This window comes from Ylistrum balloti, unplaced genomic scaffold, assembly GCF_031769215.1.
Source record: "Ylistrum balloti isolate Yb309-2 unplaced genomic scaffold, AGI_CSIRO_Ybal_v1 Utg371224, whole genome shotgun sequence".
Classification (NCBI taxonomy): Eukaryota; Metazoa; Mollusca; class Bivalvia; order Pectinida; family Pectinidae; genus Ylistrum; species Ylistrum balloti.
Genome location: NW_026782663.1, coordinates 746,453 through 890,631, shown reverse-complemented (window position 1 = coordinate 890,631; position 144,179 = coordinate 746,453). Strand labels below are relative to the sequence as shown.

At 34.2% G+C, this 144,179-nt stretch overlaps 5 protein-coding genes and 13 non-coding genes across 19 annotated transcripts in view; 10 read left to right on the top strand and 8 right to left on the bottom strand.

Annotated features, from left to right (window-relative positions):
* Positions 1-3,427, top strand: part of LOC132561551 (uncharacterized) — a 19,950-nt gene extending 16,523 nt beyond the window's left edge. Inside the window, exons 7-10 of the mRNA XM_060226251.1 lie at positions 247-300; positions 989-1,058; positions 2,366-2,500; positions 2,745-3,427. Of these exons, the coding sequence (XP_060082234.1) occupies positions 247-300; positions 989-1,058; positions 2,366-2,500; positions 2,745-3,427 (942 nt within the window). The remainder of the gene's footprint in view (positions 1-246; positions 301-988; positions 1,059-2,365; positions 2,501-2,744) is intronic.
* A 33,831-nt stretch (positions 3,428-37,258) lies between these two features.
* On the top strand, positions 37,259-62,871 carry LOC132561550 (uncharacterized). Its single transcript, XM_060226250.1, has 22 exons — positions 37,259-37,313; positions 46,701-47,205; positions 47,428-49,625; positions 49,779-51,968; positions 52,469-52,672; positions 53,063-53,197; positions 53,406-53,666; positions 53,912-54,085; positions 54,288-54,492; positions 54,812-55,005; positions 55,131-55,232; positions 55,555-55,757; positions 56,207-56,353; positions 57,813-57,907; positions 58,093-58,379; positions 58,575-58,780; positions 58,993-59,148; positions 59,456-59,583; positions 59,960-60,222; positions 60,735-60,804; positions 61,534-61,730; positions 62,492-62,871. The coding sequence occupies exons 1-22, from the start codon at positions 37,259-37,261 to the stop codon at positions 62,869-62,871; spliced, it is 8,355 nt and encodes a 2,784-aa protein (XP_060082233.1).
* A 4,513-nt stretch (positions 62,872-67,384) lies between these two features.
* Trnan-guu (transfer RNA asparagine (anticodon GUU)) lies at positions 67,385-67,458 on the bottom strand. Its single transcript has one exon. It is a non-coding gene; the product is annotated as a tRNA-Asn (tRNA).
* Positions 67,459-67,607: 149 nt separating this feature from the next.
* Trnan-guu (transfer RNA asparagine (anticodon GUU)) lies at positions 67,608-67,681 on the top strand. The gene has a single exon. It is a non-coding gene; the product is annotated as a tRNA-Asn (tRNA).
* Positions 67,682-69,077: 1,396 nt separating this feature from the next.
* Positions 69,078-69,151, top strand: Trnan-guu (transfer RNA asparagine (anticodon GUU)). Its single transcript has one exon. It is a non-coding gene; the product is annotated as a tRNA-Asn (tRNA).
* A 791-nt stretch (positions 69,152-69,942) lies between these two features.
* Trnan-guu (transfer RNA asparagine (anticodon GUU)) lies at positions 69,943-70,016 on the top strand. The gene has a single exon. It is a non-coding gene; the product is annotated as a tRNA-Asn (tRNA).
* Positions 70,017-72,106: 2,090 nt separating this feature from the next.
* Positions 72,107-72,180, top strand: Trnan-guu (transfer RNA asparagine (anticodon GUU)). The gene has a single exon. It is a non-coding gene; the product is annotated as a tRNA-Asn (tRNA).
* A 1,635-nt stretch (positions 72,181-73,815) lies between these two features.
* On the top strand, positions 73,816-73,889 carry Trnan-guu (transfer RNA asparagine (anticodon GUU)). The gene has a single exon. It is a non-coding gene; the product is annotated as a tRNA-Asn (tRNA).
* A 424-nt stretch (positions 73,890-74,313) lies between these two features.
* Positions 74,314-74,387, bottom strand: Trnan-guu (transfer RNA asparagine (anticodon GUU)). The gene has a single exon. It is a non-coding gene; the product is annotated as a tRNA-Asn (tRNA).
* Positions 74,388-76,049: 1,662 nt separating this feature from the next.
* On the bottom strand, positions 76,050-76,123 carry Trnan-guu (transfer RNA asparagine (anticodon GUU)). Its single transcript has one exon. It is a non-coding gene; the product is annotated as a tRNA-Asn (tRNA).
* Positions 76,124-76,399: 276 nt separating this feature from the next.
* On the top strand, positions 76,400-76,473 carry Trnan-guu (transfer RNA asparagine (anticodon GUU)). Its single transcript has one exon. It is a non-coding gene; the product is annotated as a tRNA-Asn (tRNA).
* A 2,217-nt stretch (positions 76,474-78,690) lies between these two features.
* Positions 78,691-78,764, bottom strand: Trnan-guu (transfer RNA asparagine (anticodon GUU)). Its single transcript has one exon. It is a non-coding gene; the product is annotated as a tRNA-Asn (tRNA).
* A 2,862-nt stretch (positions 78,765-81,626) lies between these two features.
* Trnan-guu (transfer RNA asparagine (anticodon GUU)) lies at positions 81,627-81,700 on the top strand. The gene has a single exon. It is a non-coding gene; the product is annotated as a tRNA-Asn (tRNA).
* A 1,855-nt stretch (positions 81,701-83,555) lies between these two features.
* Positions 83,556-89,851, bottom strand: LOC132561516 (solute carrier family 25 member 3-like). 2 transcript variants are annotated; one of them, XM_060226216.1, is made up of 7 exons: positions 89,803-89,851; positions 89,581-89,664; positions 87,802-88,103; positions 87,360-87,541; positions 86,243-86,415; positions 85,197-85,307; positions 83,556-84,409 (listed from the first exon to the last, which is right to left on the bottom strand). In XM_060226216.1, exons 2-7 carry the CDS (start codon positions 89,657-89,659, stop codon positions 84,249-84,251), a joined length of 1,008 nt encoding a protein of 335 aa, XP_060082199.1. In that variant the 5' UTR covers positions 89,660-89,664; positions 89,803-89,851; the 3' UTR covers positions 83,556-84,248. The 2 variants fall into 2 exon arrangements, with proteins under 2 accessions (XP_060082199.1, XP_060082200.1); XM_060226217.1 differs by having other exon boundaries at positions 89,792-89,810.
* On the bottom strand, positions 84,550-84,783 carry LOC132561555 (small nucleolar RNA SNORA53). The gene has a single exon (XR_009554718.1). It is a non-coding gene; the product is annotated as a small nucleolar RNA SNORA53 (small nucleolar RNA).
* On the bottom strand, positions 86,686-86,919 carry LOC132561553 (small nucleolar RNA SNORA53). Its single transcript, XR_009554717.1, has one exon. It is a non-coding gene; the product is annotated as a small nucleolar RNA SNORA53 (small nucleolar RNA).
* Positions 89,852-91,406: 1,555 nt separating the features above from the next.
* Positions 91,407-100,181, top strand: LOC132561523 (pyruvate dehydrogenase E1 component subunit beta, mitochondrial-like). The gene is made up of 12 exons (XM_060226224.1): positions 91,407-91,443; positions 92,232-92,297; positions 92,595-92,702; positions 93,118-93,180; positions 93,737-93,772; positions 95,187-95,249; positions 95,477-95,521; positions 96,015-96,192; positions 96,628-96,738; positions 96,912-97,003; positions 97,341-97,482; positions 97,897-100,181. Exons 1-12 carry the CDS (start codon positions 91,408-91,410, stop codon positions 98,043-98,045), a joined length of 1,089 nt encoding a protein of 362 aa, XP_060082207.1. The 5' UTR covers position 91,407; the 3' UTR covers positions 98,046-100,181.
* Positions 100,182-106,083: 5,902 nt separating this feature from the next.
* LOC132561528 (inner nuclear membrane protein Man1-like) lies at positions 106,084-120,128 on the bottom strand. The gene is made up of 14 exons (XM_060226228.1): positions 119,102-120,128; positions 118,556-118,599; positions 118,329-118,413; positions 116,262-116,329; positions 115,095-115,165; positions 114,156-114,295; positions 113,439-113,540; positions 112,505-112,607; positions 112,026-112,146; positions 111,433-111,469; positions 110,285-110,375; positions 108,985-109,090; positions 108,624-108,702; positions 106,084-107,789 (listed from the first exon to the last, which is right to left on the bottom strand). The coding sequence occupies exons 1-14, from the start codon at positions 120,126-120,128 to the stop codon at positions 107,638-107,640; spliced, it is 2,226 nt and encodes a 741-aa protein (XP_060082211.1). The 3' UTR covers positions 106,084-107,637.
* Between the last annotated feature and the right edge of the window lie 24,051 nt (positions 120,129-144,179).

Sequence of the window (144,179 nt, the reverse complement as noted above, 5' to 3'; positions counted from 1 at the left end):
TAAAGCGACCCTTTGCTAATAACAAAAGTCAATACGCTTCCATTGAAGGAGTAATTTAATTAAAGGACATGCCTTTCATAAGACTGCTTTTAGTTAAATGCTTTCAAACACGCTTCTGTCGGGTCTGTATTACATAACATGTCCTGTTGGAGTTAAAAGATATCGCATGAGTATATCAGTTACAAGGAATCACTATCGTGACGTCTGTATTATTATGCTTCTACAGATTATTTTTTGCAATTACAGAGTGACTGCGAAGAGAATTATTTAAACTTGCCCGGCGGTGTCTATACAGTTTTGGTACGTTATTGAAGATACGCCAATTTTCACTATACTTTGTCTTTTAAATAAAAATAGCTGTCATTCATGGAATCAGAATACAATACCACATATATCTATCTTAGGTAGTATGATTATTTATTTATTTTCAAATCAAAACTTCATCGGATAAATATTTTCTTCTAAAGTCTAAAATACTCTATACCATTCCATAATAGAACAATTGTCTTTTGAAATATTATTTAGTTATTATCGAGGTATCTAACTAATTCAAACATATTGATAAATGATCAATTAAAAAAATTTGACTCCTGTGTCTAATAAGGTCCTTTTAAATTTTGTTTGCCAAACTTTAATATAAAAATTTGAATTTTTAAATCTTAAAACTTGACTTGGCCCTGCCATAATTGCTTGGTACTATACTCTAAATAGGAACTTTTAAAAACTCTCATCATAGAATGGAACACATTTCATATTTTACTGAAAGTTCTTGTGTCCAAATATTCGTTAAATTCTTTTTGATCAGTTACCCCTGTAAGCAGAAAGTATTTTTCATTGTAATATCGTTTTTGACTGTCTGTTTTGTTTTCGTTCTGTGATATAATATAATGACGTCATCGAATAATTCTATCTTAATATATTCTCATGGTTAAGCTAAACATTTGATGGAACGTACTCTAAACTGTCTTTTTGATATGGAATATTACAGACCCATTTCGAATGTAAAAACAACAAAAGTGTGGTATGTCCAAAGAAAATCACCATTCAGACAGAAACAGGTAAATATATATATATGTGTGTGTGTGTGTGTGTGTGTGTGTGTGTGTGTGTGTGTGTGTGTGTGTGTGTGTGTGTGTTTGTGTGTGTGTGTCATTTATTTGTTGTAGTATATCTGCTCACACATAACCGTGTTTCAACAATTTTTTACTCTTTGCTTGCAATCACTGAAAAAGAAATGAACTAAAAGACGTGCAATTATTATGCATTATTATAAAAAGGTTATACCACTTTTATGCTTCAATTTTCATATTTCTCTTATTTTGCATTTTAAATTGCTTCTTTAATGTCTTTACAAGGAAATATTTCATCTTTCTTGTCGGCATATGTATAGTCCCATAACGTAACAAGTTTGTTCCATTTATTAATTTAGTTTTACTCGTTTAATCATTAAAAATAATATCTCAGCAAGTATAATTGGTAAATCTAATGGTAATCTCTCCTCGCCAGTATAGAGTTTCCAAAAAACATCAAGAAAATGCCAACATGGCAACATCATCATAATCAAACTAAAACTCCATAAAACTAGGGCATGATATGAATAAATGAGTTGAACGATAACTCCTGAAGGACAATAAGACCAGGTGTTCCGGAACAGTAAGCGTCGTCTGCTTTATTGACGGCACCCGCCATGTAAATCTTAGTCAATGCAAGTAATCAATGCCACGCTCTCACCTGAGAAAAAGAAAACTTCTCCGAAATTTTCATCAACCTGCATTATTGGAACCCTTGTGTTACGAGTCTGCCAGTCAGTTGAATATCGAAGCAACTGCGACATATAAATACTATAGGTTGGAGATGCATGTATATTGCTCTACAGAAATGGAAAATTCACATTGATGGAAAGCTGTCCATGTTGGCTTCGTTGTCAGAAAATATTGGAAAAGGAAGTTCTCATAACAAGAGAACGAAGGCGTTCCTTCAGTTGAGAGTGGGTTATGGCGGTGTGCAGGGTTGAAGAATCACATCCTCTAGGTTAGCGGAAAATCTATAACACGTATTGACAATATATATTAATCCAGAAATTACACCACATACTGGTGGTAACGCACGTGTCTTTCATCTATGCAACAGGCTTTCGATTCCCCGATCGGGCGTGAAAAGGTATGGGGGTCACCCGCATGACCACGTGGGTTTTCTTTGGGTGCTCCGTTTTCCTCTCACGGTAAAACATTCGCTCTCCCGTGCGGATAACAAGAGTGAATAGCTTGTTTTGCAAATGATGTTATACGTATATAGTTAAATTTGACTTTTCAATGATTATATGTGAGTGTTTCTGAGAAACATAAACTTATTTATAATTCACCAGATAGCGTCAAAACAAAACCGACCGAAGATGCTGTTGATGTGAACAAAGTTTTATGGATTGTTGGAACATCTACCGGAATTGTGATGGCTCTCATTGTTTTGACGTATGGGATGTTAATGTGTCGTCATCATAACGGTAAAGAATTTTTTTTTTGACATTGACAATCAAAGAATAAATGAATCTATCAGATTTTCTGCTTTTTCGATGAAATCGGGAAAAAACCATGAAATTTCTTTAAAAGTATTGATAAAGATCTTAAATTCACTTACAGGATATATCTGTATGACTCATTTTGTCTGGCTAGACAAATATAAACGTAATCGAAAACTCCAATTTTGTAAGATATAGATTTAATGAAGTCATATTGTAATTTTTGCAGCTGTAAAAAGGCTGAAAGAAAGGAAGAGGAGAATCAAAGAACGAAATGACATTATGCTTGTTTACATCGGTGATTCTTTACCAAAAGAGAAGATAGGAGAATTTGCTAGCCTACTTTTTAAGGATTCTCAACTTCCGGTCCATTTTGTCGATGATAAAGCGTCCCAAGGACAGATATTTAGCAATAAGTTTGATTGGCTTGACAAATGTGTGCAGGATAGCTCAAACTTCGTTTTCATAGCATCCAAAGACCTCTACACATTACTTAAAAGTCAAGGAAATGCGGATTTCATTTTGCATTCTGAGGGAAATCTTGCATTAGGTACCGAAAGCGAAAACGATTGGTTGGCACAGACTTTTTGTTATGTGATGAACTTACTGCGAGGAACACAATTTTCTGGACTGAAAAGGCGGCGCTTCTTTATCGTATCGTTTGACTGTGAAAAAAGACAAAGAAATGATTACGCACATAAGATATCAAAACTTAGTATATTTCAAAGTAAAGGTACCAAGATATGTTATGTTTCACAGGAACAACCCATGACTGTCCCTGTGAAGTTACTGCTGGCACTGCGTGCAAGCAAACATTCCAAACAATCAGCCGGGAATGATGATGATACCATGGAACAAGGAAGACTTTTACCAATGGAAGACTCAAATGAAAATATCCCAAATGATGTATAATGTGAATGATGCCTTAACTGGATCTGATACTATATCATATAGAACAAAAGTATCCTACCCTTTTATAGATTTTTCATTTAATGATATAGAAAACGATACAGTCATTATATTATGGTCGTCGTTCTTGATACTCCATATCACCCATGGGAAAATTTCATTGATTTAAGTTTATAAAATATATATTACTAACGCATATGCGGTAATTGCCAATCAAGTTGTGAGACTTTGAATATCCGGATAATATCATTCACACGAAAATATAATTGATTAAAGTCAACAGTATTTTACATCGTACAATGAAATCAATTGACAACTATGTATGATTTTAAGGTATGAAACTTTCAATATATTCCCTAAAATAATTATATAACAGAATTCTAGTCCGAAGTAAGAACGCTTGTTAAATCAATATCTTATCATTGATGGAGTATTAAAAGTATTGCTTTTGTGAAAAAGAATTATACAAAACTATTATAGACCATTCCAGATATTCGATTGATAAATATTTACATACAGTTTATTATTTTTAGAGTTATATTATGAATTTTCTAAACACATGTCTCCTTACTATATGTATATATAAATGAAATGTTTATACATCGTTTTATACACTGTCTCATTTTAATGGTATTTTTCAATATATTTTTTAATTAATTTTATTGTTATTACATTTTGTCAGATTTTTCTGAGGTCAAAATCAAAAGAGAATTTATGTAAGTTATACTGATGTAGACCTAATTGTGTTCACACTATATTCAACATGTAGATGATATTTTGAAAAATAGTTTGTATCAATATAGCACGAATATCGATGAATATTCCAAGAACCGGGAAGGTCGAATGGTTAAGGCATCTGACCTTTGGGTCGCGGGTTGGAGACCTAGCAGGTACTCGCCGGCGGTCGATGGATTTTCTCTGGGAACTCCGGCTTTCCTCAACCACCCAAAACTAGTACATCCTTAAACGACACTGACTGTTAATAGGACGTAAAATACTTCACTAAAACTGAACAATATTGTATACCTTACTATGATTCTTTATTTACGTGTATAAAGATATATTGATAATCCTAACTTTGCTGACATATAACGTAATGATCGTCATGTAAATGAACAATTGAGAAGACTTTGGTATTTCAGCGCTACACTGGCATTTCATAAATCCGGCCAAAGAGTGAATCCCCAGTTGATTCAGTGAAGTTTCACTGTAAGTTAACGTACATCATAATAGTACTGGGTGTGGTGAGTTTTGTTCGTTTTTTACATGTTTATTTTTTATCATTATTCAGTTGATATAAAATCGATGTGTCGGAGAGGTTTATTGAAGTGATGTTTCTATGTCAAAAATGACGACACAATATGCAATTTCATTTTTAACATTTAACCACGTATAGTGTCATTCACGTGACGTGGACACTGAATTATATAATAATGCTTTTAGAATCAACTGTTCTGCTGAAATGTTTTTGAAATTTTTTTTTTTTTTTTTTGCCAACATCAGATGTTGGGCTGTTCAAATCACTCTACGTCTATGGTCAGGCCTTAAATACGTCTTCTTATCGCTAAGAAGTAAATGATGCATCTCCCTTGGTCCATAGCGGAATATCAGGAAAGCTTTAATGACTGATATTAGGCTATCTTGAATTTGAAAATGAAATTTTGTCTGGAAATTTGACAACGAAATCTGTTACCGATATACACGGGATGAGTCTTTCTTAAAACTCCTCCTTGTTCCTTATTCGTGCCTTTTAAATTTTAGATTAGAACAGTTAAAAGAATGGATGACAGATGGACATTTTTGTTTTAGCCTTTTAATTATATTAAAAGTGCTGGTTGGAATATTCTTATTTGAAAAATCTCTTTTTTCATTAGTTTGATAAACTGTTTGATATATATATATATATTTTTCTCTTAATTTTATGTCCATTCATAATCAAATTTACCATAGGAGATGAAAGATCAAACATATACATTAGATAAAAATCCATACTATGGTTAAAGCTAAGATCCTACTATGGACTTTTTTTGTATTTTTATGAATATATGTGCTTATTGCTTGGAATAAAATGTACTAAAACTGAAAATACTTGTTATCTATTAAAAATGTATAAAATATCGAAGCACAGTTTCACAGTAAAATAAATGTAGGGGACTGTCTGATATCTACAAAACAAATCCCTAGATGTCGTTGATATTTACTAGCAATAATTTCGTCGTGTTTCTTAGTTGTGTTAACTATAAATTCATAATCACCAATTATATATTTTTGTCTGCATAGTTGTAGAAATCTATTAGCATTGATACATAATAAATTCTGTATTTTGATTTGTCAACAGAATCTTGATCCAAGCTCTGATTCGATTAACTTAGGACAAAATGAACAAAAGATAAAGTTTTTTAAAAGTGAGAACAGGCATTTCAGAGGAACAAATGTTCTATGCTTAATCAACGAAACCAGTCATATAATCCTCGACAATTCAAATTAACTACAGCTAACATTAAAAACAACATACCAGGTATGGTAATGACATTAAACAAGACTAACTTCATATCACACAAAGAAATAGAATATCTCCTAATTATTAAATTATGATGATCGTTGAACTTCTACATTATTTTCCACCTCTCGTATCTGTGATATGAGTTTCACTTTCTGTTGTCAACATCTTGCACGAAAATCGTGATATTGGGAATGAGTCCTCGAATATCGAGCCAACTGCGACATGTTAACACCATAGGTTATGGAAGCAGGGCTGTTGCTATATAGAAATGGAAAATTTATTACAGTGAATTTGAGAAATACTGCTAGGTGGAAAGCTGTCCCTGTTGGTTTCGTTGTAGTTAAAGATCAAGATAAGAAGAGATGAAAGAGCTTGTTGTGTCATTGAGCTTGAATTCTGGAGGGCGTATTCAGTAGACGTGGTCAGTAAGTGGTTATGTAAAATCATTATCAATTTATCTTTAAGTGTAATATTGAAGGGACTTGAAACTTGGAAAGGCCTTTGTGGCCTGTTTTGAAAAGAACTGAGAGGTACACTTTTTTTCAGAGGCTGCTATATTTCCACATGGTGATAAAAATATGTATCTATCTCTGCCTATGAAGGTGTTATCGATAATTCATTACATCTTAAAAGATATCATCAGTTGGAAAATAAAATGAAGAAAATGACGGTAATAATACAGAATTATTTCCTTTTCACTTTCTCAGTATAGTTTCATCAATCAAAGTGTTGAGTTAGAGTCTTGCTGGTTAACAAATCGAAGGCGTATCGTATGATCACTGATTCTTTGATAGATGTTGACAGTCAAAGGACAAAACCATGTAGAATGTCAAATAATTAATGTTGATGAAGACTGCAGAGAAGTTTAATAGTTTTAGTGTAGATTTTATAGGAATATGCATAGTATTTCTTATTTGAACGGCCTTAATTATCACTTTGAGAACGCTATATTGTTTGACTTCTATGACAGTTGTCATCAATGAAGACAGAAATAATCACTCAACTGTGCTGAAAACTGATCTTATATTTTTTGCTTCTTTCTGTATCTTTTTTTTTGTTCATATCATGTACCTGTTTTGTCGATTCTGATCTAAAACTACGGGTGGTGTTCAAGTCAACATTTTGTACTGTCTAGAAATTTGAAACAAATTGAAAATCTCGTTTGTATACCGTGTCTCACAAACAACTGCTAATACCACAATTTCAAATCAACAAATGAATACCACTCCTTGCTTATCTAATAGGTCAGGCAATAATTCTATTTACTAGCTTCTTTCAAGTCTACTTAACCAATAGTTCCTGCTTCTCGATTTTCAAGTATATTTTTGAGAAGTACAGCACTCTAAATGTTTATACTGAATGTAAACAGAAATGAGCAGTGCACTTACGTTATCACACATTACTCTTCAAACATAGAGAGAATAATTAGCTATTGAAAAAGAATGTAATCATATACACAGCACTGCAGCAAAATTGATTTTATCCAAACACACAAACATTTTTGGAACAAAAAGGAATTTAGCAAACAAATATTTAACCCTTACAGGTTATGTAATTTTTCAGGAATATTGTTTATGAATTCCATGACATTTTGTTTAAACAGGGTCGAAACCTTCCTTTTGTCTGGTATGCGGGGTAAAATTCTATATTTTTCTATATTTGTAACGTAACTTGCGTGTTAAACAGACATCAATAAAACAAACACTGATAAATACACAAAGGTTATTACAAAGCTACATAATTAATCATATTCTCTAGCGTGAAACAATCACCTCTTAAGAATGGGTACAATAACACAAAATTAGGAACCATAAAGACGGAAGAACTGAAATAATAAGGCTATCGGTAGGAGTCAAATTACAGCTCGGTTTCGGTAAATATTTTGTCACCTTTTCGGAGAATATGTGTGACATCATTTTCAGGAGATTTCGTAGAACTTGTGTATTTTAAAATCATATAACGGGACATTATAATCTAAAGGATTGGCTCACTCAGAATGATTCAGTCCATAAGTTTTCTTCCATAACTGTTTAATCTATCTAGTAGAAATTACAGGTGACCACGATTGTTTAATCTATCTCGTAGAAATTACAGGTGATCACAACTGTTTACCCTTTTCTAGTAGAAATTTTAGGTGGTTACAACTGTTTGTTCTCTGTAGCAGAAATGACATGATCACAACTGTTTAATCTATCTAGTAGAAATTACAGGTGGTCTCAACTGTTTTACTCTATCTAGTAGAAATTACAGGTGATCACAACTGTTTTACTCTATCTAGTATAAATTACAGGTGATCACAGCTGTTTTACTCTGTGTAGTAGAAATTACAGGTGATCACAACTGTTTTACTCTGTGTAGTAGAAATTACAGGTGATCACAAATGTTTTACTCTATCTGAAATTTCATTCATTCAAAAAATAGGTAATTTCGTCTTTCTCTCATGCTAGTTTATATCATCAATAACCACTGATACCTAGACATGACAGGCTTTTTTCTGTGCGATATATTATGGTTAGGCAATAGAGGTAAAGAAGGGTAGCCTCCCTTTATGTTAACAGAAATTTCTTTACACAAGTAAACGAAGATATAAAGCATGTGAACATTTTACAAATATAGCACAGGCAATCCATTTAATCTTGAAAAAAACAACAAATATTGATATCTATGGATAATTGGTCAGAAGTCAAAGTCATTAATACTGATGACTTTCAAGTAATAATCCAAGTTTCCAGTTATCAGCACGACATTTCTGTCTAAAATTCAGTGATGAATGATTAAGAGAACATTTATTATCCATAGCAACAATTACCATCACTGACGAATCGGAGATTGGAAAAACATAAGTTTCGTTCATTTACTGACACTACTGCATCTTATTCGGAATTTTTATTACAAAGTACTATTATTAAATGGCTTTTATACAATCTTATATACAGTTAAAGACACATATTCCTCGACATGTTATATCAGGTTAACAGGTATTCTTAAATATATAAATTTATCTGGAAAATGAAATTGAAACAAGATACTCAGTTTCGTGTTAATTGAAACAGAAAGATGTCAATATGATAACTGATAGTAGGATTTTTTTAATGTTTGAATGTTAATATTTTCCTTAATTCAGTACTGATATACTATTCACTGTAGATTGAATAATGCTTGTTACGATATTTTTATTTCAATAATATACGAGTACCGATTGGGTTATTATATTAACGATTGCTTAGTGATGAGAGAATCATGCACGCACGACTATGGAAGCTGTTATCACCATGTCGAATCGTGTATAATTAATAATAAAATATACATGATTTTGACGTAAACACTCACACGTCGACTATCACAACTAGAAACCAAGGGTTAAAAGACACATCAACTGAGCTATTTCAGCTTGCTGTACGTCGCATGATTGAAAACGTATAAATAATAAATCGATGTTGAGATACGAATTGTCGATGTCGAGATATGGTAATTTATTGTTTTTCCGTGTTTTTGTATCATAAACAAAAAAAACATGTTTGTTACTTTTTTTGAGGTTCTACTGATCATTGTCAATTTAAGTAATTCAGTGCCAATATAAGACATGACGCATTATCATGCAAAGATATAAGACAAACAAGCGGGTTAAGCTGCTCGTGGTACGTAGCTTGCAGAATATCAATATATCGTTTCGTGATAAAAACGTCGTACTTCCGACTACTGACATAATCATGAAAACAAATTGTAATACTTCTTAGGCTGACAAATTTTTGTTTTCATGCGAGGCTGAATGTATCGAATAGCTTATCAAACCAGGTCAGAAAGAGCTTGCTAAATATTTCAATTTCATCTTTAGATATACTGATCATGACTTAAATGACAAAAGACCTTGGCCACATAACCTATCATAACTGGAAATATAAAAAAATTGTCAGTCTAGATAATCACCCTAAACTGTAACTATCATAGGTTTATCATCCTACACTGTAACTGTTATAGGTTAATCACCCTACACTGTAACTGTTATAGGTTAATCACCCTACACTGTAACTGTTATAGGTTAATCATCCTACACTGTAACTGTTATAGGTTAATCATCCTACACTGTAACTGTTATAGGTTAATCATCCTACACTGTAACTGTTATAGGTTAATCACCCTACACTGTAACTGTTATAGGTTTATCATCCTACACTGTAACTATCATAGGTTTATCATCCTACACTGTAACTATCATAGGTTAATCACCCTACACTGTAACTATCATAGGTTTATCATCCTACACTGTAACTATCATAGGTTTATCATCCTACACTGTAACTATCATAGGTTAATCCTACACTGTAACTATCATAGGTTTATCATCCTACACTGTAACTATCATAGGTTTATCATCCTACACTGTAACTATCATAGGTTTATCATCCTACACTGTAACTATCATAGGTTAATCATCCTACACTGTAACTATCATAGGTTTATCATCCTACACTGTAACTATCATAGGTTTATCATCCTACACTGTAACTATCATAGGTTTATCATCCTACACTGTAACTATCATAGGTTAATCACCCTACACTGTAACTGTTATAGGTTAATCATCCTACACTGTAACTATCATAGGTTTATCATCCTACACTGTAACTATCATAGGTTTATCATCCTACACTGTAACTGTTATAGGTTAATACCTACACTGTAACTGTTATAGGTTAATCATCCTACACTGTAACTGTTATAGGTTAATCATCCTACACTGTAACTGTTATAGGTTAATCATCCTACACTGTAACTGTTATAGGTTAATCATCCTACACTGTAACTGTTATAGGTTAATCACTACACTGTAACTGTTATAGGTTAATCATCCTACACTGTAACTGTTATAGGTTAATCATCCTACACTGTAACTGTTATAGGTTAATCATCCTACACTGTAACTGTTATAGGTTAATCATCCTACACTGTAACTGTTATAGGTTAATCATCCTACACTGTAACTGTTATAGGTTAATCATCCTACACTGTAACTGTTATAGGTTAATCAACCTACACTGTAACTGTTATAGGTTAATACCTACACTGTAACTGTTATAGGTTAATCATCCTACACTGTAACTGTTATAGGTTAATCATCCTACACTGTAACTGTTATAGGTTAATCACCTACACTGTAACTGTTATAGGTTAATCATCCTACACTGTAACACTGTAACTGTTATAGGTTAATCATCCTACACTGTAACTGTTATAGGTTAATCATCCTACACTGTAACTGTTATAGGTTAATCATCATAGGTTAATCACCTACACTGTAACTGTTATAGGTTAATCATCCTACACTGTAACTGTTATAGGTTAATCACACTGTAACTGTTATAGGTTAATCATCACTGTAACTGTTATAGGTTAATCATCCTACACTGTAACTGTTATAGGTTAATCATCCTACACTGTAACTGTTATAGGTTAATACCTACACTGTAACTGTTATAGGTTAATACCTACACTGTAACTGTTATAGGTTAATACCTACACTGTAACTGTTATAGGTTAATCATCCTACACTGTAACTGTTATAGGTTAATCACCCTACACTGTAACTGTTATAGGTTAATACCTACACTGTAACTGTTATAGGTTAATCATCCTACACTGTAACTGTTATAGGTTAATCATCCTACACTGTAACTGTTATAGGTTAATCATCCTACACTGTAACTGTTATAGGTTAATCATCCTACACTGTAACTGTTATAGGTTAATCATCCTACACTGTAACTGTTATAGGTTAATCATCCTACACTGTAACTGTTATAGGTTAATCACACTCCTACACTGTAACTGTTATAGGTTAATCATCCTACACTGTAACTGTTATAGGTTAATCATCCTACACTGTAACTGTTATAGGTTAATCATCCTACACTGTAACTGTTATAGGTTAATCATCCTACACTGTAACTGTTATAGGTTAATACCTATATAGGTTAATCATCCTACACTGTAACTGTTATAGGTTAATCATCCTACACTGTAACTGTTATAGGTTAATCATCCTACACTGTAACTGTTATAGGTTAATCATCCTACACTGTAACTGTTATAGGTTAATCATCCTACACTGTAACTGTTATAGGTTAATCATCCTACACTGTAACTGTTATAGGTTAATCATCCTACACTGTAACTGTTATAGGTTAATCATCCTACACTGTAACTGTTATAGGTTAATCACCCTACACTGTAACTGTTATAGGTTAATCATCCTACACTGTAACTGTTATAGGTTAATCATCCTACACTGTAACTGTTATAGGTTAATCATCCTACACTGTAACTGTTATAGGTTAATCATCCTACACTGTAACTGTTATAGGTTAATCATCCTACACTGTAACTGTTATAGGTTAATCATCCTACACTGTAACTGTTATAGGTTAATCATCCTACACTGTAACTGTTATAGGTTAATCATCCTACACTGTAACTGTTATAGGTTAATCATCCTACACTGTAACTGTTATAGGTTAATCATCCTACACTGTAACTGTTATAGGTTAATCATCCTACACTGTAACTGTTATAGGTTAATCATCCTACACTGTAACTGTTATAGGTTAATCATCCTACACTGTAACTGTTATAGGTTAATCACCTACACTGTAACTGTTATAGGTTAATCATCCTACACTGTAACTGTTATAGGTTAATCATCCTACACTGTAACTGTTATAGGTTAATACCTACACTGTAACTGTTATAGGTTAATCATCCTACACTGTAACTGTTATAGGTTAATACCTATACTGTAACTGTTATAGGTTAATCATCATACACTGTAACTGTTATAGGTTAATCATCCTACACTGTAACTGTTATACGTTAATACCTACACTGTAACTGTTATAGGTTAATCATCCTACACTGTAACTGTTATAGGTTAATCATCCTACACTGTAACTGTTATAGGTTAATCATCCTACACTGTAACTGTTATAGGTTAATCATCCTACACTGTAACTGTTATAGGTTAATACACACTGTAACCTACACTGTAACTGTTATAGGTTAATCACTCTACACTGTAACTGTTATAGGTTAATCACTCTCCACTGTAACTGTTATAGGTTAATCACTCTACACTGTAACTGTTATAGGTTAATCACTCTACACTGTAACTGTTATAGGTTAATCACTCTACACTGTAACTGTTATAGGTTAATCATCCTACACTGTAACTGTTATAGGTTAATACCTACACTGTAACTGTTATAGGTTAATCACTCTACACTGTAACTGTTATAGGTTAATCATCCTACACTGTAACTGTTATAGGTTAATCATCCTACACTGTAACTGTTATAGGTTAATCATCCTACACTGTAACTGTTATAGGTTAATACCTACAATGTAACTGTTATAGGTTAATCATCCTACACTGTAACTGTTATAGGTTAATCATCCTACACTGTAACTGTTATAGGTTAATCATCCTACACTGTAACTGTTATAGGTTAATCATCCTACACTGTAACTGTTATAGGTTAATCATCCTACACTGTAACTGTTATAGGTTAATCATCCTACACTGTAACTGTTATAGGTTAATCATCCTACACTGTAACTGTTATAGGTTAATCATCCTACACTGTAACTGTTATAGGTTAATCATCCTACACTGTAACTGTTATAGGTTAATCATCCTACACTGTAACTGTTATAGGTTAATCATCCTACACTGTAACTGTTATAGGTTAATCATCCTACACTGTAACTGTTATAGGTTAATACCTACACTGTAACTGTTATAGGTTAATCATCCTACACTGTAACTGTTATAGGTTAATCACCCTACACTGTAACTGTTATAGGTTAATCCTTGGACGAATGAATTCGTTGATTAAGAGTACCCGCGAAAATAATGAAAATAAACCCCCACGAAAATGTGTGATTTTACGGTAAGATGTCGATGGAATAATGCTGGTAATCCTTCTATGACAGATTAAATACAGAACGAAGTATTTAAAGTGACAGAAATATGACGATACAAATAGTTTGTCAGAAATAAATTATAACGGTTTATAACGGACATAAGGAAATGTTGACTTTAACTATTATTACCGTGTTAAAATAATTACATATAATTACCTCTATGTTAATGTATTAAAGGTGCTATCATTGTTAGTGATGATTTTATGCTTGGTTGATTAAGACGGAATATTTGTACTCCACTCATGTGTACAAATTATCTAATTACCACCGATAATTGTCATATATTACACTCGGTTTTTATCTTAAGGATACAACTTTTTTTTCTTTATGGTATTTCATATAAAAATGTCAGAATTTTATGGACGCCACATTGGTCAAACAACATGACATATACAAGTTAATTTGACATGAATTTCTAATGAGCTGTAAAAAACCTCATTGTTTATCACTACCTTTCAGTAACCGCCTTTTCACGTATTGTTAACTTGTTGAGCAAAAAAAAGTCTTAAAAATCCTATTTGAATGTTGATTTTATCTAAACTGAAGTTGCACATCATCAGATGAGTACTGGCACGGTTCAGTAAATACACATGTAGTGGACGTTCTTTTGGAATGATTCAGCATTGAAAAAAATGTACAAAAAACACACAATGAATAACATCTTTTAAATACTAATTAAAGTTACAGAGGAACCAAACAATAATTTAAACTATATCATACAACTGTTTCGTCATTCTCGGACTCGTCAGTGATGGTAGGGGCCTAAATTTTGAAGCCTGGGAGGCGAATGAGAAATATCCAATGTAATCAAAAGAATAGTCAAAACCTTAATGGGGAGACGCACTGGGCCGTTGTGACATTTATTTAATTCGTAGAGCAGTGCACCTGACTTGCTTTATTATCTAATTTCTTGGTTCTGTGGTTTCTATAATTCTAACAAACAAAGTGTTGAAATTAATTAGCTGGACAGCTAAAATGAGAATTGCTTGTGATGAGCTCAAGGTAAAAACTAAAACATTTTCTATTTCTGTTAACATTAATTTTTCTTGCACTTGAGTTTCGCGATGTCTTTCATCATTGTTATTCATTATGAGTCAAGATATGTACTTAAGGGAGAAAACAAACAAAAATTGATAAATAAATAGAGAAACAAATATGCTTTCAAAAATAAAAATAGACTACACATGGAAACGACAGTTACTAGCTTTTCAAAAAACAAACCAATTAAATTGAAACAAGCTGTTTAAAACATTAATGCAAATAAAAAATTCCAAAAGTGGGCGTCTACACCAAAGTGTGGTCACGATAGAGACAAAATGCTAACCAGCGTGGTGAAGAAGACTTCCTTTATGTATCATAACTGTCATAACTCCAAAATCCTCACGAGATATAAGAATTTCTGTTTTTATCTCTTTATTTTGTAATGTGTTTGTTCTTAGTAAGATTTTATTCCAGACGAATCATTATACTGGTATGTGCAACTTATTGGTAGATTCAGGTCCTGTTCTTTACCATGACTTATGATATTTATTTAAAATGCGGGAACAAACCGAAAATAAGGAATATTTATATACCTGGGATATAATTCCATGAACATGATTAAGCAAGATAATCAGGACCAGATTGGATGTGTCATAGACATATCTGTTAATATGTAGCCTTAATTAGATTGAATCGGTCTTTTCAGAGGAGGGGTTAAGAAAGCACTCTTCATAATGAACCGCACAGTGAAAGCCTACTATTTTTAATTTATCCGTAATTCTGATCCTTTCCGTTTAATGTTTCAACAATATTGATCATCTGAAAATAACGTCAGGTTTCAATGCGCCAATTACAAGACATCAAAGATGAATGACATCAATTCTTTTATGTGAAAATTTCTATCCGCTTTAATTAATGCAGGTCGTTTTATTATAACAAAGACCAGTGTTTTCAGTTAAATTCATAAAAATATTGAAGAAAATAATTAATGGTAATATTAAAATTCATTTTCAAAATGAATGACATCGCATCTTAGTCATTTCTTTTGTAACTTATTTAAATATGTCGTGATAATTTTAATGACGTTGAATTTGTTATATAAAGTTGTCAGCACTCTGTATTCACTGTACAATCATTTCTTCTCCAGGTGTTTAAATTTTCAAACAAATTTCTCTTTCGTGGGTACTTTATAACGTAGCTAATGATATTCATGAAATTAACTGCCATCTCAAATCCAAATTTAATTTAAACATACCACTACTTATGAACTTATCAGTTCGAGAGTTGTCAGTACCCATGAAATCGAGGGAAAAAAACATCATGCAAATTAATTATTTAACAGTATGTCATGTACTGACATAAATAATGAATAACAATAAGTGTTATATTTCTCTTGTATTTTAAATGATACGAAAACCTGAAATCTGAACCGCTCTTTGTATATACCTTGTTCTCAATTGAGAACGTGACATTACTTACTTGGATTGATCAATAATAAATGGCGGGAATCGTCGATGAAACAGAAGACACTTACCTGGTCTTATTCTCCTTGTACTTTTTCTATATGTTTTCGCGTAAATCTTTTTTTTGTTCATATTTTGTCTTAGTTTTATTGAAATTTTGGATTATGATTTTGTCGACATGTTGACATTTTCGTAAATCAGTCATCAGTAACCTTAACCGTAAACATCAGGTGAGGTTATCAAATTCATTTAGCCAATGGGTATACATTCAAACTTGTGGTTTAAGGTCACGACAGTTCGTGTGATGATTTCTTAACACACGGCGTAGGTGGGCGATCATTTATCGTTAACGCCAGTGTCAGGGGGATGGAACGCCATTATAAAAGTCAATTCATCTTTTTTTTATTTATCATTTTTTAAAAATTTGAATATTTGAATAATTGTTCTAAAATACACCTATTCATCACACTAGTTTGTTCATTCCCTGTTTTTGCCGATGCTACAGATGTTCGCTATTATAATGAAGTTTTCAACCAAAAAGGATGGGATTTTCGTTTTGCAATAATTTTTTCTGTTGTACATTGTGTTCTGTCCTTGTCAAAGATTTTTTGCGACGTAACCAGGTGAATAAATCGGCTAGTGAACATTGTATAAACATTCAAAAAACAGAATTTGTAAATGTCAATGTCTACAACACAATAGCAATTATTTCTTGGTATATTGTTTAATTGAAATTTGCTTCTGAGGTAAAAATGTGATGTTAAAATTAATCTTGGTGTTGTATTAAATCACCTTAAATTCTTGACTATTCAAATACACGTTTTTATCACATAACTAGTCTGTATTGTGGTGAATTCCTCTATTTAATATTTTTTGCGTATACGTCGCTAGAGTTTCATAGGCTGCCACAGTCATAGACCACAAACACAAATTCCATAAAACAAGAGCAAAATATAAACAAATGATAGATTTACACGGATACATGAAAAAGTAGGAGAGTGAGACCAGGCGTTCCGGAAGAATAAGCGTCTACTGCTTCATCGACGACGTCCACCATTTAAAGCTTGGTCAATCCAAGTAAGAAATGCCATGTTCTCAAATGAGGTTTACAACAATGAAACAACAGGCAAACTAACGAGCATCAACCACGTACAGCGTTATGTTGCACAAATAAATAGAATAAGAAAGTGCTGACATAAATAGCACGGTACCTTATACTGTAAACAATTCTGGAAATCGTCTATATCTTAATGGAAAAATTCAATTTCAAAATAAATCGCTAGCTTTCGGTTAAGGGGAAAATGATATAAATATAAAACTGTATGAATAGATACCCATTATGTGTTGGTATATTATGTGTATTTAATTATTCATTTTTCTATGATTTTTTTTGCTGGTAAACAATAGAATTAGCTTTGGTGACATAAATGGAGAATTAATGTTCAGAGTAAATAAACGTCAGATTTTATAATGAGATCAGATCTTAATTATTACAGTACTTTAAAGCGACCTGAGACATCACTTTAAATTGTTTTATATCACCGAACTCTGTATGGTTCCAATTAACATAATATCTTAATGTCACTCGAAATTTGACCTGGTTAGGTCAGTTTCATCTCCAGTAAGGTTAAACAGGTACTTTAACGAATATGTTTGTACATATTGACGTCAACAACTCACCACTGCTTGTTTCAATTTATTCATATAAGTATATTTTGTTGTCCATAATCGCAGCATAATTTACATTTACAATATACCTGTCATCTATTTCTTGGATGAATGAATAATATCTTGATAATGATGCCTGATTGATTATTATAGTAAGTTCATAAAGTCGATTTTCAATTGTTTAATTCACCTTGTTGGTTTTGACAATGCACGAGCAAGCGCCAGCCAAAACCTATTACTTACATAGAGCATTTTTAAATCTTGGGCATAGCATCTATTTTTTCTTTTTTCTTTTTTTTTCATTTTTTTTCACGTTGTCTGTAACATTCAGCTATAATACAACGTAATATATCGCGGTTTACTCAATATAACTATCTTACTGGGATTTTAATCATATTTTTTACGTTTATGAGCCAAAAGAAAATGACTGGAAATCAAGGACACAAGTCTGGTGACAAATTAGTGCCATTCAAAACGCGTTACAAAAAAAAAAGGGGGGGGGATTAAACAGCTATTTTTTGCTTTCTGTTTGTTTATCAGCCCTACAATTTTGCATTTAGCCCACCAGAGGCTTGCTATAATGAAAAAGTCTTGGGATTCGTTTCATAAATCGCACATGAAAGGAAAACTTATTATGTATTTACAGGGCAGCTATGACATGTATAGATATGGGGCTTAAAGGATATGATACGTTGGGGATATGAGCATCTAGGGATACGGCATACTGGAGGATATTGGCGCGGGGGCGGATATGGCGCGTGAGAGGCAATAGTTGGTCCATGATGTGACCTTCGTCGGTCAGAAATGTCGCATATGAACAACAATTGGTTAGTTTAAGCTCATTTTTTCTGAATTTTCTGACCACTTAAATCAGCTTATCATGTAACGTGACATTAATTGTATTCTTATAAGTAAAACCATATCATGTGACCACAAATTTATATGCACATAAATGAATTCAAAATGTTTATTTTAAATGTAAAATATACTATTAACTTCAATTATGATAATAATTTTGTAAATTGTTATTCTCTGCAGATCGCGGTAACGAGTTACGTATTATGATTCAGGTTGATGAATACAGGTGTGACAAGACCCCTGGACACCGTACATTAACTACCTTCACCATGGCAAACCCACCCCATTTATCAAAACACACCATACACTTCATATTCTATAAGAACTATCCACAATTGTATTCCTAAGTTAGTACAACCTGTCTAAATTTGTATTAACCATATTTCCTGATTGTATCATTATTCTAAAATTCACGGAAAATGAGAAAAGGGCCTCAACAGTATATTTAACGTTGATGGGGATATGAATATTCATAAGCACCATTAGCATTAGCTGGGGGAAAAAGTAAATGAAAGAAATTTTAAGCTAATTTATGAAACAATCAGGAATATAACAAATTAAGCCGTAAAAATTGCTTATGAAAAACTCAGAGATCTTTTGATACCCCGAGATATGATGTTGATGGTTGAATATGTCGTTACATGCAGTTAGCATAGCTATTAAACAAAAACTAACATTGATAAAACATTCGTCGTCAACTTAGTGACAGAGACCGTATTTAGCACTGTGTATAAGGAATTTTCGGCCGGCTCCCTTTCCACTGCTCTATACTGCTCTTCACGACCAGTGTAATGTCGTCGGGCATCAATTTAACTGAACAGTGAAAACGCATTATCAATGAGCGCCCCTACGGGAATCGAACCCGGGTCTCCAACATGATAATACACGTCTCTACCAACTGAGCTAGACAAACATTCTAAATGGAAGAGACCACTTTGAACACTATGTGTACGCCACGCCGATCCGTTCCTCTTAGTAACAAACAAAAAAATTACCGTGTTTTTATTAATTTTTACGATTGTCTTAATGGAAAATTTATACTTAATACCAAAAGCCGTTAATTCAGGCTCAGTTATTTTAGAAAGTGTTTTTTTGTATATATCGGCCGAGCTGGAAGTCACACCTAAAGTTAATACGGATTGGTGTCTTGTTTACCTGTGAGTATACTAGGATCGAACAGGTATTGATAACAAAACAAAAAAATCTCAAAGCAATAACGCAGTATCTTACTGCACATTTAAACGCCACATGTGTGTAATTGTGGATACAACTACATCATCATATTCTGTTGTTTTCACATTACACAGTATACATTTGTAGCGGTGCAGTGCATAATTGACTACAGTGAGAATAGTGTATCAAGCCAATGTTGATGTCTTTTCACGTGTTCGTCCTCGTGCTTTAAAGATAATTAAAGTTTCATACAAGATAAAAACTATTATCTATAAGTCCCTTAGGTCATATTATTCACGAATAAAAAGATGTAAGAAAACGATATAAAATCGAATACGCGAAAACAAAACATATTTTCAACTTTTGGCACTAACATATATTTACTTAATATTTCTCCAGGCGATTTAGAATTTTCCTACATTATCCTTCTATGAGTGTGCTAACCTATAAAAAAACTCTTTAAATATCTTAACACATAAAAAAGAGTGCCGACCCTTTTATTACATTCTCTAAACTCTCTATGACAATTAATAATCATTCCATCTTTTTTATTGTATTCATAAACACGTCTTATTTAAATACCCAATGAGTTATGCTTATGTCTCAATTTTAATGTAACGACCATTTTTTTTTTTTTTTTATCTAATTACAAATAAACAATATTGTAAGGACATGTCCTTAACCAATTACATGAAATGGTGGCCAATCGCTGTAAGGACATCATCAACTTTGGTATATAGAAATATGTGTATGATGAATATTTATATATTCCTGAGCTACAAACAATTTTTTTTCAGTTCTTCATCAGAAACCTTCGTCAAAATCTGGTTCACAAGAATGCCGACGAAATTACCACAGAAGGGTCACGTAGACTTTAAAATAGGATATTTAATATCTCGATCGATTCTAGAAGATATGGTTGGTCAAAATTTCAGAATTTACGAATAATATTTTTACAAAATCTGTAAATGGTACTTCAGTCTCAGATTATTTTCTTCGATCCAAGGCCAATTAGTTGGTGATAATTGTTAATCAACTATACAATGTTGATTTGAGATGCGAACAAGTTGCCAGTTGGTAAAGAACATGTACATTGGACAAATAAAAATAGGTGTTGGCACTATTTTTGCACATGCATGAAATAGTTAAAAATAGATCTGAATCGCACGCTTGTTATTTGTATACTATCATCACTATGTTATTGTATTTATTTTGTAAACATTGGGTTTTCTAAATGAATATTGGTTGTAGGTTTGATAAATAAATTTTCAATCATCGCATAACTTTGGAATTCTATTAGTAGGGTAGGCTAGTTAATTATGGTTATTCACCATCCTATCGCTATTTATAAGTGATACTTTCTCCAAGGCAGACGAACCGATAGACAAGCAGTCAGACAGGACGGCAGGGTGGCAGGTACAACAGGGACCAAGGGTTATCTGCCTTAACTATGGGATTAACTGAGACATTCCTTTTTCTTTCCTTTTTTTTGCCCCCATTCCAAATTAATGTTTAAACTCTATATAATAATTGTATGCTGCAGAAAGGACTGGGAAGTAGACTAATTAGTCGTGCTGCAATGTATGTCGGTTATGATGTGTGATGTCAAGTGTGATGTTTTCCTTAAGTATATCTTTTATGGTCTAATCATATTACGTCATCATCATACTATTGTGGTATTAATTAGGAAATGAGGCCCCAAAGAGACCAAACTGGTCCAAATAGACATACAATTTACGAAATCAATGTGTTTTCTATTAACCAAAGACTTGACAAGTGGGCATATTGGAAACATCACATAATTTTTTTTATTTACCTACATTTAGTCCGTCTCTGGACCAAGATAAATTTTAAACCATGAAAATCAATCATTAAATTTGTAAATAAAGAAGCTGTAGGTTATTGTTGTGGTTCATTTAATTTAGATTTGTTTTTGATAATTCAATATTAAATGGTTCATTCAATTCAAATATTTGATGAACGCATTCTTTTATAAAGTAAACATTGTTTATATTGAAATGGCGTAATTTCATTATTTTTTTGGTGTAAGAAGGAATTGAGACGTGAGAGAGAGAGAGAGAGAGAGAGAGAGAGAGAGAGAGAGAGAGAGAGGGGGGGGGAGGCGGTGTTTATTTGTGGTTCCCATCAAGCGCAGCGTGCCCGAAGCACGGCAGTAAAGAGTTCGCTCCTACGTAGTCATGTGACGTAGAATAACACTGACATATTCTGAACACCTGAACTCTATGAGGAGTAATCGACTTCCATAAAATACCAGGTTATCACGGTCCGTGCGAACAGACACTGGGAGTCGAATTTATGCCAAATCATCAATAATTTCAAAAAAATCTCCGATTCCATCCCAAAAACAAAAAATACAGATAAAGAATAGAGAAAATATGTGCCAGCCATTATTGTTAGTAGCAGATAGAATTGGTATTGCGTTCTTAGCAAAGAAAAATGATATGCAATTCCGTCGTCGTCTGTCTTAATAATCACCTGGAGATGTCCAGGTACCTAGTACAGGCACACCTGTCCACAATGTCATTCTTCTCATTGTCCGCCATCGAATTGCCCGTGTCAATCAACACCAGTCGATCACATTCATTCCGCCATTATTGGCGGTAGTTAACATGCCACAGCACTAGGGATGTTTACGTGTTTCTACATAAAATTCATTTATCAAAAATAAGTTAGTGTTCCTTTTTGGCATATATGTAAGGAATAATTTCTGTTTTAGTTCTGTTACGAGGTGAAAGATCGACCAGAGGAAATAGAGTAAAAACGAATGGAACACAAAGACAATTCATCTACACTTTGACTCAAATTATGACTGTTATATGTATGCAGGTAATACACATGATGACATTAACTTTCTCCAATTAATGTTCATGTTTGAGCTACATTTACAGTGAATTAAGCAACTCTTACCCTTGCGAAACACCTGGTCTGTTTTCCATGCATCGTGTTGCCGATTTTGAATTTTAAAATCAGTTTGTTTAACGTTTCGATATTTTATTGTTGTTTTTGTACTTTAAATACATTTACGATATAATTGGTAGAGGGGAAATCTGAACAAGTTCTGGGAAAGTTGGATTACGAGTGCAAATATATATTTAAACGGGGAAATATTTGATCTCTTTTCGATTTAACTAGACACTTAAAATATCTCTAGTAGGGAAATACATTATTTAGAATGACCAAATGTTATAAAATCAGTTTCTTAAATGACTTGTATCAAGTGCTAAAATGCCCTCGATTCATGTATTTATGTCATTTATCACAAAATAAGTGGTCAACTTAGCATTAACACTTATAAGATATTAGCTTTCGACTCTATATAGTATAAAAGAAGAAAAATTCGCATTCCTGTCGTCTTTCATTCTCAAAACACAAGCAAGAATCTGACTAAGAAGTACACGAAAAAGAAAAATTGTGTCTGAATTCTTCATCTTTTACAAAGAACTCTTCCTAATAGTACATTGGCACACGGTGTAAGAAATATATGTATATTCTAAAGCCTACTTATTTCTACACATACTTACATGTATATTTATGGTCATTGTATGTTTTAGATTACACGTGACCGTCTCACATGTGCATGTTGTCGTACAAGAAATGACCGATGGAACGAGATCGTTAATACACGCGTACACTCTATTTGATGGATGGTCCTGGAGAAGCCTCAGGCCCTACTTATATCTGTGATTTGGTAACTTAGTATTTGTTATAGACTACACGCATGGTTAGCTTTCACGTGTAGGTTTTCATTTTTGCGCAGTATTTAATTATATCTTGATATTACTCGCCGAAATTCTTATTTTAAAAAATCGAAAGATAAATATAGGTTGGTTTTATTTTTAACAAAATAATTCTGGTCGTAAATTTATTGCAAACAGTAATCAATAAAAAGATCTTTCGTTTTGTTAATAAACCATGTTATTACTTTTAATAAATTGTATATTCAAATTAAAATGTGGCAACCGTATTGCCGTCCAAAGCAGTTTTTTGTTTGTTTTATTCAAATGGAAATTTCTCTTTTTAGAATTAAAAGACGTGTTGTTTAAAGAACATGGTTGAAAGATATATGTAAAGTCTTACCACCAATACACAAAGGTAAAATAATTTTGTGTGCTTTCATATTGAGGAACATATTGTGTTTCTGATTCTTAATAAAACTTATATCATAATATAGAGGTAGTTCAGAGACAAACATAGATAACGAGTATAAACAGCTAGATATACATCTATAAAGTAGGTAAAGCTGACTAGTCTTCTTATACTTATACAGGTAAAGATACAGGTAAGATACAAGTAAGATAAGTTTGTGAGAGGGGCGGGATCTTCCGTGTCTGACATACGACTAGTTTGTAATGACAGGTGTGACGTTGATGCCCTCCCTGGGGCAAGATTCCGGGTCAGCCAGAAGCTTATTCTATCTATGAGCTGTCTCATCGTCAGTAGGGCACTGTTTCAACAATTCCCGAAATCTCATCTCTATTGTGTTTATCAGTCATTATTTCGGATCTCAAAACGGAGTATAATAATTATAAAGGATGTGATTTTAACTACCGTTTAAAACAAGTCTGTGTCTTGTCTTGGAGTAATTTCTTTTGGAGAAAAGATCAAGAACTGGACTGTAGTTACTTTGATGTAAGTATACGTAAAGCTATTCTGTATAATATTAACTCATATGTGGACCTCACTGTCAAATTACTGAACAAAAATAAAATTAGCCAACTTTAATAAAATATCAAAAATGATGTATTCCTAATCTTGTCAAAGTATGATTTTTCATGATGATGAGTAAACATATTTGATGAAGTGATAATCTTCCTGCAGGTAAGTTCCAAGATGGCGGCAATGTAATTTCAGATGATGACATATATGTACCTTGTGTGATGTGTGAAAGTAATTATAATGATAAACACGCAACAACACCAGACTCAGCGGACGGACATTTATCTTTAGTTCACAAGTGGACACCGGGCAGAAACATGTCGACTACATGACAGAAACGTGCAAATATACGGACGGAAAATCAAACACCTTCAGACATATTAAAATAAAAATTTGTTTTTCTGATAGCTGCGATATAATAAACAAGTAGATTTTTAGAAATATTGAAAAATAGAGAATAAAAACATGCATATAACTTGACATTAGCTTTGAGACAATAATACCATAATACCAATTTAGTTTGTTTATACGTGAAACAAGTAATATTTCTAACATTTTTTTGGGTATTGTTCATGATTTCAGAAGTTTGACTTACTTTACTATCATAGGACTTCCACTACCACTGTGCTTTCTGAATATCCGTTATCACCGTGTCAAACTATAACTATGTGGTTGATAGTGCAAGTTTACGTGTTGAACTTTAAACCCGTTATCCATCAATTTTAGTCTAGTTCTTTTAAACAATAACCGTCGCGTGTCGACGTATTCTAATTTGTAAGGGTCGTATAAGACTTACTTATATTAGTGATATGCAACATGATCTCTAACGATCGTTTTTGTTACGTTGGGTATTGCTCACTTTAAAATTATTTGGAACATCGAAATGTCTGCAAATTATAATTATTTGGAACAATGAAATGTCTGCAAATTTTAATCATTTGGAACAATGAAATGTCTGCAAATTTTAATCATTTGGAACAATGAAATGTCTGCAAATTTTAATCATTTGGAACAATGAAATGTCTGCAAATTATAATTATTTGGAACAATGAAAGGTCCATAATTAAGTTTTTTAATACAAAGTACACCCAAAACAATTCAAACCAATCTGCATTTGATTTTTACAATAACGCAACAGTTAGTCAATTAGTGGTATTAAGTATTGTTGATATACTTATACAAAATTTCAATATCAAAATACATTATAAGTTAATATACAGTTGGTGCTAACATTTCACTTCACACTTTTTTCGGGGAATTCTAGTTGTCGGAGTTCGAGTGAACAAAGTTTGCACGTACATGCATGAGATGTCAATTACTCGTTGTAATCAAAGGCAGACTGTGTTCATAACTGTTTTTTTTAAAACTTAGATGAAATATTGTTCATATACCAGTTACCTGAAGAATGTACATCAGACTTCATATCTGACTATTTAAATGTTGATATCAAGGATACAATGTACAAATTATGTGTAACGGTAGTTATTTTTACATCAAGTGCAATGAACACTTTGTGTGGTGATTCATATGCGAACATCAAAGGCACAGAGAAGATATTTTTGTGTGAGACAAAGTCTGACTATGTATGTTCAGGAACATATATCATAAGAACAATGACACATTTCAATCATTACTTCTACGTCTTCTTTACGTGTACTTCATTCTTTCTTATCTAACCAGTCATAATGAAGGAAAAAAATCTGTTCAGTACTTCATTTCTACTCATGCTATTTACCAGTAAAATTGAAAAAGTTCTTTGGCTCAATCGAACTTATCTAATTTACCAGTAAGAATGAAAAAAGGACTTTTATTCGTTTAGACTTATGTTATTTACCAGTAAGAATGAAAATGCTATTTACTTCAATCGTACTTATATAATTTACCAGTAAGAATGAAAAAAATCCTTTCGTTCATCCTTAATGATTTCATTTACCATTAAGAATGAAAAACGTTATTATGTTTTACTTATTTTAAGAAATTTGGCTTACATTTAATATACAGTTTACTCAACAAATATTAGAGAACAAAGAAATTCTTTGAAAAATGAAATTTATGTCTAACTTTCTAAAGTTTCAATGAGTTAAATTCTTATTATCAATTCAACGCACGTGTTTGTCCCCAATTACTATTGAACCTGACACAGTTGAGCATTCCCATGGATCTCTTTCTGTAAATTAGGATCAATCATCATCAAACTTTTTTACTGTAAGATAGATAGTTTCTCTCAAAAAACTTCCGCGTCATTGTGGAGGTATGTGTGTAAAGTGTTAGCTCACAAGTTATATACACCGTGTTTAAATTCTGCCAGCAATATTCTTTCAAAAAATGCTATAAGGTGGATAAACGATCTTTAAAAAGTAAACTAAAAGAAAAAGTTTCAAAAGTTTTTAAAGAAAAAATTAACAATTGAATATCAATATCAATTCTGAAATTGTTATAAAACAGTCGAACAATTATCTAAATGTATTTATTATAATTTTCGAGCCGGAATACGTCATGTCTTGCTTTGGTATAGTTTATTCATGAATTCATTAATTTGGAGGAGCCAATCAAGAGCAATATTAAACTAACAACATTGTTAATGTACAATATAACACAATGGTATCAGCCAATAGTAATGCTCGTTTCCAAATTAATCAGCCGAACAAGAATGACAAATGCAAAGGCTGTATATTCTTAATTGTGTTTGCATGGTTAATAGTTGGTTTTGTTAATCAAATCTATAGATATAGCAACTCTGTGTGTTATATCATTATGGCATCTCATTGGTGAACTTAAACCATATAAATAGAATCATTCAAAACAATATTCCACTTAATATTATACAGTTTTTATTTTCTTTAGATTAACGAGTCTGAAATGGTTGGGTTACCGTAAATACTGAAAGTCGATGGATTATTTCTCAAGTGGAAATGACTCCGTGTAGTGTCACGTCTTTTTTCCCTTTCTTTACGTGTCTGTTTTATATGAGAAATGGAACGCTTGACTGTCAGAGGTCGATTTTAATATACAAACGGAACTTTGTTATCTCGTAGTCGGCGGAACCGTAGGAAAACCTCGAGTTCAATAAGTTCAAATGTATAGAATGTATTTTGGCCAGGACCGAAGAAATACTTCGAATTAAAGGGTTTTATCAGTTCTTTGAGTTAGAGATGACGAGGTTCGAATTTATGTCGCTATTTCTGAAAATGCATTCGCAAAGAAAGTACTACAATTTGGATGGTATACTTTACAAACATCTAATGACGATTACTCCAATCATATCCAGCATTTAATATTCACTGGAAATTCTCCGTCTATAGAGACACTGTCCTCTCCCAATAATATTAACGAGGGACACACACATCAGGCCTGTTATTCCGGTCCTTGCGACCGTTAAATTTACTCTTGACGGCATATCTAATGACAGAAATTACGATAATACACATTAAACTTGTAGTCTGATGTCTTTTCTATGAAGTATACGATTTATTTTCACTATCAACAAGCATCAGTCATTAAACAGCCACCTTCAATTTCAATTTGGCATCTACGAATGTAGGGGCCTTAGCCATTAAGTTCTAGACGTGTTGAAAGGCAGCAGAGTATATAAAAGAATAAAACATCAAAACAATTAATTAAATGCAAAAGGTTTAAAGGTTTAAGAATGAGTGCCGCCTGGTCTTGTACGAAAATTTGCCTGAGAGATACTGCTTCAGCTTAGACAATGAGTCATCGTACATAGATAGCAACAATGCATGATGTCTATTCATTAACGCGCTCTTCTGTAGTTGTTTTTGTATTTTTAACTGTCACTTTAAGTTACAAAATGTACACTTATCAAGCACAGCATATTAATTTCTTGATGGAAATTCCTTATAAGTATAATTGTATTGGACAACGTCTATCAAAGTGATATATGAGTTGATGTTTTATATCAGTGTGAGCTCTATAGTACTATCGAAGAAGTGCATCGTCGTCAGTCAGGAAAATAATAGTATCACTGTTGTATATTGGTGTTTGTTTGCTTTTTTAGGGGGAGGTTACTTCTCATTCTGTAAATCTACATAACAAATATAGAAAAATGACTTGAAGTAAAACTTTAAACTGATAACTATTGTGCAGTCTGAAATATCATTTCCGTTGGGGACATTCGGGTTTCGTCACATGTGTCTTCACTGATGGAGCGGGTCGAACAAACCTCGGTGACCCTGACCTCGTCAATTTTCACGCTCTTCTACTTCCAACGTCATTATGCAAATTAGTCCTGTGACATGCTAGCACCTAAAGCGTACATCACTGTGTACATACACTGATGTTAATTTCTAATTTCTCAATCATAGTTGATTAAATCTATATTTATGCGTATATACTTTAGACTGCCTGCCAAGACTGTTATCAAACCAATTGTTGACTGTTGTGCTAAAGGCATTGCTTTAATTGTTTAACACTGTTATGTTCGCTCCATATCTTTAAGCGATATTTAAGGAGAAAAAAAATGAAAACAACGAGGACAAAAAATGGATTAATCGGTGGCTGTAAAAGAACATAAAAGTGCGTGAGTCACTCGATGTATTGAAAACAAAACCAGAGACAAATAATTTACAACAGATTTGCGAAGAATGAAATATGTCAATTGGAACCTAAGAAATTACACGAATTTGATTCTATTAAAGTTTGAATAACGATAATCAAGAAACGATTTCGTTCATTGCAAACGTTTATATCTTCATAAAAGTACAAACCTTACTAATATTGTTTCATATGGTAAAGGTATACTTTGAAGCTGCATGATAAATTACTAAATTTTGTTTACAAATGGTGATTAAACATTGACTATTAAACTATAACACACAAATAAGTTAATCAATTAATAACTTCACAAACACTTTTATGATACACAAGCATAAATCTTATTCGATACAAGTAAGGAAGGATATGCCCTAATATTTATTGATTTTTATTGTTTACTTTTAAAAGAGATAACTGCATGAGAGGTTTTACGGTAGAAATTACTTAAATAAATCTTTCTTGTTTACAAATAAGGCCAACAATTCTGATGAGATGCCTTTATCCGCTATCTTTCAGAGACCTCACGTGTCCGGTGTTTGCCACAAATCCTTACTATCTTATTGAGAAATTATGAACACATCTGTGATCAAACAGCAATTTGCACATCAACTCGATGTTTGTTTACTTCTTTAAAATCTTTAAAAAAAAAAGAGGTTCACAACGTTAATTATCAGACATTCTCACGCACCAATAACTAAAAACATTCTATATTGCTATGCACATGCGCCTCAGGCAATCAGGTTCCTTACAAATGGATGACGTAAGGTTAATTGCTACTCATTGATTTATTGGATCGGCTTCTCGGTTTGTAAAATCGTAAACAAAGATCTCTTCAGAAGTACACGGACGGGAGGAGCATGTTCTATACATTAAGATTGGTTTCATCAAAGGGGTCCCTTCTCTATTGTGAAGGAGCTCGAGGTTCTCTTTTGACCCTTTGAAGCGTTAACAGCTGTAATCGTATCTACAAGTATAAGCTATTTAACAATATTCATATTTATAAGATATACCGCGGTTTCCACAAACAATTTTTTATTTTTTTTTAAAATTTGTTCTGAAAATGCCAGCCAATAGGTAAATTGTTTTTTAACACAGCATTTGTCTCATTTTTGCATATTTCAGTTGCTATAATATCTGGTTTAAATTGGCTAAAGTGAAGTTACTGATATAAACCATATTTAACACAGAGGGTCTGTTGATGAAACAGAAGACGCTCATACTTTAAAAAATACGGTTTTCTCTTTTCTGTATATGAAAAAGGGTATAAGTATCCCTGTTTTCCACATTTTACCTTTTTTGTCGATTAGAAATTTAAATAAGTTTCCTGTTTTTAACCCTGAAATATTTCAAATAATCATCAATGTTGTTACCTTAAAATTTAACAATGATAGAAGGGTAAATCTAATGACGAATGCGTTATGTTCGTGTAAACAAAGTACGTTATACAAAAGACGTTTAAGTGAAAAGCACCATCTAACATGAATTTAGATAAGATGTAGAAGAACCAAACAACGAGTTAAGCTTAATCATACAGCTGTTTTGTCCTTCTAGGACGTGTCAGTGATGCTAATGGCCCAAATACAAAAAACCTAGGAGCCGACAAAGGAAAATCCAAAGTGATCTTAGAAAGAAATTCCAAAACTTATATAAAGAAGTGCACTGGACCCATAGTTCAGTAACTTTCGTAATGCTCACATATATGGCAATATTAGAAGAACGTCAAGCACACATGTTTTCTTAGCCTTGCCACAAATGGAAATATATTAAACATAAAGAAAAGAACGATAGAAAACATTAAAAAGGAGGTTACTGAATAAACACAGGAGAATTCGACTTGGCGTTCTTTCCCACATGGCTAACATCTTTTTCTTTATTCTGGATATCTGTCATGTAAATGAATGGGTCAAATACAAGGAATTCCACGTTCTGAAAGAGAGAAACGGTATAGTGGTAAGGTCAATAACTAGAATAGACAACAAGTGCGCATTCGAGAATTTTAAAAGAAGGTTATCTTATGGAAATAAAAATTTATTTTTTAATGAAGTAGTCCTCTGAGAAGTAAAACTTTTGTGGTTGTGATGATGTTTTGAAAGTCTGGCTTTAAGAAAATATTTTTAAAGCAAAAATTCAGAATTTTGCAACACTTCTTTTTCCATAAAGCCGTCAGATATTGTATTACAGAAAAAATATTTATTTTTACTTATTATTCATCACCTAAATAACAGGTATTCTTTGGATTTTTTCATATTTCGGCAACTTTTTTAACATCAAATTTCGTTATTCTTTAAAAGGCAAAAATATGACACTTTGATGGCAAGAAAAATGTAACGCGAAACTGCTAACCATTCATTTGATTTAACGAACTTCAAAATGTATCGCAACCGAGAAATAAAAGAATGGAAAAATGTCTAAAATTCTTTATCTAATCATGTCCTAGTATTTAATATTTAAACAACTTTATGCTTGGATAGAGCGATTTTCGAAGATATTTATAATAAAAAAGAAATCGATGTGATTTGCACTTTGCAAAATACCAAATGAAATTTAGTTTTTGGGTCAATCCAGCTGAAATATACGAATATGAAACATGTAATTTGTGTTGATAAAGTATACAAAATTAAGTTCAAGTCTTCCAGAGAAAATTACTGACGCCACCAACGTATCAAAACCGTCAACATCGCCTTCAAAAAAGTGAAAATTCTTCAGTCATAAAGAACGCCCTTTTCAGCTCTTTAGTACAACTTAAGATAGAAATGTATATTAAAAAACAAAACATTGCAATAAAGTGCTCTGGAATTAATTTTATGTTTTATTATGTCTTATTTCCAGTTAAACACCTGAGGAGTACATACTTAATAGATATTTTGCTCTCGCGAATAAGCATTTACAACCTTACCCTACAACCTTCCCCGTTATCATCTCGACTTCATCACGACTCGTTGGAAGCATTCAAACATTTTCTAATTTTGTAAAGTGACATCAGATGCATCTGGTCTTTTATATTAATTGATTGGTTTTCATTGCACCGAAACAGCCATACATGAATATGTAATCAGGATTATGTAATGAAGTGTTAAAGTGTACCTAGTTAATCCTATGCACCTGTACAGAAACACTTCGGGCAACATTGTTTAATTTAATATTATATGATGACGAATTATGAGAGTCTCGAATGATCAGCAATCGTGCATTTGCCTCGAATTTCATTGATTTATGATGATAGATTAATCTTGATGTTTATATATTTTATTGTTTTAACCAAAGCAATATTGACCACAAATCATTTAGCCGAAAGTAAAACACTGCATGTTAAGTGATCGTTAAATTTTGATTACTAACAAGGAAACTGGTATGAAATCTGACAGATGATACGTCACTATGTCGATATACGCTCAGGCACTTATAATCAATATAAATTAAAAAAAAATAATAAAACAAGATAAATAAAATATCAAAAGAGTAAAAGAACAAATTTAAAATAAAATGATGTTCTGAACTTTACATATTGACGAGAAAATCGTGTACCTTGTCATAGTTTATTAAAGCACGCAGTAAGGCTCTTATGATGATTCAGAGAGTGACGGCCATGCATTGAGTTTGACTTCATGTTTTCATTACATGGGAGTATATATTAACTCAATGTCCGTCGTTCATATAAATGGTTACAAACACTTTGATATTTACACTGGTATTTCGTGTTTTGTCTTATTATGGACCTGACATGTACGTGGGAGGACCAGACACTTCTTCAGCGTGATTCTGTGACAAGACACCTACATTGGAATAACAGATGAGTTAAGATATTATCAATGCTGTGGACAAAAGACCAAGTTTTTGTGGATGATTATTAGTATGTTACATTCCAGACAATGTTTTTTCACTGACACACCGAAACTCCACTCAGGTAACAGCTATTTCGAAATGTTTATTAGGATTTTCTCTAAATTTTATATCTCGACTTTGATAGCTGACGTGGTGTGTTGTACTCTTTGTGGACATGTTGATCCTCTGTATCGTACTTTTTCCCTTGTGGAGTTATGAAATGGCAATTATATATATGTGTGTGTGCTAACGACAATATGGACTGTGTCGTTTGGGTTTGGTGTTGCGTATTTGATGGCGCTGTGTAACATATTTCTATTGTTTTTTAAAGATTTGTTGTCAACCGTGTGCTATATCAGTGGTTTGCTGATGTATACGTTGTTCTCATTTGGGAACGTGGCATTAATAATTTGACTGACCAAAGCTGGCATGGTGGGTGTCATCGATGAAGCAAAACTCTCACTCTTCCCGAACGCCCGGTCTTATTCTCCTTGATGTTCTTCAGGAACTTTGTGTAAATTTTTCTTTTATCGATATTTTGACATGTTGGTTATTTCTTGTCCATGATATTTTTTCAGTTTTTATTCTTTTTTTATTCTTTATTGGCTCTACATATGTAACCTGTAAAATAATATTTAAAAGACACCCTCAGTAAAAATTACTGCTCCAATAAAAAGTGATAAATAGCAATGTGATAATGTGAAAATATAGTAATTTTCATTGACTATAAGTTTGAAGGTACATATCAATGTTTAATCTGGACAGATGAAATTCAGTTTACTAATTAGTAAATAAAGGCAAACAGCTCACGTCTGTTGACATCCATGTCAGGTCAAGTCGCCAGTCTGAAACTTCCCGTCTGACAGTGGAACAGAATACTAAGTACCCGTTTGATGGATGAGGTGTTCCGAGGGTGACGTTCCGTCACTCTCTGCTCTCAGCCATGTTAAACTGTACTCAAAGCGATATCGCATTCACATTTTCAGCTTGATACAATGTATATTATCATCAAACCGGACACGAGTTGTTGACTTATTTCTAGTGACATATGCAAAAAAGACAAGTTTCATGAAAGTAATTACGAAATGGCTCGTAAAACGCCCGTTTAAGAATTTTTGCCCAGACTTGTGTTTGCATATGCAATACAACACAATTGATGGAAATATATTCATAAACCATATTACTCTGTTCTAGTATATTGACTAGAATTAATTTCATTCATTTAATTAAATTCTTGTTTCTGACAAGATCGGTTTAAATCTTAAAATTAAAAATGTTCGATATCAGGAAAAGAGCACAAGAATGCTAGCAATATCAGAACATAAACATGTTTACATCATTTTGAAAATAAAACGTGTTAAATTCTTAAGTTATGATACATGTTTTCATATATCTAAGGACGAAATTTAACTATATGTCAGAGGTCAGTCTTATGTAAGAATGAAACAAAACTGGTCGAATTGTTGCCTTTATTCAGTATCGTAAACAATGCATTTTCCTGTCCATATGATGTTGACTCGGCATTTGTACTATTTCATTTCAAACATATTCATAATTTTTTCGGCAGCATCATGAATATTTTGCACAAAATCAAGACATGTTTTCGGTTTGTCATTACCAGCAGAAAGCCTACTGCTTATAAGTCTTCGTTATACCTTCTATATTCTATAATGAATTTAGTCTGACATTCCAGATTTTTGCCCCAGGGCAATGTTGACCGGTAAACATCTCGATGTTGAATGCTTACGTCACAGCTCATTACTGTGCACTACTTCCCATTTGTAACTCGAAAATTACCGCCATTATCATAAATATTTATCGATAATGATTCGTTTTCTTACATATGAACAGTAGAAGGCATAACAAAACATTTGTAGACTGGATTTTCGGTCAGCATGTGTTATGTTGAACCCTCGGCCCCAGGCAAAAGTTTAGTCCTGTGGTTCAGCATAACAAATGTTGACCTCAAACTCTGTCAACAAATATGAGTAAAAAGCTTTGAGAATACTGGAAACAAAGACTATGATATTAAGTTATTTAACAACAGATTTTAGTTTTATCTTTAACTTCATAAAATATTCATGTGTTACCATGTGTTTAGCATTGTAAATCAGTATAATAAGACAATAACAACAAAACTAGTTTCATATCTTTATCAATCTTTTCTTTGTTCCTATTCTCATGTTATTGGTAATAATTTGAATTACGATGTTGATGTCCTCTTCTTTAACAGATTTTTTTTTACAAATTTTAATACCAGGTTGTTCAACACAAACAACTTTATTGTTAAAATTTTACACTAAACTCAATCGAACAATATTTGCATTGTTTTTATATATATTTGTGTATATGAATAATTCATTACTTGTCCGTCAAACTTAATGATAAGTAGTCAGTATAGTTCTATAGTGCAAAGTTCACCTCACAGGTTGTACAAATTTACATATATTACTGTAACAATATATCTACTGTTGCTTCGTCATATTTCTGAAGAACACCTTGTCCAACCAGTATCATCAATGTCCTGTCACAAAGGCAATATACATCCCACAATTCACACTTTCTTCATGTCATTTGATGTAAAAATAACAGGTATCAGATTTAACAACAAACTTATTATTCAATTTATCAGGAAACCGCGTCATTTCCTTCTATATATAACGAACTTCTGAAGTCAGTCACAACTTATTATAGTAAGTTATAACATCTAAAACCTCCCAATAGAGAAAGTTCTCAACACAATTTAAGATATGCAATGTACGTACATGTGAAAACTTCGCAGACGGTCGTTGCATGACACGTCAACAAAGGTAAGTTATTTAGATAATTAATGCTTGACTCCATGACGCTCATTTGGAGATTTGCATGCAAGATTTATCCACGAAATCAAGTGTCAACGAAAATGTTTATTTCTGGAAAACCACGAAATTTGTGCCCATGGAAATATAATTTGCAACATAAATGCATATACAAATGTAAAGTTTTGAAATAATTCTATTTCAGTGAACATCTTTCCAAGAAAACTCTTGTCATCGACCTTTTAAGTAATTTCGGTACTCACCATAAAATTATACAAATTAAAATTCCAAGACGGTAATCCCACTTTGATCAGTAGTCCACGAGGACAATTTTAAATTAATACAAAGTTAAGGATAAAATGTTGAGTTGAAGATCGATGATCAACATGAAATTGTGTATCAAATTATCAGGCTTTGCTTATGTTTGATGTTGAATGCATCGATAGTTCTTCACGGCTTTCTTCACCTTTTCAGGTAGATATTTCTAAAACAATCTCCTCACAACAAGGATGCAGAACATTAATTGGGGAAATAATTATGTAAGATAAAGTCAGATGAAATTATACGGACGAAAATGATGTTTAGATTAAGATACAATGATGTCAGACACAGTAAGATCAATTAAAGACAAACCAAGTCTGGTACCTTTACTCTGCATCGATGCTGTAAGATAATAGTGTTGATTAGTGCCGAATTCAGATAGAAATAAAATCCATTGAGAGAAAGAAAAAAGCAAGCTTCTAGTCCAAAAACTGCTTTCATTCAGAGTAAATAGGTTCAAGATTTTGTTTGAATTTCGAGAAAATAGCGTCAGACAGAAATATTTCATACTTAAAGTGAAAGAATAGTGTCAGTTAGTTATATTGTATGGTTGTATTTTCATGGCATATAATTTTCGTCAGGAAATCAGGTTAATAGACAGTAACAAAAATAATATACATATTTACGTTCATGCTACAATATGATTCTAAGGTGATACATATTATAAGTGAAAACATTTTTATTGCTGCCTGTAAAATAAAATCCTCAATACCTCTTTTCCTCAAAATCATATATTTTCACTTTTAAAAAGCGTTTCTCATTTGAACTCAATCTGCATACATTTTGCAAACAGTAATGCACCTGTGACTTAACTAAAATATATCTTATTTCCAGTTATGTACCAAAAACAATACATGAATACACGACTGAACGTCTCAATATTTATTTCTAAGTTATGATCAGATCTATATTTGATGTTTTTACCTTTAGCGTTTGGTATTTTTTCATATTATGAATATTTGGCCTTTAATTGACATTTTTAACAAATTTTGTTTCATCATTTTATTTTATAGGTCATGACGAAGCACCTACTTGGAGGATAATGCATAGATTCATGCACCATGTGAAAAATATATTACAACTTTTTATATTATTGGGTAAGTACTACTAGTAGTAAGGGCGATTAAGATTATTTGGCATATCAGCCTAAACATATATAAAGCACTTACCCTTCCAGAACACCTGGTCTTATTCTTCTTGTACTTTTCTCCGTGTAAATCGTTCTTTTGTTCCTATTTTGACATAATTTTATCGTCTTTTTTAAATAATAATGTTCTGTTGATATGAGGGTACTTTCTTTTTTATTTTCGAAAAGTTTTCTATTTCAGTTTAGTTGGTATGACAAGATGCATGTAATAGACCCTCACATCTTCCCTGGAAAATCGGTCTTAAAGTGTGGCACCGTAATGATATTCAACTTCTTAACTAGAAAGAGAATATTTAACGAAATTTATTTTCCCTAAATAATAAGTGTAGCTTTAGCTGCTCATCTTCGATACATAACCGTGTACGGTATTAACACAAATGCAGTCTTATCCAAGTAAAACACAAACAAAGGTGATATCATAAAAAATTACAAATTCTTCATCGTTGATATCTCATAAATAAATAAAAACATAAATAAAACAGATTAATTTTATATGAATTAAATTTGACAACAAAATTCAGCTGAAACTCTTTTGAAAATAGTTGTTCATAGACAAACGTTATCTATGTCCATTATGAACTTCTAGTTTGTGCGTGTTATGAATGTAAACTATTTTTGCTATATTCTTTTACTTTTTTCATTGGATTTTCAATCCTGTCATGAGAAAAATCACGTTGGGTGGGTCTAACTTTGTTGTCATATTAAAGTGCTTATACATTCCAGAGAAGTGTGAGGAACTTAGTCAAACTTGTTAGTATCCATCAAAACAGATGCCTCAACATTGACACATAAATTCTTAATCAGACCATAGAAAGGTGTTTATGAGAAAAAAAACTAGTAACACACATGAAATGAAATAACGATATAGCTAGTCAGAATCGAGTGAGCGATTGGCCTCATCCTTCCTCCTGTCATTAATCTTTAACAGGTGAACGTTCCTAAAGAATGCGACACTAAGGCAAAAATAGAGAGCGAGTTTCCTAGAAATTCAACTTTGTCTTATACACTTTTTATTTGTTCAGGGATTTCCTTGTAAATGTTTTTAAGATCAGCATTAACACCTTAAATTATGGATGACAACAGCACATGTTTTGTTGGGGGAATTAAACATCAAACAGTTCTATGTAAAAATAATTGCATTATTTGTTGACGTGTGCGCGTGAGTGCGTATATACAATATGTTATAAACAAACAAAAAATAATTATTGGTTTATGTCATAAATAGTTGTATGTCACGTTTACACATCATCCACTAAAAGCAGTAAAAACTACTTACAACTATTATTTATGTAACGTCGCCAGGACTGACCAATCCTAAGTATTGCCCTTTTTATAGTCGTTCCTGTCGTCTTACAACAATTACGAGCCCAAATGATTGCCCATGGTACATGTAAACACCATTTAGGTATGTTTTTTTCTAAACAGAAATAAAAAATTTCCAGATAAGTATCTCATTACAATAGTTTGCTATCGTCAGGAGCTGCATTATTGTAGTCGTGTCTCTATAATGGCATTCTTTCCGAGACTAATTAATTTGGCAGGAAGATTCTAAAGAGGAATTCGTGAATGTAACGTGTATGTATTACGGCGTGATGAAATAAATCAATAATACTTGTATAATACACACTTATCAGCACATGTGTTTTCATGTTATAATAGAGTACGTTATACATATTATGACATTCCTTTCATACTGCTATCACGCCATTAGAACAGATGATCGTTTAGGTTTTTAAAAATTTTGTTCTCATGAATGAATAAATTTCTTTCATGTTTTACCAGTCAAGTAAAGAAAGCATCGATTTGATACGAATAAGTCACAAAATCTCTTTTCTTCAGAAATCACGGAAAAAATTGATAAGAAAAATAAACTCAATCTCCATTGGCTACAGTGAATTAAAAAAAACAATCAATGGTTATGTAAACAGAACTTTTCACCCTCATCCCATCCCTGTATTAATTGAGTTTGTATTTAAAGATAATGACTAATACAAAATTGATTCAATACAGGGAAACAAAACAACACTCTTTAGAGGCGCCAAAGTATTTGCTACATAGGTGACACTTTGTTTTTCCTTGGACAATAACCTTATTTCTGTCAATCATTACATTGTTCCATTCTGATAAATTAGTACTTAATATCCTAATTAACATATACAGAAATAATTAGTTGAAGTGAACAACATAATGAACAAAACCTAGACTGTGATGAATGAGTACAGAAAATAAACATTTACTATCCCTGTTTGCTAGTAATAAACTGGATATAGATGACGCAGATAACTAATTACCTTTATTGTAGATAAACTTGATATGTTTAGAATGCCATAGGTTAATTGTCACATCGATGATTATCTTGGTCACATCTACTTTATTTAGTCTATTTATTATTCTCGCCCTAATTGTTTACATTTGCACTCTTAATGCTTATTCAATGAAATTTAAAACTTTGATTTCTTAATTTTCTTTTAAATTTTTTTTATTTTGAAATACATATTTTTAAAGAAAGCTGAAATTTTTTCTATATATACTAACTAGTAAATCAAGGATTTGAATACAATAAAAAAGAAAAAAAAGGAGAAAAAATTGAGGACTGAAAATTAAGATATAATTTTTTTATTCTCATATCTCTTTATTTTTTGAGTTGCATGCATTTTTTTCTCTTAATATCTATTTTGATGGAAAGTGCACTTCACGAAATAATTAGGAACGGCTATGAAATGTAAATCTAATCATATTTTATTGTCTGCAAGCATGGATGCTATCAAAACCATCCACTGCCATATCTTGAATTTTGACTTGATCAATACACATTTGCAACATCAATTCGTGAATAAGATTTTCAAAACACAACACAAAATAATGTTATGGAACAGTACTATATCCAAATAGTCAGATATTTTTCATCTACAGCACAATTAAGATATCAAGGTCATACAAAAGTGCAACACACATAAAGCATAGATCTAACACGCGAATTAGGCAAAAACAGTGTCAAGCTTCATGGAGTACTGGTGTTCAGTTATACTTAACATTGATTCAGGTCATGATGTCGATGGAAAAGCATTGATGTTGGATGTACAGGCCTATCTACATTTCCACCTTATGTTTTCAACATCACGAGTTTAGCATGTGACAAACCAAATTATTCTGATTGAAAACCGACTAAAATCTTCTTGAAATAGTCTCTGTATATTTGTATAAATCAGTGGTTATTTATTTTTCTTTATTTATTATTGTAAGTTTAAAGTTTGTGATACACGTGCGATAAGATAGATCATGCTTAAATGTAAATATAAAGCCGAGATAGTCACTTTGAAAATTCTGTCGAAAATGAAGTGGAATGATGTTACATTTCATGTTAATAGTAATAAGATATTTTTTGTAGGAAGTTGATGTCAGTGCTCCTTTCGAGCGATGTGCCCATGAAATCTAATATAAAACACTTGAGTGACAAAGATAGGAATATCTAAGTTACGTTATTGACAAATCAACGCCTCTGTTAAATAACTTCAAATGACACGGAAACCAACATCTCAATGGCATTGATTAAGTTCACAGATGAACAATTTGCAATGTAATGGACAGTCATACACAATATTCTAATATATCTCATGATACGATAGCAATCGTGGGAATGTCAAACGTAAATGTTTTTTCTGTACACATTTGTATTTGGCCACTCTTCATGGACAGGTAATCACCTTTGATTGGATATGTCCATTCTTGGACAGATAATCACCTTTGTTTAGATTGGTACCGTCCTTGGAGAGGTAATCACCTTTGTTTAGATTGGTACAGTCTTTGGATAGGTAATCACCTTTGTTTAGGTTGGTACCGTCCTTGGATAGGTAATCACCTTTGTTTAGATTGGCACTGTCCTTGGACAGATAATCACCTTTGTTTAGATTGGTACCGTCCTTGGATAGGTAATCACCTTTGTTTAGATTGGCACTGTCCTTGGACAGATAATCACCTTTGTTTAGATTGGTACCGTCCTTGGATAGGTAATCACCTTTGTTTTGATTGGCACTGTCCTTGGACAGATAATCACCTTTGTTCAGATTGGTACCGTCCTTGGATAGGTAATCACCTTTGTTTAGATTGGTACCGTCCTTGGATAGGTAATCACCTTTGTTTAGATTGGTACCGCCTTTGGATAGGTAATCACCTTTGTTCAGATAGGTATCGTCCTTGAACAGGTCATCGCCTTTGATTGGATATGTCCATTCTTGGACAGATAATCATCTTTGTTCAGATAGGTTAACCGTAGAAATGACGGTGGTTACGTGGTCATCGCTACAGCCAGAAACGATGACAAAATGTCTAGTTGTCTATTCCATGGTAGTGTCCACAACAATTTTTATTACACTGCACACAGACTACATTAAGAGGTGTGAGATTAAAACACCACCTGGTCATGTGACCTTTTCTTTCGAGGTCACCACACTCACTGGGAAACACTTCTGTTGTCATTTCAAGATCTTCTCCCAAGGAGGTTATGAGAGTGGAATGACAAATTAAACAAAGAGAGTAATCTTATTAATATGTAAATATGTAATATAATTAATTATGCTTATCGTCCTATAACGCACGTGGCAACATAATGCCCTAGACAGTCTGCTTAACTTTTTCTGCAGTATTAATAGTATAGGGCCATACAACTATCTCAATCATTATTTATATTGGGAAAAAAAATCAAAAAAATATCAACATGTCAACATAATCTAAAACCGTGGCAAAATATAAACAATAAAATCTTACACGAAGACTCCTGAAAAAAATACAATGAAAATAAGACCAGGTGTTCCAAAAGAGTAAGCGAATCAACAGCCTTCATAGAAAGCAATTTAAAGTAAGTGCTGATTCTATAATCAAAGAAAATGATACATACTTATTCTCCAGGCCAACATGCACACAAGTCAGTTGAAGTCATTAACAATGCAAGTGTAGGCACACTTAACACTGAATGTTTCAACACATGCTTTGAATTAATTATTTTCGATTAATATCTGTACAAAATGGGATTGCTAATGATTAATTGAATATAACAGAAAAAAACAGTGATGAAATTATAAATATTATCTGTCAAAACCTGTCAAATGAATACGTCCGAGACAAAATGCCCTAAAATTTGGTACTTAGTATTCAAGTCGATTTGTTACACATTAAATATCAAAATAATGTTCCATAAAATTCGTCAGTACTGTCCGATGTGTTGTAAAATGACAGCTGATGATGGATGACCGGAGATAGCGTACAATAACACAAACCGTCACTAGCACCGCTGCTAGGGCCAATCCAAAGAGAATGACATATTGTTTTTCCTAGGAAACTCATGAATGTTTATCGTAGGTATATTTCTGCATGTAGATAGGAAAGTTATGTAGACGTTAACAATACCATAGGTATATCGCCATACCACGTGTTTGGGTCCCTTTAAAACGTCACCTCTAGTCGAGTTATCGACAGATTGACGATTAAATATGGTGATCGATGAGATAATGTCTTTTCTGTATAAGTCACAAACACCTGTATAGATAGTAGTTCGGCGGGCTAAATAACATGAATCAATAGTTACTGGGCGGCATAAATACTCACATAATGAGTAAATATATCGGATTATCGCATCTATAAGAATTAACTATTCTGGTGAAACATACTAAATATTATTTCATAATATGTAGAAGTATTATATATGCTGTTTAGAACATTAATATACAGCATTAATTTATACTGAAACATCTCTATAGTAAAAAGATAAGTTATAGGTCAGTATAAACCTTTATCTGCAGTAATCAAATACACCTCCAAATGTATAAATTCGTCAGGTTAATTATGGGGTCAAAACCTGCAGGCAAAACGCATAATAGGATTGGATAATGCAGGGAATGTGCATTTACTTGGAACATTTCGCAATATATAGAGCAATAAGCAATAACGTTATTTGCGGAATATTATATGTTTGTACGTTTATCAAGCTAAAGTAATGTAACACTCTATTTGTACTTAATATACAACTGTCTCTTTTTATAAATAGTGTACAAGTAACTGCTATCCATATGTCTTTGTGATATTTTTCTTTCGTATAAAACTCCATACCTAAATCACTCTTCTACATTTTTTGTGATTCAACTTTGATTTTATGACCATCAGTGTTTTAATGTGATTTATATCGAAAGGTTCTGTATATTTCTTTTTTTTATCTTAAGCACCAACACCACCACTAGTTTCTCGCTTTATATGGCCACCATAACAACTACAATTACTTGACAGTCCAGGAATTGCTTGATGTGTTTCAAAATCTGGCAAACAGCTCGCATTATCCAGACTGATAAATATACATTTGTTGGAGACTAATTCATCTCTTACACTTGTTATATACAAGGCGTCTATACCTAGCGGGAAGTACCTGCTCTCACGTATGAACATGCAGTCTAATACACATCAATTAATCACCTTTCTTTTTTTACCTTTGCATAGAGTTTGGTGTGAAGACGGATAGTTAATTAGTTTTCCGAATTTGTAGTACACAGCATAATTTGTATAACATAAATTTATGAATGCATCATCATTCTATTTGGGATCCATTTCTATTTTGCTTTGTATACAAGGTCATCTGTATCCTATCAAGTCATTTGTGGTCTAACGTTGACTTTGTCTCAATCCAAAGCAGTTTGTTATTTATTAAGTCAGTTGGTTAACAGCAAAATCAGTATTTTTCCCAGACATATTCGGCTTTGATAATTTCAATCAATGAAGTAAGCAACATAGGTACTAGTCGAATGATCCCTTGATAGTTCAATTTGTCGCAATTTCATCAAAGATTCCTTTGTCACTTCTATTTAAAGGGTTTGCATTTCCGTAGGTTTATTTTATTCCATCTTCGCATATACTGTGAAGTCCTTAATTTTCGAGGAAGGATGAGGAAGGAATGAGGGGATTTTCGTTTATTTCGTGGGTACTCTTAATCAACGAGTCCATATGTCCACAAACTGTTGACTTTAGTAGAAACAGGATCATTGATCCAGTATATTAGAAAAAGTGTGATATATTTTCGGGGGAAAATGAGCTCCGAAATACTGCCTTTAAATAGCGAGAAATTGAAACCGCTTAAAGATTATAAAGTAAGTGTTAAGATCGGTACCACTTATTGTGCAACCTTCATACAAGATTGCTCCATAACTAGCAGTATTCAACAGTCAACCGTCTATGCCATAAAACGCCATAAATGTCACAAGTAAGACCCTACTATCAAGAATTATAAACATGCTCAGTTGATATATGTAAGTTTCTTTGTATAATAGGTAGTCAAAGCCATGGTGTGTATGGTGCTATAATACTCTGTCTAGTCCACGTACGTTAGATAAATGACACCAACTATACTACAGTAGTTTGACGCCACGGCAATAATGTGAATGATCTTATCACGATGATGGAGACAATGACTTCTCGATCATCTAATGTTTTTATTACATTAAAATTCAAGATCATGGAAACACTTCATATGCCATTTATCTCATGGCAATGGTTATAGGCAAAATAAAGGTGAATTTTGATAATTTCAAGTAGAATTTTTATGCTAAATAGATAATAAAACTGTATTTTTTTAGCTTTGTAAGGCGTTATGCTAGTTCCTTTAGTGAGCAAACAGGAATAATATAAATATTCTAAAATGGTTAATGAAATAATGAAAGGAGATGCCATATCCAATAATTATTGCAAATATTATTCAGCCCATCCGGGAAAAATGCCTCAAATATCTATTAGTATTTACAATATCATATCTTTCAATTACTTAAACACTTAAGTTTGTTTTTACTTAATTATATTCTTTGGTGTATAATATAGTTGTACCGGATTAGATGTCTGGTTTGTGAGAATACTGTATATTGTGATATTTAGTCATTTTTTTCCATTTCACGAATGTCTTTTTCAAAAATAGGGTGTGGATGATTGTCCCCTTTTTGTTCTCCTAACCAAGAGTTTTTGTTCTTATGTTTTAAGATTTCTTCAGAGGCCAGCAAAATATCTGTTGTAGTACCAACTTTTCATTTTCGTTTTAGATAAGACAGGATTAAGATAATTAAGATAGCAGTATTCGCAGTAAAAATAGAAATATATATCCCCTAACACAAGGACATTAAACGGCATCCTTTTGTGTTTTATGTCTTTACATATTTTTAATATAATCTTCTAAAGCAGATGTGACGGTGTCAGTATTTTGGGGATGTCTCCGACGTGTACAGAGTAAAAAGCTTTGTCTTTATAAATGAGGTTAATGTTATGGAGTTTGAGGCAACATATTAAATAATCCATTCAGCATATGAAGAAGCACGTCCATTCAAAGGAATGTGTTCTTACAATATCATCAGGTAGATATGATCGCCTTAAGAACGAGTCATTAAGTGTACTAAGCCAATCACCAATGTCTTGTTTCAAAATAAAACCTATTATTTCGAATTTGTTTATTAACATTTTTAAACAGTGCTATTAAATGTTTTAACGATTCATAACGTGTACTCGGGCAATAACCAGTAACTTGACATGTATTAAGATAAATACCTTATGTTTCGCAATTTACTGTTGATTAATATTGGGCAACAGTTCTATTTGAAGTTTTCCCGTTAAATCACATGAAAAACCGATTTTTATTATTATTATTTGATCTTTATTAAATACCGGTTACTTATACGATGACAAATCAGTGGGCAACAAATTAGTGGATAGAAATTTGATGGTATATCCCTGGTAGATAATGAAGTAAACAGCAATTCCATAAACATTAATTGTTTTGAATTTGAAACAAAAACAAAAACAAAAAACGTTTCTCCGTTTATTTCTGGTTACACATTAAAGATATAATTTTGTTGTGTGCCACACACTAAAGGCCATTTCCCACAGATTTATGTATATGAAGAAAAGGTGTGATTCATTATACAACCTGGCATTGCCTGTCCCGTTAGACATCATGAACGAAATTAATGAAGTTTACCTTGTATTTTCTGCACATTGAAATGACTTTGCCTTACCTGTGATATTTTATTATAGAAATAGTTCATAAATATATTATATCGAAATCTAATTAAACATTTTGTATTCTATAATTCATGTATGTATCATAGGTACTACTGTATATCGGAAAATGTTCGCCCCTTTCTTCTTTGAACAAGGGAGGGGGGAAATCAGGAAGGGGACAAGAATGTGTTGCACTTTCATCCTTTGATATAATCCTCATGATAAATGGACATGAAGCGAATGCGTGTATTATGATAGGATTCTTTTAATTTTACTATTAACTTCACTGGTCAATAACTTTAATCTACTTCTTTTACAGATTTACTCTTACTGTCCAGGGGTCAGTTTCAAGGTCAAGCACCGGGTAGCGCTGGTTTATTTCGTAATGGAGCGGAACCCCTGAGAGACGGGGCCTCACTGCCACTGTTTAACAACGCTGGTAATGTGGGGACGAATAGGGAAAATGACGAAGAAGGCGATAGTATCGCCGAGGGATCCTCTAGAAATCCAATTCCAAAGAACAATTTATCCGGCAGGAGGAAGGGTGTGTGTAGAGATGGCTGGAAGCTAGCGGAAATGAATAATGTTCCCATTTGTATATATATTAATCATAAAGCACTGTCTTGGGACGATGCAAAAGATACATGCCGGCAAGATTTCGGATTTCTGTTAAAAGCCGAAGCTCCTGTATATGTCGATTCTAAAAGTATTGGTGAATATCTCCGTCGGCAAGAGATCATGAATATATGGACGGGTCTGCACGAAGAAGACGGTACTCTTGTGTGGGATGAGCTTGCGCCGCACAAAGTCAGGCCATATAATGAGTAAGTAATTTACATATATACACAAATACGATGTATTTCAAGTGTAAATTGATGTCCTTTCAAAATTAAATTTGTCCAAGTCATATTTTTAAATTTCAATATTTGGTTCCAAGTTTAAAACATCCCGTAAGGGAAAAAACCTCAGTCTAGTTTCCACAGTAAAGCACATTTTTAAATGCTGGTGCGGCTTGAATTATACATTTTATATATATTTTACAACAGCTTCATGGAATCCAGACTTAAAGCAGACCGCACCTGGGACTGGGAAATCGACGACGATACAGATGATAGCGACATATGTGGAGATCTGGATCTCAGTAGATTGCAGCTACCACTTGAAGAGGAAATTTTACATCATCGGCGTAAACGTAGCACAATGAATGAAAAAGTTAGAATTCGAAAAAGACGAAATCCCGAAGACAATCTCCATCCTGAAATGGCATTTTCTCAACACTTAACAGAAACTCTCACACAAAGTCCAGTGGAAACGATGTTTCCAAACACGGAAAGGTCCTCTTTTAGACCATTAAGGCAATACGGCAGCGACGGGATAAGCAATAACATACCAACAAATTCTGAAAACAATGAAAGGACCAAGCCTTTTCAGGATCTTGCTTTTTTGAAGGATATTCAACCGAAAGAAGGCACCAAACCTCCACATTCAGAACAGCAGCAGCAACACAACTTGTATGGTCAAAACTCCGAATGGCAATCTCAATCTGAATTAGGTGAAGGGGATGGTGTTCCTAATCCGGTTCTTTCTGAAATAGTAGCCAAAAAACCAATTCATGTAACACAAATCAGTAAGCCTGAGATAGGTATTGAACAGCAACAATCAGAAGGACAAACACTTGTGGAATCCGGGCACTGGAACTCAAACGTTGAGAATAATCCGTCTTCTAGCGTACCGACCCCTGGTTTACAAGATTCGGGAAAGAACCTGGAAGACATAACGCCACCGCCTAATGAAGATGGAGATAATGATCCAACTGCACCAACAACGATTGCGTCTCAGATACATACAATCGAAAATAATGAAATAAATTTGGATATCCCAACTTCTAAACCTCTTCATCAGGACGGTGGTTTAGATTTTGTGTCATCGAAAAAAGATTCTAATATAGAAACTCCAGAGTTGAATCATCAAATGTTTGTAGAAAAAGAGACACGACTACAAGAGGCTGTTCTAAGCTCAGATTCGGAAAATGTACCCCAAACACATGATCTAACAGATGACAGTATTAGGACACTATCAGTTACAAAGCCGTCGGTCGATTCAAAAGACGAACTGTCTATGCCACCATCCCCAGAAAATACTGACCAAGATATCAATTTGGACCTTATGAAAGATGTGGAAATGGTGTCCTCCCAAACGACACCATCGATTCAATCATCCCAGATGAAAAATCCCTCACAGCGTGAAAGTGATTCTGATAAAATTGAACCTTCGTTTTCATTTATCCCTACTGTTCCAACATCTGAGGACGTGACACCTCTCAGTAGTGACACTGACATTCCTACGACAAATTCCAATTTTGATGATATCACAACACGAGGAACAGTAGGTGTTACAAAAGAGGCCACAACAGTTATAACTGGCGCGACTCAAAACAGTATACCAGCTTTAGGTGATATCAAAACAGCACCCTCTGTGAGGAGAGTTCCAATGAGGGAACCACCAACTACTATCAGTGACGACAGCGGTGAATTTATAGACGTCGACACCATACTCAAGGGAACTCAGGCACGAACAACTACTGCTAACCCAAGTTTCGATTTCACATCCCCGGATCAGTTTATCAACAATTTAGGTATAATAGGGAACACGGTTCACAAATCAAACAAATCTGAATTGTCAAATACATCCGGTCAAAATATAGTAACAAGTTCCGAGTACTTGAAAACAACTGAAGATGACTCTAATGCGTCAGATGATATTACAGTAGGTGAAAAACGTTCTGATGACACTAGTAGCAAAGATAGTAAAGATTCAGAGGATGACACCAATGACAGTGATTCTAATAGTGGGAGTGATGATAAAGATGAAAATATCAAAGCAGCTTTCAATGATACAGACGAAAGTTATCCATTGAATAGCCGTGAAATGGCCAGCGTTTTACTTTCAAATCACAGTGACGAGAATCATGATGGCAGAGATTCAGGTTCAAACGGTATCGAAAATGACAGCTATGAAGAGGCAAATTTGGCAAATTTTGGTAAAACGGGCAATACAACCGAATTTAATTATAACAGCAATGAATTTGACGAAATTAAAACAGCTCCAAGCTCTACCAATAGCAGTTTTAATAAGGTAATTAAAGATGCGACAGAATATGACAAAAATGGGGGCGAAATGCTGGAAAACGATGACACAGAAAATGGGACTGAAGTTGAAAGATCTGATACTATTGATACGAATGGTGACGACATTTCTACACAAAGCATAATTGGCATTATTTCTTCAGCCACAGAATCTAATACATTTGAAAGCAAGGATGATGATGATGATGATGATGATGATGATGATGATGATGATGATGATGATGATGATGATGATGATGATGATGATGAAGGTGATGGTGGTGACGACGTTAGTATCGAAAATGATGACAGTATGACGTCAAACACAACTTTGATTTCGTCGTCAAAAGAAAACATAAATGAGAATACAGAAAATGATGACAAATCGGATGATGAAAATGAGAATAACATCGGAAGTTCGAGTAATGAAATTAAAACCAATACCACATCCGAAGATGACGAAAAAGACGATGAAAATTTAAAGGATCATAACAGTGATGTTAGCAACGATAATTTGAGTAATGAAAACAAAGAAAATACTTCAAGTGATGACAATGATGATGAAGGAGACAGTTCGAATAACAAAAGCAAAGAGAACACAATCACTGATGACAATGATGATGGCAAAAACGGGTCGGCTGATGAAAACGCAGAGAGAACTACACTTCATGATAATGATGATAACAGAGAAAATTCGAATAAAGAAAGCATGGAGGATAGTACAGAAGATGCCAATGAAGATGACGGACACAGTTCGAACAATGAAAGCATAGAGAATACTTCAGGAGATGACAGTGATGATGACAGACACAGTTCGAATAATGAAAGCGTAGAGAATATTAAAATAGATGACGATGACGATGGTGGGAACAGTTCGAATAATGAAAGCACAGAGAATACTACAGGAGATGACAATGATGATGACGGACACAGTTCGAAAAATGAAAGCGTAGAGAATACTACAGGAGATGACAACGATGATGACGGACAAAGTTCGAATAATGAAAGCGTAGAGAATATTACAGGAGATGAAAATGACGATGGTGGGAACAGTTCGAATAATGAAAGCACAGAGAATACTACAGGAGATGATAATGATGATGACAATGATGATGACGGACAAAGTTCGAATAATGAAAGCGTAGAGAATATAACAGGAGATGACAATGACGATGGTGGGAACAGTTCGAATAATGAAAGCACAGAGAATACTACAGAAGATGACAATGATGATGACGGACACAGTTCGAATAATGAAAGCACAGAGAATACTACAGAAGATGACAATGATGATGACAATGATAATGACGGACACAGTTCGAATAATGAAAGCACAGAGAATACTACAGAAGATGACAATGATGATGACAATGATAATGACGGACACAGTTCGAATAATGAAAGCATAGAAAATACTACAGGTGATGACAATGATGATGACAAAAACAGTGTAAATAATGAAATTATCGAGAATATTCTTGATAGTGATAATGATGATGACACGGAAAACTCTACAGGTGATGGCAATGATAATGACAGAGAAAGTTCCGATAATGAAAATATGGAGAATACTACTAGTGGCGAAATTGATGATGATAGACACGGTTCGGATAACGAACGCATCGAGAATACTTCTAATGATGACAATGACGATGACGGTGACAGCTCAAATACTGAAAACGTACACAAAACTATAAGCGATGACAATGATAATGACAGCCACGATTCGGATGATGAAAATGTACATGATACAATTGATGACGATGATGACGGAGACAGTTCGAATAATAAAAACGTAGCGAAACGTACAAGTGATGACGATGATGATGACAGAGACAATGCTGAAAGCACAGAAAATATCACAAACGATGATAGAGAATCTAACGATGACAATTCAAGCAATGAAGAAGACGACGACAGAGTGACGTCAATACCAATCGATTTAGACTTAATGGAAAGTATACAAGAGGCTGATGAAAGCAACACTGAATCATCAGAAAATATAGATAAAACTTCTGAAAATAACGATGAGTTATTTGATGATGACATACTAGACGAAAACAGCGATATGTTTGATGAGACTGACGAGACTGTTGATGATAGCAATGAAATTGATAGTGTTGTAATACCGACAGCCTTAGTTGGAAGAAACCTGAGAAAAGATGACATAGAGGGAAGTGAAATGACACTGCGTACATTTGTCGTAGAAGAAGGGTCAGATGATATAGACGATGACCTACGCAGAAACTTTGCAGAAAAAGATTCAGGACTGAGAATCCATCAACATTTAGATTCATTTGAGGAAATAGAGGAATTCGTACCTCCCGCAGACAAAAGAGAACATATTCCACACTCTGATCATCAACATAAGCAAAGAAAACCTCTAAGCATGAAGTTATCCCAGTGCAGAATCCGTAAACCATCCGTTTGCTACAGTCCACCGATTATATTGGAGGATACGGGTAAGCACTGTATCTTAATTCAATTGGTGTTGATACATGAAACAAGGAAAAATATATAGATGGAATAATTTTGTGAATTTCACAATTTTCCTATTTCGATAGGACGAACAATCCATACAACATAATACAACTCTTTAAATGAAAAAATGAAAGTTTATGTGTATTATGCTTAAGTAAAAAATGTCAATGTAGGTGTTCAAAACATTTAATAAGTGAGTTGCTAATTATTTCATAAAAATCATTTTTCATGATGTTATTTTCTAGTTCAATGATTAATCGCAAAATTAAACAATGAAATATCTGAAATTATAAAACTAAATATCGTATCATATTCTAGATCACTATATACAGTGCTTATTATTTAAAATAAACTGAAGATATAATCATTTATCAAAGTCCTAAATCCCTTGTAACTGGTATGATGTAAGTATACAATTACAAAAAGGATTTTACACTCACACACCGCATTATCTAAAGCAATTGTGATCATTAACCAACAGCATCTTCCTGTCCTCCTGGATGGTATGGTCATATTTTCTCTAAGAAGTGTTACAAGGTTATCGTCTCTAGAATGCCTTTCACTGAAGCAAGGCAACGCTGTAAGAACGAAGGAGGGATACTGGCTACCATGGGAAACAGTAATTTTCACGCCCAATTAGTGTTAATGAGCATATTGAAATCTCAAACAAAAGGCTTCGTTGTCGGTGAGTAAAACTATGTTCAGCTTTTTTTTAACCTAATCATAATTGGAAAATATAACAAAAGGAATCGTAATAAAGATAATTCAGGTCAGGTCAAGTGTGATATGTAAGCTACCATGTGGTAAAAACAACATTGAATTGATACGCCTAACTACATATATAAGGTCATTCGTACGATAAAATAAACGAGGGCGTTGCGACTGAAAATAACATGAGCTTGTTTTAATTGGTCATCTGCATTTTAAAATCAACTTAAGTTTTGCTTTTCACACTAAACTAGCACTATTACATGATATTTAAATTACACGATTGATATATTTGTTTTTATTCAACTTTATTGAATGCTTTTCCAAAACATGTTCTCTGAATAATTGTTTGTGTCGCTTTATCCAGGGCCATCGAGTTTGTTTTGGGTACAAAGGTTACCGCCTACTGAACAATGTCATGCTCTAACCGTGAACGGGTATATGGAAGCATCATGCAATAGCCCGGCTGAAGTTGTTTGCGAAAGAGACGCATTAATAACTGGTAAATAATGGAGATAAATACGTCGTGAAACTAATGATAGTGTTTTTACACTCAAGTGTCTGAAATCTGAACTGTTATGCATGATGCACAATAATCTTGTTTCAATGGTTTGCATTTTGATAAAAACGAAGATTTAGCCATTCTTAAGATACCTTCAAAAATTTTTCCCCACTCCCCATCTCACATTATTACAACATTGCAGGGCCAGTAAAGCAAGACGACGATGATGATGACGAAGAAGACGATACTGAAGATGATGAGAGAAGTCACGAACCAGAGCGAGTTTATTTTTCGTCTAAGAGCGATAATAGCAAGCTGTCGTGTAGGCTAACAAATAAAAACAGAGAACTGCCTACTGTTTGGTTCAAAGATGGGAAAATCGTCGACATTAAACTGGAACGAAGATCTCCTAGTTTGGTGTCTTTACTTGGGGTGATGGGAAGACCACTCACACCCCTTCCGGAACCAGGTAAGTAAATTCTGATATTGGTTCGTTTTCCATTTGCTACTCTTAGTTAGTAAACATTTAGCAATCAAAAATCATGGAAAGGCCTGACTAGATCAAACAACTTTTAGAATGAAAAATCCGCCTAAGTACATTGTTACATTTATACTTATATGTTAATACGCACAGCAACCTATTTTCTCGATGACTTAAATCAGTTTGATCAGATGATATTTACATATTTTGAAATATGATATTCGACTTTTTAGCGTTAACGACTTCTAATTCTTTGGAACTGGGCCCAATGTTCCGGAAAACTTTGGAGTATTCAAGCAGCCAGAAACTCACCAACGAAATGTTCCAAGGCAACTACTGGTGTGAAGTATGGGAAATGAATCCCTTCAATAGACGTCGTTCAAGGTCCTACTCCGTGAAATACTCAGGTAATCTAGGGAAATATTGTTATTTGTACTTGCTATGAAATGGCAATAGCTTAACAATAATAAACTGATTTCTAGACCATTGGATGGCAACAGCTAGCGAGCGTATCCAGTCCATGGTAAACTCTTTCCAACTATATTAATAGTTTAGCCTCTCAACGAAGATTGTTTTTTAATGATGATGATGGTGATGATGATTTTACAGATGTTATCACATTCCGAGGAACCATTGAGATGCCTAATTTGTCACATAAAGGAATACTTCTGCACAACATGATCAACCAACAAAACGCCAAGCTCTCTAACATCATGAAAGACATAAACTACATTAATGCTAAGATTTTACCTGTTCTACAACAAAATATTCCCGCCATACAGAGTGTCGTAACTTATGGAAGCAAAATAGAAGAGTAAGTTGACTTTTTCTGCTTTGTCAATTCATTTCAGTCATTTGAGAGAACGCAACATCTAATATTATTTGAAGCATAAGATGAAAGTGAAAGACCGTCCTTAAAATCAACATTAATATAAATCTAGCAAATATTTCATATACTTTATAACCAAGATAGCGTTTTACAAATTAGAATTAATATCATTCAATACATTGAAGAAAGTGAACATTGATTAATGTTATGTAATTTCAAAGCTGAAGAAGGAAAATAGATTGATAAATAACTCATATTATTGTTTAGATTCATAATGATCTAAAATTATACCATGTATTTACAGGACACAGCCATTAAAACTAGGGTACTACACGTTCCTTAAGACGGCCGATAACTACACTATGGCGGAAGAAAACATGGCGTATTTGGTTCTGAGGAAAGAGTTACGAGAAACAAAGAAGAATACAAAAATCTTACTGACATTGCCTGGGAAAACACCTATCCACATAATGCGGTCAATTGACTTAACCAGCACAGGTAGGTCAGATAAGTCTATAAACTTAATGATTGACAAAATGATCATGGTAGTTTAAGCGTTTAGTATTCAAATAATTCAAATTTGTCTGTTTACATCTATTTACGTTGTAAATAACTTGTTTCAGTGGCCTGCCCGTTAGATCGTCTAAAAGATGAAGAAACAGGCCTGGTTGCAACTTTCCCTCGGTCCTCCATTGATACTGAAGTTAACAGTATCGAAATATGTGGTATGTAAAAATACATTTTGTAGGGAAAAAAAGATTGGAACAAATACTTTCAATAACGATAAATATAATGTATATACACATATACGTGTATATTGTAAAATCATTTACCGTGTGATTTAAGGAGATTCCAATATCATGTTTAAACATTAGAAAACAAAGCTAAAAACGAAATAACACTAGTTCTCACAGAAATACACTTACACTAAAAAGGGTAATTTTTACATTTTATCGATCTGTGCAATTTTTAAAACCATCACCAGTCAACAATGATCTCTTTCTCGTTCATGCAATATTTAACACCTAATGTGACCTTGATATTCAGAGGGTTCTGTAGCTGGACGTGCTTCATGTAAAGGTGATTACGATACGGGAGCTTATTGGACAAACGTCGCTGTCACCAAAACATGTAACAACGAAAGCCACGCCCAACCAGAGGAAGCGGTGGAGGAGGAAGAGGAAGATGAGGAGGAAGAGGGAATATTTGAGAGCATGACACTTGAAGACAGATTAAAGGAACTTGCGGAGGTAAGAAAAGCAAATATGAATGTGATTTAACTGAGAATTTCATAAACTCTTTTCAACCATTCAAGCATTTTTTATTCTTTTCGTTTTTCTAATGAACTTTACCCACTGAAAAGGTTATTAAACTTCGAAATTGCTGCAGTTAAGACTACTATAGATCAATGACTATTCTTTCATATGGATTATGCGAGTCAATTAAAAAGAAAGTAATGATATCACAATAGTAATGATCCATGTAACCTGACCGGTAAAGTTACCTTCCAATTGTAAAATTTGGAGTTTTCTCGATTTCTCGAAAAAATTTCAGTAAAAATGTTATTTCCGTTATTTCCGAAATTGCAGTGATGTTATGTTTTCTGAGCAAAAATAGAATTATCGAAGTATTGAAATATTATTATCATAGGAAAATCCTAGATAAAAGTATAAAAATGTTTCCTTTCTAAACCTTTTAGATGGACATGGAAGATAACAACGTAGAAGGTATAATGCAGGAAACAGCTAGTATCGTTGAAAAAGTTGAAGAGATGACAGCTGTTGATGTTGACTACATTGCTGATATTATGGACAAAACGGTCAATGTTCACAAGATCACAAAAGAGGTAAGTCCCATTGTTTCCCAGTGAATCTTCTGAATCATTTTTACAAAATAACACATCAGCAACATTTTGAGTTCTCTGTTCCGAATAGTGTCACACTTAAAACGTATTATTATCATTGTTATCGGAAAGAAATTCAAAATTGACACATAATTTCAATCTACAGCATCTCTCAGTAAAGATTAACCTGGCACACCACAGCAGTGTCTTTCTTGTGATGATATAGATTTTATGTCGGTTGTCATGCCACTTCATTATAACGTCCATTTCTGTCTTAGTAACCGTATAACACTTCATTCGCTCTCTGTAGTTCACCTTGACATATGAACGTCCCAATTACTATTGTATGTCATTGATCAAGATTGTTTAACGAAGATAAATCATTACAGATCATAGGAAAGCTCTTGATTGATCTAATTCATACAGTATTTTGCGAAGAGGTGTCTAAATGTTTTTGTCAAATCAAGCTAAAATCTTTTGATAGGGAAAGTGTGTCAATTTTTATGCACTTTCAAATCCTGAAATTAAAAAATATATATCGATAAAATATTCAGATGAATGGCAAAAATTTATGGTGGTGCTGCCTCTGACAAACAATTAAGAGAAAGGCGACACAAGAAATCTTTATTTAGGCTCAGGGTCGATAAAACGGGGCCTTTGGAAAAAAAACAACTTACAACATTCTTCAATCTACATTTTTATTAGCCCACATCTATCACTGAATTTATGACACAGTAAAAACGTCCATGGATATTGAATCAGCTACATCGTATAATCGTTATATGCAAATGAGGCAATAATAAAACTATTAAGAAATGAAAAATTCAAAACACTACACGAATCATACAACTGTTCCTGTTGATTGCGTTGTAAGATAACGGCGAGGACATGTGTTGTTAAAAGTATATTTATACTATGTCCTTTGTCAATAAAAAAAAAGAAGTAAGAAGTAACGGTAAATGACAACTGTCAAATTATTACAATCAGATGTTCGAACCCCGATCATCCTATTTAAACGCTGGTGCATTATTCAATGCTGCGCCTACTCTACTCACCCTATAAAACACAATAATATCATATAAAGGCCGTCGAAAATTTCTGGGTTGTGATATTGCGATGATAACTTTATGAAACCGGAATTAGTACTAGAATTTGATAACAGCAATTATCTCTCTCTTTTCTATACAGCAAATGCCAAAATCAATCAACTCAGCAAGAAAATGAAATCTGCCGGATTACTAGGACATTTTGAAACCATAGCAATTTATATATATAGATCCGTACAAACATGTTAAATATTCAGTTTATTATTTTTTTTATTAATATCTTTAAACGAAAACGATATCCTTTTCATGAAATATGGTTTCTTAAGTTGGTGTCAGTTTTTCCAAAAAGTACACTCAATAAAAAGATTTAACAAAATTATTCAAATATGATCAGTCCTGTTTTTGTGTGATTTCAGGTCGGTATGAACGTACTAAAGACAATGGATAAAGTAATGAGTATTGATGAAGGCGAAATTGAGAAGGCCAATGATGTTTCTAAAGCATCCAAGAGGTAAACATGTTATTTCTCCGATTGTATCATAAAGAAACAAATTTAATTGTGTTGAGGGAAGCATTTCAAAAGAATATATTTTTAACCAGCTATAACTATTTTTCTGACTCTGTTAGTTTAGATCATTCTTATTCTATAAGATAGTCGAGAATATTCATTTTCATGTGTTTATTTTTGTGTTAAAGAATCCTTAAAAGTTTCGAGAAGGTTGCGGAAAATATTTACTTGGAGGACGACGGTAAGCTCCGTATAGTTAAGCCAAATGTTGCTCTGGAAGTATGGGAACTTAACAAGATGAAGGTGCCGATCATCGGTCTGGCGGCGCGTCAAGGCAAGGATGGAAGATTAGACGAAGTTTTCGACGAAGACAGAATCTTCACAGTTTACAATACGTCCCAGCTGTATGGAGATATTGATGCAGCCATTGAACTGCCTTCCGAGCTCATCGCCTCTGAAATGTTTGATGGCAAAGGTAAACATTTTTCTTTCTTTAAACAGTCCTCTTCAGGTGATACACATTACAGTAGGCATGTATGATTTGTATGTAAATCAGATTATCTTAGTTTTAAACGAAATTTCATAGTATCAATCTGAACCGGCATTTCATATAAGAATAGAAAATACATAACAAACGACATAATTCCTCTATTCCTTCCGTTATTTCTAGGTATCAAAGACGATACAAGATTATACATGATGGTGTATAGGGATGGAAGACTCTTCCAGGATAATTCCAAAGGAGGAAGCAAAATCGATGTCACAAGGGATCTTCGACTTGGGGTTTTGAACAGTTACATTATTTCCGCCAGTATCAGTGGTAAACATATCAAAGGGCTGACGCACAAAGTGAAAACAGTCTTTAAGCCACTACAGGTAACTCCTTTTACATCCTTCCCTTCTTTTCAAACAATAATGTCCCTATGTTAACTTTTGTAAAGTCAAATAACATCTGAACAATTTAGACCTTTTGACAGGATAATTGAGTCGATTTTGTGCAATTACTGTGAATCCTGAAAATACGTCAAGTTGGTAACATATCAATCAAGCGATATGATTTTCTGACTGTATTTGTCTGTGTATTACAGTCCCCGGCAAATGATGAACGTAAATGTGCATTTTGGGACTTCGACCTTAACAACAAAGTTGGTGGTTGGTCAACTGCTGGTTGCGTATATAACGGTCAAGTGAATGGACGAGACGTCTGCTTGTGTGACCATCTGACTAACTTTGCTGTTTTAATTGTGAGTAGATTTTACGTAACTGAAGCAAACAAATAATAAAAGTGATGACTACATGCCAATCATATCCAACATTGTTAAATATTAAAGCAGTACTTTAAATATTAAATTAACTTCATTAACAACTTAATAAAGACATAATACTATTTCCAATTTCCTAATCGATGTATTCGTAAATTATTAACATTTCAAACATTGATTTTAATTAATTGTATAATATAATCAAGCGTAAGCAATTCAGAAAACGGTTTAAAATTAAATAACAAAATTATTTTGAATATCATTTTACTAAAATCAACTGTTTCCACAGGATTTCTATGGACAAGCTGAACCAGTGGATCGTGATCACGAATTTTCCCTCAGCATTATCTCCCTTGTGGGACTCAGTCTGTCCATCCTTGGATTGTCTCTTACCATAATTTCATACGTATTTTTTAGGTATTTATTTTGTTTTCTTGCTTTTACTTCTTCATGGAGAATAAACTACAACATCTATATTCTATATATTTATTTTATACATATAACTGATATTTCAAAAAGTATAGTGAGACAATGCCACGAGATGTAAACAATTGTACAGTTTTTGCAATAATATGTTTCTTCTATATATAGCCCTAATACCAAAATAGCGAATAATGGAAAATTGACATTTGAATCATTAGGTTACACAAGTGTCGTTTATCAGATTTATTTAACCAAAATAAAACGTATTTTGTTTTGAAATGCATCCAAGTATAAATTGTTTTAACTTTCTGTCTCTGTGGTGACTTTTTCTACTGCTTTAATGCAATGGTTTAATGGCTTTGATCTACAGAAAACTCCGACAAGGTCGTGCGCAGCAGACACTTTTCAATCTTGCCCTAGCCATGTTGTGTTCTTGGGTAGTGTTCCTCACTGGGATCAGGCAGACCCATAACTTCATTGGATGTATCATCGTCGCTGTTCTTCTTCACTATTTTATCTTATCCTCGTTCATGTGGATGTTGATGGAGGCCTTCCTCCAATACCTGACCTTTGTCAAGGTCCTTGGAACTTACGTCACGAGATATACTTTGAAAACTGTCATCATCGCTTGGGGTACGTAGCAACCATGCAGATATTTCATCAGAAATAGTTTCTATATATAACCTTGTCCCTCAGTGAAGGACACATCATGTTGTATAGAAATACAAGGTCTTATTTATATTCATTTGTGCGTCTTTTTATATAAACTTTAAAATCTGTGATAAAAATGGAAATATTACAAATGAATTGAAATGCAGGGCTGTTGTACCTCCTTGTCTACGTTTTGTTTTACATTTCCTTTTGAATAAATTTGGTTTTCTCACTCATCTCCTATTCATTGCCTTAGCATCGCTGTAGGACTAGAAGGACAAAACAACTGTGTAATGTAGTTTATTTTATCATCTGTCACTAATTTATATCTAATTCTAAATTGTATGGAAAGTGTTACTCATTTGTGTGTCCTCTGTGCGATATTGGACAAGTAAAAATATATCTAGCTCATTGCTTTCTCTAACTATCCATAGAAGATAACATATGCTGACTCGATATGATGTTTTGTATATATGTATAATGCTTTATTCCAGGATTGCCTTTAATACCCATTATCGTAGTCTTGAGTCTTGACCCCAACCTCTATCGTGGAGGTGACAGATAGTATGTATTTTATAGCATATTGATAGCGGGATATTGGATGTGAAGGATCAGAGGTGGTGGTCATTTTTACTTGTTAAGGCACAACGCCTACACATACACTGAATCCACACGATCAATGCATGATATTAATTAGTTATTACTTGATTTTTTTCATAATATTCAAATAAACAAAAGATCATTTTAAAAAATACATGGAGTTTATTGTAAAACAAAATTTTATACGGCATTTTAAGCTCGTAAAATATATTGTTCATAGAGTAGAATTTCTCGTGAATATAAAAAGATAAAAGGATACTTAAATACGTGGGTTTAACGTATTACAATATGGAAAGCATGTAGAAATGTATAATTGTTTAGATTCGAAGTTGAAACTGCATGGGTTGTGGAATAACAATGAGTTGGTCTGTTTATCTGGCAATATCTATGATGTATCAAGACGGCCGATATAGAAATTGGTTTAAATCTTTAAATCTAAATAAAGGTGTTAAAACGTACCTCTTTGGCAATATTTAGTTGGAAGTGTGATGAAATGTTCATAACTTGCAACACATAATCAAAATAAAATTGAAAAATTCTAACCGATCATATGATGTATCATTTTTCCAAAAATTCTTGCATTAATTTAAAATTGTGACAAAATAATTTGCAAAGTTCCGTTGTCATGTCAAAGTGCCAATATTATGCCCGATATCATTTTGATGAAACTAATGCGCTATGTTCCCTTTACAGCTGTTGGATGTCTTTAGAAGCGTTCTACTTCGCGTTTGCCTTACCAGTCGGTGTGATAATCTTGTGTAACCTGGTGGTGTTCATACTTACCGTTACCAGTATATGTCGCCGGCCGACAGGTCTACGAAGTAACCAGTCAAAACAGAAAATCGCCATTACTAATCTACAGGCCGCCATTACCAGCTTTGTATTACTTGGTGAGTTTAGTTTCGTACTACTAGCTTTGTTTCACTCAGTGAGTTTAGTTTCGTACTACCAGCTTTGTTTCCTCAGTGAGTTTAGTTTTGTACTACCAGCTTTGTTTCACTCAGTGAGTTTAGTTTCGTATTTCCAGCTTTGCATTACTTTGTGAGTTTAATTTTGTACCAGAGACGGTAGGAAAATAGTGTGCGTTGGACTGATATAACGCTCAGTTAATTCATAATAAGGCGGAACAATTAATATATAATCAACATACATATTCAATTGCTTTTTTTTTCTTTTTTTTTTTACAAAGAGTCATACGTATGGCAAAAATATTTTCTGATCAAATGTTAACATTTTTATTTTTGTTACGCACTATTGAAATTTGATTCCTGTCCACTGTCGTTTATACATTTTTCTCCACTTTGCTGTGAAAAAAGTATAAAACACAGCATCATAGTGAAAGGCGAGTGCAAAGTAGGGGAAGAAACTCTAACAGAAAAATGAATATGTTTTCTAATGTTTTTCTGACAATTTTGACTGGAAAGTCAGTTAAGCTGAAGTAATATATAAACTTTAGATTCTGTTTTCCGAAATTGTCGTCGCTGTACTGATTTTATAGATGTTGTGCATCATAAGATTTGGGTGTAATGTCAAGTGTCTATTCCCTTTATATAGAAAATCCATGCTGTACCTATAAACGGTTTTCCACAATACTGATGTTACATCATACTTTAAATGTATCTTGCATTCATGAATACTGATTTTTCGACAGGTCTGACGTGGTTGTTGGGATACCTTGCTATAGCAGATGCCCGTGTGGTCTTTCAGTACGCATTTACAATTCTCAATTCCTTACAAGGATTCTTCATTTTCGTTCTGTTTGTCGCCCGAAAGAAACAGGTTCGTGATCAATGGTTGATTGTATGTTGCTGCAAAGATCCCAAGATGGAAAAGGCTTTAAGGTCTCTCTCAGCTTCGGCTTCCATTCCGAGCACTTGCAGTGGAAGGAGTTCCGGTAGCTACAGCGGAAGGAGTGATAGGTCTGACTCCACGCGAACGACAAGCAGTTTCGTCAATAATGATTATGAGACAATTTATACCGTTCCGTACTCGAAACATTCACGAGAGTCCCTGTATTACAGAAAAGTATAACATCGATGTTGGACGTTTCTAAAACATGGCCATAGCTTATTTTTATACTTAAATATGAAGATAATGTGTACTAACATACGGAAATGCTAAAACAATTTTTTTTTTTTTTTTTGCTTTTGAGGACACGCTCCAGTGATTTCATTTCCAAGCACTGGAAATGAATTTGTCGGAAATCATTATTTTTCTTTTGAATTATTACATGATTCAGAATATTCACTGTCAAAAAAAAAAAAAAAAAACTTGAATGAAAACAGAATCAATAGCAGACATGAATTGAATTATTGTACATTGGTATGTTTCTACGTCCTCTCAAACTACTAATGGTATAATTGTGTATTTAAATGACCCACAACTATATTCAAGGTGACCCGGTAAAAAAAGTCTCACAATACATTTCTTTGTAAAATGTCTCGTTTAACTTACCCTATGTTTTCGTGAAAATGTGTGTTATTATTTATTAATGTTATGTATCAGTATATATGAAAAATTGTTTATTATTATTTTATAAAATGAGGTATCGTTATCAATATTCAAACTTTATGAAAATTTACTTAATTAACCCCGTAAAAATAGTGATGTGTGCAAAATTTGAATAATTCATGTGATTACAACGTCATTTAGTCTGTCTTTGAAACAAATATCATATTAAACCACGTTAATATGGCTTGTATCATAGAAATAAGGAAATTTGTGGTTCGTATGATAAAAAGCAATATTATTATACTCGCTGGTCCCTATGGTGTACTATTATCAGCTTTTGTAATGAATGTTACAAAAACTATTTCACATACCTTTTGCACTGATGTATGTATCGATTCTTGTCAAATAGTGTCAAATAATAGATATAATATCATGGGCAAAATTTCCGAGGTTTTTCTAGAAATTGCTGTTTCGGGGACACCTAATTTCAATTCCGTTGACAAGTATAGCCAAATAAATGTTCTTAATCTGATTTCAAAAAGATGTGGGCACATAGACTTGTGGATTAAAAGTACCCACGAAATGGACAAAAAATACCACCTCTCCCTCTATATCCTTTTTCAACGTATCATTTATGGCGAACTTCTATTATTCTTGTTGATAAGGTTTAGCATTGACAAGAAAATTAAGTGCTAGTTTCTCTAATCCTCTTTAGTTGTTTTACGATACATCTGTCAAGTATACAGGTAAACGTTACGAGTTGTGCTAATGACATGGTCGATTTTTACAATGTGTGATATAGAAAACTGACTGTCTTAAACTGTAAAACAGTTGTGTGTTTATATATGTCTCAATACACTTGTACACAAGTGAAAACAGTCGAGGACATTTAATTGTATCGTAAAAAATGTCTACTGCGTTTTATATTAAATCCATAGTTGAAATATCGGACCATTCTTCGTTTAGAATAATTTACATTTATAAAAATAGGCGAGAATTTGTATTTCTCGGTTTAACCAATCATTAATGGAGATTTGGATTCAAAAATCATTAAACATAGTAGTAGCATGCACAAGATTACTGTGTATGTTTATACTATTTGTGAATTAGTGAATCTTATGAAGCACCTCCCTATGGTGACATGCGAACATTCTTTAATAATTTACCACAGATTTGAAAGTTACTAGAAAAGAATACATTTATATTAATCAGGAAAGGGAGTCAACAATCTTGATTTATCATATAGATATCTATATCAATATATTGTATGTTTAGTCTTGTGTTACAAGCACTAACTATACTGTGACTTAACTCTAAACGCAGATTCCCAGTAAAATCTCCTAATGTGTTATTATAACTGAAATAGGCTTAACACATATATGTATAGTACGTATCACTGCCATATGTATATCACTCATGTTGAAAGACGTGTTCATTGATAAGGAGAGCTTATTAGATGTCCGCAATTGTGCTCATGTTCTCATGATTTTATTGTGTAAAATTGATAAATTCATGTAATAAATAATTTCATCCAAACTTTCGTCTTTATGAATTCATTTGTTATTAGCCCACCATCATCAGATGGTGGGGTATTCAAATCGCCCTGCCGTCCATGGTCCGTCGCCAGTCGTTCCGTCCGTCCGTAAACAATTCTTGTTACCACTATTTCTGGAAAAGTGCTAGATGGATCTTTCTCAAATTTCATATGCAGGTTCCCCTTGGTCCCTAGTTGTGCATTGTACCTTTTTTTTTAACTGATTTGCATTCAAGATGGCCGACAGGTGGCCATCTTGGATTTTGGAAGTAAAAGTTTGTTACCGCTATTTCTGGAAAAGTACTGGGTGGATCTTTCTCAAATTTCATATGCAGGTTCCCCTTGGTCCCTAGTTGTGCATTGTACCTTTTTTGGATTGATTCGAATTCAAGATGGCCGACAGGTGGCCATCTTGGATTTTGAATATAAAAGTTTGTTACTGCTATTTCTTGGAAAGTTCTGGATGGATCATTCTCAAATTTCATATGCAGGTTCCCTTTGGTTCCAAGTTGTGCATTATACATTTTTGATCCTTTTTGATCCGAAATCAAGATGGCTGACAGGCAGCCATCTTGGATTTTGAGAGTAAAATCTTGTTACTGCTATATCTGAGGAAGTACTGGATGGATCCTTCTGATATTTCATAGATATTGGTTTTCCTTGGTCCCTAGTTGTGCATTGTACCTTTTTTGGACTGATTTGAAATCAAGGTGGCCCACAGGCAGCCATCTTGGATGTCGACAGTAATACAGCACAAGCATATTGTCCATTATCCACCTGTAACTGCCTGCTATCTAATAATACTTTGGGATCTTTTTCAAATGATATTTGCTAATAGGTGCTTAATAAAAATATCTTGTGCCATTATTGAGTACATTCAATGAAGACCAGTTCATGAACATTTACAACACCTGTAACAAACAAACAAAAAAATAAACAAATCTTCAAGAACTGAAAACAGATCCTCAAATGGAGGGCGCCAAGATCCCTATGGGATCTCTTGTATGAATATGATTTTCGGGGTAAAAAATCACAAACAGCAGTTTCTTGATAGCGAGGTATTTGGAACATCGCATTTTCTAAAAAGTAAAAAGTTATTTCTGTCGATAAATTTCCAAATTAGAATATTAAAGTTATGAACAGGTAAAAGCTGATTTATAAAATCTGGCAATACGGATGAAAACGTGCCTCCTGGTCGGTCATCTGATTCCTTTATGGCTGATCGTTAAGGATGTCCCAGACGCCCTGTGCGTGTGGTCTGGACATGATAAGAACAGGTGGACCGATCTCCAAAATAATCATTCAATAGACAGGCCTATTCTACATTTAATCATGCAAATAGTTAGGAGATAGATCAATGTTTAAAATTAGGACCATGACCCATTTTACGTATGTCACACCGCTTCCCACGATCGACCTACGTCCAAATTTCAGCGTATGAGGTTTCGATGACTAAAAGTGTAGGATAGAGTCGGATGTGGGTCGGAGGTCAAAAGATGCGTCAAAAGACCTACTGTTGGTACAAGACATATCGTCTTACATGGGTCAATCAATTACACAGGGGTGAAGGTCCAGTGACCAGCTGTGTAAGAGATAGCGCCTGTACATATTTATATCGTGTGGGTTGGAGATAAGAATGTAGGTCAAAGTGACATACTTTTGGTACATGACACACCTCCTAAACTGGGTCGATTCCAGCCTTAAGTGGAAATGGAATCCACACTGTTTCTTTGATATAGATCGAAGGTAAAAATATACGCCAAAGTGACCTACGTTTGATACATACTATCACCATAATCGACCCATTTACCAAGTATAAAATTTAAGTGACTAGTAGTGTAGGAGATAGAGCTTAGTTGCATGCTGAACATAGAAATGTAGGTCAACGTGACATACTTCTGGTACATGACACATCGCTTCAACTAGGTAGATTGAAGCATTACATGAAAGTGGAGCTGAACCTGTTTCTTAGATGTAGGTCGAAGGTCAAAATGTAGCCCAAAATGACCTACGTTTGGTGCATGAGATACCATAGCACCGAGATCGACATATACCCAAAGTATGAAGTTGAAGTATTGAATCGTGTAAGATTGAGCACGGACAAGAAAAAGTGCAGAAACACATAAGGACGGACAAAAAAATTATGGTGCAATATTTTTTTCCATTCGACATGTCAGTAACAATGCATGATAATGGGAAAATTTTGGAAATTCGTCGAATTACAGTTCATTTCGCCGCTCAGAAAAGTGCATGCGCAATGAAAATTAATGATGAATTATGAATAAATCCAATCAAAAGTAGATTTTAGTCCGATGAACCGCTGCTGCAATCCAAAAGTACACTTGAACAACTTTGAAAAGATGGAAGGGAAGGGTAGACGAACACTACAACATCTAGTCAGGTGAGGGACTCAAATAGCATAGCAACAGAATCATTCAAAATGTATATTTCTGCTCGAAAAAAATAAGTTTTAAAAACTGTTTTGATTGGAAAATTTGATCATAAAATCAACCGTGTTTTCAAACGTATTTTTGTAAAATTTTGCCTGTTGATGTAAGGCGTCCTCGGGTGGGCTTGAACCACCAACCTTTCGGTCAACAGCCGAACGCGCTAACCGATTGCGCCACGGAGACGGTTGACGTGTGCACCGTTAATCTATCTGACTGGTAATAATGATCCTATGATTGAAGTGACGTTTCCTGCACACAAGCGAATGTCATGCCATCTGAGGCATACCTTATCAACCTGTGAAGTTTTGATCTGTTCCTTTTGCTAGTGCGTCGTCTCCGTGGCGCAATCGGTTAGCGCGTTCGGCTGTTAACCGAAAGGTTGGTGGTTCAAGCCCACCCGGGGACGTCATACCTTTTTTTTAGCTTCATATACAAGCCTCTTCAAATCCAATGTTTTGCTAGATATTAATCACTTTTCATCTCCATCATCTATCACTCTTTTCCATTAGAAAAATACACGTAGCACATCTATTTGAGAGCAAGTATATGTAAGTCATCAGTTTAGCACTTAGTCATCAGATTAACGCTTAGTCATCAGGATAACTATTAGTTACCAATTTCACTCTTAGTCATAAAATTAACTTTTAGTCATTGATTTAACTCTCAGCCATTAATTAAAATCTTAGTCATGAATTTAATTTAGTCATCAACCAATAACGCTTAATCATCAATTTAACTCCTAGTAACTCCATTAACTCTTAGTTATCAATCGAACTCATTGTCGTCAATCAATAATTTATTTAACTCTCAGCGTTTCTCGTATATAAATAATATACTTATATATATTTACAATAAATATTGTCCCAGACATAAGGCCTAAGGGATTGAACTGAATTCATCAACGATTACGCCAGTGTAATGATCACGGACGCCCTGGTGACGTTACCGATATTTGTATGTTGCGGTCATGACATCATATAACATTGGACATGTCTCCGTGGCGCAATCGGTTAGCGCGTTCGGTGGTTCAAGCCCACCCGGGGACGTCAAATTTGTTACATTTTACTCTACCTGTATTTTAGATTAATGAAAATGGATGCCAACAGCAGCAATTTTTTTTCATTAGTAAGATATCAACTGAGATACTAAATCAGTCCTATCCTGATAGCATAAATGATTTATTATACACAACAATATGTAAACACCAAACACCAAAATAGATAGGTCAATACGTGGATTTGCCAACCTCTTGAATGTAGGTTAACATTGTTTTTTGTCGAAACCTGTGAGAGACCTCTTAGCCATTTACAGCAGAGGAAATTTCTCAGACACGTAACATTCAAATAAATCACACAGCATTTGATGAAAACAAAGCCGAAGATTAAAAGCCCTTCATACCTCACTGAGGTGAATAATGTTGACTGATTGTGTTTAAATTTTGGTATTTAGTATTGTCACAATATAGAGCACCATCCATTAACACACTTTGTTCCTTTACATTTTTCATCCCTAAACAGAGTAACGTATTATATGTTGTATGTATCAGAGCTTCTGAGGAATAATATATCAGCATCAAACCATTAAACACAGTTCTTAAGACTTGAACTACTAACCTTTCTGTGGAGAGCGGAACACAGTTTTTCTTTTCTTCAGAATAAAGAAATATTGTCCCAGACATAAGGCCTAAGGGATTGAACTGAATTCATTAACCGATTACGCCAGTGTAATGAAAACGGACGCCCAGGTGACATTACCGATATTTGCATGTTGCGGTCATGACATCATATTTCGTCGGACATGTTGTCTCCGTGGCGCAATCGGTTAGCGCGTTCGGCTGTTAACCGAAAGGTTGGTGGTTCAAGCCCACCCGGGGACGTCAAATTTTTTATAAATGCTTGTCTTCAGAAAAAACATCAACAGCAGAAAATAATAGTAAAATATTTCATAGCAATATAATTATCAATAAATATAATACGAACATAAATTTCATGGTGTCACTGCAACGTTTACCTTTTGTTTTATTACATAAATAACATAATCATCACATGAACCAAAAGCAAATGTTTTTTTTCTAGCAATGAACTGAATTTTGAGTTATTTCCGGAATAGTGCTTGTAACACAAGACTAAACATACAATATATTAATATATAAAGAATATCAATCGACGATTTTGTGTACAAATGTATACAGACAACCAATCTACTTCACAAATAGCACGGATCAGCAGTCATTTTATCGTTAGGAAACTAATAGAGAGAAATAGTAAAACAATTGTGGAAGCGGGGGGGATTGAATGGAAACACACACACTAAAGGGACTGGCTATACCTGCATGTCAAGAAAAGTTAGAGCTCATTTTTAAACGGTCGTTTCGTCTTCAGGTGGCCTTGAAACCACCAACATTTCGTTTAGCAGCCGAACGCGCTAACCGATTGCGCCATGGAGAAGTTGTACCAAACCATCGTTAACCAATCTTACTGATAATAATGATTCTATGGTTGAAGTGACATATACTCCACAATATTGTCCCAGACATAAGACCTAAGGGATTTAACTGAATTCACTAACCGATTACGCCAGTGTAATGATAACGTACACCCCAAGTGACTTTACTGATATTTGTATGTTATGGTGACGACACCTTAACCATATAAAAGCTTATATATCGTCTCCGTGGCGCAATCGGTTAGCGCGTTCGGCTGTTAACCGAAAGGTTGGTGGTTCAAGCCCACCCGGGGACGTCATATCTCTTTTAACCTTCTTAGACAAGCAACTGCAAATCCAATATTTTGCATGATATCAGTCACTAATACATGTCCATCATCTGTCACTATTTTCCAGCAGAAAAATACAAGTAGCATATCTATTTAAAAACAACAATAGGTAATTCATCAACATTTAACACTTCATCATCAATATAACTCTTAGCCATAAATCTAACCCCTAGCCATAAATCTAACTCCTAGTCATCAATCTAACCCCTAGCCATCAATATAACTCTTAGCCATAAATCTAACTCTTAGCCATCAATATAACTCTTAGCCATAAATCTAACTCTTAGCCATCAATCTAACTCCTAGTCATCAATCTAACTCCTAGTCATCAATCTAATTCCTAGCCATCAATATAACTCCTAGTCTTCAATCTAACTCCTAGTCATCAATCTAACTCCTAGCCATCCATCTAACTCTTAGCCATCAATCTAACCCCTAGCCATAAATCTAACCCCTAGTCATCAATCTAACTCCTAGTCATCAATCTAACCCTTAGCCATCAATCTAATTCCTAGCCATCAATCTAACTTTTAGTCATCAATCTAACTAATAGTCATCAATCTAATTCCTAGCCATCAATCTAACTCCTAGCCATCAATATAACTCCTAGTCATCAATCTAACTCCTAGTCATCAATCTAACTCCTAGTCATCCATCTAACTCCTAGTCATCCATCTAACTCCTAGTCATCAATATAACTCCTAGTCTTCAATATAACTCCTAGTCTTCAATCTAACTCCTAGTCATCAATCTAACTCCAAGTCATCAATCTAACTCCTAGTCATCAATCTAACTCCTAGTCATCAATCTAACTCCTAGTCATCAATCTAATTCCTAGCCATCAATCTAACTCCTAGTCATCAATCTAACTCCTAGTCATCAATCTAACTCCTAGTCATCAATCTAACTAATAGTCATCAATCTAATTCCTAGCCATCAATCTAACTTTTAGTCATCAATCTAACTCCTAGTCATCAATCTAACTCCTCGCCATCAATATAACTCCTAGTCATCAATCTAACTCCTAGTCATCAATCTAACTCCTCGCCATCAATATAACTCCTAGTCTTCAATCTAACTCCTAGTCATCAATCTAACTCCTAGTCTTCAATCTAACTCCTAGTCATCAATCTAACTCCAAGTCATCCATCTAACTCCTAGTCTTCAATCTAACTCCTAGTCATCAATCTAACTCCTAGTCATCAATCTAACCCCTAGTCATCAATCTTACTCCTTGTCTTCAATCTAACTTAGTCATCAAATTAACTTTTAGTCATCAATTCAACTCTCGGCGTTTCTCGTGTTACATTTTACTCGACCTGTACTTTAGATCAATGAAAATGGATGTCAACAGTGGTATTTTTCCATCAGTAAGGAGTTTATTGAGATACTAAATCAGGCCGATCCTAATAGGATAAATGATTTATTATACACAGCAATATGTAAACACCAAACACCAAAATAGATAGGTCAATACGTGGATTTGTCGACCTCTTGAATGCAGGTTAACATTGTATTTTATCGAAACATGTGAGAGACCTCTTGGCCATTCACATCAGAGGAATTTTCTCACAGTCATATAACATTCAAATTAATGAATTAGCATTTGATAAATACAAAACCGAAAACTAAAAGCACTTGATACCTCACTGAGGTGAATAATGTTGACTGATTGTGTTTAAGTTTTGGTATTTAGTATTGTCACAATATAGAGCACCATCCATTAAAACACTTTGTTCCTTTACGTTTTTTCATCCCTAAACAGAGTAAAATATTATATGTTGTATGTATCAGAGCTTCTGAGGAATAATATATCAGCATCAAACCATTAAACACAGTTCTTAAGACTTGAACTACCAACCTTTCTGTGGAGAGCGGAACACAGTTTTTCTTTTCTTCAGAATAAAGAAATATTGTCCCAGACATAAGGCCTAAGGGATTGAACTGAATGCACTATTCTAGTACGCCAGTGTAATGATAACGTACGCTCCTGGTGACGTTACTGATATTTATATGTTGAGGTCATGACACCTTAACCATATAACGCAAAACATATCGTCTCCGTGGCGCAATCGGTTAGCGCGTTCGGCTGTTAACCGAAAGGTTGGTGGTTCAAGCCCACCCGGGGACGTCATATCTCTTTTAACCGTCTTAGACAAGCAACTGCAATCCAATATTTTGCTTGATATCAGTCACTAATACACGTCCATCATTTGTCACTATTTTCCAGCAGAAAAATACAAGTAGCATATCTATTTAAAAACAACAATAGGTAATTCATCAACATTTATCACTTCCTCATCAATATAACTCTTAGCCATCGATCTAACTCTTAGTCATAAATCTAACTCCTAGTCATCAATTTAACTCTTAGTCATCAATCTAACTGCTAGTCATCAATCTAACTCCTAGTCATCAATCTAACTCCTAGTCATCAATCTAACTCCTAGTCATCAATTCTACTCTTAGTCATCAATCTAACTCCTAGTCATCAATCTAACTTTTAGTCATCAATCCTAGTCATCAATTGAACTCCTTGTCATTAATCTAACTCCTAGTCATCAATCTAACTCCTAGCCATCCATCTAACTCTTAGCCATCAATCTAACCCCTAGTCATCAATCTAACCCCTAGTCATCAATCTAACCCTTAGCCATCAATATAACTCTTAGCCATAAATCTAACTCTTAGCCATCAATCTAACTTTTAGTCATCAATCTAACTAATAGTCATTAATCTAACTCCTAGTCATCAATCTAACTCCTAGTCACCAATCTAACTCCTAGTCATCAATCTAACTCCTAGTCATCAATCTAACTCCTAGTCATCAATCTAACTCCTAGTCATCAATCTAACTCCTAGTCATCAATCTAACTCCTAGTCATCAATCTAACTCCTAGTCATCAATCTAACTCCAAGTCATCAATCTAACTCCTTGTCTTCAATCTAACTTAGTCATCAAATTAACTTTTAGTCATCAGTTTAACTCTCAGCGTTTCTCGTGTTACATTTTACTCGACCTGTATTTTAGATAAATAAAATGGATGTCAACAGTGGTATTTTTCCATCAGTAAGATATCAATTGAGATACTAAAGCAGTCCAATCCTGATAGCATAAATGATTTATTATACACAACAATATGTAAACACCAAACACCAAAATAGATAGGTCAATACGTGGATTTGTCGACCTCTTGAATGCAGGTTAACATTGTATTTTGTCGAAACATGTGAGAGACCTCTTGGCCATTCACAGCAGAGAGATTTTCGTAGTCATATAACATTCAAAATAATGAAATAGCATTTGATGAAAATAAAACCAAAAATTTAAAGCCCTTGATAACTCACCGTGAGATGAATTATGTTGACTAATTGTGTTTAAACTTTGATATTTAGTATTGACATACTATAGAGCACCATCCATTAACACACCGTTTTCTTTTGTTACTTTAAGTTTTTTTCATTCCTAACACACATTAATGCATTATGTGTTGTATGTATCAGAACTTCTGAGGAATAATATATCAACATCATACCATAAAAAACCATTTCCTCGGACTTGAACCATAAACCTTATAGTTGAGCGGAACACAGTTTTTCTTATCTTATGAAAAAAGAAATATTGTCCCAGACATAAGACCTTAAGGATTGAACTGAATTCAATAACAGACTACGCTAGTGTAATGATAACGTACGCCCCCAGTGCCTTTACTGATATTTGTATGTTGAGGTCATGAGACCTTAACCATACAAAACAGTACATATCGTCTCCGTGGCGCAATCGGTTAGCGCGTTCGGCTGTTAACCGAAAGGTTGGTGGTTCAAGCCCACCCGGGGACGTCTTATTTTTATAAAGACTTGCCATCAGAAATTACATCGACAACAACCATATAAACTATATCACGTCAATATAATTATCAATATATTATATGGAGATCAATTTCATTTCACAATTGCAATCCTTAGCTTTTGTTTTGTCAGCATAGAAAACATAATTATCATATGAACCTCAAACCAATGTTTCATTTAGCAATGAACGTGAATGTTAATGTATTTCCGGAATAGTGCTTTTAACACAAGACTAAATATACAATATATTAATATATATAGAGTATCAATCGACGATTTTGTGTATACTTCACAAATAGTAAGGATCAACGGGTAATTGATGCGGAGGAGTGGGGAGGGACCAAAACAAACACAAAAATGACTGGTTATACCTGCATGTCCTTAAAATATACATAACATTTTAAAAGAATTATTTCGTCCCCGGGTGGGCTTGAACCACCAACCTTTCGGTTAACAGCCGAACGCGCTAACCGATTGCGCCACGGAGACCTTGTGCAATAATGGTCAGAGGAGAAAGCTGAGTTAAAGTGATGTAGCGCCGTTTTTCAATTTCTGCTAATCAAAGGGCAAATAGCTGGATACTCAGTAAGGATAGAAATGGTTTGGGAGATGTCTGCGCCTGTGTCTCTATTGTTGGGGAGATGTCTGCGCCTGTGTCTGTATTGTTGGGGAGATGTCGGTGCCTGTGTCTTTACAGTTGGGGAGATGTCGGCGCCTGTGTCTTTATTGTTGGTAAGATGTCGGCGCATGCGTCTCTAATGTTGGGGAGATGTCGGCGCCAGTATCTCCACAGCTGGGGAGATGTCGGCGCCTGTGTCTCTATTGTTGGGGAGATGTAGGCACCTGTGTCTCTATTGTTGGGTAGATGTAGGCACCTGTGTCTCTATTGTTGGGTAGATGTCGGACCCTGTGTCTTTACAGTTGGGGAGATGTCGACGCCTATGTCTCTAATGCTGGGGAGATGTCGGCGCCTGCGTCTCTAACGCCGGGGAGATGTCGGAACCAGTGTCTTTATTGTTGGGGAGATGTCGGCGCCTGTGTCTCTATTGTTGGGGAGATGTCGGCGCCTGTGTCTCTATTGTTAGGGAGATGTCGGTGTCTAATGTTGGATAGATGTCGGTGCCCGTGTCTCTAATGTTGGGGAGATGTCGGACCCTGTGTCTTTATAGCTGGGGAGATGTCGGCGCCTATGTCTCTAAAGCTAGGGAGATGTCGGCGCCTGCGTCTCTAACGCCGGGGAGATGTCGGAGCCTGTGTCTTTATTGTTGGGGAGATGTCGGTGCCTGTGTCTTTATAGTTTGGGAGATGTTGGCGCCTGTGTCTCTATTGTTGGGGAGATGTCGGTGTCTGTGTCTAACGCCGGAGAGATGTCAGTGCCCGTGTCTCTAATGTTGGAAGATGTCGGCGCCTGTGTTTTTACAGTTTGGGATATGTCGGCGCCTGTGTCTTTACAGTTGGGAGATGTCGGCGCCTGTGTTTTTACAGTTTGGGATATGTCGGCGCATGTGTCGTTACAGTTGGGGAGATGTCGGCGCATGTGTCTCTATAGTTGGGGAGATGTCGGCGCATGCGTCTTTAATGTTGGGGGGATGTTGGCGCCTGTGTCTCTATTGTTGGTAAGATGTCGGCGCCTGCGTCTCTAACGCTGGGGAGATGTCGGAGCCTGTGTCTTTACAGCTGGGGAGATGTCGGCGCCTGTGTCTTTATTGTTGGGGAGATGTCGGCGCCTGTGTCTTTACAGCTGGGGAGATGTCGGCGCCTGTGTCTTTATTGTTGGGGAGATGTCGGCCCCTGTGTCTTTATTGTTGGGGAGATGTCGGCGCCTGTGTCTTTATTGTTGGGGAGATGTCGGCCCCTGTGTCTTTATATTTGGGAGACGTCGGCGCATGTGTCTTTATTGTTAGGGAGATGCGGGGAAGATTTAAATGGCTTATGATTTGCTTACGTTTGGATGTGTCTTATTACGATTTCAATCCATGTGATCCTGCTCCTTAAAGAGTACCCTATTTTCGATCTGTGTGGATTTTGTGTTTGCGTTTTCGTACCAGTTTTTTAATATAACTACTTACGGAAACTCTTTGTTGTTGAGAAAATTTCTGAATGTTGGAATAGATCATTCCCTGTCTGAAATTAACCGTGCAAAAAGCATGACGTCCCCGGGTGGGCTTGAACCACCAACCTTTCGGTTAACAGCCGAACGCGCTAACCGATTGCGCCACGGAGACGATATGTCATCTTTAATAAAGATTACGTACTGAACAACATCGATATAAATGTCAGTCACGTCTTCCAAGGCATAGCTTACAGTATGTAAGTCTTTGATCTGTGACCGTCTTTGTCAAAATCAGAATTTATTTTAGTCATTAATTTGGCATTAAAATTGTTTAAACAAAATTATTATTTCTATTAATTTAGTATTTTATTATTCTATATTAATTTATATTATTAGTTATAAATTTTAGCTTTTTATGTCGAAAGCAGATCCAAATTTAATATAAATCGTCTCCGTGGCGCAATCGGTTAGCGCGTTCGGCTGTTAACCGAAAGGTTGGTGGTTCAAGCCCACCCGGGGACGCATTATCCTTTTTAGTATTTTCGATTCTGTTGAACTTTTATGGACAATCCCATGTTATACAATCCAATATAATTAGAAATGGAGTACTTAAGACAAACTATATGTTTAACATGATGAAACTTCTTGCAATGAAATAATACCTGGGTATTATATTCAACAGCATGTGTATGTAAAGCGTTGTGCTTCAACGAGCATACCTGTCAGACGAAAGTTAGCAGCGTCGACGAATTACATGTTTGACAAAGCAGTATATATTAAGTTAAATATATCATTCATGAAAGAAAATGAACGAACATCATTAAACACTTCAAGCATAGAGATCCAGTGACTGTATTAACTGCAATTAGAAAAACCTTTCGGAGGAGAACTGTCATCTTAACCATGGCAAGCAGAATCAAAACACATTACGACAATACGACTATCCAACATCTTAAAGAATTTCAGTGTGACCATCCACAATTCCTGAAACCAGATTGCTAAGCTCCAAGTCATTGTAGAAGTTAAGTCAACGTAAAAATCAACCTTAATGTAAGCAAGTCTCTTGGTATTCACAGAATACACCAACCAGTCTTCAATGAAATTTCAGACACGCTGTACAACCTCTATGGCTTAAAATATCGTTGTGTGTACCGAAGCCTTCAAAATCTTAAAAAATCTATTATATGAATATGCACTAAGCATCCGTCATATGAACAAGAAAGGAAGTCTATGTTTAGAAGAATCCCCACGGGAACAAATATTTAGCGACAAGAGGGATTAATTCATTTTGTAAAGCATTCGACAAATAGGCCTGAAAATGAGTCTTTATAATATAAAGTATTTGTATGGATATCATATTTCCCGCGAAAAAATGGTAGTTCCGTAAACAACAGCTACCATTTAAGTACAACACCTCATAAATACAAGGGGAAAATTTGCAATATAAAGCGCTGACATCTTGTCATGTTACCACACACTATCATCAGAGATGTGTGTATTCCATATGTGTACCTTATATATTAAACCTCTCGGTTGCCGTTTACTTACATAGAAATAGTTACAGTATTTTGGAGAATGAAAAGCCAAGAGGGGGTAGGGGTGGGGTGGGTGGTACGCGTAGAGAAATATAAAATAATATATATATTGCATGCGCGAAAAACATCCGATATACTATATATGAATTTCCCTATCACAAACTAGAAATACCGGTATCATCGAGGAAAGAGGCTATGAATACCGGAGGCACCTGAGCTGGGGCTACATGAGTTCCTTGATAGGGATTGAAAACCAGAGAGTTTGGTGTCACCATTGGAAAAACTGAGATATTGGTAAGCCTACATTTAGTGTAAGTATCAATGGTCATTTATAGTTCAGTGTTACTGTGTCTAAGGCTGAGATCCATAGAGCTGAAATGTTTTGAAGTAGGTCGTTAGACTTCTAGTTAACCCTGAATCTAAATGGCTTTAACTGCATCTTGCAGCTTTATTTGACTTCATTTTTTTTTTCCTATATTTTTTTTTTCTTGTTTATCTTCTTCGGACAGGGTATTATGTTGGGAGTTCAAAACTTCCATGATGGCTACTATCGAGGATTTTTGGTTGTGCTTTTACACTTGCGTGCCGGTGGATGGTTGTGTTTTTACACTTCCTGTGTGTATCGCTTATTTCCTTTGTAGTCTGAACATTGTCTTCAAGATTGCCTTGAGTGAATTTCAGAACATAGTTTATTGTACACTATAAAACAATTTTCAGTGAATTTTCTGAGTTACTAGTGCCGGATTCAAAAGTTTCTACATAAGCTTTCACACACAGTGGTCAATTAAGGCAGTTAACACATCCGTGGCTTGGATTATATAATTGTTATGATGTGTAGCAGCGAAATTAGAAAATGGAATGGAGGGTGATGTTTTCCCTTCACGGCCGTTGGGTAAGTTGTAGTATGCTTTGACAAAGTACTATTTCACTATCTTTATCTCTGACGTCATCTCTTTCGCGTATGATATTATGTTTCTCAATGTATATTTCGGCGGCCACTTGGGGTTTAACAGCCTGCACCGAGTTCCTGAGCTCAGTTTTCAGCTGCGGGCCTCCATCTTTCGGGATTGTGTTTATGGATTATTTCACGCGCTTTTCTTTGTTTCTTAAGTGCTTGGATTATAAGGGTAAACCGTAAATTATTTGATTATGTTTTTGTCGTGTGATTTATGAAGCAATTCCTTTTTGCAAAAAGGCATACTAACGTCCCCGGGTGGGCTTGAACCACCAACCTTTCGGTTAACAGCCGAACGCGCTAACCGATTGCGCCACGGAGACGACATACTATAATATGAAGACATAGTATAGTTTATTATGAAAATTGTCATTAATGTCATTCAAGTGACATCACTGAAACACACATATAAATGTCAGTCACGTCACCTGAGGCGTACCTTTATCATCAGGTAAGTTTGATCTGTAAGCTGATTCGTGTTGTTTTCCGTGGCTCAACCGATAAGCTCATTCAGAACTTGCAATTCAGAGATAGGGACGATGCAACACCTGTTTATATATATATATGTGTGTGTGTGTGTGTGTGTGTGTGTGTGTTCAAACCTTATTAAAAAAAACTTTTCTTAGACGCTGATTAAAGCTACTTAGCAGATATTTCGTATGTATGTGTTTAACAATTAGGAGCGGGCGATTATAAGTTCTTGGAACTTGTGCCCAATCCTCTTGCAATATTTTGGCAATAAAATATGTTTAAACTAAAATTTCGTAGGAAAACTTGTACTTCTGGATTTTATCAAAACGTTCAACATACTAATTTCTTTTTCATCAACTTCTTGTTGGGGTAGTATGTTTCTGTATTCTCAAAAGTTGTTTATATCAAAGTCTACTACCAGATGGAGAAAAAGTATGTTCTTTTCAAGAAATATCTAGTTACCGACAACAAACTGTTGAAGCCAGTTAACTCCTTAAATTACTCAGAGGGCTTGAAATCTTATGTTTTATCAATATGATAACAGTGAATGTGTTTCAGCAGATAAATCACCAACTGTGAGATTGACACCAGATGGTGTTGTAATCGTTTTAAAAGTGTTGTTAAATGTAGTGTGAGGAGCCTTCGGGCTCCAAAGCCGGAGGCCATATTTGATCGGAATAATAAATATTTTTGTCAAGGAAGAAAAAAAACAAAAACAAAAACAAACAAAAAAAGGTGTAGAAAATATCAATACGATCTATGCATTTTGAAAATAATACATTAACGGTAAAATTTTAAAAAGATGTTTTCGACTGATGCTATCAATTTCCCTGTTGTAAAGTTTCCATTTCTGGACAGCAACAACCCTAAATCCCCAACCAATGATTTTTATGTGTCGCGGTTGATTCGATATTCAAGAGTCAGCTACCATTGTCACGATTTTCGCAACTGACGGACAAACTTCGAACAAAAACTTTAAAGATTTGCATCAGTCGCTTCTTGGGCTTGAAAATCTTAGCCCCTCGGTGATATCACTGACGATAGGAATAAAGACGAAACTGTTGTAAGGTACAGTTTAATGCATAGTTTGGTTCTACTGTGTCTATTTCTTATATTGGTGCCATGGAATCGTCTTTGTGGGTATACACTGTACACAGTTTCACTTAAAATTCAGTGCTACTAATAAAACGAACCAATCGAGAGGTATTCATGCTTAAAATAACAAATTACGTAGCAATATTTTCACGAAGAAGCTGAAATATGGTAAGATTTTGACGCTATTGGGTTCGTTTGCAACATTTACATTTGTTTCTACGGAATAGCATGGGTTATGTCCCCTTAACGCTAGTCGAGTCGTAGGCACGTGAGCGCACAGGTAAAATGTAGTCAAGTCATGTATGAGTGACTTTATCACACTTGGACTCAGAGCCCCGTGCAGCCATGATTATATAATATAGGTATCTTTTGTGGCCTACATAGAGATTACACATCTACTAGTCCGTAATAATACGGTACATAACATGTCGGACTTATTTCGAATTTAAATACGTGATATAATAAATATCCATATTCAAAATCACAAACAAAAAACCACTACCTTCAATTATTATCATAAAACTCAGAGTGTTACAATCCAGGTCAACTATATCTGTGGAATAAAAACGTCACATTTTATTATATGAGTGCATATGGTCAGTTATTTCGAAGGACGCGCCAATAAAATCCCAACTGAGAATCCCTGTCGTTTACCTGGACAGGTGTGAACTATAGTCATCTCTTTCATAGGCTAATTTCTTATCGTCCGAGTCTATGTCCTACATGATTTCACACATTACTGCAGTCAATATAGTATTATGGTATATTTTGAATTGAAATACAGTATCAATTAGAGCAGAGACGTATATAACATTTATGTGTTATAACTCTGATTATAGGTAATTAGCGTTGTTGTCTTTGTACACAATTTTTTTCTAAAAACAAACAAAAAATCCTAATAAATCTTTCTAAAACAAACAGTAGAGTAGAAATCTCAATTTTCTAAAAAGATCTTTTGTGACAAATATAACCTGTTTACTAAGATTCTTTTAACAACAAACGCGAGTTTGAGCTATTCACAACTGAAATACATGTATTACCCTATATCGTAGTAAGTAATTTGTAAATCTGTGGCACTAAAAATGTCATTAATTTTGCGTTTGTCTATGTTGCACGGAATGGTCGAATCAATACATATGTAATAGTTATAGATATATCATTAAAGAAACTACACTACTATTGAATATGTATTTTCATTTTGACAGGGACTCATTAACAAGTGCTTAAAATTGTCCACCGTGTGTCAGCCCCTGAGATTTCGTTACCTAGGAGTTTCTACGAGTTTGTTGATGGTGGCAAACTTTTGAATGTTCAACGATATTTTCACGAGCTTTTCCACTGAGTACCTGCTGTGTAGCTGTAATGGACATTAAGAACATACACAGCAGAATATTTCATCGGAGAGAAGTATTTTTCTTTCTTTTTTGAGTGATTAGGGATACACTTTGGTGTATGTATACATCGAAAAATTAATAGCATTTAAAAATGATAAAAATATAACCATTGATTTTAGCCTGTCCCTGTTGATTGTCAAATCAACATTTAGGACAGTTCATGTAAATATGCTTCCTAAGTTATCTGGAGAATGTGAAATCAATTTTTTTTACATCGTTCATTCGGTCTCCGTGGCGCAATCGGTTAGCGCGTTCGGCTGTTAACCGAAAGGTTGGTGGTTCAAGCCCACCCGGGGACGATTCGATTTTTTTTATTTTATTTTTTTAAAGCAATTGTTGAAATTTCAGCCAATCTTAACCAATCCTCATGATTTGGTCATTTCTGATGGAAAGAAAGTCTTTCAAATTTGGCAAAATACCCTAGCGCCTTTCCATCCTTGAAATGTATTTGACTGTTATGCCAATTCCCTCCTACTCCCCACAACACATTTCACCACATTAACAGCCAAGAACTTCCTAGAGCTGAATGAATTTTGGTCCATTTCTTAACAACACTAAACTACAAATGGAAGGACGCATCTTCAACTAAGGTTGCATAGGTTCATGTTTTACCAACTGGTGTATCAAAAACACCTATCAATTATCATATCCCTACAAAGGTAACTTACATTAAAGTTTTTTAAATGTACATTTACCCGAAACTGGTATACTTATCCTCAAGAAGTTGGAATTCCTGGCGTATTGAAATCTAGTTTTCAAAAATTGCCTCGGATCCCTTCCATCCATGAACAGCATTGATTCCATAATACAGTTAAGCCTCAATGTCTCAGATTTCTCCTCTATAAATCCCCTAGGGGATATAACTTGTTCCAATGAGTTTGCCATTGGCCACAGATTTCAAAGTGTTAACAGATGACAAATGACATACAATCATGGATGTGAAAAAGGCTGATTAGAAGCAAATAACAGACCCGGAGAAGGTTATACTATATATTTTTCTCAATTTCAGTATAATCCTGGTAGTCTCCCCTTACTTATCACACCAGCTCTGACCTGGGTATTGAACAGATGTTTTAAAAGGGTTAAAAAGCATTCTGGGAGTTTTTTTTCATCATTCTATATGCACAAATACCAGAAGCTCTATGAACTTAGTATTATCACTACCTGATTATCAGTTGCTAATGAAAAATATTCATTGTGGGAAAATACAACATTTTATAAAGTTAAAACTTTAAAAGATATAAATTTCACCAGTTATTCATTCAACTGATATTGGATATCTTCAAGCAAATAAAGTCACTTTTCAACTTGTAGAGGGAGTGACCCATAAGACTATTTGGACCATTTGGTAAGTACTAAAGTCCTGGTAGAACTTGGTCCATATCCTGACTTTTTCCTATCTAGGTTCAAGTCATGTATGAGAAACTCATGTCCATATTATGGCTGTTCGCTGTCTTAGAGAAACTTGTGAGTATTCTGGCTATTTGCTGTATTACAGAAAACTGCTGTCCATGTTCTGGCTGTTCGCTATATCACAGAAACTCATGTCAATATTATGGCTGTTCCCCAACTTAATGAAACTCGTGTTCATATTTGGCTCTGCAATGGCTGGGCGGAACTTGTGTCCATATGATAATAATGGCAATAACTACTTTGATATTGTTGAATCAAACCGTTGTGTTGTAAAACAACTTCATCTCATGATTAAACCTACCCAGCCTGAAAGAAATTGGTCACCTCAGAAAAAAGAGAGATCTCTAGACATGAAAACAAGGGGCAGTAACTCTTCGAAATACAGTCAAATCTAAACGATTTTTCTGAAAAATGCATCTTTCCCTCAGGATGATTTAGCCTACAAAGTTCAAAAGATATCAATAGAAAACAGAAATGAGATCTTCGGACAAGATTATTATTATGAAAGACAAGCAGAATTTAGAAAAACAACTTCCTGTCATGGTTCTCTAAAATACCTAGTTCAGAAACCACCAGTTGAAAATAGTGAGAGATTTCGGGGCAAATTAAAGTTTATGGCCGATGGATGGACAATGCCATATTGTAATTCAACCCTTCAAAATTGTCCTGTCAAAAATTTTGACAAGAATATAAAAATTAGGTCAAATTGTTTCCTGAATAATGGAAAAAGGAAAACCAATATAAAAATTTCAGTGGTTATTTATTTATTTGAGCTCAATTCTCCATACTTTTCCTTCTCACAAATGTACACTTGAAAACCACACCAACAATTAGTAGGTCCCAGGGATAGCAAAAGAACCTAGACATTAGTAAATATAATGGTGATTAAAAACAAATATGGCAGATCACCTTTTCCAAAACGTTTTTATTATAAATACTGAAGTCCTTGTCTGTTAAAACACTGACCCATGAAATGACCTGCAAATCTGATATACTGTTCACATACAAAACTAGTGCATACAGAAGAAAACTTGATGTACAGTAGAAGAAACTGTGTTCCTAAAATGGTTTCACAATAGTAAATGGAACATAGTTTTCAAGAGTCTTGATGACAAAGTTATTTGCGATATACACTGCATTTAACAAAACAGAAACCTGTATGCTTAAATTTCCAATTTAACTAAAAACACAACAAAAGTGAAACGAAAACAGTTCAATAACCTCTCAATTTTGAAAGGCCATTAAGGAAAATAGTGTCAGAAAGTAAAACAAATGTTAATACATCTCTTATCATACTCTAGCCATATTTCCAAACTTATGTTAGAAAATTACACTATCACTTCAAAATAAATGTTCATGTTCCATCACAGAAGTTGTTTCAGTTTGAATGATACATCTAATGTCAATTCACTTTTTTCCTAATGCCTCTACATATTAATCGGTCTTGCCCAATTTACGCTTGAGTGATTCTGGCATCTCTGGTGGTGGTGGGCGTGGAAGTCTGAAGTAGACCTTGACAGAATCGTAGATGAACCACTGCAGTGCAGTCAGTGTACCGATCATGAGAATCCTGGGTCCAAGTCCCATCCATAATCCTACAAAAGAATAACCTCCGAAAGTCAGGAGCGGGTCTGACAGGAATCTGATATCAGAATATCAGAATATTTATCTACATCACTGGTGTGAAAAGTTATGTAATCAATATATCAGCATGACTAAAGTGATCCTCCATCAAACTGTCCAAACCACAGGTCAAACTGACCACACATAGACGTTACAGTGAGTAAACAGCATGGTCAGTGTAGGACCCAAGACTGAGGTATATTTATGTCACACGCCAATGACTCAATCACCCTCGACATACAACCAACAAAGTTGCTGGACATAACAATACCAGACCCATACAGCGGTGCTGCCATGTAGGCCAGTGTTGAGTACATGTCCCAAGGGTGGATCTAAGGAGCGTGTTATTGTGGTACTTGTAAAATATGATTTGCGGATGTAAGGGCATTGGTTAGGAATTTTTCTTTTTAATTTAGTCAATTTAAGGATCAATGACCATGGTAAAAGCTAAAGCATAATTGCCACAAGCTTATAACTGCATTCCTGTTATATGCATTACAAAAAAGTGTCTATGTAAGTACAGGTACTGTCATACTAATACCAATTTTACAGAGAATACTCTTCTTACATAAGAATGTACTTATAACAGGTTGTCTTACACATACAAATTTTGCCATTTAGAGTTAAAAGTAAAATACCTTAAATCAACTATATCTAATATTTTGCCATAGATAAACAAAAACTAAAAGCATGTAACTCTCCCTCAGTTGAAATTTGCTGGACCAATTTCTAACAAATGAGATTATCTTTCCAACATACCTTTCATGCCCAGTTTCTTTGCTACCTGTACAGCGGTGCTGCCTTTGTCCTGGTTCAGTTTGGAAACAATGGTGTCAGCTGGGTGAGATACCACAGCACAGAATACACCGGCTGGAATATTCAAAAAGAAAATATTGTAAGACTAAAATGTCCAATTTCTCTGTAACTGTTAATACATATCTTTAAGTAAAAATGTTTCTTTTCAACAAGGTTATCAGATATTTTACTGTATCTATCATCTTGCATGCAGATATTTCATATAATAAATGTATTGAAAGCTATTTGATTTCTGTCCAAAATTTCTTCTGGGTTTCAGGTCAAACATACAAAGCGTGTTTCCTGTTCCTCAAAAAAATATTTCTTATATGGTTAATATTGAAGGTAATCATGACTTTAACAATGATGCCTCCAAAATTGCCTTATGTTCAGAAAAAGGCAGTGATAAAAAGGATGAGTCAGTAAGGAAGCTGGAGACTTCTTTTATCTGTGTTTGCCTAAATGATCTAGATCTTGAAATGCAACATTTCAGTTCAGTATTGAAGATTAGGTCCTGTACTTTTGCAGGCTATTGGTCTGATAATGGACTGATTCTTCTTTGGCCATCCATGTGAAGTGATGGTCATTTGCCTTCCCTGTGTAGTGTCAACCATATACATAGAAGAGTAGTCCCACTTTGAAATATCAATGATAAACTTGAAAGAGTTGTTTTTCCACCATGGTTACCCATGAACATCTCTGCTTTGTAATGGTAACCACAAAACAAGCAGGAGTTGCCTCCTCTTGGTAATGTGAACCCTACACAGGGTAGCATAAAATTATAATGATACAATGGTCATTGGTTTCCTTTACACTGGAACAAGTTATATCAAATTTGCATTACTTGGATCAATCTGGTTTTAGAAATAATAGCAAAATGTTTCCAAATTTCTGAATAATTTTGGAAATATGCTGATCAAAAACTGGTTGGGTCAATATTACAGGATTATGTGCAAGGTGTTTAAACAAAACATGCAATAGGCTCTTGATAATTCTTAACAATTTCATACCAATGTAACCAGCAACGAAAGTGACGAGCAGTTGTTCTCCCTTGTTGCATTCACTTCTGGGTTTGGGTACAACAAATTTGTACAGTGCCTCCACAGTCCTCTCAAAGCATGCAAATTTCATCATTGTGTAAGGAATCTGTCGGCACCACAGTGGTACAAGGCCCTTGTAGAAACTAAGGAAAAACAAGCAAGGAAATTAAGTATACTGATAGCAGTGACATTTACAGAAGATCATCATCAGTATTCACTGATGCCAATCTAATCATTAAATCAAATCCAAAATCAGGAGCTTGTAAAACCTCTACTTAAGTAATTATACGAGCCGAGTAATCTATCAAGATATAACAAATGATTTCCAAAACAGAAGTAAGAAGAGGTCCTATGTGTATAGAGCCAGCCAAAAATAGCCACTGTAAATCTAGTGATGTACATTCAGTATCCCGACTGTCCAAACCAAAGGTCAAACTGACCATGCACAGATATTACAGTTAGTAAACAGCATGGTCAGTGTAGGACCCAAGACTGAGGTATATTTATGTCACACGCCAATGACTCAATCACCCTCGACATACAACCAACAAAGTTGCTGGACATAACAATACCAGACCCATACAGCGGTGCTGCCATGTAGGCCAGTGTTGAGTACATGTCCCAAGGGTGGATCTAAGGAGCGTGTTATTGTGGTTATTTATTAATATGATAATGAAGATTTAAAGATTGTCTCTAGTGGAAGTTTTTTTAATGAATATTGGAGTACATCTTGGAAATGTTACCTAAAGTTAGATATTTTTAGATATCATTTCAAAGAAACTGGTTAATGAATTCAGCAACAATCCAGACATTAAACAAGGGATATGAAGTCCTTATTTTATAATCGATTCATGAAACATTTACGGACTGTTCCATTAAACCACCTATCCCACCCTCCAACTTCAATTCTGTTTAAGGCTATTCATGTCACAGACCTATTCCACATTCTGGCCTCAAATTTGTTAATGACTATTTCAATACATCTTTAGGTCTGTCAAAACTCCATTCAAATAACCTTTTCTACAGATCATTTGCATTCAGTTACCAGCAAATGTTAAATGTTTTAACAAAGGGCAATAGTATTTACCCTGTAAGTCCTTCCTCTTGCATGATCCTTGGTACGCCAGTGCGTAGAGTACTACTCCATCCAGGTTGTGTTTGAATACGGACTTTTACAGCCTCCATGGGGCACAACGCAATGTCTGCAAAGAACTCTGCTGATGCACTGGCCGCAAGATATAGAGATGTTCTCCACAAAAATGTGTTTTCCTGTAAATTTTATATCATCAATCAGTAAGTATTATGTAATGGTGACAATACATTTTATGAACAAATCACTGAGTTGGTGATATTGAAATGCAACAGAATTGTAAAGCGTATGTAATAAAGTCCAATTAACTGTAAATGGCCACATTTTTATATATTCACTTTGACAATAAAATCATTAACCAGTTTAAATATTTATTTCCAAGACACAACTGCATATTGCTATACTTTGTATGCTGTAAGAGTATTTGAAACATACAAACCTCTCCAAGGATGTTGCTGTATACATTCTTAAATACTTCATAGAAGCCAAATTTACAGAGTCCTTGCATCGAGTACCCAACTAATGTAGGAGCCCATCCTAAAGCAAGAGCTCTTGGCCCACCCTCTTTCAAGGTCAGCTTAAATCCTGTGACAATATTCTTGTACTTAGCTGGATCTACTTGAATCCTGCATTTTACTAAATCAAGGGGCACAACAGCTGTATGGGTGATACCACAACTCAGGATACCGCCAAACCCACAGAGTGCAAAATATTTGCTGGATCCAAATTCACAGCTGTATTCTGAAATTTAAACAAATACAGAAAACTCTTTAATCACAAACAGTTATAAAACTGACAGGAACATTTAGTTTCAGACAAATCAAGTGCTCCAAACTAACAACATTTCACATCCAAGCTCTCACATGTGTTTGATTATGTAGTTTGGTGTAGTCAGATGGAAGGATGGAGAAGTCTTTTCTTATTTTGTTGTGTATGTTATCGTGCTAGGTTGTTTGACATATGTGTTTCCTCCAGTTTTCAGGTAAGTTTCAGTTTAAATGGTGTGTCATGTCATCATTACTGGATACTATTGAGGTGTATTTGTTGGTGGCAAAGCTTTCTCAAAATGCCTTGGGAAGAAATGGCTTTACTTGTGATGCCTGTGATGGCATTGCAGAAAAATACAATGATGGTTACACTGGATAATGACACCTAAATACTTGACCCTGATATCTCTGTTTTGTAACTTAAATTTTTTTCTATTCAATATCTTACGAATGAAATTTTAACTTCATCTAAGTGAGGTTGTTGGTTAATTGTAAGAAAGGTACATTTTCCCTGATGAAAAGATATTTCCCAAATTTTTGCCATATGCTAGAACATCATAAGGGTAATATGTGTGAGTTATATGCATCATTCAAGAAGTGATGTTTTTAAAAAACATGTTATACTTAAGTATCATTATACAACAAGGGCATATATTGGTCTTTACCAATAGGAATATCATTAAAAGAGAAATGGTTAGGGACTTTACACTCAGTCCTAGCAATTGTCTTGACTGACAAAATCAGCATTTTACCTCTTCAGCAACCATTACCTGTTTCACAAATTAAATCCTTTTGCCAAGTAGCAACTATCTTGTGTACTCTAATGTGTACAAATTTGTGTCAAAGAAGTGAATGGCTAATCTTGTCAAACATCCTTAAGAAGCCCATGATCTGGACATTGGTATGTTTACTTGGTAACATTATCCTCTGTGGAACCGAGATTTTTGACACCTAACCAATCTTATTATCTCTAGCTTTATATGTTAAGCTAAATTCTTACATCATTTGTATTTTTCTTCTTTTTCTCAATTCCAGTTTTTGATCAGGGCCTTATAAGTAATAGAGGTGATGAACTGTATGGCCTATCTTAGTATACACTGACAGAAAACAATATTAGGCATAGTTTCACTTTTTTTCATAACGCCTGGTTTCAGACTGAAAGCGAGTGACAGTTTTTGTGATTCGAACTTAACGTAGTTGTCTAACACTTTAATTGTGATAAACAATTCTGACCCGGTAAAGGCTCAACATTTGATGAACTCTAAAACAGTAGGGTCAAATTGCCCTTGGAGTGACCATGAAATTGACACATACTCCTCACAAAATCAGTACAGACAAAATGCAACGGATCTACACATTAACACGAAAAGTCCACCCAAAGTCGAATACAAGATAAATCAAAATCACTTTCATTGAACAATGTAATCAACATCATACAAAGATGGGCTCACCTGGTGAAGCTGATGATTGACAGTTCGCTTTGAATGGGTTGATAAATCTACCCGACGCAACTTGCCGCTTTGTGTCCATTTTGACTGAAAGTACATCGAATCAATTTGATCAAGTGACAAAATTTTAACAACGATATGCATAAATAGGAACAGGCTTGATCATGTATAAGATTATTGCCAAAAAACATTTGAAATTATCGGAAATACAGACCACAGACTTACCAAATGGCGTGCTCCGACGAAAAAGACACCGGCAAACTATCACGTGGACAACGACAATTTAAAAGGCTGATTGGATACAAGGAATTGACGTCATAATTACCATACTGCCTTATTCCAATAATTTAAAAAAAATAAACAACAACCCAATATCCTTCTTTTTTATTTGACTAGTATTTATTTATGCATAATAGAACAAATTATCTAACACGAGTTTTTAACAAAATTATATAAATAAAATATGATAATCTCCGTTCTAAAATTTATACTTGGATTATCTCCCCTGTTTGTAACATACCCCCATAAACTTAAGTGGAAACAACAAACCTACTTAAAAAATTATTCAATGCGCAACACATAGGTAAAGACATCAATCTTGTGGTATTTCAAAATTTCACACAAGTATTCTTCTATATCACTTTTATTTTCTAAAATATAAATCCATAAATTATTATCGACCTGAGCCTTTAGACTCCTTGGCCACTTCATTTCAATATTCAAATCAATTTCTTAATTAACGAATTTAGGTCCACATGAGGACAACAAAAGACACATAAGGATAGAGTAAAGTGGAAAAAAGGAAAGGTTGACAAATAGAGCTATTAAAAAAACAAAATTGCACACAAGAAATTAGAATTATCCCATATCACTCATTTAGTTAATAAGTAACCTGTAACAAGTCTATTTCACCAACAACTAAGTAAACTCCTACAAACACCTCCAACTTCTCTCAGTGCTAATCTCACAATCACAAAGAATGACCATTTAAATGTCGGAAAGTGAAGAGCCAAGTGATGCTAGGAACGGTGTGGATAAGCGAACAGTTTATAGACCGGGAGACGGAAACGGAATGATGATTTACCTACAGTCCGTCGGATAGGACTTTAAATGGTGGCGCGTATCAGAATGTTCTCTCAAAGGCGTGACTAACGCCGACCCAAAGGTTTGGGTTCGATTAGCCATACAGGTTATTTACTAGTAACCTTGATGAACTTCCAAAATACTATCGACATATCGGAATTTATTCTGTGTAGGATTCCCTCAAGTTACTCTCTGTCATTAACCGATCCTCTTACTGCGACGTGCTTTGTTTTGGACTAGGTTTGTAATTAGGTCAAGGGATCGTCTTCAAAACCGTAATTGAAAAACAGATCAGATAGTGCAGACGGCTCCTCTCTACCTCGGCATCTCTGTATCCCTTTCTCTCCCATCACTCTCTGCTTCGGGGAAATCCACCTGATTGAACAGGTGACCCCTTACTTTTTCATGTCCGTCCCTGTGTTACGTATATGTTATACTGGTCTATGAGATATCTTATTGTATCGTTTTTTTTATGGATCACCATTTCCAGAACAAGAAAAATACCAGAATACTACTGAATAAAATTCCAGTGACAAATGTTTGAATTTCCCGCCATGTTTACATGCTGTAATATTAAATCTTTCATCTGTTTTTAGTTTAAAAATGCAGCTAATTACAAGTTAATAATAATCACTATCAATCCATTATCCATTCATTTTTCGATGTGTTAGAAAATATAAAATAATACATTTAAAAAAGCGGGATACAAAATTAATTATGGGGTGTATCACGTGAAGGTGATCCAACATGGCGACCTCTACGATGGCAGTTCGGCTTCTGAAGGTGCTTTAGCAGTTTATATTATATTTCTTCTATTTCCACTCTTTAAATTGTTATTTTCGTCAACCTAAATGGAAAAGTCCTCTCAATGTTCAACATATTTACCCTTTACTGATGACGTTTGGAGTTGTTTGTGATTTGTCGAAGAGGCAGAGTGAGAATAACTGAGATCGAGTTGTCCGTGGGGTTCTGACCACCTATGCTGTCCGGCCGCGACCTAGACAAAAGTGAAATCGCAGATAACGTCAGAAAACCCCGTACTAGAGATTGAGATTTTATTATATTGCCTTAATCTCCAGTAGACTATGCCCACCAGGTTTTAAAGCAATATATTGTAATAAGTACCTCGTGCATATTTGGTTACCAGCGACTTGTGACTTTGTATGCATTGATCTACATCTAGTAATATGTTTTAATGTTTTCATACTGAATTGTTTTCTAGTTGATAATAAATATGGTTTAACCATCTGTTTCATTGCAAAAATAGTTATATATATCATCGAAGTACACGTACCATTTGATTAAGTTAGCTTCCATTCATTACCATTTTTAATACACCTTGTGTCATACTACATTTACTGGTCAAGGACTATTAAGTTTGGTAGGGACTTATTAATCACTTTTGATACCGCCTTACTATCACAAATGCTGTAAAGTCGATATTGCATCACTGTAGCACTTTTACACATTTTAATTCTTCACTTTCATCTGTCAATGACACACTGACTGTACAAATGTTCTTTATATACATCTTAAAATTATGTGTCTTTTTTCCTGTCCTGCTTTTACAGTCATCATGCTGCAGATCCATATTTCGTCGAAACTTCAGTAAGACATCGGTCCGAGCTGGAACACAGGTGAAGCAGTTACTTTTTAGCTATCATTAGAACTTCAAAATTAGTAATGTATTGCAAGTATTTCCACAATGAATCTTGATGTAAAATGATGTAAAATAAGATCTTTCTAGCTGTGGTACATTTCTTACAGCCTTACACAAAGGAAAATTTGATGTGAGTTTTGGCAAAAGTTTCATGATTTTGTATTTTAGACCAAGTTGGCTGGAGAAGTATTGAAAAATTGCTTGCAAGACTTGAAATTTCATCAGGTCTCTGCTACTTCTCTGCAGTACATCAATATTTACCTTGTAAATTCAGATGACCGTACGTGATGCCCTGAACTCTGCTATTGATGAGGAAATTCAGAAGGATGATTCTGTGTTTGTTCTTGGAGAGGAAGTTGCAGAGTATGATGGAGCATACAAGGCAGGTTCCTTATATATGAATAAAATAGATGCCTTGTAAAGATGTGGGTCTTTTTTCCATCGTAAATCTGTAAGATCAACATTGACCTTGGTTGATTCAAATAAATACAATAAAATTTTGATTATGTGATTATATGGCACCAGTATCTTTTTATTTTTTATCAAATTGGTTGAGATAACTGCTTGTATTTATCCTTTAGATATGTTCTCATATCTTTGTTAGTAGAACATTTGTAGAACATTTTAAGAGAATATAATTTAAGGTCATATCACTTGCTTAAAGTAACTTCGAAAAAGTAAGTGGATTTTTAATCAGTTAATACATTTTATCTATCAGTATATTTTTAAATATTTGATGTACAGAGTAAACTTAACATTTTAAATAAAGTTTTGAAATGAAAGCAATTTGTTTTTAGGTCACAAAGAATCTGTGGAAAAAATATGGAGACGACCGGGTTATAGATACCCCAATCACTGAGGTTAGTTCCTAATATTTGAAATATTTGTGCTATTTGCTCAAGTATTGCATAAGTGATTTTAGCTGTCATCTCAATACTTACTAAAGCAAAACTCACCAGTGATTTCTATATGAAACTAGATATCATTGCTGTTACTACAGTGTGATGAATTTAACACCAGTTTCGTTTGCTGTCATTTGATAATTTAAACTGATAGGCATTCATAACAAACATATTGTTTGAAGAAAACAGTAGATATGACCAGAAAACATCTATCGAAAGGTTCAGCTGGATTCACTAGGAAACAATAAATCCTGCTGAACCTTCCAACAAATGTTGTCTGGTCATATTTATGGTGAACTATCTCTGGAAGACTTCCAACACTTTCAGAAGATTTTCTGCAGTACATTGGATCTCACTTTACTTGTATTGTTTTATATTGCTTGAAGTGAATGAAATGTGTTTCTTCACAAAATCCAAGTTAGAAATATTTTGTTTGAAGTTACATTCTATTATGGTTATTGATTTAAAGTTAGGAAATATAATCATTGTAACTATTGTGTCTGTTCTGTTGCAGATGGGCTTTGCTGGAATAGCTGTTGGGGCAGCCATGGTGGGTATTTTGGAGCGTAAATTTTCAGTCATAGCTTTAAATTGCTTACATTTAGACTAGGATAATGAAACTTGGTGTATATATTGGTCATACTAAGATGATGTCTAGTGTACAAAATTAGGGCCAACAATCCCTTTGATTACCAAGTTATTGCCTTTGTTGAAAATTTGTGTCCGGGTCATAACTTTACTTGTATTGAAACTAAAGACCATGTAACTTGATGTTTATATTGGTCATACTAAGACAGTGTGCAGTGTACGTAAGTTATGGCCTGCAATGCTTTAATTACAGAATTATTGCCCTTTGTTAAATTTTTGTCTCCAATAAAGTTAATTTTGGAGAGCATTCATCAGTTTATTTGGTACTCTTGTATACAAGAGATTGAAGGTCTACAGATATTATAAACAGGAGATTAAGATTTAGAGCCTACACATAGTATACACAGGCGATTGGGAGCCTACACAGATATACAGGAGACTGAGAGTTTACAAATAATATATACAGGAGATTGAGAACTCACAGGTGTTATATTCTAGAGATTGAGGACTTGCAGTTTTTATTAACAGGACAGGGAGTGCCTGGAAATTTCATATAGAGAAGATAGGGGCATACAGATATCAGATATTACATACAGGAGATTGAGAGCCAACATATATTATAAACAGATTTAGAGTCCACAGATATTTTATACTAGAGATAAAGGACTAATAGATCTATGTACAGGAGATGAGTGTCTACAGATAGCTATATGTATCACTTATAGGAGTTTGATAGCCAACTGATATTATAGACAGAAGGTTGAGAGCCTCTCCATTTATGCTGAAGAGATGTGACCGTCCTTAAATTCAGTGTCAAATACTTGATAATGCAGGGCTTTATGTGATCATTGAAGAAACAGGATGTTCTAGTCCCACATCCTATGGAACAAGTAACACATAACACATGAACTTTTGTGTTTCTTTTGTTTTCCTCTTTAGAATTTACTTCAAAGTAAATTTGGTTTTTTATGCTTCCCAAAGGGAGAGATAAAGTCACCGCTTTGCCCATCTATCTGTCCGTCTGTCTGTCCATCAGTCATAATTTTGTCAGGGGCATATCACTAAGATTATAAGAGGTATCAACATGAACATAACTCTTTTGCATCACTTAGGACTTATTGCCCCTTGTTGTTTTTCATACTTAAATTTTGTCAAAATTAGCCCATTTGGAACTAGTGTTATTCCGGGAGCACCCATCGGTTCTACCAATTCTTGTTTAATGATATAAATATGACCAGGATTGGTTATGGTGTGAGATTAGATGTGGGCCCATCGTCTATTGACACAGTGATAAATACTGTTTCTATCAATTACATGTAATTTCACCACATATAACTGATGATGCATAAATTTGATTTTACTATTTTCAAAACCAGGCTGGTCTGAAACCTATATGTGAATTCATGACCTTCAACTTTTCCATGCAAGCTATTGATCAGGTGAGTATCTTTTTTGTTAATTTGTTGAAGTTTACAAAATATCTATCACACTCAAGTTAAACATAGCATTTATTCTTTGCTCCAGATTAAGATATATCTTTACATTTATTATTTCTAAATGGAAATAAACTATCAAATTGATGCTTGACTTTAAAATTAATTCATGTTTGGATTACATATTTAGACAGCTCTGTAGATTAATATTAAGATAAACCTTTTTTTTATAGGTCATCAATTCTGCAGCTAAAACATTCTACATGTCAGCTGGGAATGTAAGTTTCTAAATCATTGTCAGTTCCCTGTTTATCATGTAGTGCTATTGGTGAAATGTAAGAAATTTATGACTGTATCCCCAACTTACCCCTATATATTTTCAAAGCAGTAATTTTTGTTCCATGAAACTACTTGTATTTCTGTTATGACCGGATTGACAATATTCTAAAACCATGTTCTAATGGTATCATGATCATGTATAGTATATTTGTCTGTTTTTTGTTTTTTTTTTGTTTTTTTGTTATTAAAATTGTAATGAAATATTTAGAAAACACAAATATCAATGTTTGTACACGTATATAGAATGTTTTAAAAATAGGGGCAATAGAGTTTGGTTCTGTCTGCTTCTATTTGTCAGTCATCATTTTATGTAGAAACTTTCCCAAGTAGTTTTTTTTTTTATTAAGTGAATAGAGCATTCTTAGCTGGACACAGTAAGGATACCTGTCTCCATCATAAAACTGTGTGTTACCTGTGGTACTGTGTTTGTAGGTACCTGTTCCCATTGTGTTTCGCGGACCTAACGGAGCTGCAGCAGGCGTGGCTGCCCAACATTCACAGTGCTTTGCTGCCTGGTACAGTAGCTGTCCTGGACTCAAAGTTATCTCCCCTTATTCCTCTGAGGATTGTAAAGGTCTGTTAAAGGCTTCCATCAGGGACCCCAACCCAGGTAACCTCACTTTTCTTCAGCTTTCTAATTTAATACATTTTTGTTGTTGTCTTAAGAGACATGTATTCAAGGACAAATGTAGACCTGTCATGTTAACCTCCGATATAAATGATTACCATATTGAATTGATAAAAGGATTCTTAGTCAATAATTAAAAATTGAGGGAAGTATTTTCACAACATAAACAGCTCCAGAACATTGATGGATGAATAACTATTTAGTTTTGTGATCATTTTTATATATTTAAACCTTGATCAAACAAGAAATACATGTTTTCATGCCAATGTATTACCTGAATTACTAGCAATTTTCCTATTTTTGAAATTAAGATACATAAAAAGTGGGGAGTGGCTTTATTTTCAGTGATATATGGTGAAATATGGTAAATTGTGTAACATATGGTGAATTCAAATTTCAAAATGTGCTTTCTTTCAGTTGTCTTCTTAGAAAATGAACTTTTGTATGGTACTGCCTTCGAAATGTCAGATGAAGCACTGTCTGATGAATTTGTACTTCCAATTGGCAAGTGTAAAATTGAAAGAGAAGGTAAGACATTGATCTGTTTTGTATTAATACATTAAAACCATTTGTCTAGAGTGACAGGATTTAAATAACTTCATTATTATACTGTTTAGGAAGGTCCAGAAATCAAGTGGTGACCTTTGTTAGTTTCTACAGATTGACGATAAAATAATTCTGGTTATCCCACTTTTTTACAGGTAACCATGTAACCTTGGTAACTCACTCCAAGTATGTAGGGGTTTGCCTGGATGCTGCCAAAGAGTTGGAAGGTCAAGGTGTTGAGTGTGAGGTAAGTATTGTAATGTACAGACTATTTTTGAATGGTGAATTATGAAAGGTGAAAGTTCAATTGTGAGATATAGATAATGTTCTCCAGTTACCCTTAAAGCTTAAAATGTCATGTATGGAAGTTGAAGATGTCAAATGTGAAATATATACTAGAATCCAGCACTCCTTATGAAAGTTCAAAAGGTCAAGTATGGGAAGGAAAGAGGTCACAAGTGATATATATCTGTTGTGATCCATTTTACTATAATGTTTATTAGAATTCAGGAAGTCAAGTTTAAAGTGTTTATGGTGGCAATATATAGGCAATGACTATTCATTAAAACTCCTTTTTTTGTCAGGTGATTAATCTTAGAACCCTACGTCCGTTGGATACTCAGTCGATCATAAAATCTGTGATGAAGACCAACCACTGTATTACAGTAGAAGGTGGATGGCCACAGTGTGGCATCGGCTCAGAAATCTGTGCCACAATCGTGGAAAGTAAGTATTCTTACAAAATATTTGATACAGGACTATTTGCTGTTCAATATGGATTTTTTAAAAAAAAATTATTTTCATTTTCAGGGACGGAATAATATATAGATAGATACATAGAAAGAAGACATGGAAATTGTAATTCATTTTCAGAATTTCCACAGAAAGAACATCCTGTTTGCTTGAAAATTTCGCTAATCTGCAAAACTACTAAAGGGATAAAACTTTACAGTGTTCAGTGATTAAGGAAGAAAATTTTAGTATTTCTTCAGCAAGCATAGAAGTTTGAAAATCTATGTGATTTATTTCTTTCATAGTCAATCTGTACGAAACTACTAAGATATGAAATGCATTGTATACTGAAAAGAGATGGATGGAAAACAATTTCTCTATTTACAAACACTGGTATTTATATTTCAGGTCCTGCTTTCAATTACCTAGATGCCCCGGTATTAAGAGTGACAGGAGCGGATGTACCCATGCCATACGCTCAATCCCTTGAGGCTGCTGCTCTCCCACAGACACCAAATATCATCAAATGTGTTAAAAAAGTGCTGAACATCCCTTGATGTACATATTTCTAGACATCTTAAAGTATGGAAAGAGATGGATGTAAAAAATTCTGCATTTACTTGTGTTGGTCTGATTTCCAAAAACGTAAATTTTAAAGAATGAAACACAGAGTTTGTCAGAGGAAACAATGTACAGTTACAATTCTTGTTCATATTTCTTAGATAAGTTTGGACCTGATACAAATGTATGTTCATTTATTAATAACAGTGCAATGTTCAAAATGACATGATTCCTTTCATGATCAAAATTACATATATGTGTCATTGCAGATGATAGTGCTAGGTAGTATTGTTTAAGTGAATGTCTTTATTCCAGGTTTCTGGTTAAGTCGGTGTCAAAATATAATAATGTTAACATTTTATTGAGCTGCAACCAGGAAGTTTGGCATTATTAACAAAGAACAGTGGTTGAGCAAGGAAATTGTTTTTGAGGGAACCATGGAAAACATGACTTTTTATGGCTATTGGAAAACAAAGTGGCAAATGAAATGATGGTGATTATACTTGTATCCTGGGTATTGAATCATATGTGTCTATATTACAAGATGATTTATCTTCAGGATTAGTATCTAAAATACTCTTACTTTATGTGTGTTGACTACTATTTCTGAAATTCATATGATTTCAAGATTTAGCTTTTTTCTTTTCACTTTCCGTGCACTAACCTATTAATTTATTTTGATATTTATACGGATGTCCCTCTGATCTTAACCTGGCTTTTTTTTTTTTTTTTTTTTTTGATACTTCCAAGAATGTTACATATCAGGCATGAGTTTAATACAGGTCACTTCACTGTTTAAAGGTCTCATCAATATTCAAGTCTGACATACTGCCTTAAAGTACCTAGCTGTAAGTGTAGATGGAATAGATTCTCAACTATCAGAGGTACTGGTAAAGGTAACAAAGAATCTCAGAATGCTTGGCCAACTGGATACAAAATGAACTTGTAATGACAACTTGTATAGATTCTGGTATATACTTTATTTTTGATATACTGTATAGTTGATTTAATTTTGCAAGGCAGGTATTTCAGGGTTGTACCAGCTAATTCACAGGTATTAAATTTGCACATAACGATATCAGTGGACTGATGTTTATGTATACAGACATAACATATTTTGTGAGATTTTCTGTAAAAACTTTTGCTGGTTATTTAATTTTTTCACGATCTTTAGTAACAGTGAATATATCAAAATCAAATTCCCTGCAAGTATTACCAACTATACAGTAAATTTTCCTGTACTTATGAATTGATTTGACCCAAAGTGATTTTAGTTCACGATATTCTGATTCAGAACATTGGTGGGTGGGTGTATTTGTTTGTGAACCTCCAATACAGTATTGTGATTCAGCATTCATTGTTTTTGTGAATAGATGGCCGTCATATTTTGCTGGTTTTCATGGGTTTTCCTTCAGAAAATAAATATATTTATCTTTATTTAAACTTGATTTCCTGTGTTCTCGGATGTCAATAATGACTATCAAATATACTGTTGCTTAAATATTTCTTCAGTAAAGATGAATATTATATATGTGTATCATTATATTATTGTACAGGTCTTTTAAAACTAGAAAATGACTGTATTCCTGACTTGAAGAAAACCAACAGTATCATGCAATACAATAAAAACAATATTTGAAGCATGCTACATATAGTGGTATTTTTTTGACAGTGAGCTCGTGTCTGACAATAAACCCGCCCATATTGTTTTAATGTTCATGCAATTCCTGTAACCAGCCCAACCCCTAATCTTGAGTCAGAAGTACTATTATTGTGCCCACCAGGCTAACAGCAGGACAAATACACTGATGTACAAGGTAATTGAGTTTAGTAGCAGTAGCAGATGATTGAAAATTTATCTCAAACGAACGTCTTTGTAATTTCCTTTCAATATAGGTAGATATTAAAATACCACAGCACAATCCAAACTGATAATCAAATATCCTACCTAAATGATGTATGGTTAGTGTAATAATGAAGAGATCATTCATGGCATTAACAAATGTTAGATTTGTGTGTATGATATAAGAATTTTTAGCCGTTTTATGTGTAAGTGTTTTTGTTATTTATCCGTTTAAGTTTTCAATATCACAAAAAGAATATTTTAGAAACTAAAAAGTCTTTGAAGAAAATATTTTGTTTGTTATTATTTCGGTATTTTGAGCCATATTTGTATATGGGTTCAACCAGTTCGACCAGGATTATTTATGAATTAAAGGTTGACTTACTTATCCTATTTTCCTTTTTGACAAGCTTCGACTAAGCCTTATGAAGCCAGTATTATTATATTAAGGTCTGTGTTGATTTATGCCTGAATTGTTACATCGAAAAGTGCCAGCAGAGGTCAGTGTCATTTATGATACCAAGTGTACCTTATCATTGTCCTCACCAGGCTTTCTGGATCTTTAAAATATTTAATTTAGATTTTCACACAGAAGACCCTGATTATTCATATGTTCAGACCAAATCTGAGGATCTCATTGACCTTTTAAGTATGACATTTTAACAAAATTGTCTCTGTTTTCTACATGCCAAACTTCAGGTACCATATTCACGAAACCGTTCTCAAGCATGAATTTTGTCTTGTATCTTGTTTTAATTAAAAATGAATAAAAAAGGCTGATTTTGTCAAAGATTTGGTAATATTTTGAAAGGACTTCAAGCCAAATGCTATATTAAATGTTTGTATTTGACATTTGTATAATTGGATATGATTTATGTGAATTATGAGGAAGTTATCCCGAGTACTAAATCAATGCTTGAGCATGAGAACGGTTTCACGAATATGGACCCAGGTCTTAACCAGTAACATTACACAATTTCAAAACATTTAATTTTGAGAAATTGAAAGCATGGATGATGCAAAGTCAATCATCTTAAACAGAATTTTAAGCTAGACCAAATATCTTTTAGACCATACTTTTATTTTGATATTCATTTGAGAAAAAATTGCATATTTCCAGATTGTTAGGTTAATGACCGTATTAAATCTTTATATTTAATGGATCATAACAAATCATTCAAGAAAACTGGAGTGGATTATCAAGAGAATTGTATGATGGATCAAATACAAATATCTCATTTAAGAGCTAACATATCTATAAATTCAGAAGAATAAAAAGTAACATTTATAGCCGTTACTTACTGGGCCAGTGAAGATTCTTCTTTGGCTCATTTTGTAGAGCTTTATTGAGTAAAAAGGAGCTAAAATACTGAAGATATGGTCATCAGACATTCAGTCATGATCACACAATGAGTTTATTGCCACATTAACAGCTAGGACCATTTTGAGACCGGATCTCCTCGTAGTCGCTGCTTTCTTCCACACTGAACAACATGTCTTGGGCCTTAATCGAGTTATCCAGGGCAATTAAGGTGTCTTGCTCAAGGACACGATCATTTCAGCTCAAACTGGTCCATTTCTGTTGGTTATAGACCCATCATTTATAAAGAAAAAAAGTATCTTTTACCAAATGATGTTTCAGACTGAATTTCCTCTTTTGGGTACTGCAAGACCCAGACCTACTGCTTTTACAAAACTGGCTAAGTTTCCCGAAGGATTTGGTCAAGATAACTTCAGGACCAAGGGAAACCTACATATGAAATTTAAGAAAGATCCATCCAATACTTATCACAAATAATACAACAAACTTTCTTTTAAAAGATCCAAGAGAGCCTCTCATCAGCTGCTTTGATTTGCTGATCAGTTCCTATCCCAAACAGATTCAATAAGGGACCAAGTGAAATCTACATATGAAACTTGAAAGCGGTCAATCCAGTACTTCTCGAGATAAAGTGAAATAAATACTTTGTCAAAATCAAAGATGTTTATGTTGTTCTCATCAGTCCTAAATCAAATGAGTCCAACATGAAACAAAAAGGAACCTAAACATAAACTTTGGGAAAGTTTCATTCAAGACTACTCTAGAAACATAGTGATCAATTCTCCAAGTAAACATCCATGATGGCCATCTGTCAGCCTTATATTTCTGATCAAGAGTACAATAGGGACCACAGGGAACCCCTACATATGAAATTCGGTAAAATCAAATCAAGTACTTCGTCAGAAATAGTGATAACCAACTAAGATTGTCAAAAAACCATAATGGCCATCTATTTTTTCAAATAAGTTCCAAAATGGACTACTCACAACTAGTAACCAAGGTGAAATGATACGTCTAGTACTTATCCAAAAATAGGGAAAACAAGCTATAACTCACAAAACCTAATATGGCTGCTTGTTGGCTGTCATTTTGCCGATAAGCCACATAGTGGCCTACATATGAAATTTAAGTATTATCTATCCACTGCTCCTCCAGAAACAGCGGTAACAGGAGTTGTTAATAGAATGACGGAGTCCGAGTGATTTGAATAGCCAACCATCTGGCCTTAATGTCATGGTGATAAGCCTCCCTAGATTGCAAAAGATCGGTTGAAAGCACACAAGATCTGACAATAGACAGACAACACCATACCATGCATTTTTTCAAAATTTTTGATGGATATCAAAATGAAACCAACAATTTTGGATTAAAATATCTTTTTATTTTATACTTTGAGGATATATACAAAACTGTAACCTTGTTTTATCAGGACAACCAGTGAACATGACAGTTTTATATCAATACAACATCTGTCATTTGACTTTGATCTTTCATGAAATGATATTTTGATGATTTTCTCTGATGAATTATTTGGGAAATCATTTGCTCCCAAAATGCTTGTATTGCCTGTAGGTGAGGATATCACTTGTATACCTAGATTCCTTAAGGAACCTGAATATGACAGATACATGAATAGTACTGTTAACTTATTTCACAAGTAACATTGGATATGTAATTTTTTCCATTTCACTTGTACAAAACCAAGAAGAAATATCAATTATATGGATCAAGCTTGAGAGATACAGTTAGAAAACCTCCATTATTTTGATCCTGACCAGAATCGGATAAACATCTCAATCATTTGGATGGCGCTGATCTGCCAAACACAATTTATATATTACCAAACTAAGGCAAAGAGTGGTTGTTATTATCTGGATCAAGCTAGATGCAAGCAGATGAAGGTAAAAATCACCATAATTTCAGGCCTCCATTATCTCGACCCAGCTGATCAGACAAAGACCAGAATCTCTTTTATCTTGACCCAGCTGATCAGACAAAGACCAGAATCTGCTTTATCTTGACCCAGCTGATCAGACAAAGACCAGAATCTCTTTTATCTTGACCCAGCTGATCAGACAAAGACCAGAATCTCTTTTATCTTGACCCAGCTGATCAGACAAAGACCAGAATCTCTTTTATCTTGACCCAGCTGATCAGACAAAGATCTGAATCTCCTTTATCTCGACCCAGCTGATCAGACAAAGACCAGAATCTCCTTTATCTTGACCCAGCTGATCAGACAAAGACCAGAATCTGCTTTATCTCGACCCAGCTAATCGGACAAAGATCAGAATCTGCTTTATCTCGACCCAGCTAATCGGACAAAGATCAGAATCTCCTTTATCTCGACCCAGCTAATCGGAAAAAGATCAGAATCTCCTTTATCTCGACCCAGCTAATCGGACAAAGATCAGAATCTCCTTTATCTCAACCTATCTGATCAGACAGAGATCTGATTCTACATTCTCTAGATTGAGCTGACCACATCAATATTGGAATCTCCATTATCTGTTTCCAGTTGATCAGAGGAATATCGTATCTCCATTACCTAGATCAAAGAGACAGATGAAGACAGAAATCTCCACTATCTGGATCCAGTTGACCAGACAACAGATATTTATAAAAAATAACAAAAAATATTACAGTAATCCAATAACTACAAACAGATTTAGTTAGATAACATCTATCTATTGCAAGCTAAAGATGTTATGAAGAAACTGCAAAGATATACATAAAGGAATATGCAGAAACATTCAAATAATTGATAATAGCCACTACATTTTAGGGCTATTCCTGGACAACATCTATCTTTCTCCAGGACTGCAGGTTGTGTTTGGGAGTACCATCCATAGAATTAAATTGATAATTTGCTTTAAAGTAATTAAGAGGATACTAAACCATGAACAGCTGTGATTTACCTCGAAGTCCTGGGATTAAGTAGGTGTTTTACCAGGAATAGCACTGAAGTATTTTCCTTTATTGGTTACTAGAACAGAGTGAACATTGTCTGTGAAACGCGGCTATATCATCATCAAAATGTAGAAATCTGCTGCAAGAGATTAATTAATCTAGCTGCTAAAGAAAAAATTCCTTGTCTTAAACAAGTGTACAGATTATGACTGAAAACTGATAAAATGTTTTCTGTAGGAAAGCAAAAGTATTTTGGAGGATTTTGCGGTAGAAATACAATGTACTGTCAAACATGTCTAACTGTATGATATTAAGTTAAAGCACTATATAACATAAAGATCAGTGGTCATAAAATCTAATCTGAAAGATGAAGTAGGATTGTGTGTCCAACAGGTATTTTGTCATACTTTGGATTTTATAGTAATAGTTATCTGTAACTGCTCACGGAGAATCCAACCTTGACTGGAAATAGCCATAAATATTTACACATTAAATGTATTTCTAAATGGCTACTTTCACATCAACTTTCTAACAAAATTATGTAGATATATATATTTAATATAGATAAAACAAAGACATAAACCTAAGTAATTACAAACAACAGATGATGCCCTAACTGTGTCGTTCTCTGTACAGCACAACAAAATTATTTACAATGGGACAACAATCACAATCATATAATCCACAACATCTTTTATGTGTTCTATGGGAGGAACTAATTCAAAAACACTGATCAAAAAATGAGAATCAAACAACTTCAAATCTATCAAGACTACTGGCCATAAGCTTCACCCATTAGTAAGGGTACTAAAGTATACATAATACTTTCATAAGACAGAGAGATTTAGGTAGCCAAACATGCTACCTTTATGTGATGGGGAGACTTAAGGTAGTATGCTACCTTGTAATCTGCATCTTCTTTGCTAACTTTTTATAAATCAAAGAAACCTGAAATTTTTGGGAAAGGAGTATCCTAGAAGAAGCTATTACTGAGTAAAAGAGTCTTCTGTTAATTAAGAAAAAGAGTACGTATTTGTAGATAGCACTTGAGCCATTCTGAGGTATTACATATCATCTCAAAAATTTGGCAAGAGATACAAATAAGGGAAAAAACTCCTACGAATAGTATGTGTGATGTTAATAAAATTTATCCTTAGAATAGTTTCATACTCTGAAAGAAGTGAGCAGAAAAGGGGATTCTTTAAAAATGGCTTTGACATGAAATCTATTTTAAAATGTTGTACAACAAGACATGTACATGAATGACAATAAGAAGCACTTCAGATATAACAAAACATTCAGATTTATTACAGATATGTCTGCATTATTGATAAACTGAAAACTAAATTAACATGAATATTGACTTCAAGTGAAAATAAGACTGAGAGTTATAAGGATCATATATTTTCATGTGAGTAAGGTATTATTACATTGGTAATGATAATTTCATTTTCAGCCTAATCAAACTGTGCCACATTGAAAAACTTCAATTTACTTAGAAACTAGAATAACAATTACCAAAATTTCGGCAATATTCTGCATTTCAAAACACTATGGTAAATTGAGTATAAGACCTCAGATATATATATATATAAAAAAATCACAAGTGAAGTTATTCTGGGATCATGTAAAATCTTGCAATGCACCTGCTGTCCTCAAAACAATGTGGTAAATGGTGATATGCAAGTTTGGCATAACAATAGGTGCATTTAAGTATAGAGTATAAATCTGCTCTAATAAAACTGACGATGGTATGCAAGTTTGGCCTCACAAAGGGTGGTAACACATCAAGTTTGGCCATAAAAAGGGTTGTAACAAGTTAAGATTGATTTTCCCTTCTTTATGTCACCAAAATTCTATTTTTTTTCTTGCCACATCAAACACATTTTTACTAAACATATCAGTCAGACACATTATGACAAACTGTTGTTGATGAATTAACAAATAGTATAAAGCATCAGCTATGTTTTTTTCTTGTACATTCCACATTCAAGACCAAAATATTAAATCTAATAAGTTTATCAAGAATCTTACAAACACACAATCATACAACTAGAAATAAAAATAAATGTTGGGTAACAACACTTGTAATCAACTTTAAATACACACCATTATAATGTTTGTTTGTTAGCCCACTTTGTAAATCAGTATTTACATGGGTATAATTAACCTGGAGTTTAAGTGGGTTTTTTTTTTTCAATTTGTACAAAATTACGAATTAATAGGGGAAAAAAATTAATTTCTGTAAAATTGGATGTAGCATTACAAACATATTGATTAACTAATTAACTTGAAAGACAAGGCAAAAGCAATTCCCTTGTTTTGAAATAGAATTTCATACCGTTATAATTTTTGTTGTACATACCCAGGATGCAGTTTTCTGATTTGCCAATTTTTTTTCCATTTCTCAAAAAAAAAATCTAGGTCAGCCTGCTTCATAATGATTGGAGGAGTCAATGACAACACACCACCCTACCACAGCTTTGGTGGAACTTCTTTTTTGTATCTGTTTACACATTCAATGATGTAAACAAAAAAATTAACTACGTCATCAACAATTTGAACATTTTACAATGTACACAAAAAATAAACAACCAATAAGTAACAGATTTATCAAGAGAAAAAGTCTGTCAGATAATTTTTTTACACATTTTGGGGTAAAAGCAATATTACACTACAAGATCAAAACGTCTGCTTATTAATTTTGTGTTCAACTTGCGATTACAGGATGGATTTCAGTCTTGATGGTGTCTTTGGCTTTTCTTAGTGGTAAATAAGATCAGAATCTAGCATACAACTATAACACCTTAAAAGTTGTATCAGGATCAGCGGGGAGTGCTAGCCAAGTTGCTCTTCTCACACTCACCATTTGTCACAAATCGCTACTGCTTATAAACCAACAGTACTCTTTCCAAGTAACAATGTAAACAAACCACCTGTCACATAGGAGTTGTGGGAGCTGTGTAACACTTTACATTGCTGTTTGAAATGTGATGCACTTACTCAAGAATGAATTTTGAATGACTAAAAGTGGCTTGAATGTCGAATCATTATCACACAAGCTCTTCTGCATAGCAATTTTTTTTATAAAATCACCCTTCATCAATTTTATACATCTATGTGTTATTTTTGGTTTTGAAACGTATCTTATATATCAATTTTAAGCTTTCATACGAATATCTTAAGTTTCATACTGGTATGAAAGAAAGACCGATTTGAAAATTGAATGACTGCGTATTCATCAAAGCTAAAATAAAATGTCAGTTAGTGCTAGCAGTGTTGTTACCCAATGATAAATATAAAGGCAAAAAATCCACATGGCTGATTACATATTTCACAAACTTGTACATGCACTGACAACATATGTTTAAACTCTGATGACATACAAGGCACTACTAATGTACAATGTACAATTTGTATCACTTGATCCTTCAGTATTCTCAGTATGACCAACAATCAATATTGATTTGTAGATACATACAAGATGATCTAGCACCACATAGTACTTATGAGTCTATGTCATCTCGAGCAGTGAGCGATGGTAAGGATGGGAAAGTGATGCCATGCTGTTATTTGAAGGCAGCAGGGGCTTTGTATTTTTCTTAGAGTTGGGAAAGCGATCATGATAAAGTTCCAGACGGAGATACTTCACAGTCACCAGGCGACCTGTGGGTAAAAAAGTGCAACATTGTAAAACTAAACCATGTTTAAACAAGAGGCCTAAAGGCCTTAACAGTCATTTGACTACAAAATCAATAGGTAGAAGGCTTATATTTTTCACTTTGAATGAAAGCTTACTACACTGTTTTCCTTAACATTCCTATCAATTTTTAGCTCAAGTTATCTGTGGAACGGAAGAAGTTTAGAACATATTTTTCAAGATGGCGCCATGGTGGTCATCTTGGATTTCAGACCGACTCCAAAAATAACAACACTTGAGCAGGACCATCACAGGATCATTTTATGCAAGTCGGAGCTCTATTCTACAGGTGGAACTTTCAAAGAAGTTTTTTACACCTGTGTACAATCAATAAAACAATGGATGTAGGTCATCATAACCGTTCGGGTCAGTGACCTATAAAAACGAGAGGGCCAAGGGTCTTAACAGTCACCTGAATTACAAAGCTGTTTGTGTAACATGTTATAGGAATAATCTTGTAATAGATGACATAGAAAATAAAAAATTAGTTTAACATTATTGTTCATGTATAACACTGAGCCAGAGATATATTCATAATATCTTCAACATGCAAATCAGTATTGATACAATAACTTAGGACTTCAGTAAATACTTAATTTAAGAGGATTCAGGATTGTCATATTTGGACAACCAAGATAAGCGATTGATTAAAACAAACATATATTACTGCTTCATTTTCTGTAGCATCAGCCATGCATAGAGTTTCATTCATACAAATTAGAATGCTTGAATAATACGTTATATCATGTCTGTATAGTACAAGATAAAATTCTGAATGTTCAGATTCGCTGAATACATACCATCAAACCACCAGCCATGGAGGGAACGATACACCTGGTATGCTGTTTCACAACTGTTACACTTCATGTAAACACAACCCTTTAAAATAATAAACACAAACAATAAGATCTTGACATCATCCTATAGAATCAAGATCAGTCCATACATCAATAAAACATTTGGTCACCCTTAAAATTGCAAATGAGCGTTACTGACAATATGTCAGCTAACAAATTGTTTACTAATCTTGAATCATGAAAGATGACTTTGATATTGATCATAATGCAATAAATCATAAAGACTGGCTAACAAACAGAACACTATGTACTTGATATAGATTTTTAAGTGGAAGGATTTCAATGAATTCATCATGGTACTGACCTGACTCGAGGCTCTGTCCACAAAAATGTGTAGAATACCAGTGATTCCTTTACACTTTTCTAATACAGCATCCTGAACATTCACATCCCAGTCATCCGCTGTCTCCCTACAAATGTAAATTCAATATTCATCAGATGAATGCCAACAGAAACATGGCTTAACATTACCTGACATTCTTAAGCCTTATAATAGCATAACTCTGTCATAAGGTCCTGCTTTCTAAATGTGACTCTTTTATAGACCAAGAGTTTCTCTAACACACAAATGACATCCTGATCAATTACCAATATCCTTGTTAACATTTCATCAAATCTTTATCAATAAATTGATTCACTACAAAATCTGAGAAAAATAGAATCTGAAATAAGATTCAACCTTGCCTCACAATTTTTTTTTTTAATTTCCACTGGAGTTCGGCAAGGCTTTCCAATTTCGGCCTTAACAGTTTTGAGAAAATTTTAACTAAAATTCCTAAATCAAATGGTTCAATCTGATTGAAATATAGATTATCATTATACACTATGTAAAGATCTGACAGTGGCCAGTAAAGGGTTACATTCAGATGACCTTTGAACCAACCAAGCAAAACATGACTGGCAAAATCTTGCAAGAGCCTGTTAAGATCTTAAGCCGGATGGTTGTTAATGAATAGATAATGATCGAGTGTCCCAAATCTCAATGATACCAAGATAACTGCACCTATCACATGCAACCTGACACGGAAAAAGATGCATTTATTGGATCATGTATGCATTATCTATGGATTGTCGTTTTCTGTTATTTAACTACTGGTACCTCTGAAGGAAATGAAGTGACACTTCTTTTAAATATTGCTTATATTGCCTATTCCATCTCTATCTTTTCCCTTATTTGCACATGCTTCCAGTTAGGCAAATGAGAGATGAGCTTTTATTGGCTGAAAAATCCTGTTGTATTGTAAGCATTGAGGTCATCTTATCGTGATCCTGTGTCAGCCACCATCAGATCTTCATCACATAGTGTATATGGATGATTTGTATTTTCAGCATACTTTAAATGATCATAACCCTGAAAAATCTTAATTGACCATAACCAAATCAGAATTTGACCTGCATGTAATTATCACACAACCATATACCAAATAACAGTTGTATATCAGATATACAGACAGTGATCACTTCTGGGAGCAGAAGTCATAACACAGTACAGTGAGGTATCACAGTCAATGAAAACAGTCTCCGAGAGTTTCTCATTCAAATGACTCATACATCCATGATTAGTAGATAAAAACAAATTTCATTCTATACTAGGCTTTACTTACACATCAGCATCAAACATATTTCGGATCTTCAGACACGGAGTCGGGCTATACTGGAGTGTATTACCAGCAGATACATTGTTCTCTCCAAAAGCTGAAATAATGTTCAAAATAAATCATAATTACATAAAGTAAAACATCTTCCCTTTCAGTCAATGGATATAAGATCTAAAGGTGAAATTACTGTTGACACTTTCCTAAACTGACAAATAACTGGTATCTGCAGTAATGAAATATCTAGATTATGTTTGTACTAATAGAGTACTTCTACATGCATCATTATAGTGGTCTTCATATATTACAGTGCTGGTAATTACAGACACTGATGAAATTCAAAGAGAGCAACTTAAGATCATAATATACTCTTCCCAGAAACGACAGCGCTAACATCACACATCTTAGTTAGTAAAAAATTCAAGGGTGTATGCCGATGTTCTGACAATGGCTAGTCTGAATCAATAGAATGCATGATTGACAGATAAATCACAGTATTTTTCATGCTTTTAAAACTAAAACATGATGCTTTGGGAATGAGTGAAATCATTGTACAAGTGTTCAGGACTTCCTTCCATATTTTTCATATTTATGCGAATTAGACCTAACTCTATGCGATTACCCAATGGCGACGGTGAACATCACACGACGTCCTATTATCTTTTATTAAATGTCGTGGCTTGTAACAGTAAGCAATTAAACTTTAATCTGTGTCCAGTCATTAATTAACCTTGAAATACAGAGCTAACGATAGCGGGCTTTAGTAATCCCATTGTTTCACATTTGTTGAAATGCGTGAAATTCTGTCACTGGGTGAAAATATCTATACAGAGTACAGGTAAATGTTTTGTTTGAATCATGAGGTAACAATGACTGTGTTATCATAGCTAACGATCCGCCAAAAAACCCTGATACATTGAAAAGTTTGATTTATAAAACTTTGATTTGTAAAGGGGTTAATTAGTAGTAATATGTAAGAATAAAATTTGGTAGCTGACAGAAAATTTGTTACATTGAGAAATTTGAATCATCAAAGTTCAATTCATACAAGTTTGATTTTAATTCCTTCAGGAATCATTAACAAGCTTCAGATTTAAGCGGAAACTGTGTCTGTATAATATTTATGAGAGCTCTTTATTAACAGACAGATCACTCACCTTGGCCCTGCCAAACTTTTCCACAGGTTGAATTTGACTGAAATAACAATATTTTTTGGATACGTCATTCTGCTTTAATATGGTGTATGTATTGACACCAATGTCAAACATAAGTAAAAGTGACAACTTTATGGTGAGAATACATCCCCATGATGCCTAGGTCTGGTATAGTCATCAAAAGCTTCTCAAGTATACAATTTTAGTTTTAATATTTCAAGTAAATCTGTTTTTGTTTGAATACTCAGGTTATATTTTGAAGCAGCAGACTACAATGTATTAGTTTTAACAGACAAGCTCAGAACACAGATTCTAAAACTCTGATGAGACCCATTACTGTAATACAAATGAGTGTAAAGGGTTCTCAAATTTTCGTTGAGAATTAGAAGAATTACGTTTAACTCCAAACATTCATTCGAGTCTAAAACTCTTCTCAAATCGATCTCTCCCTTCTCCCCTTCCCACTCCTTTCAGCCTAACATTACCACTAACCTAGCAAAGAACTTCAACCCAAACAAAAAACCTGACATATCAACAAGCAGAAAGGCTCAACAACGAGCACCTATGTTTATTAAATGTATGTAGATCTAGTATACCGGTAGCCAACGCCAAACGATGAAGTCCTCGCCCTGGATGTTCTGAGTCTCAACACGGATCCTCGACTCATTAGCCTCAATAAACTTAACAGCTTTCTCCCACAGTGGAACCATGCTCTTCCTGAATAGATAACAAAATAGCACTACCAAATCAATTTTGTTTAAAAATAAATGTAACAAGAGGCTCTGAATCGCTTACAAGACTAGTTTGGAAGCATATTTGAAATCTACCTAACAAATTTGGAGGAGAACCTTCAACAATATTATCATTTTTCACTCATTTTATTCTCCAGTAAATAGATGTATGTAATTGCTTCTATCAGGGCCATGGACTTACTAATTTCTAATATCATAATGGAGATCTCTCATTCCAATTGCTACATTCCTTACAAGTTTTTTTACACATCCAGATGACAAAAGATGATCACAAAAGGTTTACAACCAGAAAGGGCATTACTTCTCTGAAAGAAATGACTGACCTCTGTGAAGGTGGGAGGAGCTGGTCCCGAACATGTTGGATGGCCATATAGGGTGGCTGGTGGCTATCTTGTTCATTCATATCATAGTTCTCCTTTACCATGTCTACAAAATGGTTAAGCATATCTTAACACAACATCCAGGTATTAACAACATATTTCATCTTAGTGTCTATCTTCACAATTAGGGCTGTAGCAATACACCAAAGTATACTGAAAATCACTACATTTTTCTTCAATTCAGTACATGACAGATCCTTTCCAGATTTTGTTTTCATTTTGTTTTTCAAACCAAGAATTGGCCAATGTGTAATGCACATTTTTCATTGGCCTACATATACCTGCAGGTTAAATAGTCAAATTGGTACTGCTGCTATGATCTTTTTCTTAAACAGTCTATTTGCAGTATGATGCTTTGTAATGCTGTCCACTACACATTTAGTTTGACGAGGATTTTTTCCCAGTTCAGGGTTAGAAAAATTCACTCGTCCGCTCTTGTAGACAAGTCAAAGCTACTTGCGAGCGAGTGATTTGTTTCAGCTACTTGTCCAGCGGGCGAGTGAAATTTGTAGGTCTGACTATTGAATATTCCATAATAAATGACATTTATCAACTTACACACTCTTAAAACTAATTTAAATCCTCCGATAGTCGATCAAATACATTGATGTAGTATCCTTGTTTACACCACGTGTCAAGACTCCAGACTACACAAAAACCTATTACGTCACTACAGATGTTGTAAACAAGGTTGTTTTGTGTACGAAGTTACTGTCAAAAAGTCGATTCTCTCGCTTGCATTAACAGTGAATTAAATATGAGTAAAATAATAAAAGCAAGTGTTGAGTCATAATCAAATTTCAAGTTTCACTTGCCCGATGGACGAGTAGCTGAAAATATTTTTTCTAGCCCTGCAGTTTAGTCTACAGAGGCTTACCTATGATCTTCTCCACAATTTCAAAGACCTTTTTCCTCTCTTCCTCTTTTGACCTCTGTCGATGTCTTAGTACAAGCACTCCAATCATCATTACTATAAAACCTACAAACACAATTATCAAACAAACCTTGACTACACAAAGAACTGTAACAATTGAAGTTATTCACAGAAAACTGAAGTATATATTGATATACACTTCAAACTAATTCTAGAAAATATCAGATTTAAAAAAAGGAAATCTTTAAAAGATAAAATAACAAGTTTTCTAAATTATGTCATATATGATTTTCTTCAAATATATTTTGAAATAGATTCTTTCTGTTCTAGCAAACTTAAATAAGTTTTGTAAAAATCTTACAGTATCTACTGGTAATACAGAAATGGCTGAAGGCCTAATGTTTTTGAGTTTACACTTATTCTTGAATTTATTCTTAACATAATCTACAGATAAATTTCATCAAATGTTTTTAAAATGAAAATTCAATTGTTTTTGAGATGTTAAGGGTTCGTTTTAGAGGAATCCTTGGCTCTATCCTTCAATTTCTGTCCCCATGGGGCCACACTGAACACAAATTCTGATATATCAATGTTTACAATGCAACTTTCTAAAGTGTCAATCAAAATATGACAATATGATAAACAGATGTTATTTTAAAAGTGAACCCTGAACCAGCCCCCAAGGGGCCTGGAGACTAGTACAATAAACATAGGTCTTACAGATGAGTAAAAGCACTGCTCCCATAAGGATCTTGTACAGAGAACCATAGATTCTAGCCAACAAGGACAGCTCCGGATCAGTCTCCAGACGAGAGATATCAGCAACAGTTGTTGCAAAAGCATTACCCGGGGTCTTCGCCCTAACAGGAATCAGACATAAAACAGTGTCAACATATAAAAAAGTTCATAACTACTGTCAACTTCTCATCTTCTATACAGCTCAAACAACTGGTTCAAAATAGATACACTGATTAGACAGTCCAAAAAAAAAAAAAATGAAACAAAATGGAAAAAAAGGAGTATTCACTGAGCAAGTTCGTTTTCAAAGAGTATTTGCCCACAATTTATTCCAGTTGTTCAGGAGAGAAATTGGGTGGAGTCTCGAGATCATTACAACAAAGAAAAAATCTTTTAAAACAATTTATTTTGCTCTAATCTATCTATTATCTAAATGTTCACCAATGTACAGTCCTAGCAACTACGATAACCCACATCTCAAGTATATATAACTTATTCAATTGACATGTGAATTATGAATAAAAATGGTCTATTTTCATGTCAAATGGTACAGAACTTTCACTGAATTATTCCTACTTGATTATATTGGTCTTTCTTCATCTACCAAAGGATTTAAGGGAACAGAAATATCCATGACATGAAGACACAATCAGAAGGGGGAAATCATTAAAAGGAACTCTACAAATTTCTGGCTCCATTCAGATTTTTTTTCATAATAGGAAACACATGAAACAGGTTTAGATTTAGCCTAGATTGGTATAGTAGATACATAGTTCAAAATCATAGAAACATACAAGTATTATGAATCAAATAATGCTATAAAAATTGCCAACCACTCAACAGATATTACTTATGACAAAGGCATCATTTCCTACTATTGACAGTTCACTAATGACGTCTGGTATATAATATAAACAATACCTTATATTCCAATCAGGGTTCTTCAGGATAAGACTCAAGGTACCATTGAAAACTTTCTTTGTGTCATTCATCTAAATAAAATTTAGATAAATTTAATCATAAAGCTATTCACATGAGTATCTGTACACAATCTAAGTTCTTCACACTATTAAAGCAATATAGAGTTAAAAGGTTCTGATGAACAGCCTAACTAGGTTAATATGTTTTCAAAGTCTTACTTCTTGGCATGGTTTTGATATATACATAATATGGACTAAATTTCAAAATTTATGACTAAAGGCTACTATTGAACAACACACAAAGTTCTGAGAAACAACATCATCATTCAAAACATTTTTTTGATGATGTTTTTCTAAGTTTTTTCATACTTCTGTGAATCAAAATTTACCATGGTCAACATATTTACCTTTAAGTTGTCATTCAATTACCGATAAATGAACAGGCAAATATTGATTTAAAAATAATTAAATGACAGAGCAATGATTAAGTGTTGTTTTTGTAATCTATTTACATTGACAAAAAAAACTCCACATGTACAATTAAAAGCTCAGATAGATATCATTCACATGGATCATTTCTTTGCAAAGAACTGTCTACAAGATTATAAATTCTAGACCAAACTGTACATGTGTAACGTCAGCCAAAAACATGCATTATGGTGCTGAAATGACAAGCCTTATAAATAGAATAGCAAATGAAGTTTAAGCTATTATAAACAGTGTGTCATGTTATTTGTAAATAACATTTTTCATCAAATGTGTTTAAACTGTAAATTAAAGTCTTTATCTCTGCTGTCATATGCAAATGTGAGCAATTTCTTTTGAAATTTGCTATGTGCTATATATTTCCTGAAAAAGGCTTCCCAAATAAATGGTGTGGTAAAACTTAACTTTTGGGATGGAATCTGAGCATTGAAATGAACAAAATTAAATCTCAATTGAAATCCTAAAGATTACCCTTTTACAATGATATCCCTTTAGGCTTTAAGCTCAAATAAAAAGAGCCTTACTCCCAAGTATACACATATACAATATATTCAAATTACAATATGCATATCTTCAGTTCATCATAATCATTTCTGCACAGTTTCATTGCAAATGCAATTGTGTTCTCCATTTGGACTGATAAGCAACTAATTACCAGTAACAAGGACAAAATATAAAATACCTCTTTCAATAGCTCCAGGACTTCTTTTTCAGCTTCTTTAACAGTACAGCTTGGATTTCCATTCTCTCCTTCAATAAAAATTATTGCATTCATTTACAAAACAAAATTCAACATAAAAATGTGACTCAAATGCCCATAGTAGTTAAAAATCATACAAGGGTTTTATCCCTCTATTACAACCCATAACCAGGTTCCAACATAATAAATTGGACACAATTTTCTTAAGTTCATTTTAAGGGTCATGTGAAACAAGTGAAGCTAGAGAACTTGACCTTTGTGTGTGGCATAAATATGCAGGTCACTTATTTCCCTTATCTTATATCATATGTGTCAAATGTCTTGTTATTTATAGTAACAGCATATTTGGTCATGTGATGTTGTGAGGCACCCCTGATTACAGCATGTGATATTACAAATGAACACGGTCAACTACACATATTATAAAAATCAGATGTTGCCACACTCATCACTTCCTGACTTTGTTTGCAATGAGTATTGCAATGCTAGGAATGAATTGAGGTCATACATAATACCAGGCACAGTACAACTTCCCCAAACCAGTCGTTCTCAAAACTGATCATCTCTTGAAACCAAACGAAATGGTGATGTACGGATAGACATCCTCTTTATTACAGTAATAAAAACTTTCCCAATACTGATCACTCTCAATTCTGAATACCGAATCAATTTTGTGTCCGAAATGATTAAAATATACAAATAATCACTTTTGAAAACCGTCTTCATTTAAACTATCAAAATCTAAGTTATGACCGGCAGACCGTGAAATCAACACTTGTGGTGACAGTTACAACCCTCGCATGTACTTCTGTCACTCATAGGCTTTGCACACAAAATCTTCCATAATTGGGAGGATTATAATAAATATCTTCAATGATCAATTGAATTGTATCAAATCCAAGCGAGAACCAGCTACAGATAAATTGAAAATAAGTACTGATGCAGAGTTAGAAAGCCACAGTTTCGCATCTTAACTGTAAGTAATTGAAAAATATTATTTTAACAAATACAGAATGGAAATATCAATTGAATGTCGTTTCAGAAGATAAACTTTTATACAGTTCAACAAAACATATATTCATCAAAAATATCGGTTTTTAACACTTACAGCTAGCCGACCATCTGAACATTACTTCCAAAGTTGCAGAGCAACCGACAGATTTCTTTTCAACTAAGGCCACATATAGAATACAAGTATCACTGTTTTTTTCACTTCTGCTTTCACTTTTTCACAAATATTTTCTCTGTACTCAGTTGGGCATGTGCGGTGTAAATGCTGAATGGAAATTGTAATGTACAGAATGGATTCAGTTCAATTTTATCCCAGTCCAGACCGGTCAACTTGCTTCACATCTACAATCCAAACTCTCCCTAAACCTGTCAAATATTTATGCCCCATATTTGGATCTTTACCTAAGGTGATATAGGCTAATGCTCAAACCAACTGAGCTATTGAGAGACCATAATTTATTTAAACTTTAACACATTAATACAAAAGACACATTTTATCAAATGTCTCTTTTCCTTCTCTTCACTGCCATGGCATCTTTTTATCAAGATTATTTTACAAATGTATTTAAAACTGAAATATTGTGGTATTATTTCCTTCGGAGTATGCAGTCATATTTGTTTGCCCTAAAAGTAAATAAACGCTATTGTATCACATTACACTGACAATTTTTACATTGGAAAAATGAGTATATTGTACGGTGAATACAGTTTGCTACCTGGTATTTTAAAATTCAGTTAAGCATGTAAATTGTCTATGCACTTGCCAAAAAAAGTCAAAAAAACAGAATATGACTGGTTTACTTATGACTAAAAAAAGGGAAAAAAAGAAAAACTTTTTGCCCAACACTTTGACAGAACATGTATGCTATCCATAATACAAAATATCTTGTAACATCCTTTTATGTGCAGAGTTGGTCAGTTGGTGCTAAACGGTTTTGTTGGACCTTCACTTGCATTGTACATATCTTCTGTGTAATGTTTATCATACCTGATTCTGGGAAAGTTTCTCATTTCCAAGTAGCATTTGCCAATACTCACCTGCTTTAGATTTTAAGAAGGATTCCAATGTGCTGACCATTTTCAATGCAATAGATGCCTCGTCCTCAGAGTAGCAGTTTCTGTTCTGTAAAAGAAATGGAAGACTTAAATTCCTATGTAAACACCCTGAATGCAGTTGATTCCAATTTTTTATACATAATGGAATATGTTTAATTTGGTTTTTGTTTTTTGATTTGTAATCAATGAGGTCGTAAATGTATACTTACATCATTTTCACTCATGTCTGTGCACATTGGTAGCTTGACAAAGTCTGTAAAATAAAATTAATGTATCAAAAGTATTCTTCAAAGCTTGAAATTTTTCATAATATGCTAAGTAACTAACAAAGCAACTCTCAGGATGAAAAATAATGTTGAAAAATTTCATGAACCCAATATACAAATTTCATATCACAGACAATTTTCATCCTATAGTTAACTGCAGAAATGTGAAAGAATTTTTTTTTTCATTTACATTCCAAACTGTGCCCAGTGAGATGTCATGATGAAATTTTTCAACTATTAGCTATATGATGTAATATTAAGGTAATAATTAGGGAAAACAACAATTCAATAATACCTATCAGCCCATTAAGACCTATTAGTAATGGACATTTCAAAAATTGATCTTGAATAATGAATTTCCAGAATTTTACTATGTTTCCATTTATGCCAATACCACTATAGCAAAAGGAAATGTAAGACCACATGACTGATATAGTTATAAATATTGATATTGAAATGATGTAATTGGAACTAAGCAAACTTTCTTACCATCTGTACTAGCACTGCTGAAGACACTACTGATTCCATGAAGGAGATCACCTCGCATATACATATATAACATTCCAAGGGAGGCAAAGAACACCACTACAATAATGAGAATCCCTGTGGAAACATAACTTGCCACTTGTGGTTTCATTTTACGTGAATCTTCATGTGTTTTGAAACCATATTGTCTTATTTCTTCCTCAGTAAAAGAATTGACATGATTTGCTGTTTTGCTCTTTTTTGTTTGTGATGTTGAAGTTATTTTACTTGAGTTATTTTTGCTTCCTTCATGGCGATTACGAAGTCTTGTTGAAAACCTAGTATTATAATCTCTGATATCATTAATACTTTCTCCATCATCTGCATCGTCGTCCTCATCCTCCTCATTTCTTGTTTCACTGTCGGCAACAGTAAATGTTGTGTTCATTGACTTGTTAACTACCTCGTATGTGCTTTCGTCTGGATCAGAGTCGGAGAAATCACCTTTAAAATCATACGAATCTTCTTCGTCTTTGGCATTTCTTTGGTATTTCCATCCTTTTCCTTTGGAATTTGTGTTATCGGTGTCAGAAAAACGGCTGAGATCGGGGTATAATCTGGGTGAACCTGATGGACCCGGTGTGTTCGAGTTGTTAACTACAGGCGTGGACTGATCTTTAGCAATAGTTATACTTCGTCGAGATCTGAAATTTGTTCGTTTAGTGCTAGGTGACATTTCTATAGTATCTGTAATACTTGAGTATGCGGATGTGTTTTGTCTTAGTGATTTCCTACCCGGTAACCGACTCGCAGTAGTTGGCGCCGCAACGTCTTCAATTTCGCTTTCATCTTCGGAACTGAATTCAACGTTCTGTTTTTTCCGTGTATTAGTTGTTTTCTTCGCCCTGGTTGAAGCATTTTCTCGTGCCCTTAGATGATTTAGTTTCTTAACTAATAAGGGCCTCCTCTTCCTATCGATAGGCTTTTTCACTTCTTCCCCGAATCGGTTCAATTCTTCCACAAGTTCAATATCCGACAACTTGTCCGCCATGTCTGCGGTAAGTAACCGGAAACAGGAAAAAGAAATCTGGACTTGCGCAGAGGAAACGAAGTCTGTATCTTTTCCTATTTCGCGGGAAAAAGTTAGATTTCGAGATAGGCTAATGATAGGTGTATTTAGCAAAATGTATTTAACGCGGGTGTTAGTTCAGGTTGTGACCAGTCCATTTTCATTGCCTAAAAAGAGAGTCGAGTTTCTTTACAATAAATATAATTAAAAGCCATGGACTAAGCATGACTGAACCTATCCTAATGTATCTAGTTACCTATGTTATTTTATCTTACTGGTTAATAATTGAGAAACCATGGACGTATGAAATATATTCAATCAGGAAAAAATATAATACATGGATACGTTTAGACAGGACAATGTTAGTGTAATCATGTTAACTGGGTCTATTCAGGACATAGGAGAGTCCATAGGGGATTTCCAACATGGTTGTCTCTCGCACCCCACCCCCTACACCCGCCCTCTATCCCCCCACCCACCCCCAACCCCTCCCCCGATTTTCATTGCTACAAATCAAAGTTATAGGAGAGGGCATTTTACAGCCATGATATATTTCTTTTTTTGCCAAAAACAGTAAGTATATGCCTAGCAGATCAGTAAGCAAATTTGACAAATAAGGTTAATAATGAACAAGGGAAGATAAATCAGTCTAAAACTGTTATTTAGATATTTGAATACTCTAAAGTTATACTTGTAATACGCTATGGGGAGGAAAAGTAAAGGGCATTATCAAAAAAAGCAACGCCCAATTAGGTTGCTCCGAGAACTACTTCGTGCTACTTTTGAAGTAAAATCGCTTCTTCATTGAGCATCATGCGGGAGGCCCGCCACATACAATGCAGAGTAATTGCGGTTAAGTGTTTTGTGAAAGGACACATATACTACAACACGAGACGCTTAATTCGCGATCTCGACTTCCTTAGTCACACAAGACAAGAGCAGAGGTGGAACCGCAGGCAATAGAATTGTCTATAGGTAGAGATATTAGGAAAATTAATCCAATTTCAATTTGTTTAATTGCGTACTTATTTATTATCATTATTTATTGTTATTATGATGGTTCGAAGAAAGGATGGGTCTTGTGTTGCGATATACACGTTTATCATTGTTAGAGTTGGCATCTCGCCTTGAAGTTGTAAAGAGGTATGGCGCTTAACCGTGACGGAGTATTTCTGTTAATCGTCTTGGTTGAACTGAAAATACATGACAAATGACGACCTGTCGTGACGTGCATTCGTAGTCACATGTGTGTCCTGAAAGTGGCAATAGTACTACAAATGTATAAAGCTGAGAAATGTAAAGAAAGGAAAAAATGACAAGATAACTCCTTAATATATTATCTTTATAATCCTGAAGATACAATGAACAACATTGAAATGACATTTTATCATGTCTCCAACACTCTCAGACACCAAAGATAATAGCATGGGTTCACAATGCATTGAATATGAATTAAATTCAACGCGGACGCTCGCTACTTGAATTACTTCAATAAAAAGATGTATTGAAAATAAACAAAATATAACATCATGATGTCCGTAGCTAAGATCAGAGTGCCACCCTATGAAAATACGGTTATTGTGGGAATAATGTCTTACCGTCTGTGTTGTAGACACTGATGTAGAAATCAATCACATTTTAATCATAAATTTAAGACTGAAAGCATAAACACTTAACACTTCTGGTCCAATTTTATTTTTCAACTATTGGGTATCGACTATATCAATTTTCGATGAAAGGATTTAAGTTTTATCCATATAAGACAGGACACATATCTAAGGTATTATTTCTGATAATTAGCATTTAGATATAGTTCACTGTAATTACCTATCCGAATTTGCCGAAAAGATAAATTTATTTGCCATTTTATTGTTGGTAACATTTAGATCAAATCGGTCGTTTACACGCCATACCTCTATATAGAGAAAAAAAAAACCATCAGAAATATCTTACCTGTGCTATCTTAAATAAGCTAAGATCAATGAAATATGAAACCCAACATTGAGAAACAAAAAGTTCTACCTCAGTTTTCATCACATTATATCAATATGCATGATAGCCATCTTGAAATTTCCGATCGACTTTAGACAATCTTCCATATCTCATAACATTTTTATTGGTTGCTGCTATTTACGATTTTATAAAAAAAAAACAATTGATAGATAGATAAATATAGCGAAAATACATGTATTAAATTTCGGAATGTCAGTGGAGAGTCTCTATAACGTTGCCACCACGCCATTCCGCAGTTTGGTTATAAAATGATATTTGTGCTGTAAGCTATGGCGACTGACGTTATACGTGTACCAATTTAGAAAGATGGAATCGTCATATTATTCAGGGATATTTTTAAAGTATCGTATACTTTGGTCCTTGAAGAATGTTAGTCTTATTATTTTAACAGGGAATTAAAATTAATGTGGTCTTTCAAAATTCTGATTCTAAGTTTCAGACCAGTGGAGAGAAACAACACCTAGCATAAACTATCTTTGGACATTTCATACAATTTGTTTCTCTTAGAGTGTGCCGCACGGCATGAAATATCAAATTTGCTATCCGACAGTTCTTCATTTTTTAAAAAGTATAGACTGAAATACCCGATCTACATTTTAAAATGTTTGAAATTATATACAACCTAATAACTTTTCAAAAAGACATACATGTACACTCATTAATGATGATAACAAATCCTGTTTCTACCGTGAAAAAAATCGATTTCTCGGCGATTTTCCTGCTGTTTTCTATCACTACGTTTGAGCGTCCCGTAACAATACCCCTACGTAATGTTTAACTGTTAGCTAATATATATAACCTACAAACGTGAGGTATGACTCATCCTTTCCGTGAGTGCTCGCGCTGTTACAGCGTTAGGGAAAGAGACATGCTGCTATGTGTTCCGGAGAAACTCCGGGAACGGAGCCTGGAAATTACTAATAAATTATAGAAATTACCTCATGCATGAGTCATCGAACAGAAACAGTTCTATCCACGTAACAAAGTGTAGATGTTATATATCCGATGACAGTCAACTACGGATTATACAATGAATGACAGTGGTTGTTTCCGCGGATTTAGACGATGAAGGTTTAATCTACGTTGAATCAACATGGAAATGATCCGGGAGAGTTTGGAAACGGTGTGTAACAGTGCAGTTTTGCAGTAACTTTTTAGCACAGACAGGGTCACAGAATGGATTGTGCTTTACCGAGCATGCTAATATGTAAATATATTATGTATGGAGGCCAACATGAACTACTTATAATGATACCTACATGCAAAACATGTATTTCATTTTTTTTAAGAAAACATTTCATTATCTGCTGAACTCATTTCTAATCCAAATTCATGCAATGCCTAAATATATGCCTGTGCATTCTTCTTGGCCGAAACATTTGAAGACAAAAATGCCACTAAAAGTCAAATTTCTTCATATAGCTGAATTTCTTTGTGGTATATACCATCTTAAATTATATGCCACCATTAAATCAATTCTTAGTATTTTTTTGTCATTTGCAACGTTGTTTTTATACACTCAAAAAGATTTAATTAGTGACAATTAGTTTATGAATCTTTCTTTTTCTAGATCTCAAAGAGAAATTGGGCACTGGACAATTGTTTGACCACTGGGGTTCATCTGCAGCCACTGACCAAATCCAAAACGACCACAAGCAATGTGTTCGAAAGGTAAGTATAAAGGTTTGGTCAGATCATTTAACAACGAAAAGGCGAAAACAATATTTTTTCAAAAATTCTTAATTTTGTAAAAAAAAAAAAAAAAAAAAATAAATAAATAAAAACTTAAACTATGATGATTTAAAGTCATTTGAATAAACCCATGTTTTAGTCCTTCTTATGAAATATGATCTTTGCATTGAAATGTTTCAATTTTTTTTAAATAAAAAAAAATAAGCATTTAAAAATAAATTGGTAAATTTCATGAAATCATAATTCAAGTTTACATGGAAAAAAAGTTAAAATCAAAGATATAGTGATATATGAAACACAATCCTATATCCATTTTAATTTAAATGTATCTTTATTTGATAATTTCAATCTTTTTAAGTTATTGAATTAAATTTTATTTTGTATTGTCGTAAATAAAAGCATGATTCTTAATTCTACCAATATGTATTTGTTTTCAAATCATTGTTATGATATCTACATTATTTATTTTCAGAAATTTTCAGCAGTTTGATTTTCAGAAGTGAGATCTTTTTTCTCCTTTAACGTTATCCTTATGTTTACAGAACTTCCATTAACGTCGTATTTCATCCTTACCGTGAACTCTGTAGAAAAACGAACGTTTTGCTTCTCTCATTTTTTTAAGTTTAAAGATAAACTAATTTATTCACGGCCACGACGTTGGACATTGTGCTATTAATTCTAGAAATGATGAGCATGATATTACGATAAGCGCGAAGCACTCCCTCAAACGAAAATCAACACAGCGTTAAGTAGCAGACGAACGTTCTTAATTCCTTACCAGTAGAAATACCGTAATACACTACAAAATCAAAAATACTGTTAACGTTGAGGTCGGAAAGGTTGCATGTTCATTTTTTATGATTCACTATTTACATATAACTATTTAAATGTTGTGTCCTTTTATATATACGTCTTATTATTCCTAAAATATTTGAATACATCACCGTAATAAACAACGATTAAATTTGGCACAAGTTAGAAAGAAGTATACAAGGCCTTTCCCAAAACAAATAATTAAAACATTTGTCAAAACCAACAGGTCACGGATCTATAATTCTATATAAACATTGATCTACGAAATTAGAAAACAGATTAATTTGACTGCATGTATTCCTATATTAAATTAATTTGTTCACGTTTTAAATACCATTTCATTAGTGTATATGGACAGATTTCATTTCCGGAAAGAATCAAGTCTAAAGTTTAAAAGCTACATTTACAATACCAAGCAAGAGAAAACGTCTCTATTGTTCAGAATTGGGACAGTCCAGGAAAAAAGGGACAGCATTTTCACAATGATATAAGCTTCAAGTTTGTTTCCAAATCCTTCATCAAACTATGTTTTCAAATGTATATGTATATTCATAAATGTATTGAAGTAAACGCTGTTTAGATAAATACTGTTTACTGTGTGTTAAAAACTGAAAAAGGTAATACAAGGCACAGATTTTTATCTGACATTTTTATAATACAATCTTCGCACGAACGTCCCTTGACTGTAATGACTAGAAATCTTAGTTTTAAGCGAAATGGTGGCTTTTCTACCTCTTTTTATTTGTTTTTTTTTTCGCGAAAGAAGAAAAAAAAATGTTAAAGCATAATATATAATGAATCTGTTTCGCATGAACGTAAAAATGATAATCTGTTATTATGGTGGACAGATCGAGTCTTAGTTTAAACATATATTATCGACACATAAGATGACAAAAGGATTAGTCAGTAAGTTTCCCCAACTTTTCTAAATATCATACATAATATATATATATGAGCTATTGATTAAAAAGTTATAACTACTCTGTAGAAGTAACACCCAAACTCGCCATTAGTCATATTTTTTCAAATATATAAGACAAAATTCATTTTTTACACTAAAATTATTTGCTTCTTCTTCTTCTTCTTCTTCTTCTTCACTTTAGTGGTTAACAGACGAAACGAAAGTTTCTTTATATCAAAAAGCATACAAAAATATGTATACATGTATATATAACAAAATAGCGCAATTAATACATTCACAAGACAAAAAGAAAACGATATTTGGTTTAAAACGTTAAGATTTTACACCATTTCCCATATCCCTTGGTCCGTATACGATGTTAAGTAAATATAAATAGGGGCTGTGGATTGGAGAATTCTTGTAAACTCCATGTGAACTTATGCAAATATGAATATTCTGAACTGTACTGTTCTGTCGACGAGAAACACGCCCTTACAGGATTCATAACAAGAATAAGTTGTGATACTCTAAAACTTCCAAACGGATGCAAAAGTGATGCCATTCTTCAATAGATTCAAACAGATTTGAAATATATAGTAAGCGCTTCTGTTAGGGACCAACGAACTTTCTGAGCACACGAAGGCGATGGCCGTCTCCATGACCTTCAGTGTTGCAATTCTGGTCGATTTTAGCTTCATCGCCGCCGTTTTCTCTCGTTTTCCAATCCCTTTTTAGATTGAAGGAACAAAATGCCTTGGTCCTTAACTTGTACTAGTCACCTAGAGTAAATCGTCGGAAATTTGGAGACACATGTGTTTATGATGACGTCATGCTAAATTGACGTCATATTTGTTGTCATAAACAGTTAACGTCATAGCTTTCCGTGACGTCACATGAAAATAGTCCCGATGAACATAACATTATACATTGTCAAGGGTCAACCAGTGCAAAATGCTTCAATTATAGCGCCATATAGACAAACTAAGCACAGTTGCCCGACTGTTAAATTAGACCTATCTATTTATTCATAACAAATCATGTAGTGGTCCGGAAGGGACATTACAAGATGGTGACATGAAACAACCAACAGCTATGCAATGGATATCAACGCGGTGTTCTAGAGACGGGGTTTTGTTTTTACCGAATTGTTACACACACTTTTAGAATCAGCTTTGATCCAAATCAGTCCGTTATTAAGAAAAAGATACGTATTTAGAATTGTATTGTTATTTATTGGAATCCTATCTTCATGGAAAATCCGACAATGAAGAAAAAAAATTCACAGAAATTAAAAACCTGAGTGTGTGTGATATGCATTAAAGCTGTGGGTATTTGAATGCTGTAGTATCCATTAAAACCGTTTCACTCGACGATTTATATCATTACTTGCTGCGCTAATATGAATCATGTCAACATTCCGTCAATATTTTGATTTTTTTGTTGAAACGCTTTCAGTTTTTAGTCAATAGTTCAATATGTACCGTATAAACAATACGTAGAATAAATGCACTCAGATATGTTAGATATCGTTATGATACAGCTGTCAATATATGTGAAATATAAGCGTTAGAAGACTACCAAAGTCTTGTAAATAAACAGCACACTTCGGATCAAAATCACAGAAATTTAAAAGCTCGTTTGTACCTTTAGCATAGGTGAAGGCGTTCTACATTTTCTGTCTTAATACATCCACTGCAGAAATTTCCACAATAATTCACAGGGATAAAGATCGAGGCCAGAATGTCATTATACTCCCCGTACAGTGTGGTTCGTCGCCGCCATCTTGAAAAGCCTTCTCCTTACCACGTACACGATATACACTGAAAAGAACGTAGCCTTTTCCAATCCCTAACTTTAACTGGATTGTAACAGAGGATATTATTGTCCTTATATGTTAAAGAAGGGGCTAAAACAGTTCTGATCCAGTCTCGCCCAGATCGTGTGAAGGACTCGCCTTTTCCCGTGAGCTTTCCCGAAATAACGGACGAATACCGCAATGTGACCTTGACTGTGTAATTAGTCATTATTATATATAGGATCGCTTTTAATTACACGGAGCTGATCTTCTGTAGAGAATGTGGACGCATTATTCATAATTAGTAAATCTAGGGGGGAAACAAACAAAAAAAACCCAAGAAACATGGATTAGATCCGTTGATTTCATCATTCGTTTTGTAACTGTCCGATTCTTCTACCCTATTTAATGACAGACATAACAAAGACGCTCCTCATTTTCGCAAGAATACATAATTACTACCTTAATACATACGGTTTTAACAGTAGAAGGAAATCGAAGGAAACTTCAATTTACAAAAATAAAAATATTACATTATGAAAATTAAATAAATAAAGAAGAAAACTATATATCCCTTTTGTACTTTAGAGGAATGAAACTGGTTTTTAGGAAGTTTATTGAAGTCTTTGAGCACGTTTCCTGAAAGGAAATATAATACATGCAGGTATACGTGAATATTAAGGTGGTTTTGTAATGAGAAACTTAAACGGCAGTTTATGATTCAAGGTCTGAAGTAAACACACACACGAGGTTTTCAAAGGAGAATCTTAACACTATACAACATCATACATATAAATATGACAGATAGATTTCCTAGAGGGAAATGGTAAAGTTTGATAACATAGAGGAACACGATAAGTATCACTGACTGTGCCTTACACAGTATGTAAGTGGATTATAGTCAACATATATAAATCTGGCTGTGGATTATATTTAACGTATATAACAATGGCCGTGGATTATATTTAACGTATGTAACACTGGCCGTGGATTATATTTAACGTATGTAACACTGGCCGTGGATTATATTTACCGTATGTAACACTGGTCGTGGATTATATTTACCGTATGTAACACTGGTCGTGGATTATATTTACCGTATATAGCACTGGTCGTGGATTATATTTACCGTATATAACACTGACCGTTGATTATATTTACCGTATATAGCACTGGTCGTGGATTATATTTACCATATATAACAATGGCCGTGGATTATATTTACCGTATGTAACACTGGTCGTGGATTATTTACCTATTAGCACTGACGTGGATATATAACATATAGCTGGTCGTGGATTATATTTACCGTATATAGCACTGGTCGTGGATTATATTTACCATATATAACAATGGCCGTGGATTATATTTACCGTATGTAACACTGGTCGTGGATTATATTTAACGTATGTAACACTGGTCGTGGATTATATTTACCATATATAACAATGGCCGTGGATTATGTTTACTGTATATAACACTGACCGTGGATTATATTTAACGTATGTAACACTGGTCGTGGATTATGTTTACTGTATATAACACTGACCGTGGATTATATTTACCGTATATAGCACTGGTCGTGGATTATATTTACCGTATGTAACACTGGTCGTGGATTATATTTACCGTATATAACACTGGTCGTGGATTATATTTACCATATATAACAATGGCCGTGGATTATATTTACCGTATGTAACACTGGTCGTGGATTATATTTACCTATATAGCACTGATCGTGGATTATATTTACCATATATAACACTGACCGTGGATTATATTTACCGTATATAGCACTGGTCGTGGATTATATTTACCGTATATAGCACTGGTCGTGGATTATATTTACCGTATATAACACTGACCGTTGATTATATTTACCGTATATAGCACTGGTCGTGTATTATATTTACCATATATAACACAGACCGTGGATTATCTTCACCGCATGTATTGAGAGTTTTGTTGTTCAATATTTGTGTACCTGACGTGGACGTTACGCTGAATTTTGCCTGATGACGTTCGCCAAAATAATTGCTCCGCGCAGAAATGTAGTTCCAATTTTCAACAGATATGACAGCGATTTCATGAATATTCGTAAATAAAATTATTCATTACAACGTATCACATCACCTATTCCAATAGTTATTTATATTATTAAAAGTAATTTTAAACCAAATTCAGGATAATTCTGTCGAATTACCACACGTGCTTCGATAAAGATGTTTTCCGTCACTACCGAATATAGCAAAAATATGTGTGGCAGGTGTATTCTGGCGACCTGGCCGTGGGCTGCATTTGCCGTATATAACACTGGCCGTGGATTATATTTACCATATATAACAATGGCCGTGGACTCTATTTACCGTATAAAACACTGACCATGGATTATATTTACCGTACAGTAATTCACAATACATTTACTGGGATATATATTTACCGCAGATTACACTGACTGTATAGCTCACGGCAGATTATACCGACTGCAGCTTGATATTTACCGTATATTGAAAAACTGGCTGTGGATTTCATTTACCGTGGGTTACACTGGCTGTGGATTAAATTTACCGTGGGTTACACTGGCCGTGGATTACATTTACCGTGTGTTACACTGACTGGGGATTATATTTACCATATTTAGCACTGACCATGGAATCTATTTACCGTATATAGCACTGGCCGAGGATTCTATTTACCATATATAACACTGGCCGTAGATTATATTAACCGTATATAGCACTGACCGTGGATTATATTTACCATATATAACAATGGCCGTGGATTATGTTTACTGTATATAACACTGACCGTGGATTATATTTACCGTATATAGCACTGGCCGTGGATTATGTTTACTGTATATAGCACTGGCCGTGGATTATGTTTACTGTATATAACACTGACCGTGGATTATATTTACCATATATAACAATGGCCGTGGATTATGTTTACTGTATATAGCACTGGCCGTGGATTATGTTTACTGTATATAACACTTGCCGTGGATTATATTTACCATATATAACACTGGCCGTAGATTACATTAACCGTATATAGCACTGACCGTGGATTATATTTACCATATATAACACTGGCCGTAGATTACATTAACCGTATATAGCACTGACCGTGGATTATATTTACCATATATAACAATGGCCGTGGATTATATTTACTGTATATAACACTGACCGTGGATTATATTTACCGTATATAGCACTGGCCGTGGATTATGTTTACTGTATATAGCACTGGCCGTGGATTATGTTTACTGTATATAACACTGACCGTGGATTATATTTACCATATATAACAATGGCCGTGGATTTTGTTTACTGTATATAACACTGACCTAGGATTATATTTACCGTATATAGCACTGGCCGTGGATTATGTTTACTGTATATAGCATTGGCCGTGGATTATATTTACCATATATAACACTGGCCGTAGATTAAATTAACCGTATATAGCACTGACCGTGGATTATATTTACCATATATAACACTGGCCGTAGATTACATTAACCTTATATAGCACTGACCGTGGATTATATTTACCATATATAACAATGGCCGTGGATTATGTTTACTTTATATAGCACTGGCCGTGGATTATGTTTACTGTATATAACACTGACCGTGGATTATATTTACCGTATATAGCACTGGCCGTGGATTTTGTTTACTGTATATAGCACTGGCCGTGGATTATGTTTACTGTATATAACACTGACCGTTGATGATATTTACCATATATAACACTGGCCGTAGATTATATTAACCGTATATAGCACTGACCGTGGATTATATTTACCATATATAACACTGGCCGTAGATTATATTAACCGTATATAGCACTGACCGTGGATTATATTTACCATGTATAACAATGGCCGTGGATTATGTTTACTGTATATAACACTGACCGTGTATTATATTTACCGTATATAGCACTGACCGTGGATTATATTTACCGTATATAACACTTGCCGTGGATTATATTAACCGTATATAACACTTGCCGTGGATTATATTAACCGTATATAACACTTGCCGTGGATTATATGCACTGTATATAACAGTGACACTAATACATTGACTGTGAAATACATTTTCCCGAAAATAACATTGAATCTGGATTTTGTTTACCATTTAACACTAGGTGTGGATTATATTTGCCGCAGATGACAATACTTCTAGATTACATTAGCCGTAAATGACAAGGGATGTGGATTACCCAGGTTACACTGGTTGTGGATTACATTTAAGGTTGGTTAACCTGGTTGTGGATTACATTTTCCGTGGGTTACACTGTCTGTGGATTACATCTACCGTGGGTTACACTGTCTGTGGATTACATTTACCGTGGGTTACACCGGCTGTGGATTACATTAACCGTTTGTTACACTGGCTGTGGATTACATTTACCGTCTGTTACACTTGCTGTGGATTACATCTACCGTGGGTTACACCGGCTGTGGATTACATTTTCCGTGGGTTACACTGTCTGTGGATTACATTTACCGTTGGTTACACCGGCTGTGGATTACATTAACCGTTTGTTACACTTGTTGTGGATTACATTAACCGTAGGACACCATAGAGTATAAACTATATCTAGGGATTCCTCACTTAGCAGTGATGAAAATCAAAAACATGTAATTGTATGATACAGTGGCCGGGAATAGGGATAGAGACTATGTTCTCTAAGAATTGTTTCTCACACTATGTAAGTTGGTTCTCAAACAATATGAGATGGAAAAGAGAAACAAAAACCAGATTTAGAAAAAAATATTTTTCTGAAAGATCTTATTCACTATTCATCGGATTACGATGAATAGTAGTTCATATGTACCCTGGATTACATTAATCAGATGACGGTGGGATACCAATCATTTGTGCAATGGATCATATTAACCGGGTCAATATGGATTATAGATCACTATTGCCATGTATGATATTAACCGAGTCACGATGGATTATTAATCAATATTGCCATGGATTGCATAAATCGGGTCACGATAGATTATTGATTACTAGTGCAATTGATTACATTACACGGGTCACGATGGATTATTAATCATTAGTGCCATGGATTACATTAACCGAGTCACGATGGATTATTAATCATTAGTGCCATGGATTACATTAACCGGGTCACGATGGATTATATATCTTATGTATAATGGATTACACTAACCGTGTTACGGTGGATTTTTAATCACTAGTGCCATGGATTACATTAACAGGGTCACGGTGGATTATTTATCACTAGTTTAAAGGATTACATTAACCGAGTTACGATGGATTATTAATCATTAGTGTCATGGATTACATTAACCGAGTCACGGTGGATTATATATCACTATTGCCATGGATTACATTAACCGAGTTACGATGGAATATTAATCATTAGTGTAATGAATTACATAAACCAGTTCATGAAGGATTATAGATTCATGGATTACATTAACCGGACCTCGGTGGATCATATCTGATAGATCATGTGTACTATGGATAACACCATCAGGTTTATAGTTCTTGTATAACGTGTGTATATCCTTAAACCGAAGATAACATGTACTGGACCCGTATGAAGTATTCGATGTCAATATGGTGGAAATATTATATTAACCGTGGATTACATTAACCGTTAAGTATATGTAGTTGATCAATATCGAGTAGAGATCAAATTGACAACCACTTTGATGCTATTTATAGATACTTCAAAAGTTTCGTGAATCACTTTAAGGTTAACCGGACATGCGGGTGATACTAACGATATAAACTCATTTTCTCTACTAACAACAGATAAAATGGTATCCAAATAAATTTTTTTCAAAATGGATTTTCTGTATCTATTGCAACACTTGGAATTTTGACTTTTGCTGCGAATGTCCCTCTTAACACCCGTTCACATATAACCCTGACTGTTGGTGTCCCTTAACACCCGTCCTCATATGGCCCTGACTGTTATTGTCCCTTAACACCCGTCCTCATATGGCCCTGACTGTTATTGTCCCTTAACACCCGTCCTCATATGGCCCTGACTGTTGATGTTCCTCTTAACACCCGTCCTCATATGGCCCTGACTGTTATTGTCCCTTAACACCCGTCCTCATATGGCCCTGACTGTTATTGTCCCTTAACACCCGTCCTCATATGGCCCTGACTGTTATTGTCCCTTAACACCCGTCCTCATATGGCCCTGACTGTTGATGTTCCTCTTAACACCCGTCCTCATATGGCCCTGACTGTTATTGTCCCTTAACACCCGTCCCATATGGCCCTGACTGTTATTGTCCCTTAACACCCGTCCTCATATGGCCCTGACTGTTATTGTCCCTTAACACCCGTCCTCATATGGCCCTGACTGTTGATGTTCCTCTTAACACCCGTCCTCATATGGCCCTGACTGTTGATGTTCCTCTTAACACCCGTCCATATATGGCCCTGACTGTTATTGTCCCTTAACACCCGTCCTCATATGGCCATGACTGTTGATGTTCCTCTTAACACCCGTCCATATATGGCCCTGACTGTTGTTGTCCCTTAACACCCGTCCTCATATGACCCCGACTGTAAGTGTCCCTCTTTTCACCCGTCCTCATATGGCCCTGACTGTTATTGTCCTTCAACACCCGTCCTCATATGGCCCTGACTGTTATTGTCCCTTAACACCCGTCCTCACATGGCCCTGACTGTTGTTGTCCCAAAACACCCGTCCTCATATGGCCATGACTGTTGATGTTCCTCTTAACACCCGTCCATATATGGCCCTGACTGTTGTTGTCCCTTAACACCCGTCCTCATATGGCCATGACTGTTGATGTTCCTCTTAACACCCGTCCACATATGGCCCTGACTGTTGTTGTCCCTTAACACCCGTCCTGATATGGCCCTGACTTTTTTAGTCTCACTTAACACCCGTCCTCATATGGCCCTGACTGTGGTTGTCCCTTAACACCCGTCCTCATATGACCCTGACTGTAAGTGTCCCTCTTTTCACCCGTCCTCATATGACCCCGACTAAAAGTGTCCCTCTTTTCACCCGTCCTCATATGACCATGGCTGATGTCGTACCTCTCAACAACATTGTTCACATGACCCTGTTGTGAGTACGTTATATCCAACAAACGAAAAAAATCCTCTAAAGAATGTGCAATTGAAGTTTTTTTCATGCTTGTCACGTGCCAAAAACTTTAACTTTTATAGGCAACTTCTAAAAATAGATCTACGTAAACCATCAATATCGAGAATAAATGAAGAGTTTCATATAAAACGCAAACAAAATTCGCAATGCTCTCCAATTCTTCGTCTCTTCCTGTGAAAATGATGAGAATAGGATATTTTTTCTGTTTACAGTACTCTTAAGAAGAGCTAAGGACACTGTTAACTCGTATTGCTTAAGAAAAATTTGACTGTTTGGGTTCTGTAAAAAAAATACCCTTGTAACATATATTATACAGGCAAAAACGTTTAGGGGTTCTTACTACTCTCAGCACGACGTTTCCTATTAAGTTCACTTTAATCAATCTCTTTTGTGTTACAAAATATAAAGAAACATATCAACAATGCCGAACACGATGTAGTAGTACTGCAGATCAGGTACACACTGGCAATCTTTGTGTATCGTTTCATATTATTGGATATATATCATAACAGCATACACATTCGATATATAATTTCTTTATATAATGTCAAAAGTCAAAACTTACAATTAATAGTGCTCATAGATATAACTTATTTCTATCATATATCAAATTGGCTTGTGAGATAGTTACAAGCAATTTTGTTGTACGTTAAAAATATGGAGGTTTGGGGTTTTTATTGTCCTTTTTTCATAAAATCACTTTCTGATTTGACATATATGGTTATAATCAATTGTTTTCATGTCCGTAATAGAATTAACGAATTGCAAATTAACATCTGTATTGGGTCATTCGGTGCGCATTGAGAACCTCTCACACATTATGTGTGTTCACGCGTGTTTTCCTCGTTCCTTGTGGCTCGTGTGGCACGTGATCATTTTCCATATAAGGGTGTGCTGAGTACATTTTACGCGTAAAGACCCACGTGATACATTTATAATATATTGACCTCTGTAAGGTCAAGAGATATAAATAGAATTTTTAACAAGAAAAAAAAACGATAAGTTTTGAAATGTATTTCGAAGCAAATATTTTGGAAACCTTTTCTATTTCTCTGTTTATATAATTATTTATTTTATCCCTTTTTATATTGTATTTTTATTTCGTTTTAGTAAAAATGACTTCAAACACAATACATTCCTGGACATGCGCACTCAAGGAAAGATGAAGGTCAAGTACAAAATTTGAAAATGGAAGGTGCACTTGGTGCAGATTTTGGCCGTTTTGTGAGTAGAGCGACAGTGCTGTTGGACATGTGGAGCGGGGCGGTTGAGCTGTTGGATCAAAGAACATCATACTTTTTAAACATTTCCTTTGGAACATGGAAATTAATTTTGACGATCTTGATTCTTTACGCGACCAGAGAGGTATGTATCAATTCTCTCATTCTACCATTTTTTACTATTTCATGTTTGCTTTACTTTTTTATATATATTTGTTTTACATTTTTTTCCCACAAACTGAGAAATATCTCCTGGTTGTGCGTTGTGCAATCACTCATATCATTTAATGCGATATGATATAGCTATTTTAAGATATCGCATAGATCATTTTTTTTTTTTATTCGTATTTATTCTGTAATAAAACGGTGATTTTGGGTTTTTTTTTCTTTATGTCCTAGGTAATCTTTGCTCTCCGTGACATTAAATACGTTGGGAATTTAAAAAGACAGCCAAATATTACTTCAAACAAATAGTTACTATGATTATTTTCCTTCAATATATGAAATTCTTTAATATTTGTTTAAGTGTTGTGGTTTGTCCATTACGATTAGCAAGAAAGAAATTTCTTGTGTAGTGTATAGGTTTGTGAATTGCGGGAAAAGTCTTTCTTTCATTTTTATCCATTAAAGCCTGCAATGGGCCAATGATATCAACGTTCACCAGGTATAAATTCCATCCAGCGAATTTCTGAGATTTTATCGCTCCCGAAAATCGTTGCTTCCATCAGCAATGAACAAATTAAAAAGAACGCAGAACCGAATACTGATTCAAATTTCGACAGTAGTTTGAGAAATATCACTAAAAGAAAAAAATCAATAAAAGATGCTGAAATCCAAAGTATTGATAATTTAAGACGAAACAAATCGTGAATTACAAAGACCAGTGTCACAATGTCAGCACGACATTGGATTGTCTCCTCAATGCGCACGAGACGTAAGTTTTTAGAACCTTGCATGCTTGAAATGAGGCCAAACAAGTTTGCTCAAAAGAATGACCTTGACCTACTGTCAAGATTACGTGAATCAAATGTTAGATAATAGCCTTTTGAACTGGTTTGCTGATTGGCAAAGAGGCATTGTTTCCTTGATTGTTCAGTAACCTTGACCTACTACCTTCAAGATGACGGGAACCGTGTGTTTAAACTGCAAAATACACCAAAAATAAATTGTATCTTGCATAAAATTCAGGCTATCTGTCTCATCAACCGAATTTCATCGAACTACTCCAATGTAAAGAAATACGGAGCAAATAAGCTCACAAGGAACATCACAGTAGGCAAGAAATATTTGTGATTCAAATTAATGAGATCGATCATATTTAAAGGCACTTTAAACAAAGTGAAGAATTTATAGTGTAAGGAAATAAACTACATGTACTTTAAAAATATATATATTTTTTAAGTTTACGTGAACAAAAAGTCCGCAATGACAACCGCGTGTTTGTTATATCTCGTAAATAAGCTGTAGAAATCGGCGTTATCGAGTTTTTCACACGGCACAGATGGAACATATGAAGATGGCGTCGTGTTTGTGTTTATCCGTGTTTAGACAATTTCTACCGAACCGTCACCCACACTTAAAACAAATTTTTAGCATCAGCAGAAACATGGGCATGTGTTGTATTGTTCATTTGAAACTGAGCTTCATCAGAGCTCCAACAACGTAGTCTTCTGTGTGTTGAATGTTGAGTTATTCATTTTCATAATTGTCAATGGAGGGAACAGTCTGTCAGTAATTTGAAATTCCGTTGAAATGTTCCCTCCGTTTTTAAAAGCACATTAGAAATAGTATTTTGATATACATATTTAAGATGTATAAAAAAGATGCAAAATGCACTCGAACCGTTTGATATTGTAAAGATACAATTGTCAATGAGCTATGTGTAACATAGGAACAAGGTAAGTAGTAGTAAATGACAATCCTTTGAATCCTACCTCTTCAGATTTTAACTTACAATCAATTTCGTATTAATACTACATATATTACGAAGCTCGTATGTCTCTTCTGTGCAATCAAATTACGCGAAACATAGGTATATAACAGTATCAATAATGCTGTTCAATTAGCCACGCCGCCTCAATCTTGGTATGTCCCCTCCGGACCACAAACGCTGTTCTACGATGGAATGTTCGGACCCTTTTTTTCGGAGAACACGCCTAAATGTCATATTTAGGACAATTGATAAAGGTTATGAAATGAAGTGGTTGTCTTTTTTTAATGCAGGGTCGGGGTAAATTTCGAGGTGATTTCATACCAAAATATACATTGCATTATAATTAATCTCGATTGATGACGTGTAATGGGAGTTACCGCCCTTAGTACGGTATGAGTTTCTGTATATCAAAAAAGTAGTTATTACATTATCTTCAAGAGCTTAAAACAATAGGGACTTTACTAAAATCTTACAAAAATATGGTACATGGGATTGATTTTTTTGGAGCCCATTAGTATATCTCATTGTTTACGAGTGATGATGAACTAGCGCTAACCCTGCATCGATGTCGGTGTTCTGCCTTAAACAGTTTCAGATCACGTGTTTAAAAGTGTTCATGTTCCACAATAATACATCGTATACTATTATAGTCGCTACTGGCAGTTTTAATTATGTCTTATTTTTGAGTATTAACAATATTTTGAAAGTCGTGCATATACGTTAACTTACAAGTGTATAAATGATGTTACGTTTTATGTCAGTTTTTTTTCAAATTCATCTTTAAATATGACAAATAAGTACTAAAATTGTTTTTTAGCTGGAATTTCTTTGTGATTTCAATATTTATTTCACTAGGGCACAATTTTGTTTGCAGAAAGAGGTCGACATAATACAATGACGAGATAAACGGGCGTTAAACATAGCAATAATATACTCGTACAGTAGTGTATTAGCGAGTATTACCCGCATCCTATTTAAAAGGCAATAGTTTACATATATAATGGAATGTAATAGACAGTAGTACACTTCTATTACAATATAGTAGATCTCTGTCCACAGAATGGTGTAGAGTGTGCCATTATTATTAATTAGTGGTCTATGTATAACAAAAAATAAAGAAAAACGTGGTTTGATGATGAGAATTTTATCTTGTGTAATATTGTAACAAGACGTAGATGTTGGTATTGACCTGCAAGTGTTGATCATAATTGGTTATTGGTACTTTTAAAATCGGATCCTGTTGTAAACATGTGTGGGAAAACTAAATTTATATATGAAAATATTATCGATAGTTATGCGACAACACTTCGATCTACGTCACATGACTAAACTTTCCCGAACTTGTGTGAAAAAAGGGATTTCAGTTCAAAATGGCTGCTGGAATCAATTTACAGACAAGTACAATGTTTTGTGGTGTGCGTGTTCATGTCACAAGGCAAAATCAACAAAGATATGAAATCTTTCCGACACTCTCTGCACCGGGAGATACATTACCATCATACATTATAGATGACGTCACATGTATATTATGACGTATACTTGACCACCAATGTAACTGGATGTTGCAAAAAGATAAGACAAATACACTCGACTCATAATTATGATATGCTACAATACATCAGAGTACGGTCGTATTTTTCTTATCAAGTTTTACTCAAACAACTGACAGTAATATAAGAACTCAGAAATATATTTTTAAAAAATGATTTCAAACCGTGTGCTTATTATTTCCCTGCATCCACGTCCCACTTTGCTCTCTTGGCTTGGATTTTAAAAGGCTTCCTAGTCAGGAGTATACGTTTACACGCCTCTTTTTTTATACTTGCAGCAATTTAATGTATACGTTTTGTTTTAGAATTTTCAATTGTTTTCGACTTAAAATTGTTTACACTTTAAAGCTATGATAAAAAAGATAAACCTCCAACATCCTTCCTATTTGGTAGATGCAATCATTAGTAGTGTGTGGTTGATAATACAATATAATCCTTTGTTTAGGATTTTTTAAACCCCGTGTTTTGGACTTTTGTGCGTGAAGTACACGAGTATCCCTCCCATATCCTTATATGGCATACACCAAGAGTAAATGATATTACAGAATATCATTTCCCGAATGTTGACCTTTACCATCTCACAATACATTTGTAATATAACTTTGCATTATATCATTAAAAGATATTTTATGTTTACTGCCTTTGAACTTTACAATTCCCTTTTTTTCAATCATTTGAATTTTTGCGAAATGTAAATCTAATTACGCATCATTTTCGTTTTCAATGTGTCAAATAAGGATATCATTAAAACTGCGTTACCTGAAGTTAAAGGAAAGGGTGAACGGGTTGTAGGATTCGTGAGATTAGATTACGACGTGATGATTTTTAATGAGTATTACTATAAAAGTGTCACAGCTCTGGGCAGACGCTGTTTCCGCTTCTAACATCGGTAGGGTACGTAAGACATATGAACGCGAAATAGCAACGCGTAATCCAATTAGCTTACACAACATTAACGTGCCTAACAATCGATGAGTCTAGACTATTATTAGTGCTCAATTAAAAATTACAACACGTAATTAGTCAATCAGAAGGTCGGCTGGTGCATGGCTTAATGAGATATGTAAGAGTTCCTTCCCCTAGGCCTTTTCAAACTCGTAGTTTCAGTGGGTTACCTCCCTTCCACCTACTGCATTTTTCATCGCAAAAACAAAACTTATATATGTATATATATATATATATATTTCTACTTTTTGTGTGGTATTCTCTGTCAGTATCTCAATACAAAGAAGAAAATAGTGATAAATTTATACACAAAACAAATCATTACATAAACAATATATCACGTAATATTAAACCTTTAACTATTTTCCTTTTTTGCTAAGTTAAAAAATAATCTTAACACAACTTATATGGACATTCTTTCTGCCCTATAAAATTTTGTTGCCGTAGAGAAAAAAACATGAATGTACCGTTAGTAGAAAATACTGTTTATTTAACTGTCCCCATATAACCGTAATTTAGCTTTGAACTTCCCACCTTGACATCTGTTCACTCTTGTGCTAAAACAACACCAATATCCAGTGACTCTGTAACCAAGTTAGGTAAAACACCGTCAAAGCTGTTGTTATTCTAACCATGATTAGTTCCATCTTGACACGCTCCCTTTCACTAATACCTCTCCAACATGAGTAATTAAATGACAGAATAATTCTATGTCAAATCCTGATTGAAGTTTGATTGAGGGTGATCGGATATGTCACTATTGGTATCAGATGGGTTCTCGACTCTAGAGAGTAGATCAGAAGGTGCTCATATTTGTTTCAGATTTTTGGAATATAACTACTGTAAAAATTATACTTGGGTTATAACTTATGGGTCATCAATGTTCAAAGTTTATCAGAATGAAAAGAAAACGATCCGATACCGATACCGATACCATTTCCGAGGATAGCCATCGCATAAAACGGATCAGTAAGTAAAATTTTTAGTTTGCCTATATTCCTGTATCAGCAAAAGATGTTTATTTTTTTAAATTTATCACATATTTTGATTACATTTTTTCTTTATTTGTTTATATAAATATTATATATATATAATATATTTTATTTTTTTGTTTTTGTTTTCTACCCGTCGTTAATATTCTATTCTCATTACATTTTACTAGACATTACTGATTTTACAAATTCTAAACGGTTATTACCTAATTCTAGGTGTTGATTACACAGTACGTAAGCGGTATTATATATACGTATGTCCTGTAATTACACTAATTAGTACAAATCTATACAATTTTATACCAACTAGACAGTCCTAGTACGGTTATAAAACACATATGGCCAGGTTTAGCGCCTCTTGTGTTGATGATTTGGGAAGTAGAGGATTTGGGTGTGATGTGATCCCCGGGGGGACAGGTTGACATGTATACGTAGGTGAAAGAGATAAGTAACCATCTGAGAAGTATATAGGTGTGTCGTACAGGCAACATGTCGCCTCTTCCTTATTGTACTTACCAATGACTTCTTGTGCATCTTGTACAATAAGCAAGAAAACAATTTCTGGACAATTAACGTGGGAAAATCGTAAAATGGATTCGGTATCAGGTATGTCCCTAAATTTTTTCTTATCAATTTTTGTAGTAATTTTTATAAGTTCAAATGATCGACTTTTGTTTCTTATCCAGAATCTGGATGGACGTTCGATCAGTATTCTACTTTTTAATGCCAATTATAATTCTATCCAAAGAACACCTAAATTAAACTAGCTATTAGTTCCGATTCAGAATAGATGACGAGTTGTCTGCCCTTCGACCACTATGATCTTCGTCACTGACCAAAAAAAAACCAGTCACGTTCAGATTGTTGGTTTGCGTTATGTTCTGATTATTCGCGGTAGAAAGAAAATGTTTTTACAATATGAGTACATCGACAAGTACTATTGATTACATAATGCTGCTTTGTTTCAAAGGTTTACAAATACATCATCGTTTGTAAATGTATTTTTGTTCAATTTCACCTGCGGGGCAATTACGACTTTTTTTAATAACGGATCGTCTCTGTACGTTATATGTTCAAAAAGGCTGGTTTTTCATTAACATATTTTACGGGTCAAGACGTAGTTTTTGCTGATGATGGATGGTTTGAAAATTGGATTATACGTTAAAGCTCCTGATTTTCTGTGTTTTTAAGTTATAATTCAATACTTTCTGTAGTTATCTGCCCTTTGACCGTTGGCCTGCTTTGTATGAAAATATATAACTTACATAATACTATAGCTGTTTTTCGATTACTTATATCTATAGACGCTTTCTAATCAGTTGTTAATTTAGTCATTCTGTTCATCGAGTACTTTCATTAACATTTTTTGTATTTTTTCAATGAAATAATTTATTTCTAAAGGAATCTCTGCAAGATCAAGAATTTGCTGTTCACAATCACATTTGGTATGTGTGGCGCCATACCAAATAAAATCCATTTCTATAGACCTTTCCATATTGAATTTAAAATAAACAGTCGTGTTCCTGTGTGAAAACGCCCATGGGAACGATGTGACCAGTTAGGGACACGATTGTTTTGGTATTCACGGTTCGGTGCATTTTACACCTACGTATTTCAAATGGAATGCAGGTTAGCGTTACGTGAGCGATCAATGGGAGTTAAGCCTCAAATCTAGTACGCATATCGGGCTGAACTCTTCATCCCGGATGGCGTGTGATAGAGTGGCTTACTCCCACTCTGTATGTAAAAATGAAACAGGTAAACAAATACACTTGTCTGGGTCCGACAATTTGTTCAACCACATAAAGTTTTATTTATGTAATGCGGTTTTGGACAATATCCGATTGTAAACATTGTATAGGGGGTTCCTATAGGTAGATTAACCTGTAGAGCAAGTCTTGTCATATCGAAGAATTTTATCTATTTTTATTCGTTTTATATCGCGTATCATACACATCCCGCGTACCCGTGGGAATGTTCTTGCCTGGAATTACTCACCTGTACTACTGTACGTAATTGTTAGGTGTCTTGCGTATCGAGATAGCCACGCCGACTTTTGTTCTTGGTGAAAGGTCGTGATGTAAAAAGTATTAAACCCGAAGTCGTAAAGAAAACAAATCGACACAGTTTACTCCGCATAACAGGTGTCATGTCATATTATCATATGTACAGGGAATAAATAAATAATATTCCCATAGATCTTGCGGAAACTGAAAACTCGGCATCATTTTGTCAATTATCATACTAGCTGGTATAGATATATTGACCAAGGAAGTATATGTAATACTTCCTTGTATTGACCAGATGGAGCATAAAAACACCGGAGGTTATATATAAGATTTGGAAATATATTTCGGATTGTTAAGAAAATAATAAATTCCAGAGTATTTTAGGAACCAGAGTAATATTTGTTAAGTTTGGTTTCAGTTTCAAAACATTTTCTCGGAAATCAAAGTTTTATTGTAATTTCCTATTTATTATAAAGTTCAAAGTTTTTCTTTAAATATTTAATTGAAATACCTTAAAATTTAATGAATAAAAAGAAAGTTACGAACGTATAACATATCAGAGTCATTTCAGTACTTTCATACCGCTTCATAGTAGCGTGGTGCACTGAGTTGCCACGCGGTATCGTAGTGTTTGTTTGGGTACGAGTAGATGAATTTCGTGCTATGGGGTCCTGTTCTTTCTCGAACGCGGGAAGGATTTTCATTGGTCAATGAGCGAGTAACTGAGTACCGCGAAAAGCTATAGCCATGAGTAGAGCCTGGCTGGCTGCCAAGTTCAATGCGTTCAGCCCAGACGATATCCTTCAGCCTAAAAGAAGTAGTTCCATGTCTGCATTTCGTATAAATCAACATTTTCTTCTAATGCAAAATTATTTTTACATCCCATGCTTCTTTTAAATGTGTAGATGTTAATATTTGCTAAAATATCTCGATTTATTAAATAAAAAATTCTGGCTCGTAGCCAAGAGGGCGGGCACGATGGGCGGAGTAATCGCGACCCAGTTCTCGCACT

Coding starts and splice junctions, on each gene's coding strand:
- LOC132561550 (XM_060226250.1), top strand. CDS start 37,259: ATGCATAGATTCATGCACCATGTGAAAAATATATTACAACTTTTTATA. Junction 51,969..52,468: donor GATTATATTGGAGGATACGG/GTAAGCACTGTA, acceptor ATTAACCAACAG/CATCTTCCTGTCCTCCTGGA. Junction 56,354..57,812: donor TTCACAAGATCACAAAAGAG/GTAAGTCCCATT, acceptor GTGTGATTTCAG/GTCGGTATGAACGTACTAAA.
- LOC132561516 (XM_060226216.1), bottom strand. CDS start 89,659: ATGGACACAAAGCGGCAAGTTGCGTCGGGTAGATTTATCAACCCATTC. Junction 85,308..86,242: donor TTTCGTTGCTGGTTACATTG/GTATGAAATTGT, acceptor TGAATATTCCAG/CCGGTGTATTCTGTGCTGTG. Junction 84,410..85,196: donor AAAGAAACTGGGCATGAAAG/GTATGTTGGAAA, acceptor ATTCTTTTGTAG/GATTATGGATGGGACTTGGA.
- LOC132561523 (XM_060226224.1), top strand. CDS start 91,408: ATGGCGACCTCTACGATGGCAGTTCGGCTTCTGAAG. Junction 91,444..92,231: donor TGGCAGTTCGGCTTCTGAAG/GTGCTTTAGCAG, acceptor CTGCTTTTACAG/TCATCATGCTGCAGATCCAT. Junction 96,193..96,627: donor CATCAGGGACCCCAACCCAG/GTAACCTCACTT, acceptor GCTTTCTTTCAG/TTGTCTTCTTAGAAAATGAA.
- LOC132561528 (XM_060226228.1), bottom strand. CDS start 120,128: ATGGCGGACAAGTTGTCGGATATTGAACTTGTGGAAGAATTGAACCGA. Junction 114,296..115,094: donor AACCCTGATTGGAATATAAG/GTATTGTTTATA, acceptor GATTCCTGTTAG/GGCGAAGACCCCGGGTAATG. Junction 110,376..111,432: donor AAAAGTTTGGCAGGGCCAAG/GTGAGTGATCTG, acceptor ACATTATTTCAG/CTTTTGGAGAGAACAATGTA.